Source organism: Stegastes partitus, unplaced genomic scaffold (genome assembly GCF_000690725.1).
Source record: "Stegastes partitus isolate 25-593 unplaced genomic scaffold, Stegastes_partitus-1.0.2 Scaffold251, whole genome shotgun sequence".
In the NCBI taxonomy this organism is placed as follows: domain Eukaryota; kingdom Metazoa; phylum Chordata; class Actinopteri; family Pomacentridae; genus Stegastes; species Stegastes partitus.
This window is the reverse complement of record NW_007577982.1, coordinates 23,214-163,868: the sequence shown is the minus strand read 5'-3', so window position 1 is coordinate 163,868 and position 140,655 is coordinate 23,214. Positions and strand designations below refer to the sequence as shown.

At 40.5% G+C, this 140,655-nt stretch overlaps 9 protein-coding genes and 1 long non-coding RNA gene across 17 annotated transcripts in view; 5 read left to right on the top strand and 5 right to left on the bottom strand.

The window, feature by feature from the left end:
* Window positions 1-17,500: 17,500 nt before the first annotated feature.
* ndufa4a (NDUFA4 mitochondrial complex associated a) lies at window positions 17,501-20,380 on the bottom strand. Its single transcript, XM_008281933.1, has 4 exons — window positions 20,227-20,380; window positions 18,542-18,630; window positions 18,259-18,319; window positions 17,501-17,783 (listed from the first exon to the last, which is right to left on the bottom strand). Exons 1-4 carry the CDS (start codon window positions 20,266-20,268, stop codon window positions 17,727-17,729), a joined length of 249 nt encoding a protein of 82 aa, XP_008280155.1. The 5' UTR covers window positions 20,269-20,380; the 3' UTR covers window positions 17,501-17,726.
* Window positions 20,381-24,645: 4,265 nt separating this feature from the next.
* slc35b1 (solute carrier family 35 member B1) lies at window positions 24,646-32,667 on the bottom strand. The gene is made up of 9 exons (XM_008281932.1): window positions 32,101-32,667; window positions 30,683-30,774; window positions 30,389-30,519; window positions 30,262-30,292; window positions 29,267-29,427; window positions 29,018-29,144; window positions 26,976-27,082; window positions 26,655-26,808; window positions 24,646-25,336 (listed from the first exon to the last, which is right to left on the bottom strand). The coding sequence occupies exons 1-9, from the start codon at window positions 32,223-32,225 to the stop codon at window positions 25,284-25,286; spliced, it is 981 nt and encodes a 326-aa protein (XP_008280154.1). The 5' UTR covers window positions 32,226-32,667; the 3' UTR covers window positions 24,646-25,283.
* A 1,192-nt stretch (window positions 32,668-33,859) lies between these two features.
* On the bottom strand, window positions 33,860-47,297 carry fam117aa (family with sequence similarity 117 member Aa). 2 transcript variants are annotated; one of them, XM_008281930.1, is made up of 8 exons: window positions 46,990-47,297; window positions 44,681-44,823; window positions 39,058-39,153; window positions 38,799-38,912; window positions 38,363-38,479; window positions 36,613-36,838; window positions 36,324-36,498; window positions 33,860-35,187 (listed from the first exon to the last, which is right to left on the bottom strand). In XM_008281930.1, the coding sequence occupies exons 1-8, from the start codon at window positions 47,120-47,122 to the stop codon at window positions 34,974-34,976; spliced, it is 1,218 nt and encodes a 405-aa protein (XP_008280152.1). In that variant the 5' UTR covers window positions 47,123-47,297; the 3' UTR covers window positions 33,860-34,973. The 2 variants fall into 2 exon arrangements, with proteins under 2 accessions (XP_008280152.1, XP_008280153.1); XM_008281931.1 differs by lacking the exons at window positions 44,681-44,823; window positions 46,990-47,297 and adding an exon at window positions 39,592-39,873.
* A 2,507-nt stretch (window positions 47,298-49,804) lies between these two features.
* Window positions 49,805-68,092, bottom strand: rundc3aa (RUN domain containing 3Aa). 2 transcript variants are annotated; one of them, XM_008281927.1, is made up of 11 exons: window positions 67,953-68,092; window positions 58,299-58,426; window positions 57,148-57,281; window positions 56,972-57,057; window positions 56,640-56,729; window positions 53,889-53,969; window positions 53,647-53,812; window positions 53,406-53,563; window positions 51,859-51,972; window positions 51,612-51,718; window positions 49,805-50,698 (listed from the first exon to the last, which is right to left on the bottom strand). In XM_008281927.1, the coding sequence occupies exons 1-11, from the start codon at window positions 68,057-68,059 to the stop codon at window positions 50,556-50,558; spliced, it is 1,314 nt and encodes a 437-aa protein (XP_008280149.1). In that variant the 5' UTR covers window positions 68,060-68,092; the 3' UTR covers window positions 49,805-50,555. The 2 variants fall into 2 exon arrangements, with proteins under 2 accessions (XP_008280149.1, XP_008280150.1); XM_008281928.1 differs by having other exon boundaries at window positions 58,311-58,426.
* Window positions 61,110-64,752, top strand: LOC103357379 (uncharacterized). 2 transcript variants are annotated; one of them, XR_520200.1, is made up of 2 exons: window positions 61,110-61,268; window positions 63,101-64,752. It is a non-coding gene; the product is annotated as an uncharacterized LOC103357379 (long non-coding RNA). The 2 variants fall into 2 exon arrangements; XR_520199.1 differs by having other exon boundaries at window positions 62,197-64,752.
* Window positions 68,093-69,338: 1,246 nt separating the features above from the next.
* rnf113a (ring finger protein 113A) lies at window positions 69,339-73,099 on the top strand. Its single transcript, XM_008281926.1, has 10 exons — window positions 69,339-69,460; window positions 70,706-70,785; window positions 70,866-70,964; window positions 71,213-71,320; window positions 71,535-71,644; window positions 71,732-71,838; window positions 71,935-72,024; window positions 72,119-72,212; window positions 72,301-72,407; window positions 72,952-73,099. Exons 1-10 carry the CDS (start codon window positions 69,355-69,357, stop codon window positions 73,017-73,019), a joined length of 969 nt encoding a protein of 322 aa, XP_008280148.1. The 5' UTR covers window positions 69,339-69,354; the 3' UTR covers window positions 73,020-73,099.
* Window positions 73,100-73,135: 36 nt separating this feature from the next.
* strada (STE20 related adaptor alpha) lies at window positions 73,136-84,493 on the bottom strand. 3 transcript variants are annotated; one of them, XM_008281918.1, is made up of 13 exons: window positions 84,365-84,493; window positions 82,843-82,905; window positions 82,401-82,458; window positions 80,442-80,470; window positions 78,951-79,053; window positions 78,222-78,343; window positions 77,905-78,013; window positions 77,671-77,794; window positions 76,578-76,749; window positions 75,606-75,710; window positions 75,139-75,392; window positions 74,999-75,041; window positions 73,136-74,161 (listed from the first exon to the last, which is right to left on the bottom strand). In XM_008281918.1, the coding sequence occupies exons 2-13, from the start codon at window positions 82,852-82,854 to the stop codon at window positions 74,006-74,008; spliced, it is 1,287 nt and encodes a 428-aa protein (XP_008280140.1). In that variant the 5' UTR covers window positions 82,855-82,905; window positions 84,365-84,493; the 3' UTR covers window positions 73,136-74,005. The 3 variants fall into 3 exon arrangements, with proteins under 3 accessions (XP_008280140.1, XP_008280141.1, XP_008280142.1); XM_008281919.1 differs by lacking the exons at window positions 80,442-80,470; window positions 82,401-82,458; XM_008281920.1 differs by lacking the exons at window positions 80,442-80,470; window positions 82,843-82,905; window positions 84,365-84,493.
* ddx42 (DEAD (Asp-Glu-Ala-Asp) box helicase 42) lies at window positions 80,652-93,287 on the top strand. 3 transcript variants are annotated; one of them, XM_008281921.1, is made up of 18 exons: window positions 84,540-84,607; window positions 85,889-86,107; window positions 86,219-86,369; window positions 86,462-86,523; window positions 86,882-86,918; window positions 87,270-87,422; window positions 87,515-87,619; window positions 87,876-87,995; window positions 88,078-88,254; window positions 88,385-88,513; window positions 88,621-88,720; window positions 88,818-88,865; window positions 88,953-89,050; window positions 89,764-90,040; window positions 90,171-90,397; window positions 90,522-90,632; window positions 90,824-90,940; window positions 91,973-93,287. In XM_008281921.1, exons 2-18 carry the CDS (start codon window positions 85,896-85,898, stop codon window positions 92,579-92,581), a joined length of 2,733 nt encoding a protein of 910 aa, XP_008280143.1. In that variant the 5' UTR covers window positions 84,540-84,607; window positions 85,889-85,895; the 3' UTR covers window positions 92,582-93,287. The 3 variants fall into 3 exon arrangements, with proteins under 3 accessions (XP_008280144.1, XP_008280143.1, XP_008280145.1); XM_008281922.1 differs by lacking the exons at window positions 84,540-84,607; window positions 85,889-86,107; window positions 86,219-86,369; window positions 86,462-86,523 and adding an exon at window positions 80,652-80,664 and having other exon boundaries at window positions 86,810-86,918; XM_008281923.1 differs by lacking the exons at window positions 84,540-84,607; window positions 85,889-86,107; window positions 86,219-86,369; window positions 86,882-86,918.
* Window positions 93,288-95,149: 1,862 nt separating this feature from the next.
* On the top strand, window positions 95,150-112,609 carry limd2 (LIM domain containing 2). The gene is made up of 4 exons (XM_008281924.1): window positions 95,150-95,330; window positions 108,328-108,372; window positions 108,610-108,746; window positions 109,720-112,609. Exons 1-4 carry the CDS (start codon window positions 95,328-95,330, stop codon window positions 109,877-109,879), a joined length of 345 nt encoding a protein of 114 aa, XP_008280146.1. The 5' UTR covers window positions 95,150-95,327; the 3' UTR covers window positions 109,880-112,609.
* A 2,865-nt stretch (window positions 112,610-115,474) lies between these two features.
* map3k3 (mitogen-activated protein kinase kinase kinase 3) overlaps window positions 115,475-140,655 on the top strand; it is a 27,282-nt gene continuing 2,101 nt past the window's right edge. Inside the window, exons 1-17 of the mRNA XM_008281915.1 lie at window positions 115,475-116,675; window positions 121,611-121,679; window positions 122,197-122,318; window positions 125,607-125,647; window positions 126,091-126,190; window positions 127,624-127,737; window positions 127,909-128,029; window positions 128,791-128,924; window positions 129,287-129,360; window positions 129,514-129,581; window positions 130,430-130,525; window positions 130,662-130,823; window positions 131,611-131,759; window positions 132,950-133,081; window positions 134,424-134,553; window positions 134,696-134,873; window positions 139,700-140,655. The exon at window positions 139,700-140,655 is cut by the window's right edge and continues 2,101 nt beyond it. Coding sequence (XP_008280137.1) covers window positions 121,676-121,679; window positions 122,197-122,318; window positions 125,607-125,647; window positions 126,091-126,190; window positions 127,624-127,737; window positions 127,909-128,029; window positions 128,791-128,924; window positions 129,287-129,360; window positions 129,514-129,581; window positions 130,430-130,525; window positions 130,662-130,823; window positions 131,611-131,759; window positions 132,950-133,081; window positions 134,424-134,553; window positions 134,696-134,873; window positions 139,700-139,946 — 1,872 coding nt within the window. The 5' untranslated portion in view covers window positions 115,475-116,675; window positions 121,611-121,675 and the 3' untranslated portion in view covers window positions 139,947-140,655. The remainder of the gene's footprint in view (window positions 116,676-121,610; window positions 121,680-122,196; window positions 122,319-125,606; window positions 125,648-126,090; window positions 126,191-127,623; window positions 127,738-127,908; window positions 128,030-128,790; window positions 128,925-129,286; window positions 129,361-129,513; window positions 129,582-130,429; window positions 130,526-130,661; window positions 130,824-131,610; window positions 131,760-132,949; window positions 133,082-134,423; window positions 134,554-134,695; window positions 134,874-139,699) is intronic.

The following is a 140,655-nucleotide window of genomic DNA, read 5'->3' as shown; positions in this document are numbered from 1 at the left end:
TAGCACCATGTGCTCATAGAGGTGTGTTATCACACCCTGAAATACATATTTCCACCTCATTTAACTTCTACTGACTTCAGAATGCGGGAGCCGGTCATATATCATTTATTTCTGCGGTGAACATTATCTGAGGTTTTTTAAAGCCAGAAATTAGACACTTTGGAGCCATTCATTTCCATCCAATAATGCGTTTTGTATTACTGATCAAACTCAGAGTGCTGTGCATGTTTCCTGTCACTTTTTCCCCCTCTGTCGCAAAAATATACATTTTCATTATGCAACTGTAAATCTGGTTTACAGTCGTATTACTCCAACCTGCAACCACAAGCTTTGTAACAAGCAATGATAAAACCAAATATAGATCCTTTCTATGAGAGCTGCATATTAATGGGCCGCTTCTGGTCGTTCCATGCAGGCTTTCAGCCGTCATGGAAGCAAACCGTCCTTATTGCAGCTTAATGCATTTCATAAAAGAACGTATCCAGGCTTTGTCAACAAACAACCCGGGTCATCAAACAGAAGCCAACTGCACATCTATTAAAGCTAATCATTGTGAATAGATGGACACTGGGGTCCACAGAGAGCTGAGATTAAACCCAGCAGGCAGCAGACACAAACAATGCGCAGCACTGGAGCTAATGTGCACACAAAAACAAATCAGAGGGAATATTATTTTTGTACCGAACACTCATCCGCCTCTTTACGTGACCGCGGACGTTTCTGAGTGATGAATTTACATTTGCACAAGCGAGCTGTTTGTACGCCGACTTCAGATAAGAAATTTAAGCACATTCTGGCGATTATTTTTTAATTTGGGAGCGAGTTTGTCTTTCACATGGAAGCAATATATAGGACCTCATTTGCATGTTATTTTGGGAGCCACCAACTGCTGCTCCCTTTTAAAAGTTATTCAAAGATTATAGCAGATGAGGAGCTTTTATATAAAAAGGCAATAAAACTCAAGGGACAGGGAAAAAAAAAGAAAAAAAGACCACAAACAAAAGCAACCACGATTATTTAAGATAAAAACGTTATGTGGAGTAAAATGTGTTTGACCACAGGAATAATGAGCAACATTTCAACCAGCAGAGGAGATGCTTTAAAATCAGTTGTATAACCAATTCAGTTAATTTGCTGTTTCTCTTTGGACCTTTAAACCTAATATAAATCATTACTGTTGCTCTGTTTATGGCTCTAAAAGGGAACAAAAAGGGCATTTGTTCCATCTCCCCTGCACCTCCGCTGCGTCATACATGCACATCAGCTCATAAACCGGCAGCTACATTAACATTAGGTTGAAATTTTAGGAAGATGCTTCATGTTAGACACCAAACTGCACCCGCCAAACACTCCTCTGTTATGATGGGGGCTGAAATCATAGATCTACAAGCCACATTTTGCCCTTTCGGTTTTATTGCTTGTCTGCACTTTAAAAGAACGTTAAATCTTACATGAATCTGATTAAATGCTACAGCATGGGTATAATTATGTTACGGGACGGACGGAAAGCTCTCCAGTAGGCTAATGTGCCTGTAGTTGCCGTTCACTCTGCTTCAGATGGGAGCCAGTAGGCCTAATTGGCTACATACAGCCCTAATCAGACTTGCTGGATTGTCTTGCTTAACATTTTTATCCCCCCCATCCTTGTATCAGTTTAAACTAAATTAGTCTCGTCCACCAGAGATGTAGCGGAGCGGGGCGGCGGGTGGAGAGGGAGAGGAGAAGGCTGCAAATCATTGTACTACACTTCACCGTCGCAGTTTCCACAGTCTGTCACAGGAAAAGGGCTTCACAGTGAGTCTCATGTCATTCAGAGGCAAATATAGAGTCTGGTGTGATTCCCACATTACCTGTTAATGTCAGAAGTTCACTGCATTATTCAGGGAAGGTTTGACGCCACGTATACGCATTTTAATGACCCCCTCTGGTTAAAATCAAGTTTGTACATGTGGTGTTTGCTATGTGCTTTAATGCATGTGAAATAAGTCATTAACACTGTGGCTGAGGAGTTCAAACTTAAAACTATGGCATCTCATTAACATGGATTTAAAGTCTTTCAAATTTGCAGGGTGGCCTCACTTTACAGTTATTCTTCTGAACAAATCAATTTGACGTTACTACATTTTAGTGTGAAGCACAGAATAGTGTTTGAGCAGAGGTGTAGGTGAGCTGATGTGCTCCAGCTGCAGTAAATAGTGGAGGTATGGGTGTAGATAGAGATAGAACTGGCACAGCTACAGCTAGAAGTAGAGTGAACTCAAATTTCATTTTGCAAAGACTGAAAAACCTGGAATCAACACTGAAAGAGGTCCTCACATGCTATAGATATATTACGATTTACACAACTTCGCCCTCTACAAACTGGGCTTCTTAAACACTACTCTGCACATGAACTGTTGAACGACGTATCACTATGCTGAATTTATCTTCCAACAACTTGCTGAAAAATTGTTTCTCTGCATCGCATTTTTCAGCTATGCTGCATTTATTTATTTTTTATCCAGTATTTTTTTATTTTGCTCTCTGTTGTCATCTCCTCTTCATTAACACAGCCTGCAGTTCATCTGAGTCAGTTATGGCTTCTTAGTTGTGCTGTGGAGCTCAGAATTTCCACTTATTGTTTTATTTAAAAAGGATCCTTGGCAAGCTGTTCATTTGGGGTACATTTTTAAATCTGACATGTAAAATAAAGTCCATCCATCCATTTTCTATACACCGCTTAATCCTCATTAGGGTTGCGGGGGGGCTGGAGCCTATCCCAGCTGACTTAGGGCGAAGGCAGGGGACACCCTGGACAGGTCGCCAGTCCATCGCAAGGCCACACTTAGAGACAGACAACCAAGCATGTAAAATAAAGTGATTTTGATAAAATATTCTAATTTTAGTCTTAGATTTGATTATTTTACTGACACAACTGCACTTAACATGATATATTTAAGGAGTGTCAAAAGTTAAAATCAGATGATTCTTCCTGTGTTTAGAGTTTCTGGCTCTGAAATGATGTGATTTTGGTGATTTATAAAAAATTAAATGCCTTTCAAAGCTGTCAGTGGGTTCAGAGGGTCGAGGTAGGATTATTTTAAGGGAAAGCCTGTTTGTGTATCAAAGTTTTGAGGAGTATTATCAATGACCAGAGACTAAGCTTCTTCTATGTCATTTCAAGGCATTAAAATGACACACAAAATGTCTAAGTGCTAAAATAAAGGCAGGTGGATTCACTAGAGTTTCGTGAAGATGTTTCACATTTCATCCAAAAGGCTTTTTCAGTTCTGACTGGTTAAGCGTGACCACACAGGAGCTTAAATGCCTGCGACTCTTCACCAGTCAGTTAGAACTGAAGAAGCCTTTCGGATCAGAGGTGAAAAGTCTTTAAGAAACTCAAGCAAGTCCAGTCACATTTGGTTTAGCGCTTAGATGTACCATGACCTGGATGACTGAGAGTCTTCAGAGTCATGTGAGTTAGCGTTGAGCTCAGTTGGACGGTGTCATTCATGTCAGGAAATGACAAGGCAAAAAAAAAGATAACGCATGAAGTGACTTGGCGTGTTATTCAAACACTATTTAACACACCAGGCTGCAGCAGTGTCACAGATTTTACATTCCTGGACCATGACGAGAGTTTTGGGGGCCTTTGGTTTCCTTGCAAAGCTCAACAGTGGAGTAAGCGCTGAGGTATTTTAAAATGTCATTGTTAAGAAAACTGGGAAAAGAAGGCTGAAAAGGAGACAGACCTTGAATTATCTTTTGAGTACTTTTTAGGGTAGATACAATAACAAGGATAAAAAACAAGGTCAAAAGACAAAAACAGCACTGACCTGTTCGAAATTATTTTACAGCAAAAGTTAGCTGTAAAAAGTTTGCACCTGACAAAAAGACAAGACGTCACAGCAAGTCGAAAAGAACGCTTTTTTTATATCTTAAAAACCATCAAATGTATTCTATAATTTTAGAAAACTGAAAACACTTTCAGTAAACATATATACTTTGATAATAACAATAAATCCTAATATTTAACACAGTTGTGTAAGATGTGAGCTGAACAATTTAAATCTATGCAATTTAGGATATACATTATGCAGCGTGTCTGACCCAGAGTTTATTTTTTAATAACATTACTTTAACTTGATTGTAGAATGTGCAACACTTATATGTTGCTGCTGACAGAACTTTTGTCAAAAATTGATGCTCTTCTGGAATCATTTAATTTTAATATTTTTGCACTTAGGTCACAGCTTTTGTGATACTTCGTTATTAGCTCATTTTAATTGGGTCTCATGTGACAACGATCCATCACACATTTAAAATCTATTATACAGCAAATGTTCAAATGGAATGTTAAAAAAATTATATGACAAATATTTCACAATGTTTTGACCCTGGACCAGATCTGAAATATTACAATAAATTTTAAAACTCATTCTGTTGTTCAGATTTCCCACTGTGCCTGAACACTCCATGAGGAAAACAAAGCGTTGCATCTTGACTCGTCTGCCTTTTTCCTTCTTCAATTTACATCCCAGATGTCTCAAAAGCATAAAAAAAAACCCTTTCCTAATTTGTCTTTTGTTTACTTCCTATGCTTCATCCTTGCTGTCATTGATTCAGTATTGAATTTCAGACAACGTGCAGGCAGCGGGGTAAACTTTTTGATCAGGATAGTGTGAGAGGGCAGTAGAAATTTAAGTTTGCATTTTTGTTGGGAGCAGAATGCGAGGAGTCGGGGATGAAAATGAGCATGAGGAGAGGAATAAGAGGCTCTGAGCTGAGGATGAGGAGGAGGCAGGAAAGTCGCCTTGGCTGTGGGCAGATGCTGGTTGCGTTGCCAGCTGGTGGGGGGTGGGCCCACCTGTCTCTGGCTCTCCTCCGTCTCCCTCTCCTCCGCCGTGGAGAAAGCGACAGATGGAGTCCGAAGGTTCCGCTCTGATCCCGGCGCCGCTTCTCCAGAACCCGGCCGGAGGGGCTCCACGCCAGGGGAACACCGAGGCCTCGCCACCTCCAGCGACACGGGGGTCAACTGCTTACAGAGAGGGGTCGCCCCGCCGCCTTCATCCCCCTACAAACGCTCTGCTGCCTCCCCGTGGACACAAGCAGCTACTGCATGTTTGCTTTGAAGTCCTGTCTGAGCAGAGGCGTCTCTTTCTTCAGACAAAACATGCCCTCTCAAGGTCTCGCAGCGACGCCAGCTTTGAAATTATCAAGTCGGCAGGCTTGGTGTAAGCGGCTCATTCTTCACTTGGAGATAGACGAGAGAGGGAGAGGTGCCAAATTGGATGTGTTGTACACATTGATGTGCAACTGTATTTTCCCCGAGGAGCGCTTTGGATGATGCATGTGGACAGAATGATAAGGAGAGAATTGTGATGCAAGGTGGGGGTCAGAGCGTCACGTCAAAACTGCAGCGTCCCGAAGTCCATCACGTGGGCGACTGGTGACCTTTATGTCGCTGGTTTTGTGATAAATCAATGCATGAGGTCCCAAAAGCAGCACAGAGAGATCATTAGGGATTCTTTAAAGAGTGAACCACTCTCTCTCAGTTGTTCTGCTCAACCTCTTATTAACCTCCTGCTCATTTGTTTGTAAGACGCACACAGCTCTCGTTAAAAGGAAGCTCCTCCAAATAAAAGGACAAAATTCAAACTGCTGCCCTCATCGAAGCCCCTTCAGGCCTCATATCTGCTCTCTATTATCCTTCTTCGGATTAGGAATTTCCTCCAGAATCAGCCTTGATATTTGTGGATGTCTGTGTTCATTACCGGCAGCGTAGAATTACAACTCAAAAATCAGCATAACTGGGCTGTTTCTCCTCCGAGCAGCCCCTGCTGGTCCCAGAGGTACCTTTAGAGCACATTAATGGATTCTCCGCTGTTCGGGAAGAAAGTTATGGCTGCAGCAAAAGGCTTCCTTTCAGTGACAAAGACAGATAGATATCGGTATTTAAATAACAGACTCCTCAGATGTGGCGTGTTGCTGTAACAGTGGCCTACTTCAGGGCTGCAGCGCTAAAGAGTGACAGAGCAGTCGATTATGAAAACCACCTGAACCCCAAAGAGAGAGCCAAAGTTCCTCCACAGCTCTTTGATGAACCGCTGGGTATCATGGAGGTCGGCTTTTACTCACAGAGGGGTTTAGACTCAGAAGTTCTTGCAGCGGCTTTCAGGTTTCTGTTAAGGCCTTGTGGTATGGTAATACATTGATTTAATGGAAATTACCTGGAGATTTTCCAACCGCATGCAAAATGAAATGAGTTTTCCAACAGCCCAAAGAATTCAGCTGTGTAAATATGAAGACTGAGGGATGTGTAAAAGCTGTCGGATGAACCGTTTGGTATTATCGAGACCGAAAAAGCTTCTCAATTACCACAGAACATGAAATGAATCTAAAGAGACCAATTTTCACCAAATAATCAAGCCATTATCATTCATGACTCAATCACAGTGGAAATTACCAAGTCTCTGCTTGTGCCCAGTGGTGGGGAAGAACAAAAAAAAAAAAAAAAGAAAGAGGAGACATGTAGGGAAACAAAAGGGATGATAACGGAACTCCAACCAGTTTGTGGCTCCGATGGGACCAGTGTTGATGGGCGTCACTGGGGTTTGGGCGCGTCGCCACATAGCTGAGCCTGATTGAGTGCAAATTAAGTCTTTTTTCATCATTTGAGCGGAATGCAAAGAATGAGCACAAACTAGCCAACAATCTATTTGGAGGCAATATTTGCGAGGGAAATCATACCAGGAGGATATTCAGGGATCATGTTCCCTCTGAGGCCAACATTTGGTGAGAGGTGTTGAGTCACGGCTGCAAAACGAGATCATCTTCTTGTTCTGTTGTTCCACTTTGTCCCCGATGTGAAGTTGACGAAAGTACATTAGGAAATTTTAATGACGGTTAATGGTTTTGTGAACTGTACCGGTTAGTATTAGTCAGATAAAGACAATGGGGACACACTAGTGAAGGACACAGGGGTCAAGAGTAGAGGTCAAAGGGCCAATCCAATATTTTTCAGATTATGTTTTTTTTTTTTTTTTTTTTTATTTAACCTGATTGTCGATCAAATAAATGAATATAAGAATGTGCTATTTAATCTCTGAAACTGCCACCTTTCTTTATGTATAGTCACCACACTGTCATCTTGAGTAATGTCCCTCCCAGAGAACTCTAATCTGCAATTACTTGACACGTAATCAAGTATGTGTTTGTGTTATTCAACATTTTGACACCAAGATGTTCAAGTTTCAAACATCGGCCTCCTCGATTACTAATAATTGGTATTGGCCCATATTGTTTGACCTTGTTAAGGGGTGTTGGAAGAGGCCCAAACACAGGTTTTCTAAAAAACAACAGGTGGAGCTTCAACAACAGAAGTTGGTACAAAAGCCTCTTTGGTTAATCTTATGGTAACTGAATGTGTCGGCTTCATGTGTAAATGAGCTCCCTTCTCACAGCAATCTTACCATGTCAGGCCGAACAACACTTCCGAATCCCTTTCAACACGGCACAAGTCTGAAATACACACAGGAAATACAAGCAACATGTTAAAGTTGTGTGAAGTGATTTGAGGAAGACTTTTTTCTACATTTCAGCAGCAAAATTTGAACTTCAGAGAGAGTAGAAGACACTGCTTGTGTGCCAAAATGACAAAACACCTTCTCATTCACTGTGCTCTCTAGTTTCAAATTTGTTAAGCAACAAACTAAAAATGTCTATAATAATACAGCTTTACTGCAATAAAAACTGAGGTCAAATTAATTTCAATCCAGAAGGTTAACCAAAGCAGCAACTACAAGCATAGAAATAAACTGAAGCAAGAAACAATAAAAGGGTTAACTAAACACTTGTTTCACTCACCAGCAGCAGAACAGGAACATGAGGAGAACTTAAGCAACCAAACAGGCAGGTGAGCAGCTAAAACAGAGAAACAAGACTGTATAAACACAAAGGGGTTGACTGACGACCACTGACGAGACTCAGGTGGCTCTGAAATGAGGTGCAAAAACATCATGCAGCACTGATCTGTTCTTTCTATAGCTTTCCAAATGCAATAATAGAAATGTAGCAGTTACTCTTTATAAAATTCAACACATTTCTCGGGTGCCGCTATAGCTCGCCTGGTTGAGCTGGCGTCCCATGTGCTACAATCCCAAATGTGGAGGTCATGAGTTCAAATCCTGCTCATGACCCTTTCCCACATGTCCTTCTCCCCTACTTTCCTGTCTCTCTCTCTCTCACTAACAAAGGCCAAAAAAATAACTTTAAAAAAAATTCTACACATTGTGTGTCCTACAACTGGGTACATTATCTGCTCTGCCATATTTGTACACGTAAAAGGTGCACATTGTCTTCATTATATCTTTATTTGTATCCTTCTTGTACTTTGGTATTTCTTGTCTTGTTTCCAACTATGCTTCATTTGTATTTAGTTGCTGTGAAATGTGAATTTTCCCTCTGAGAGATCAATAAGGTTTATCTCATCCTCTCTTGAAAAGGAGGCAAAGTTCCAGGACTTTATATCTACTATCATCAGCCAGTTTTCAGGAGATATAAAGTTCAGTGAGTTTCGCTAGCTAAGCCACCAAGCAGTATAGTGGTAGAATACATCAGCACGCTCTAAAAAGCCATTCAGGGAACCGATTCCCACATTTTAAAGAAGTGTGATTTAATGATTTAAATGAACTGTTTAAGTTATTTTAATGAAATGGATTGAATTTTATCTGATTTCTAGAAACCAGCGTTCTCTTTGGAAACTACTGAGCTTTGTAGAAAAAGTAGAGAAAAGACACTTTATTGTCGTTTAAGAGGAAGGGAAGAGACGACTTCTTGGTGAGTTTTGTCATCACTGTGAAAGTGGCTGTTTTATGTGGCATTTTTACACTTTCATTTCTTGCACTGACAAATCAGATGCGGTTTAAAATGTTAAAGTTCCTCTGCGGTTGTTGATTAAACTCCTATAATCTCATCTTTCTGTATCAAAGTTACATATTTAGAAGTTTTTTTTTCCCCCATGAATCCCTGCCTGCTTTAAAATGGCTGAGATGTAACTCTGCGCTGTTGCTTTCTATAGAATGTGCAGATCTATTAAGTCCCTGCATCTATCTTTACTCACCTGTCCACTATTTTGCTGCAGCTTGAGCACACCAGCTCACCTGCAACTACTCCACCACACAAAAAGGCAAGTTGTAGTTTTGGACTTATTCAGCCTTACATGTTCAAACCAGAAAGTCACAATTGGTTCCTTTGGTTTTTAACGTACCAAGTCCCAGAAGTCTGAATCTGTGTGTTTTGCTTATTTCGGCCGTGTTTTGACCTGTTATCAAAGTAAAAAAACGAATAACTGAGCTTTAAAGTTGCTGCTGAATGGATTTCATTAGCTTTGTAGGCAGCCAGATTAGTTGTTTCCTCCTGTCTCCAGTCTTCATATTGAGCTAATTGATCTTCTCACCAAATTTTGGGGCAAAAACACAAATAAATGTGCTCCCTAAAATGTTAGACTGTGTTTCTGGCTGCATGGCTACGGACAGACAAAATGTTTCTCATCCTAACAAGAGTAATAGAGTGCTCACCAGCGCTGAATAAAGGAATTAATTTTTAATGCAGAATAAGATTCATATACGCTGCTACAACATCGACTCTTCCATGAAAAGTCTGCATCAAAGCCATGAGAGTCCAACTGTTATCTCTGCTCAGCATGAACACCAAAGCTAAATGTTGATTAAAAAAAAAAAAACTGATTTCGGTTCTGCTCAACCTTCTTGCCAACGCATCAAACACGTCTTTGCACATGATGCACGTTGACTTGACCAATGTTTCAGGTGCTTTGGATCCTGAGGGGTCGTGTCTGGTTTGGGTTTGGGTAGTGGTGGTGTAGCTGACGGCGCGTGGATGAGCTGCTGGGATGGTTAGCGGTGTAGCTGGTGGTGTGTGGAAAATGCTGTTTGGATAGCATGTGGATGGAGTGTGGTTGCTGGTGTCAGCGTGGCTCTAATCAGCTGTTGGCAGGCGGATGAGCGGGCGGTCTCTCCCCGCGGCGGCACCCCGGGTCGAAAGCCGGTTTGAAGTTTAATGATGCCAGCTGCCAGCTCCACCAGGCTGTGAGCGCTAACGAGCTGGCACCGGCGGCGGACTGGGCCACAGCGGCAGCACCTGGAAATGTAGCACGCGTTTCAGAGGGGCGGGGCTCCGCCGGGGCTGCTGAGGGGCCTGCTGGAGACCCAGGACGGCACCGAGAGGCCTGCATCTCTTTGAAGAGCGCCCCAATTTCCATATTTCATTACGCACTGCTGACTGACAAGGCCCAGCCAGATGTTCTATTTTCAGCTATTTAAATTTTGACCTGCTTTCCTACCATGGATGCAAAAAGAAAAAAAAAAATGATTTCATCAAGACACAGATGCCAAGGATGATGGGAACTTGGATGTGGTGCGTCTGCTAGCTCTCGCTGCCATTTTCATGTTTCTATCCTGATATAGTGATCCCACATTAATCACACTTTAACTTGTGTTGAACACTTGTTTTTTATGACAGCGCCACCTAGAGAAATGGATGATCGGTAAAGGGCACGAACAACATGCAACTTTCTGTTCAAGTACTTATAGTTTTAAAGGTTTATTTCAACTGTATCGTACTTTCTTTCTAACCAGTTGTGGGTTTTATTGGGTTTGTGTCACCCAAAGCACTACTTCCTGTCCAAATACTTTTAAAGGTTTATTCAACCCAAAATACTACTTTCTACTTTCTGTCCAAATGCTACAAGTTTTAAAAGTTTTTTCCCATCAGAAATACTACTTTCTGTCCAAGAACTTCAAGTATCACACGAGCTGAGGTTTTATTGGGTCTATTCCACCCCAAATACTACTTTTTGTCCATATACTTCAAGTTTCAAAGATTTATTCCACCCAAAATATTCTTTTTTGGCCATATATTTCAAGTTGTAAAGGTTTACTCCAACCAAAATATTACTTTCTGACCAAGTACTTTTAGTTAAGTAGTTTTAAATGTTCAATCCCAAACAGTACTGTCTATTGAGTTGGGGTTTTATTGGGTTTATTCCACCCCAAACATTGTTTTCTGTCACTTTAAGTTTTAAAAGTTTATTCCACCCAAAATCACCCACTGCTGACTATTTAAATTTTGACCTGCTTTCCTTCCATGGGTGTAAAAAGAAAAGACGGGGGGGGGAAGCAGATTTCATCAAAACACGGATGCCAAGGATGATGAGAACTTGGATGTGGTGCCATTTTCATGTTTCCATCCTGATAGAATAATCCCACATTAATCACACTTAAACTTGTGTTTCCTATTTCACCGCAGACATTCGGGTGACAGTCTATCCCGAGGGGTCTTACTCAAGGACGAGACTCATTGGGTGTTTCAGGGATCAAACCGGAGACCTTGTATTTATGAGACAGTCTGTAACCATCCAGTCAGTCCAGCGCTGAATTGGCTCCAAAGTGAGTGATGCATGCTCTGAAACACCACATAAAGCATGCTTGCACCGCCTCTCCGTCCCTGAGATATCGGAGATGATTAATTCCTGCGGTATTCCTTTTGAAATGGCTGTTAAATTGCAGCGTCCTCACTCAATCCCTCATGCAAAAATACATCGACAACCCTGACCTTTTTGTGCATCTGCTGCAAATGGCACTTTGTCATCCTCAGTGAGCAGGCTCAAGGATCAATGTGATTTTGTTGGAATAAAACTTCCACAACAAACTCCCCCGTCTGCTGGCTGTGTGTCAAAGTGTGTGTGTGTGTGTGTGTTCACGTGTGGGCTTTATGAAAGTGAAACTGAAGAACTCTTGAAAGAGGGAGGAATGACGAAGGAAGGAAAACAAAGCAGGGGTGAAACACAGCAAGAAGGAGTGGAGAGCAGCTAAGAGTTGAACACCAAATGGCTAAAAATGAGAGGCACTCTCTCTGCAAGAATCAGAGGGAGAACGACTTTCGCTCATTACTCAACACAGCTCACAGCAGGGGAGGAAAAGCAGTTTATTCCTTTAGTAATGCATCTGCGAGTGTGTGTGTCTGAGTCTGACTGAGCGAAAATAGAGAGGTAATTGAGGAGTAACTAAAGCTTTACAGAGGCAATATTGACACAGAGATAAAAGGGGATGAAATCCATCACTGTGTTTTTCTTCGCTTGGGTCTGGAATATCGGTTTGTTTCTGCTCGCCATCATTCTGAGTGTAAAATAATACTCCGAGGAGGGTGTTTTCATTTGTTGAACTTTTATTATCTGCAAATCGGATGTTTATAGACAGTAAAAAAACAGGAGTCGAGAGAAGCGTTTAGTGACAAGAGGAGTCACAAAGTTTATATGATCACATGGTGATTCTGCACTTGAGCGGGATTTTATGTGCAGCCAGAGGTGTAAACAGAAAGTTTCTATGTGATACTTCAGTCAGAAGCATTTTAATATCTCTGTTTAGAACTAATTTTAGATGTTATATCTTTGCGAACTTGGGTGATGCAATCAAACACTGCTGAATATTTGTTCTGACAAGTTTGGGAAGCCAGTCTAACAATATTCAGAATAAATAGATTTTGAAAAAGGAAAATTAAACTACACGTGTAAAATTAAAGTTGAATTCATTTTAACACCTTCTAAGCGACACTGATCAAACATGACTTTTTGTGTTTGCAGCAAAAGCACCAAGGTTTAACAGTTAGTAATCAGCCACAACATTAAAACCAGTGATGGGTGAAGTGAATAACACTGATTACCTGGTTGTAGTTGCTCCTGTCAGTGGGTGGGATGTATCAGGCAGCAAGGGAACACTCAGTTCTTGAAGTTGATGTGTTGGATGCTCGGTGTAAAGAGCTGAATGACTCTGACATCTCCAAAGCTGCAGATCTTGTGGGGTGGTGCCATTAGTATCCAACAAAGGTGGTCCAAGGAAAACCAGTAACCCAGTGATAGAAGAGCCACTGTAGCTAAATTTGCTGCTAGCTATGAAAAAGACAATTGTGGCTGGTGTAAAGATCATCAGAATCATTCGGCTATAGGAGGGGGGGAAATACTCTGGTTTGTTTCTATTTTCTTGAGTCAATCACAATCATATCGGGCAGAGCTAAGCCCAGGATGCAGCAACAGTGTCCCCTCAAAATAGAGATGGACAAACTATTTGAAAAGGAAAATTGCATGGCTACTTTATTTAGATGATTCAAATACTTGGCAAAACTTAAAATTCTCAGTGTGCTAGGTTGCTAACCTGGAAGTTGTTGTTGTTGTTCCTTGCAGTGAAGAAGACTTTGAAAGTGGTATCTCGTACGTGACAGACGAAGAGAAGGAAGCCAAATCTGGCAAATCTACATCCTGTGAGTTGGACTAAAGAAATACAATCAAGTTAGAGTGTTTTCTTCCGATAAGAGAATGATGATGAGGTGCAAGCAGAGCATTCTACACAATACTATTCTCTGGACAATCTTGGGTTCTGGCACTTATGTGGATGTTACTGCGACACGTAAGTAAACACGGTTGCAGACCTTGTACACCAGTTTATGGCAGCAGTATTAAGTGATGGCCTAATGCTCCTTGTCACGCTTCAAAAACTGTTAAGGAATGGTTTGAGGAACATGACAAAGAGTTCAAGATGTTGCTTCCAGATTCCCCAGATCCCAAATGAAAACAGAATCCGCTAATGTTGTTGTACCTAAAACTACAAGACACCTTCAGAGGTCTGCGGAGTCCAGGAGTCGATGGTTCAGAGCTGTTCGACAGGTGGTTTTAATGTTGTGGCTCATCAGGGGGGTGCATTGTGAGGCGAAAAAGAAGTGGAAGCCAAACAGAAACAAGCTGAAGATTATCTTCTTGGCAGAGCAGGTTTCACAAATGCTAAAAAAAAAAAAAAAAAAAAAAGCAGTAATTTCAGCGAGCTAAATGTCATCTGCATTTCTGCATAATCTTCACGGCTGAACTCTCCCGATCGCAGAGATAAAATGAAAATTCTCAAGATAAAAATACTTGAAGAGAGAACAGAAGAGGTGTTGCCGACAGACTGCTGTGCACCCGGTCAGCATTGCGTAAGCTTTATGTGCATCTACTGTTCAGTACGCGGAGGAGAAAATCGCAACTGGCACATTCATTAATCATTCCTTCTCATGCACACATATTGAAACTCATACAAACACTGCGGAGGCTCTTCAGTGAGGATTTTTTTGGTGTGAATGGTGCAGGATTCTCTGCACTCCCCCGTGTTTCTGGACCGCCTGACCTTTGGCACGACCTTTCCAAGACAATTTGCAGCAGCAGCAATCGCCTTGTGCCTCGCCTCACATTATTTTCCCTCATTATTTTTTCAATGTTACCTCTGCAGCGTGTCTGAAAAGGGCTGGATTCAACAGAGGGGTCAGGGGTCGGGAGGAGGAGGGTAAAGATGCAGGTCAGCTCGGCGCTGCAGCTTTTTTCCAGCCGGTTTCCTCAGAGATTTCGCCGCCACGAAGCCATTTGAACTCTTCACCCCGCAGCTGTCCGTCAAAAGCTGACCCTTGGTGTTGACTCTCTGTTTTGATGATTAGGAAAGCTCCTCGGCCCGTAATAACAGATCAGACCGCACGGCTTTAATGTCAGGCAACGAAACAATTAACATGTGTAAGAAGAATCAATTTTCACTGCTTTACAATGCAGTTAATCACGGGTCAACATCTCTAAAGACATGAATCAGGCTGTTTCTTCATGAGAGAGGACTTTTGCAGCATAACATGTCTGCAGCAGAGGAGGCTGCAGGTTCAGGACCACACTTCTGGGACTCTGATTTTTCACTACAGCGCCACCTACCAAAGTGGATTTAGTGGTTTTAAAGGTTTATTCCACCCAAAATATTATTTTGTGTCCAAGCACTCATAGTTCTAAAGCAGGGGTGTCAAACTGCGGTCCTCGAGGGCCGCAATCCTGCATGATTTAGATGTTTCCCTCTTCCAACACACCTGATTCAAATGATCAGCTCATCATCAAGCTCTGCAGAAGTCTGATAACGATCCTGATCATTTGAATCAGGTGTGTTGGAAGAGGGAAACATCTAAAACATGCAGGATTGCGGCCCTCGAGGACCGGATGTCGACACCCCTGTTCTAAAGGTTTTATTCCAACTGCATTGTACTTTCTAACTAACAAGTTGAGGTTTTAAAGGTTCAGTCCACCCAAATTGTATGGCCTGTCAAACGAGTGATGGTTTTGTTGGGTTTATTCCACTCAAAATTTACATTACATTCTTTCCAAGTACTTCAGGTTTTAAAGACATAGTCACTCATTGTTTAGTTCTTTATTTATTTATCCTCATCTTAAAATCTTTAACACAGTTTTTATCATTTCCAGCGAGAAGAAACCTAAATAGCCAAATAAAAATTAACTACAAATCAAAAGTTGACACAGGTATAAATCATTTGGGGCATAATATTGTACTTTGAACTTTATTTTCGCTTCTTTTTTTTTTTTTGTCGTATCTTATTCTAATTAATTTTTTAATTATTTTTTTCTTTTTCTTTTTTTTTTTATCTTGTATATATTTATAAAACAGTAGATTTTATGTATGTCTGTGATATGTAAACTGCTGCTGCAACAATGCTATTTTCCTGGGGGGATCAATCAAGTGCAGGCCAATTACTCCTAACCTTATAACATTAAAAATGTTTTTTTTGTTGTAACAATGAGTAAACATGCTATAATGTGAAAGGTTTCACATCATAATGTGATATATGATATATTGTTGGAACAAGAAATGTTTCTTTTTCTGTTATACGGGCATGTATTGGCAGGAAATTTGGCATTTTATGGTGATAATATGATGTTCTGTCACATAATTAGATAAATCCAACTTCCCCTTCTTTCCCGATGAACTGTTTAGTGATTCTTTTGACTTTTCATTTCATATCTTCTGCAAATTATTGACTAAAACATACTAAAGACATTATAATGAGCCTCACTAGCACTTTGTTTTTGTGCTAACAAGCTACACTAAACTGGTGAACACTGTAAAAACTGTACAGACAGGTGACAAGTTAAACCAACATAAAGTTCCTTAATAAAGTGTTGGGCTACTTGGCGTTGAGTCTCTAACTGTCTGGACCTCTACTGGAGGCACAAACATCATTCTTCCAAACTGCAGCATGGCCGTAACCTCTTACTGATTTAGGAATTCGTGACAACATTTCTTCAGTTTAATGCATTTATTCTTCAGAAGTAGCAAAGTTAACTTACAAAATCACTGATGCACAAAAAGTGTAAACATACTTAGCTTAGAAAGTAAACCTGCTCTAATCATCAGAAGTATTTTCACAGTGATGATCTTTATTATACCAAACACCCTGAGAGGAAGAGCCCAGGTTTCCTTTTTGCTGTTTAACTGTGCAGTTATTACTGTTTTAACATCAGTAAACTGAAGCTCAGCTTCCTTTTGATATCTCAAGACAGAATCATTTTGCTTGTTTAATGCTTGGTTGGTACAAAGACAGAAAGCCATTATCTCCTTATACATCCGTGACAGCTTGTTTTCTTGATCTCAGAGTGATTTCTTAATTTGTTTTTTCACCTCTTTGACCACTCAGCCACTGCTGTTTGCTGTCCAGACACACAGCATGCCACTTGCTTTCACTTTGCTTCCATTAAGCTGAAAATCACAGGTTACTTCAACCAGTGAAATAAAAGGCATTTTTTGCTTTATTTCCATTTCCAAGAAACCTATTTGAACTGATTGTTGTAATTGTGGACGGCAGGGGCTGAGTGCTCCGAGTCGACAGGGTGAACATGCTGAAACAATTCGGCTCCAAAATGAAACTGTGTTACATGCTGTGCCAGGAGTTAATTTCCATTTCCCCAAGGTGAAAAAGCGTGTGCGTAGAACGCTCCAGCCAAGGAGAGGCTGGGTGAAGATTCAGACGTGGGCTTCTATTCAAATATGAAGGTCTCCTTGACATTTTCCGCTCTGCGTTGGCTGCTCATCCCTGTCGCGTTTCTCCTAGCTGCAGATGGAACAGTGCGACCTGTTGACATTTACAAACTCATCTGGCGGAGAGCGATGGCATTCTATAAGGAGAAACACCTCCGAACATCCCACCATGACAATCCTGTCTCCTCCGCTCGGTGCATTAACTTATGAACATGTGGTTGCTTTAAACAGTAAAGTTTGTTTGGAAACAATCATTTGTTTCAGTCTTAGCTTCACTGTAGCATCTTCTGGCAGCTCAGACACTAAACAGGTGAAGTTGGCTCACCATATGTTCTAAACTGCCACTAGAGGGAGCTCAAATGTGCAAGGTTGAGGTCAGCCCCCTGCCATACCAATAAGGCACTGGATTGTGGCCAAGACAAGTGTGGCACGTAATTCACCAGCAGCTGTGTTGAGGCAGGACAAAGGTGAAATGAGGTGAAAGCGAAGCAGATATAGCAACAGCAGGGCATGACATAGCTGTAAACAGAGCATGGAGGGTGGTCTGGAAAGTGTAATGTGCTCTCAAGAACGACAGCAAATGAAAACATGAGAGATAATAAAACCACAACAAATGAAACAGGTTCTTTTCTCTGTATGGAGGAGAAAAGACTCCTTTACTTTATTGACAACCATCGAAAATGACAACTCAGGATTCAAAAACCCAAATAGATGCAATGAGGAAACTTAAATATGAATCATTGTGCGGGTTTCGCCTCTGCATCCCTCAGATTTCCTCATGGAAGTTCACAATGGGGCTGTTTGTGCGGATCAGCCGATCTTTGTGGTTTTGGTCCAGCGGATTGATATTTAGAAATCAGGACGATCCTTCTTCAGCTTGCTGTAGTCCATGTTCACTGCGTAAAACTGAGAACACAAAATAGTCACATCACAGCTCAAACACAGATATTTCACATTAACATGTACAAACGGCCAGAACTAAGTTTGGGATGCTCACAGTTTATATTTTGCAGGGTTTGGCACGACACAGTAATTAATCTGCCCTAAAATTATTCATAAAGTTCCCTGTTTACACTAGTTTGTCAATACTTTTATTGAAAATACAAGTTCTGTCTTTTGGAAACTCATAATACTATAATAATACTTTTAAACAAGTCAAGGTAGTTAATTACTTCATTAGATTTGCTGCCACAGGTCGGCGTTAACCAGATTATATTAATTGATTAATCCAACTAAAGGATTTATCCAAGGATCAGCGAGACGTCTGACAAAGACCTATACTGTGATCCCTGAATAAAACCACCTCCACTCAGTCAGTGACAACTTCAGTGACAACTTCAGTGTAATCAGTAGGATTTATTGAGATGCAAATGAGGCACACCTTGTACTGATCAGTTGGACCAAGTTTGTTCCAGGGCTCTGGGTTGTTCTTGCGATCCCAGCTGTACAAATAACAAAAGGTGCATGTGATGAAACAGAAACTCAAAGAGAGGCTGTAACTTGACACCAACATTTATTTATAACATTATAAATGAACTGTAAACTTGGCAACCTCCTTAAAACTTTTATCTGCAAATTTAAATGGAAAGTATGCAGCAAGAGGAATAATAAAATAAAATAAAAAACAATAATTAAAAAGTGTCATGAATAAATGAAGTCCTTACCACACATCAGGGTTTCTCAAACCCAGACGAGCAAGGTACATCATGGACATGGCTGCCCCTCCGCCGATGAAGAAGAAGAGGGGGATGAGCTGTGAGAGACCGAGTGAGATAACAAATCTTCATCAACCTAAAAGGCAAACTGTCAGTGCACAAGAGAGGACTGGATCTCTACACTGAACGAGACTGCTGACAGCGTGAGTGTACTGAAAACACTGTCCTGCACAAACTGGGAGAGCATGACAGCTTTGTAGACACAGATTCAAGTCACTTAAACAAAAAAACCCACTGGCGAGTGAGATTTAGAAGGCATGTTTTGTTTTTTTTGTAAACAAATTCTTTTTCAGAGCCAAAATCTGTAAAAACAGAAGAAATCATCCCATTTTCGACTTTTGAACTGCTCTACAGCGAATCATGTGTGATGTGCAGTTCCTCTAGCAAAAAAGGACCAGGTAAAAAGTAGGATATTTCATTGAAATTACTTCATTCTATATGTCCCAAACAAAAACAAACCACTAGCAGTGAACACATGCTGTGTAAAAAACAAAAACAAAATAACATTCTGCACTCGTGAGCACAACCAAGAAGCCATGTGTGTTTCAGCTGCAACCAACAGTCACGTGTCAGAAATTCTGAGTTTTCATTAAGTAAACTCCAGGCTGTGTTTACACAAAGCAGATATGATATGAGAGGCTGACTGTTAAATAAAACCTTTTATCAATAACATACATGCAAAATGGCGGTAAAACAAATGGCACACAGAGGAGCAAGTTGTTTGAGAATATATACTAAGTGTGGTGAAATATCTTTCTAGATGTGCAAAATAGTGTGAAAAAAATGTAAATATTCTAGATAAATGTTGGTAAGGCCTGTCAGCACTTGGAAATACGTTAAACACATTGATTCCTTTTTTGCAAAATAGTTTTTAAAAATCTACTTTTGTCACTTTTTTTTATGATTTATGGCATCATAACTATTAAACTGCACATTGCATTTTGAAGTACTCTCTACTTGTAGCCAGGGTTTTGTTTCCATAGGAAGTGCAGGACCTTATATTGCAGTAACAAACGAGTGAAAGTGTGACAGGAGCAAAACAATGTCAAAAACTGCTTGAAGTTCAGAGCTGCCTCTCACTGTCTGACCTCAAATTCCGCTGTCATGTTTTGAGACCAGCCTGTTCACACGAATTCCCTGCTATATTTATCATATTTTTCAAATGGGACTTTTTCACTGGCATAACTTACTCATGGCAAATACAATTTTATAAAAAATAGTGCGTAGCTTGGTACATTTTAGGTTCAAGAGGTGCTACTTGCTAACAGCGCCTAGCCAGCTAACTCACTTGCTAACTAGCAGCTGCTATTTACAGCACAGCAGCGCTCTTCCTCTGGTGTGTGTGTGTAGTCGTGACCTTACTTGACTCCACAGCATCAACTGTCAAAAGTCTTACATTGGGCGTCATTGGAAAATATGTTTTAGTTAACAACTGTACAGAAAAAAACAGCGAAGCATCTTCTGCTGTTCATCTCATTCTGTCAAAGTCAGTGCGGTCAAAGTCAGTCTGCTAACGCGAGCGCTGCTAACTAGTTCAGCTAAGCTAAGGCAGCTACAAAAATTCACAGACGATTCAGGTTCACTAAAAGCCATCAAATGTGAATTTTGACAGTATTTAAATGAAGTCTACTCACCGCTGGGTGGTTTCTAAGTTGTTTACTGATGGTGGCGAGCATTTTGACGGTTGTAGGAGCCGACTTATGTGATTTTGTACAGAAATAAACGGATTACGAGGAGTCTTGCCAAAACGGTGCGCAATTTAATCTGCGATCAGGCGGAAGAAAAGGCCGAAGGGACACACATAGGATGCTGCTCATAACGCCTGACAGACAGTGGCGAAAAATACTACATTTTTATTCATTATGTGTATTATATTGAACAATTATGTTTTATTCCTTGTATCAGTTAGAATGTAATTTTAAATAGTTTTATTTATAATCTATTTTCCCGTTTCAACTCTCGTTTTTGCGAAACATTTTACTCTGGCAAAATTAAAGGTTTTAAAAATCGCTGGTTTCAACCCAAAATCAACAAAGCACTGATATTGAACAGAAACCTTTAGTTTAACGTTTCATTACAAATGTACATAGATTTAATACAGTGCTGTTGTTACGTATATCTAATTTTTAGTTTTATTTCTCATAAAAAAATTATTTAAAAACGATGCAAACCTTTTTTCTAAAGTTAAAGTCTTACAGAGGGATATTTTTATGGGTGACTTTATTGTGTGCAATTAATGTCAGTTTTATTGCCTAGTAGGTTTTTACATAAGACGAATTTGACTTGGTATAGTGCACAACAATAAATACCGACAAGTAGAACTTTAAAAAAATAAAATTAAAATTAAAGATTAAAAAACAACAAAGCAAGAGGGAATTTTTAAGAATTTTTTTTTAAATTACTTTCCTCAAAGTCAGAAGTTTACATACATTTCCTTAGTGTTTGGTAGCATTACCTGTAAACTGTATGACTTGGGTCAAACGTTTTGGGTTTCCTTCAATCCTGAAGCCACCTTGTAACTAATTTGGTGGAGTGCTTAGGGTCCTCATGATGCCATCTATTTTGTGAAGTGCACCAGTCCTTCCTGCAGCAAAACACCCCCACAACATGATGCTGCCACCCCCATACCTCACAGTTGGGATGATGTTCTCGGGCTTGCAAGCTTCCCCCTTTTTCCTCCAAATGTAACGATGGTCATTAAGGCCAAACAGTTCAGTTTTAGTTTCATCAGACCACAGGACATGTCTCCACAAATGAAGGTCTTTGTCCCTGTGTGCATTTGAAAACTGTAATCTGTCTTTTTTATGTTGCTTTTGGAGTAATGTCTTCTTCCCCTCTGGGTAGCCTTTCAGCCCATGTTGGTACAGGACTGGTTTCACTGTGGATAATGACACTCTCTGACCAGCTTCAGCAGCATCTTCACAAGATCTTTAGCTTTTGTTCTGGGGTTGATGTGCACATTTAGCACCAAAACATCTCTGGGACACAGAACCCATCTCCTTTCTGAGCGCTATGATGGCTGGACATTCCCATGGTGTTTGTACTTGTGTAGAACAGATGAACGTGGAACATCAGGCATCTGGAAATTGTGTCCAAGGATGAACCAGACTTGTGGAGGTCCACAATTCTCTTCCTGATATCTTGGCTGATTTCTTTAAATTTTCTCATGCTGTCACCAAAGGAAGCAGTGTGTTTGAGGTGTGCCTTAAAATACATCCACAGGTATGCCTCCAATTAACTCAAATGTTGTCAATCAACCTATCCCAGATAGTTTGAAGGCATAGTAATCTTAGGGTATGTAGACTTCTGACTTTGAAGAAAGTGATAAAAAAAAATAATTCTCTCTCTGTCATTATTCTGGCATTTAGCAAATAGAAATAATTTTGGTCATCCTAACTGACCTGAAACAGAAGAGGTTTAGTCTGATTTAATGCTGCATCAGTTTCCTCAAGGCTCAGTTACTGTAGCTGTTTTCCCCTGGTGTTGGTCAGTCCTCACTGTTGCAAGACTTCTAATTAATACCAAAATAAATGGAAAAGCGGAACCCTGCATCAGCGTTCCTGCACTGGCTACCTGTTGAAAACAGTATTGATTCTGAGGTTCTTTAATTTGTTTGTAAAGTCATGCTTGGGTACATTTCTGAACTTCTCTGCCCTCTACTCTACCTCCAGGCCTCGCAGAACAGCAGCTGTTAACTGTTCCACCGTTGAGGCTGGTTGGTAAGGGGGAGATCATTTATTTGCAGTTGCAGCTTCGAAGCATTGGAACAGCCTTCCTCTTTCAAACAAATGTTCCTCCTCCAAGATAGAAATTGATTTTACAAACTGCCATCCTGTTTTGTCTTGTTTCAGTATTTCATACTGTTTTATTTAACAAATTGATTTTACAAGTCTTTATCCTGCCTCACTTTTTAAACATATTTTTGTTGCTGCCAGACTGAAAATGCTGAATATGTTCAGCACATTGGTCAGCTCAGGTTGTATTTAACGAGCTATATGACTATAAACTGGATTTGATTTGGCATATGGAACCTGGTCTCTAATCATTAAAGTAACCATCAATCGATGAAAACACATTTGATTGTTTTATTGTAAGCTGCTGTAGTTACATAAGTTATCATAAGGCTAAAGTAGTTTTGGTCTAGATGGCTATTATACTTTACGTCTGCATCAGCACCTGCATCTCTTCTCCTGGAATATATAAAGGGTTAGTTGCCCAAATTGCTTTAAAACACAATTATATACTATTACTACTACTATTGCTACTACTACTACTACTACTACTACTACTACTACTACTACTACTACTACTACTACTACTACTACTACTACTACTATTACTGCTGCTACTACAACTCATAACATTTTATTAATAATAGTTAAAATAATCATTAATAACCTACATGATAAACCTTCTTTATCTGTAAGGTCTATTTCTGTGTTTTTACCCCCTCATTTTATCTCATGACTATCTTTTAATATGAGCTCTTACCAAACATGCTCAAATGATTAGATTACGCTGCAGATGCTGTTTTTACTGAGCTCGGAAAATCCAGTTTGATTCACTGTGCTCCTGCAACAGGAATAACATGCAGAACAATCTCAAGCCGGACTAATTTTTTTTGTCCTTACAGCAATACAGGTTTTTAATTGAATCTCATTTTACTTCCAGCTGCTCGTGTTTAAGTTGATTAATCTGCTTTTAAATCTCAAAGGCTCTAATTAACGTTATTATTTGACTAACTTTGCAGCCAAACGTTGCCAGCCCTGATGCAATTCAGTGGTTCTTTTGTCACATCTTTACATATGGTTATAGCTATAAATCATCCTCAATTAGACTCATTCCAAGACACACAGTTTAAGAACTACTGGTCTGTAGCCTGCATTTATTACAGCATTAATGTGGATCATGGGCTAATTGTTTAACGTTTTAGATTGTGTTAACTCTCCTTGGATGATAAGAAAACAAAACTAATGAATTCAAATCTTTGGTGTCGGTGACATGATGGAGACAACAAAGACAGTTTACTGCTTGTGTCTTTTATCAGTAACCAGATAAACTGTAAGGTAACAGCAGGAGGTGCTGTTGCAATTGTTCACATTTGAATAACTGCATTTATGTTCAAGGGAAAGACATTAAGTTTTAGCCAGCCTATGGTTTTAATGATCCAAATTGAGGATCTCATCCTATTTTTGAATACAGACACCAACAACAATGATAACCTGCTAAAACTGCTGTGTCTTCTGGGCAAATCTGATATTGGCAAGGACGGATTTTTTTTAGTTTTCTGATCACAAACATATTTTTGTGTTGTTGAACTTTATACTATAGTTCTGTAGAGTTTAAAAGGAAAAAAAAACTCAAAATAAGTTTGAAAATGATCCCATTTCTTGAGCAGCATTGTGGGAAACACTGCCAGATGATTTAAGGTCTGTTTTTTTTTTTTTTAGTTGTATACTTTCTTCACATTTTCCCCCTAACATCTACATATCACACATTGTTTTACATGCTACAGCTTCATCTCTGCTTTTTGTTGAAGGTGCTTATTTGATAAATTCCAAATACTCTTTCAACTTATGTATATTGGTATATTTAACTAGTTGTCAATAATCTATAATTCACCTATTATCAACATTCTGCCTGTTCTGTTTCTTTCCATTTCTCTTGCAAATGCTGATTTAGAAGTCCTGTTTTCAAGAACTTTTATTTCACCTATAAAATCCATGTGCTCAGGTGCATTCCCATTATCAAAATGCTTTTAAACACTATCATTTCAAGCAGCCACACAGGCATGTTTTTTATCATAAAAAAAGAACTATATAATCCTCACATTGTTGTATTATTAATGAAAGTGTTGAGTGGGCGAACAATAAGTTGGCAAACAAATTCATAAGCAGCTGGTGGGAATGCTTTCCCCTTGAAGGATTAATGTTTACACTAACTTGAACAATGAGACTTCATTATTATTTCACAGTCATTTAAATCATGTTGCAGCCAATCAGAGACGATGTGAATTAATCAAGATGGTGTAAAAAGAAAAAAGAAAGTCACCATGAAATATAACAATTTCCCTTTATGGCAAGTTATTTTCAACTTGTAGAAAATAAAAGTAAAAACAATTCAATTGCAAGATTGGACGTAACACAACTGGCTACATACAACCGTGTAAATGCTATAAATGACATGGCTAATTGTTTTCCGAGAGATGAACAACATATGTTATAATTACACACATTCAAGCATCAATTTTGTAAACCAGTCGGTGGCTAAGTTCTCGAGTTTTAATGCTGGAAATGTATTTCTTAGGCCTTGTTTGGTTCGACATCCATCCAAGGAGCTGGTTTCAGAAACAATAAGGATTTGTCTAAATACAGAAATATTTCCATCTGTCTGTTTCAGTTGGTTCAAATTCCTCCATAAAAGCGCTGTAGCTTGTGATTGTGTCGTTATGTAAATGGCTCATCCCCCTTCATTCACGACTTGATCCCAAGTAAAACATCTCTTCGGTAAATCAACAGTACACAACGGAAGCTGGAGTTGAAAACTATGATGGCTCTCTTTTAAATACAGTTAAGTACTTGAGCAAATCATAGGCACGTACAGTATGCCTGATGACAATAAGATACTGGCTATAGAGTGTTTCCGTTGTATCTGTCGCATGTCTCTCTTGTTCTAGCGGGCTCCAGATGTTTTAGTGCGTTGTCTTCTTGGGGGTTTTGCCAAATTTAGCATCCAATCCCAGACCTGAAAGGAGAAACCAAAGATGTCAATATTGAGCAGAGACATTATTTGACAAAACAGATTTAACCAGTAAAAGAATAAAACCACATGAGCATTCAGCCACAAGTATGCCAGCGATACGTTTCCTGACTTCACTTCAGCTGTCAGACTTTGTTCTACATACAGCAATGGGTCTGTGTTAAGGTGTTTGATAGAAACCTGCGCATTTGCCTTCCTGTGTCTGACATTTGATAAACAAAAATGTCTATTATGCTTGAGAAAATTTTACTTCAATTAATCCTCTGAGGTGCCAAACCTGTTGGCAGGTTGTCTTTACAAAACTGCTAAAATGACACCATTTATCAGAAACGCCAATAACAGAGAGAATCATCAAATTTTGCACTTTTTGATGGTCCTAAACATCTCATCTGTGATGTGCATCAAAATCACTTTACTCTGCATATCACATTTAAAATTTTGCCAAAAATGAACCCCTTGCTCGAACCTAATTCTATAAAAAGAAACAAAAAAACTAAACAATTCTGAATTTCTTGGCTGAACTGAGATGCCTCAGCTGCAACTTACAGTCATGTTACAAAAAAGTTTAGGGGCTATTTGGCTGAAATGGGTTGAACTGCAGGCTGTGAGTACGCAAGGAAAATGTAAGTACTAAAAAATCTATTGTATGGAGAGTCCCCATTTTTCAGTCCTGGATCCTGCTGTGGGCACTTTGAAAAATCTTGAGCATTTTGATACTAGTGTTTGTCAGCTTTTGTAAAACACATAATACGAGAAGTTCAATTTAAAAAATGTTTTGGTTTTTATGAATTATGGCATTATAACTGTCACACTGCACAGAAGACATTCCTGAGTGCTCTCTCTCTCTCTACTTCTCACCATGTGCTGTTTCCATTGAGGTGCAGGACTTTATATTGCAGTAAAAAAAAAAAATGAGCCCACAGTGAGCAAAAATGTGACAGGAGCAGAAAATGCCAACAAAACTGGAAAGTGTCAACAAAACCGGTAAAACAAACAAACAAATAAACTGATTTTATTCTCAATTCTCAACATTTTGGCCCTAGTGAGTTTGTTTTGGTGCTGGCAAAAAGCCTCTTTGGGCGATGCCAAAAATCTCTATAAAGAAAAACACTGGCTAAATTCTGTGGGAAGCCTCAGTAGATCCCAGTTGGATCCAAATGTTTGCTGTTGTTTAACAAACATATACAGAACTGTATTTGCCAGCATTTTTTTGCATTATAATCATTCGCCGATTTCACAGTGATAAACTGCATTAATGAAAATGTTTGATCTTGGAGCAGAAGCGGGCGGAATTGGCTCTCACCGAGGAACACCAGGATGGTGCCGACCCACTGCATCGTGCTCATGACGTTGCCGAACAAAATAACGGAGCCGAGGATGGTGAAGAACTTTCTCGTGGTGGTGACGATGGAGCAGGTCAGAGGCCCGAAGTACACCACCGTCATAAAGATGAAGGTCTGGTGAAGGATGGAAAAAAGATTGTCAGTTCGATACAAGCTGTCTGACATTCACTCATGAACTTTTATCACAGCACAGCACTCTATTTTACAACACAAAAGAACATTTTCCATTACAACTAGGCTAAAGTGACCACATCGGTCCCCCCGTCCATCCACCCACCCACCTGGCCCAAAGCACTGGTCAGTCCAAACAGAAGGATGTTGTAGAAGATGCTCGGGTGGCGTTCGGTAAAACTCAGGAACTCCCACACTTCCCCGGTCCACAACACCGCTGAGGGCAGAGAAGAACATATCATCAACGCCATTTCAAAAGCACATCTCTGTCAGATTTTAATTTACACCTTTTCTTGACACTTGACATGCTGAGAAAATCAGATCTGGGTTCATCATGTGAGTGTAGGGCACCACCAAGTGGTTCAACAAAGTAAGAGCAGTTAGAGGAATGTTCGGTGTGTGGGTGTGAGGGATTCGTAGGAGTGGAGGTACAAGAAGAGTTTTGCATCGTGGGAAAATGACAGACTGTAAAGTCAGGCTGAGTATGGTGGAGCCACGAGTATATCTGCATATGTGCACACGTTACATCAAAAACTGAAGACCTTTTAATGTATTTTAATGCAAAGTAGAACTGATGATAAACAAAATAGCTTCCTAAAATCTAATACGGATTATGAAAGCAGGACGCAGATGTTCAGGAAGGATAGAAACACCAGCAGACACTGCCAGTTAGTTTGTTATTGGAGCGATTAACAGTTTCTCAGTTCTCATATTGGCTTTGACCTTCTGATCTTTATCTTACAGCCCATTAGTGGCTAACCCTAGAAAGGCCCTCATTATAGTGTGTTTGTTTTATGCGCCTTTCTCCTCAGCATATTATAGCAATCTCCTCGCAGAACTGAGGCCTTTGAGGTGCAGGATTCCTTATCTATAAAGATAACACTCAATATTTTGCCTTGACTGAATTAATGAGTTCCTGGCTCTTGAGAGAACAGCACATTTTTTGCTTCCAGTGCAGCCGTTAGTGGATATGTTGGGCTTTTTCACTCATTAAAACTGCCATTAGTTACTGCACCGGGGCAGCCATTCGTCCTAGAGTTCAAGTGTGACCGAACAAATCTATGCAGCTCATCATGGCCTAACCTTAGGACTCTCTGAACCCTGAGCAGTTTCTGGGAGTTTTGTTTTTTGCTTCTGTCACATTTTTACTCATAGTTTCAATGTATTTTGTGCAGTTCAACAAAGTTATAATTCCACAAATAATAACAGAAGAAAGAAATTATGTTGAATTTCTTCGTTTTACCCAAATTTTTAAATCCTAGGATTAGCATGTGCACCATTTGTCCAAGGTTCCACAGGCGTTACCGATACTAGATAAGATGAAGGCTGTACATATGGTAAATATTTTACATCTTATATTTTTAGTTTGTTTTAATACTTGTGTATACTGCAGTTCAGCTAAAAAGTCCCTGAATTTCTGTTACATGACAGTTTTTCACAGTCGCTAATTGTTTCACGGTTGCACCAGAAGTGCAGAGTTTCTTGTATTTGACCCAATCTGGCTCGAGCAAATGTGTGTAAATGTGTATTTTTGGCAATTTCTTAAATGAGACATGTAAAATAAAATGATTTAATCACGACTTTAAGCTTAGATTTGGTCAAGTTTCCCTATGGAAATCTGACAATGCTTTCAGTTTTTACAGATTCTGGCTCTGAGAAATTGCGCAATTTTGGTGACTTTTTTTTAAGACAACCTGCCATTTAAACACACCAGGATGTTTTAGCATTCAGAGTGTTAAAAATACAGCACACTACACCAACTGTAATGTTCTCATTCTGTTGTTAATGCTAAAGTATCATAAAGTGTTGACCGACAGCTAGAGCTTGACAAGCTGTGGAGTTGTAAGGGAAACCAGCAAGGTAACTCTTTTTTTTTTTTTTTTTTAATCTAGTTTTTAATAAACATGAACACAAAAGCCTAATGAAAGCTTTGCAATACTTTGAAATACACCAGTGTTTCTGTTTCATTCTGTGATATTTTGGCAGCACTGAACCAAATCAAGGTGATTCTGCTCATTAGTGTCTCCTTCCTGGCTGCAGGTGAGCAAATCAGTGAAACAGCCTGATGTGGCTTTGAATGGAACCGAACCCTCCACGCTGCTGGCAGATATACTGTTAGATGTGAGTTTGGCAACATGCGCCACAGACTCACCGAGCCCCAGCACCAGAGTGGACCACATGTTGATGTTCAGCATCATGTGGTTGGCACCCGTCTGGAAACGAGCCCTCATGTGGTCCTGGGCCACGCCAGTCAAACCGTCCAATGTCAGAGAGACCAACTACGACACGGTAAAACACATCACCCCCAGACATGAGTGTCACGGAAGTGTCACGGTAATTGTGACTGCAGGAGGCAGATACGTAGGCAACATGACAATAAATGGGATATGCCTTAACTCACCAGCAGAATCTCCCCAAAGCCAAAAACATGATCATCTGCAACAGTTGAGCTCTTATTGGGTTTGTAGAGGAACAAAGCGACACCGCTCACAATCAGCAGCACACACAGGTACTTCGCCAGTGGATACTTCTTCCTCAGTATCGTCACGCCAAGGATCATCACTGCAATAAACAACAACACGATGAATGGTTTTCACCTGGAGACATCACATTGAGTGCAGCGTCAGGCCCTCGACCCTGAGAGCCAAACATATGGAATACGTGCAACGAGAGATAACTGGGCTGTGAGGGGCGAGACATGACCTTCATGTACAAACAGAACATACTGTAGCCTGCCACATATGTTCTCAACTGTACATGCTAGAAAAGCTTCCTTAGAAAGATACAAATGCTGTATTATGACAGAGAGCACTTCCTGAGTTCGTCAATGATGAGAGAGCACAGTTGTGTATTCATATTGCCCTCTGAAATACAGGTAGGCAGTGAAAAAATGATAGAATGTTGATCACAAAGCTACTGCTCCTAAGCTGATTATTGGTACTTACTGGCTGCAATGAGCAGGAGAGGATTTAGAAAATACATAAGTGTTGTTGCTCGACATTTTAAAATCTAACACTGTGATATGTTGTTTTCCTGCAATATATGCAATATGAAAAAATACAGGTACTTTCACCAGATGACTTGATTAACTATTTGGTGTAGTGAAATTTGTTGAAGTGAAGTCCATTTGCAAAGAAAATTGGGATAATTGGATGTGTTAGAACACTTGTAACATTCTCTCTCAGCCCTGGAGATGAGATCATTGACTGAAGCTGCCAAAAATATACATTTCCATACTTTAATAACATCATAAGTGTGCAACAACGAGTCGACTTAATACCTCATTACTACTACACAGTCACAGTGATAATATTACTTCTTTTGTAATATCATGATATGGGTGTGATACGCAGGCAGAAAACAGAGGGTCAATAGAAGCGGTGTTATTAGATTTACCTGGTATGGGCTTGCAGGACTTCCCCAACACCTATTAGAACAAAAACACAGCATTAGGATCAGTGTGCACCATCAGAAGTTTTTTCTTAGAAAACTCACTTGAGCTTATTTTAAGGGGTAGACTCACCTGTGTGGGGTAGTTGACATACTGAAGAGCAGAGTTACTGGACACCATGGCTCCAAGATAGGACAGGGAACACAGGCCATAGAGCCAGCTCTTGGTGTGATCTGGTTTGGAGCCCTCAAAAAACTGGATCACTGATTATAAAAAGGATTTTTTTTTTCTTTAAAAACACATCACAAAGATTTTTATATAATTTATATAATTAGGCTTAGAAGTTAAACTACTAAAGACTCAGTCATGGCTTTCCTGAGGTGTTGTGGTATTTTAGCCTTTGTCTTCTACACAGGACATACTCACAGATCTTAGCAAACAAAGCACTAACGATGCACTGGATGAGGACCAACGTCCGAGCGAATCTGAACTTCTCTTGACCATAATCACCTCGAGTGCTGAAAAAGTCAGAGACACAGCAGAGTGTTGAATGCGACAGACAATGATTGTGAAACTGGACCTTCTTGGCTGGAGCACGGGTAGAAAGGTTACAGAGCAGAGCGCATTCATGAGGCTACAAGTCATGAAAAGACACTCATGAGTCCTGAATGCATTAAATTACAACTGGGTGACAGAGTGGTGGAATGATGAGTGTGACCAAGACATTTTTTAGCAGCTGTCTTCCTTCCTGTCTTCCTTCCTTCCCTCCTTTCCTTTTGGTGTCCGGTTGCAACTTATGAAACTGTGACATCCATATCATTTAATACAATATGCAATTGAAGTTCAGGCTTCTTCACCAGACACCAGTCATCATTTTGAAACCAGATATGATCCCTGTCCCCTTTAGTGACTGACATACCATGTGTGTCAAGACTCAGTGTGACATGCAACAGAGGCAGAGCTCCTTTTACTCACTCTTTCTAGAGAACTACAGACAGCAATTATGGCTTTCTAGTCTGTTAGTTACATGTAACAAAATATCATGTTTGTTGTAGACACATAACCAATGCAGGGGTGATAATAACACAACAGTGTAAGAAAAAGAGAAGACCTGCTTCATATAATTAGGCTCAATAATTTGGATTTCCTCATATGAACTTGGCTGAACATGAAAATCTCACATTAAAACAATGCAATTAACAAATTACAAAGCTTACAATTAAGGATATATGTTGCGTAGTGCATTTGAGCCAGGGTTTAAACTGTCATGTCAATGCTTTTATAAATTCCTCCTTGTTTCTGTCAAATTTACGAAGGTCCTCCAGCAAGAGGACAAAGTCAAATACCAGAGTCCATTCAAAAGTCTGACGTTTTAACGAAGATAAAGTCATAGCTGCACTGGTAGCAGCAATGGTGTAAACTTCACGTGAAATTACATAACGCACAGTTTGTCTCTGTGGTGCACAACGTATAGCTAAACCGAAATCACACGTAGCTGCTTCGTAAACTGTCGAAGAGCATACAACGCTTAAAGTGGCAGCTTTTTGAAAGGAGTTTGGTCCAGGCATTTGTATGAGCGTTTACCAATCTGCTTCGTGAACATTAGACTATCTGGTCAAGTTTAAATTGGTGTATTTCTGAATAGATTTTGCTACAGGCATTTTTTCTGTTTGGTTAACTGTCAAACAGACAGCTAACTTTAAATGGTCAAATTTTTAAATTAGGTTTGGTACAGCTGCTTCGTGAACATTAAATTAGCATGTTCAGTTTAAACAAGCAGATTTTTGAATGGACTTTGGTACAGGACAGAAGAACAGTTTACCGAACAGCTAGCTGTCACTTACATCGTCTCTTGTAATATTCCGTAATAAAAGTAACACACGAAGACTCCGAAGAAGCAAACGATGAACCGTAACCGCATATTGTCCCACAACGAGGCGGGTTTCCCGACTGCTTTCCCCGCAGCCATACCGTCGTCCAGCAGCCCGGCTATGTTAACCGACACCGCTCCGCTCCCGGCGCCTCTCGCACCGACGTCTCGCTCCACTATAGCCGACGTGACGAGCCCGAAGATGGCGCTCGCGTTTTTCCCGTTAGCTGAGGATGTGCAGCAGCTGCGGATTTATCTCCAAATCTCCGGTAGTGTCTGTTTTTCACCGAAGCCTGCTAACGGAGCCTTGAATTGTCCGGAGCCGCACAGGAAGGCAAATATCATGTCATCATTGTTTATTTTGTACAGTCCAAATGACAAATATCACCTCCGGGACAGGTGCCGAGTCAAACACATCCCGTTTCCAGCTGTGAGGCAGTAAATGTGACCCGTCTGGTGAGAGCTGAGGGTGTTTTCATTAAGAAATTAAAACCTGCATTTACAGGGAAAAGACGCCGCGTCAGGTAAACTGGGTTCCTACGAGGACCCCAGAGGTGTCCGCGGCCAAGCCTGAAGCTTTACATTTACCGGAATGCTATAAATCCTGACAAAAACAAACAAAAACAAAAAAACAAACAAACAAACAAACAGAAAAAAACCACACACAACTTTTCTCTCGTCAATCAAGTTAAAAAAAAAAAAAAAGTACTAGATGAGTGAATTTAAATTTTTGGAATCATCTTGGTTGGCCTGGTTGGCTATCACCTCAAATATTTTCTTTTCTTTGTGTATTTTCCTTCATTTTTTTCCTTTGCCTTTTCAAAAGTAACACTAATTTTAAAACCCCAGATTACTATTTTCACAAAAGTAAGATGGAAAAGAAATAGCTCTAAATCTAAACTTCTTTTTTTTTTTTCCAAAGTAAGAATATAAAAACAAACCAAAGTACACTTTTTTATTTTATTTTTTTTTTAAATAGAGGAATACTAAAAAATAACTGCTAAAATATCAAATATTTTTTCATTTGTTTGATTGTTTTTACAAAAGTAAGAATAATTTTAAAAATTGCTCCGAATTTTTCTTTTCTTTTGATAAAAGTGAGAAGAATAAAAATGGCATATTTTTGTTATTGTGCAATTATTTATTTATTATACAAAAGTAAGAATATCTTTAATAAATGGCTATGGGTGTCTTTAAAGGGGGATAAAAGGGGTGGAAAGTAATAACAATAGCAATTCTAATAGTAATATAAACAATAATAAACTGACCCAGACCTATTGCTTTTTTGTTTGTTTTATTATGCTTTATCTTTTTTGTCTGACACTTTGATTCTGCATTAAAAAGCCCTTGAAAATATAATGATGTAGTTGATAAATGGATATTTGTTTTTTGTTGTTTTGTTTTTTAAAGATTTATGACTTGCGTCGTCTTTAATAGTCATTTTACTTATACATTATTGTACTGCTATTATCAGGTTAAAATTTATGGATTTCTGGGCTGGCAAATGGAAAGACAACTATTTGAAAAAACCTGAGGTCCTTCCTGCAAAATGTGGCGTGTGTTTTTGACGTCCTGGGATGTGGAATAATTTGATTGGTCCATGTAAGGCAATGTAGAGCCACAGCAACCAACCAGAAAGCAGAGCTGGGGAAAGAGGCGATGCTTTGATTTAAATACAACAAATCCACGTGTCCAGGGCAGACACAACAACAAGAAAACCACAGGAATGATAATTACCGTGGAAGGCATGTGTACGCCCAGCAAAACATGGTTATTTTATTTATTTCACAACAGCATACTAAATCTTTTTAACTGTTATCACCCTAAAAATAAGAAGACGGTGAAATAATCAAGTGTGAAAAAGCAGAGCTGACAAATATCACATATTCTTCGCTCAATTGTTTTCATGTAGGTGATGTTTTTCTTAAATCAGTGTTGCATTGGAACATGCTAACAAAGACTGTGCTTTATGCATTTGAATAGGAACTCAAACAAACTAAAATCAACCTCTTCGGTGACACTCTGTGATCAGAACCGCAGGGTCCAAAATAAGGCTCAGATTGAGGGACCCAGTCCAAAACAGTTTGGTTGTAACAACGCCTGCTGCAGGCATGTAAAGCTACTAAAAAAAGTCCATTCCTGAAAGACAGAAAGACATTTCAGCTCCTTTACTCCTTACAAAGATACAAAAATATAGATCTTCCTACATAGAAACACATCTGTAGAAAAAGGAGGCCATTGGAAACTACAGGCCAAAAATATTTCTTTTCAATCAACAGATTTTTAGCAAATTTAAAGGAACAAACCCATTAAGCCTCTCAAATTGAGTATCTAAACTTAGCAATGCTCTACTAGCAAATTAACCAACAGTTAGGGATAGTAAGGAAGTAATACTTGTGTCAACATGTGTTCTAAGTGCTTTGCTTTTTGACTGAATTTACTAAAAATGAAAACATCCCTGACAGACTGCTGTTTTTGTCTGAACAGCTGATACATACCTAGAACAGTTTTATCAAAAAGAACCCTTTCTTTTTCAGCATTTTCCCACTGAAGTCCTGCAGTTTAATAATCCATGCCTCACGTGGGGGAATACTGGGGCAAATTAGGTGCTGATGAGGAAAATATCAGCAGAATCAAAGGCCTCCTCTGAGTAGAAGAAAGTAACAAACCAGGTTTTAGGCCACAGTTATTCAGTTCTTAAAGTCACAAAGTCCATTGTTGTGATCACAGTGATGATGGCGCGTTGCAGCAGTAATGAGCTCAGCAATTAGTCGTCACACTTCCTGTAAAACACGCCCAGTTTCTGCAGGTCCTGGCAGTGAAACGTAGTTTAGTCCTGAGACCCACCTACTGCATCCCCAGGTGCCTGGTGGGAGAGGCCTGACCTGAGCAGCCAGTGACCGGAGACACTGAGAGGCCACGGAACAGGAGGTCCATGGACGGCAGCAGGGGCTTCAGGAGACTGACGGGGCAGAAAGCTGAGCCTCCATGAGGGGTAAAGTTGACTTTATTGGGGTCAGGACAGGAAGGCTGGAGAAGAGTTTCATCCTGACAAGCAGACCTGGAGAAAAACCGATAGGAAGAAATGAAACCACGGATACTGCATAATCACGAGACCCAAAAGTCACAGTATATAGTTTTGCACATTTATAACATCAAAACGGCAACACAGGCTTCCTCAATAGTTACACTGAAAAGTCAGAATATTATGAAAAAAAACATCACATGACGAAAAGAAAGATTGAGAGAAGCCCTGCCCAACGTATTTCTCCAGCATTGACTATTGTGACCCGCAATGTAAAGTAAGCCAACTTTTTGTGGCATGATACAAAAAGGAAATTGCCCAATCTCATTTCCCATGACTTACATACAAGAGAAGTCTGTCTGATAGAACAGAATTTCCTCTGATTTTAGGGTTCTTAGATGCAATGAGTTTTTGAAAAGCTTTATTCACAAGACACAGGGTTTGTTGACATGCAGGCTCCATGTGTACACAGCCAAATACGGGAGGTACAGAAGAGAGACACTGAAAAGAGAGATTTGCTTGCATAAAAGAAACCTGACATCAGTTGTACGGCTGCACAATTAATGACATTTTGATGGTGATTTTGACTCTGAATATGATCTGCACGGTGTAAACACAGCCTGCAGTTCAGCTGAGAAGTATCAAAATCTCTTGGTCACTGCTGATCATGAATGGCTTTTATGGCTGTGTTGAGGAGCACAGAAATGTAGTTGTTTTGTTTTTTCTACTTAAGTCTACTTAAATCAAACGGTTTATTTTTGGCAAAATTGTAAATGAGGCATGTGGAGTTGATTTAGTTAGACCCATGTGTAGCATTTACAAAGTAATGAAAATGATATATTCTCAAATTAATAGTGATCCTCTACCAATGTATGCTGCACGTTACCACTTTAAGAATTGTGTGACAGTTTGTCTGATCTTAATGTGGAGCTGTATGACATCTTGTTTTCTTGTACCAAAAAGACGTAGGAACTGTATAGCTGATACATGTCAATATGTTTGTTTATCACAAGTCATATTGTCCTTGGAAAATAAAACAATGTATTGGCACACCACAGATTTTCCTCATATTGTGTGGGTTTATGATCAGATCATAGTGACTCAGAATGCCTACACGGTATGACGCATGCATGACATTTAAGTCAACATAGAAACTATGAACTGGTACTTACATCGCCTCCTCACACACTCGAACCCGCTCACAGCCCTCAGGCGGCTCACGCTGAAATGAGTAGGTTTTGCTGGGACGAGGTGAAGACGAGCAGGTCTGCAGCAGAGGAGGATCCAGTGCGAATGAAGGAAGCAGAGTTGATGAAGAGGTACACAAGGTCTCACAGTCCACAGGGTCTGCATAGAAAGAGAAAAATTAAAACTTTTAGTAACAATACCAGAACTTTAATAAATGTTTGACTACGAAAAAGATATTTCAGTTTAAGAGAGCTCCACAAAAAGCTGTCGAACCTGGCTCCCCCATGGCACAGGGTGACTGGGATGGAGATAAAAGTGATGGATTCAGCGGTAAAGGGGAACTTGAAGGCGACAGAAGCGATGGGTCGAGAGGACAAGGGGACTGAGATGGAGAGAGCAGGGAAGGATCCAGGGGCCCCGGTGAGGGCTCGCTCTGGGAGCCACTGCTGCATCTCTGGGCAGGTACAGGAGCTCTGTGGCCGTCTGGGATATCCAGAATCTGGAGCATTCAGGAGGAAACAAGGGAAAGGTTTTACTATTTAAAAAAAACAAACAAACAAAAAAAACAGATGTAGACACAAATTGTTTGATTAAATGTTACTTTGATGTGTTTATAATAAAACTGTTTCATGACAAGGAGCTCAACATGCAAAGATTTTCATCATGAGATCCAACAGTACTTATTCTATTACACTGCCAACTATTTCTCCCCAGTTGGTTAGATATCAAGCAAAAGCTGCAAACAAAACAAACCCACTAGTTTGTGGACTGTCATTTGAAGTCTAGAGTTTAGAACTTGGACATTGACATCTTGATTGGATGCAGCGAGTGAGGAGTGAAAACTATGCATGCAGTACAATACAGTAGCGACTTGTCAATCACAGGGTGGCAACATCCAAAAACATATCCTGCTATATTGTCGATTTTCTTCAAAATGGAAGTATAATTTACTAAATTCACATCCTGCTGTATTCGAGAGGATGTCAAACTAGTGACAGAAACCATAAACTTATTAGGAAAGTGTTGAATGAGGTAATAAATCAGATGAGAAGTAAGGCGATTTTCTTATCGGCTTCTATACAATCACATTTTTTTAACCAATCAGCAGTCGCCCCCTGCTGGCTGCTAAAAAGAACATAGGTTTAAGTCACTTCTGTGTTGGCTTCACCTTTTAAACCTCAGGCTACATACATCTAATTCTATGATATTCGAAAAATTTGTAAAGTTTTAAAAGTTAAATTGTGCAAGTACTGAAGCTATGATGCTTCACTTGCTCGGCTGGTAACAGAGGGGAGTTTTGGCAGGTGGCAGTCATTCAAACAGTCATGACTTTGTCATGAATATTGAGAGAAAATGGCCTCTCCAGTCTTCTTTTAGTGTAAGCATAATATATCACATACATGGATTTCTTCCTCACGCCATCCATGCTTGGTGAGTGTTCATTTTGTATTGGCAAGGGCAGCCACATTTATACATCAGTAATGTTGCTATGAGCGACAGGCAAGTTCCTCAGTCAAGTCTGATATGCAGACTCAGAAAGAGGGCTTAATAGTGTGAAAAAGTCTGTATCAGAGCTATCATGCACTTCACAATTTGACAATCTAAGCCCTAACGTACTTAATGGCACTTTATGTTTTCCACATTCGCAAGGGTACATGTGATTGGCCACAATAAAAACATGATAACTGCGCAAGTGCCAGGAAAACAAATGTTTAAAACAAGCGTAACTGAAAACTTAATTGAAGCAGTTGCTGCTGGACTTTGGAGTTGCTTTGATTCGTAGGCTACATGTTTTCCTATCAATGGAGCCCAAACACAGTGGGAAGTCTACATTCTCCAGATATCCTGTGCTATGTCCGTCTACTGTGTTCAATATACCTCAAGAATAACTTGTTAAAAATGGGTATGATATGGGACCTTCAGGAAAAAGGAAGTTACACTTTAATAGTTTCATACTGGTTGTCGTTAAGAGGTTATTAATCCTCTAGCCTCTTCAGTTTTAAGCAGAGCCCAGCGAGCTAACCTCAAGCTGATCATCTTGTTTCTCCGACACAAACACCTCCTCCAGCTCCAGGTTGAGACCTTCAACGCTCCGTCGCAGCCGCGGGACGAGTCTGTTCAGAGGCATCAGGGGCATCGTCTGAGGAAAAACAGGTCAAATACGCGCATATTTAGAAGCTGCAAAATGTGCAAAATTGTGCTTTGGTGTCTGGTTCTACATTGTGTGTGTTTGGATTGTACAGTATGACATGCTGGTTTCAGATTGTCCTTCTGAGAGATCGTGGCAGTAACACAGGAGGCTTGATGACAGCCCGTCCTAAGAAAAGAATCAGTGTTTTTTTTTATACCCCTGTTGCTAAGTTGGTCCTGATCTGCCTGTAGGAGACAGTTGGCAGCAGTTGGGAAAAGCTGTCTTTAACTTGTACATCCTGAGAGGAAAAAAAGGAGCAGCGGGTTACCTGAGTGATGCCGGCTGCGTGACCTGCCGGCAGGGGGTGGTGGGGCTGCTCGCATCCTGCCGCAGGAGGGACGTGACGGGAGCGTTTCTGCAACTGGTGCCTCAGCTTGGCCACCTGAGGGCAGAGTGGAGAGCAAAATGATTCATTGTGAAGCAGGAAGGTTACTGGCTTTGCCCTCGGGGGTTGTTAATGTTTCATGCTATCAATGGGCGGTTGCCAGAGTAAAGAACTGATTAATGATGTGCTATGTAGTACTCGCCTCCCTCAGGTGTTCTGCACTGCCCCAAGATGCCGAGCGCTTGTGTCCGCCAACACTTCTCCTCCCTCGGGTCTCCTCAGCCCACGAACTCGGGGTCTTGAAAAAAAAAAAACACATTACAGAGTGGTGAATAAGAAAAGCAGCGTTTTGCCCGTCAAACTGTGGTGGGAAAAAAAATCGCCTTTTTGGCAGTTGACCTTTTGGAGACATTTTCTGCTAAACCAGCAATCTTCACTACAACGTGAGAGCACAACACAGCTGCTTCGCACACCTGCCCCACAACAGCTGTACAGAGGAAGGCGTCAAGAAAACCACTCAGAGCTGAAAAACAGCCTCACTTCCACATGCACAAGAAAACATCCAAACCACATCATTGTAAAGCCCATAAATACAGAGCTGCTATCAGCATTCAACACCTCAGTAACTCTGTTGTTCTCAAAGTCAGTGGAGGAAAAGCAACCAACAAGGAGACTGTTTGTTGCACTTCTTCTTTTGCCACTCCATAACATCTCACTTTCTCTCGTATGTCCATACCGATTTCTTCACATTGACCCTTGATCTCCTTCCAGCGGGAGCCTGGTTGATCTCTTGGTTACGAGAAGACGACTGGTCATTCATCATCGCCGGATGAAACCAACGGGATCAGATGCTCAAAAGTTCTGGTGCCTCCACTGCTCAGCTGCTTCACACGCTTGCAAACAACCTGATCCACTCGCCGGTGTCCATTCCATTCATAGGCCGGCCTCGGCTAACCATACATTGAAACACCCCTGCGGCATCATTACATCAGGATCCTTGTGTCCCACAAAACTCAACGTGCTCTTTGGGTTTCACAGAAATCTCACCGCCTGCAGGAAAACACCAACATCATGTTCCGTTCGGCCGACTCACATGCAGCCTGTCGCCCGGCTAAATAAGTCAGAATGTAGCATGAGTCAGTCATACAGTGTCATCGGTGTAGAGTTACAGCTACCAACCCCCCCATCATCCAACACCGACAACCCCACCCTCCCCAAAACATGAACAGGAGATCATGGGACACAAACCTATAAAAAGACTCAAAGGTAGCAGAGCTCTACGTGGCTAATGTTTCCAGCTCGGACGGCTCATGAATGTGAGCTCAATTCTTGCTCGCCACAAGAACCAAGAATGTCTGTTCGCTGCTGCTTCAGTTGACTGAATACTTTATCAGTTGAGAAAACATAAACAGACAGTAATAAGTTTATCTGCGCCCAAGGTCAAATCTTAAGAATGCTGGCTTTGTTGTTGAAATGTGTAAATTATCTGATTCACATTCATATAAAACAGCAAATCGTGACATTATTTTTATTTTTTTTGCTATACTAGCAGGTTGGTTCCTCATGATATATAAATATATAAAGAAAAAGAAAGTATCTATAAAAAAGTTATGAAAATTTGGCAGCTAGGGTGCCAGAAAAAAATGATGGTATACTGAAACGTTCGATAACTGTAACAACAGTGAAAATAACAGCAATTATCTGTAAATAACTGGTATTTTAAGCTGGTCTGACTACAGTAAAACTGACTAGGTGTATGTATTTTATGTAATTCTATTTAATAAAATGCAGATTGTTGAGTAGACATTTATATTTTTGGCCTGCTTTTATTTATTTATTTTTTTTCAATCTACATGTCAGGTTTTTTGGGGGGGTTTTTTTAACATAATTTTTCTTTTAGAAATTTTCAATATCTGTAACACAACAAAATTTCTTGCAAATGTTAAATACAGTAAAAGTGTAATTTTCTGGTCATTTATAAAAGTACAGCTTTTAGACGTGGGCAATATTTACAGTTTTGGCCTGCTTTTTTTTTTTTTTACAATTAACATGCAAATTATGACTTCTTTTTGGTGGATTTTCAGTGTATTTCGTATAATTTTACAGTCAAATGCTATAAAAGAACAAACTAAATACAGATTTTTGATGTTCACTTTTTTTTTTTTTTTTTTTACAGTTATGATCTATTTTTTATGTTTAACATGTAAATTATTACTTAGTTCTGGTGAATTTACAAGCAGTTACGTGTAATTTAACAAAACAGGGAGAATCTGTAAAGTAACTGTTAAAAAAAAGAGAGATCAAACTACATTGTCAGTAAAACATGAAACACCTGAAATATCTCAATAACTGCTGGACTACAGGGAATTTTGTGCAGCCATTCATGGAGACACAAGAATGAATCCGACTGATTCTCTGAGTTTTCCTGTAGCACCACAACGACATTTATATGAAATATTTTTTAAAGTACTTGATGGGTGGATCGTTAACGTTAGCGCAGACACTTGTGTCCTTCTCAGGATTTAAGTTTACCAGCATTTTGCTATAATACCTACAAAACTAACAAGACTCGAATCAGCTTTCAGTTTTTTCTACCAGTCAGCAATCTTCTGGACTCATAGTGAACATCAACTTGTCAGTCAGCTGAACCAAGAAGGTGACTGTTGATTTTAGACACACTCCTGTCTACATTCGGGATGAACACTTAATACATGTCATCATCAGAATCATTTGCTGTGATTCAGGATGTACATAATGCAGCGCTGCCTCCACGGCTTCCTCCTTGTGACGCCTGCGATGGCGTCTCATGTGGTAAAGCTCCATCACATGTTTTAAATCTATTACACAATGAACACTGAGTTTTAGTTCACAGCCATTAAAAAGTCTGGTGCAGATCAAATCTGAATATCTGGAAGAAAAATCACAATTATGTATTTTCCCCGAAATGTTTAACCCTGCTTACATCAGAGGAGCCGAGGTGGATCATGTGAACGGTTTCAGGTTCCAGGAGGATTTATATCACAGAGAAGCTGTCGTGGTCATTACACATCTCCACCCTGGAAAAGAAAACTCAGAAACAACTGTGCTGCCTAAACTCCCCTTCCGGGTGTTGATTGAACCTCTAAAAACTCACCTCTGTTTATCAAAGTTACATATTTTTCCATGAAAGTAACCCCTATCTGTCTAAAAATGGCTTCGATGTTACTCTACATCGTTGCTTTTTCCAGAACGTACAGCTCTACGAAGTCTCTGCCTCTGTTTACACCCTTCTTGCTGCCACTTGCTGCAACCTGAGCACACCAGCTCACCTACAACTCTGTAAATCTACTCTACAATACACAAAGCTGTAACATCGAAGTAATTCAGCCGCACATGTTAAACCTGGAAACCGATTCAGCAGACCATACAGGAAGTCCCACTCTGGAAGTTGATAGGCTTGGTTCTTTAGGTTTGTGACATATGAAACTCTGGAGGTCTAAATCTGTGTTTTTGAGGTCGTCATCAGTACGCTGCAGCTTTAAGGTGGAAATACTCAGTCATGACTGCCTATTTTGCTCATTGTGTGTCTTCTGACATCCAACAAAAAATCCATATAAACACGTGTACAAAGTTAGAAAGTGGATTCTTAAGTTAAAGTTCTGAACAAAGTCCTTGTGAACTTTTACAGCATCCTGAGCAGTGGAGGCATCCAGAAAATACCCAGAGCGTTATCGGTGCCCATAGACCGAACTACAGCCTGCTGCCATGTGGTAAGAAGTATCTGCTGTTATACCACCAGACTTCAAAGCAGTTTGTGTCCTCAGACTGTGAGCTTTCTGATTTCATTCTCCACACTTCACCACAAAAAAGTTGCATAGTTTTATCACTTGATTATTGGATTATAGGTTTCTGTGTTGATCCTCAGTTAACCAGGTCACTGTTATCCAAGTAGCTTCAGGAGCAACTTCTCTTTTAGAAAGTCCAGTTGCTTTAGCACTAAAGCTTCGAGGACACATTAATTATTCTTTATGTAATTTGTTTGTTTTTGTGAGCAGCATGAAGTGAATACATCTGTATTTTGTTATACAATCACATGTTGCATAGTGATAGTTAAACCGAATCTTATCGAGTCACTCCATTTCAAATCATCACATTTTAAGGCCAATTTATGGTCAACCATCTCTGATTAACCAGGAATTATAGCAGAGTTTAACATAAACTTGGATCATTGTCAAGAAATTTTAGAAAGAAATTTCAGTTTGACATATCAAATAAATTTTAAGATAACTTTTTTTTTCCGCACAATGACATTTGAGGCAGTTTTCAGATAACAGTATCAAAGGAACTATTAAAGATAAAAGCCTGAAATGTTCACTGTTACTTCTCATAATGGCATTTATGAATCTTCATTACTGGAAAGGCAGACCAAATCTGCTATTATAGGTGAATTATGAAATAAGAAAACAATTTCAGTGTGATGAAAAGCCTGATCTTTGAGCACAAATGAACAAAGAAATTGCAAAAGTCAACTAGGGATGTTTTCTGAACCATATGTTTCTGTGTGAAACATAAAACATGCATATAATAACATATATGACATAAACGTACTTATTGATATGAAATATTTGGTCACAAAAATGAGAAAAGTTATTTTTGCTGAACTTTCGCAACTGATTGATCAGTTAAGATTTAAGATTCTCCATTTGGAGAAACAGAGTGAACTGAAACTATTTATGTTTGTTTCAATTGTTTCCATATTTCAACTCACTGATTTTCACAGACTATTTGATCAACTCGTCCAGTATCATAGTTTTATAATAAATGAAACAGCAAGAAATCCCTGTGAAAATATCAGGTTTTTATCTTTAATAGTTCCTGAGATATTGTGGTTCAAACAGCCTCAAATATAAAACCTGCGAAACAATGTGCTGAAAGTGGGTCGATGAGCAATTTTTTAAATGATGTTATCTCGGAAAGTCCTTAATGTATCCATTTAAAATTTCACAGATGCACTTTTAAATATCTAAACTTCATGATTCATAAGTTTCGAGGAAATCAGAGGTGGTTGAGCAGAAGGGCCCTTGTGATTTGTGAAGGAACAAACCTAGTGTGCTGCCTCAAATAGCCACAAGCATGTATGTTTATGAAAACAAAAGGGAAATGCCGTAAACAGTTACCGAAATTGACAACAGAAATACAAATCCAAGTCAGAAATCGCTCAGCATTAGGATTGAAAAAAGCGAACCACTGGTTACATCATGTGACATAATGCAGAGGAACTATGGCAGGAGGACGTGCTGCTGCTGCTGCTGCTGCTGCTGCTGCTGGTGTTCATGTGTGGTTGAGGAGTGCTGGGGGGATGGGGTGTCTGTATAATGAGGTCAGGAGGGGTCTGCTCCTCACAATGGAGACGAAGGGGGTTCGTTCGGGTTTAAACTGTGTCAGGAGCGAAGCCGCGGAGCTTGGTGATGTTCCTCCGGCTTTGTGCGCTAGTTAGGAGCAGATATACGGTGGCGGCGGGGGGGAGCGGCGGAGTTTCAAGAAGAACAAAAACGACTATTTCCAGTTGGCTGCCTTCCACCCGCCGCGTCGAACTGGAACCACCAGACACCTGCAGAGCCAACATCAGATATCTTGTCCTCTGTAGAAAACCCGTAACACAGAAGAAGCACATTTGGAGCCCAACCTGTATGCTGTTTATCTTTCCTGCTGCATGAAGCAACAGGTTTTATTGGAAATGTGTTCTTGCAGCAGCAGCAGCAGAAACACTGGCATGTCTTTGTCCTGGTTTCTTTTAATTACTGTAATTACACCACCTGATTTAACAGAGACGTATTAATACTTACTTGCGTGGCCTTGTCGTTGACACAGGTAACCGCCGTGCTCTCGGCCTCTTTGGGCCACTGGCCCTGCAGGTAGGGAGCCAAGATTGCGTCCAGAGAAAGAGTTCGGCGGATGGTGGGTTTCGGTGGCCGAGCTGTGGTTCTGTCTGATTTTTGGTGGGACAGAAATAAAAAAAGTGTCAGGATTGTGTAAACCTTCATTCATTACATGTCACAACTGTTCTGCAGACGCGTGCCTGTGTGATCACGTTTATCCTCTAGTAACATACATGTAAATAAGTCTGTTTAAGAGGCTCAGCTGTATTTGAACACCAGTGGTGGCTGTTCACAGCATTGCTTCCAGGCTGCGCGAGTGTGCTGGCAGCTCTTTGTGTCTCTGGCAGGTGTGGACCGAGCCTCTGACCTGGAGTGAAGCCACGAAGCTACAACAACGCTGGCAACGCGCACCACAGGCTACTTAAGTTTATTTACCACCCAACCCTGAAGCGGAGCGGCGGTATGTTGTCCTCAGCCCAGGTTGCAGGACGCAAAAATAACATGCAGATGTTGACAGATACAGTTGAAGAACAAGAGCTCCAAGGAAAACAAAGAGGCCTTTAAAGCTGCTGCTGTGTTAGTATGAAGCATGCGGCAGAAATCCCGCAGGTCAGAGTGCAAAGGGGCAGCAGAGTGTCCAAATAACATTATGAGAACAGTGTTATGTTTCAGGGTTAGCAGCCTTCATTGTTGACTTAACTTTCTCATAGTGTGCTGGGAGTGGAGAGTAAAAAAAAAAGACAGTGGAGAGACAGCAGAGGGATGCAGTTCATTCTGGAGCTGCAATGGTTAGACTTGGTTAGTTGACTACTAAAATGACCAACCAACTATCTTGATAAATGATCAATTGGTACAGATTCCAGCTCCTTAAATATAAATATTTCTGGTTTCTTTCCTCATCCATGACAGCAAACTGAATATCTTTGGGTTGTGGTTTGGGTAACACTGATCAACATTTTTCACCACTTTCTGACATTTTACAGACCACACAACGACAGGAAAGTGGGAATAATCATTACTAGCAGCCCTCAGTTTAAAATTCTGGTCTTTTTCTTCGAATTTAATGGAGCTGTGGTTCATAAAATGATAATAACACGATGCAAAACTTCCACAAAATGATCAAAAACAACCAAAATGTTAGGCCAAGGAACCAGAAAAACAGAAAACAGAAAACAGAATGACCAAAAGTGGCACAAAACAACCACAAAAATACATACAATAAGCAAAATGTGGCAGAAAACAACCAAAATCTAAGAAAACTTACAACAAATAAGACATATCATGACTAAAATGTGATGCAGAACGACAAAATCAGATGCAAACAACCACAAAAGTACACACAATAGGCCAAAAAAAACCCCAAACTAAACGTGACGCAAATGACCACAAAAAGACATACAACAACCAAAATGTGACACAAAATAACCGAACTTCAATCAAAACTACCACATAAGAGCCAAAATGTGGCATTTAACAGCCAGGATTGAATGCAAACTACCACAAAAAGACCAGAAAGAGCCAACATGTGGCACAAAACAACCAAAATTGAGAGCAAATGACTACAAAATGACATAAAACTCACAAAATACTACGCAAAACAACCAAAATCTGATGCAAACGACCACAAGTGGCTATAAAACAACCAAAATGAGACATAAAACAACCTAACTTCAATGAAAACTACTGCAAAAACACCAGAAATAGCCAACATGTGCCACAAAACAACAAAAAGTAAGCACAAATGACTACAAAATGACATAAAATGAACCTCAATGTGATGCAAAATGTCCAAATTGCAACGCGCAAGTGCTCCTGTGTTGTAGTTAATTTAGTCTTAATACAATGAGCTTAAGTTAAGACGTGATCACTTGAATTTGTCAGCCATTCATTCGTGAATAACTCCTGCTGACACTGAGATTGGAGCTGCAACTAACATTTTTGCATAACTAACATAGCTGCTGAATAATTTCTGGGTGACTTAGTCAGTTGTTTAGTCTACAAACCATAGCAATAAAAAAGGCCCACCATAGATTGTCTGACCAACTTTCTAAACATGGTTAATCAATGTTGATGTGTGACAAAGAAAAGCTGCAGCTTCTTAGTGCTGGCTCCACTCTCCCATTATGATGACTGAATTAAATCCATTCTATTTCACAATCACCACAAATCAACACTCTTGGCTCTTGTTGATGTCACTTATAAGGCAGATAAAGTGACACCAAAGCCACTTTGAGGCTTGCAGCACATGTAGGTGAACGCAGCCTTGCAGTATTTACCCGTCTTGACCTCCCTGCAGAGCAGAGCGGAGCCCCTCTGGAGCTGCTGGTAGGGCACCGTGGCTCTGAGGGGCTGCAGGCTGGGGTTGCTGCTGCTCCCCCGGGGCGCTGCTGCTCCGCTGCGGCCCGACATGCCCCCCAAATTCCAACAGGCTTCTAGAAACTTTTTTTTTTTTTTTTGCTTTTCTTCTCCTCGTCGGTCGCTGCGGCTCCTTCGGACCACAGTCAATTCAGCCAGAGAGAGCTGTGATCGGGCCTTTCTTTTGTGATGATGACCATGATTCGTGCTGCCTCACAAGTTTTACTTTCGGCTCCAGAAAAAAAAAAAAAAAAAAAAAGGCGCAGAGACGAGCAGAGAGAGTTCAACGCAGAAGATCCTTTCGGGCTGCAGCCCAGGCTCACATATTGCTGCTTATTTCTCTTGTCTGCAAAGTGACAACACAACAGCTCAACCTGTGCAACTATCTCGTGTAGCGTATAATTGCAGGCAGAGAGATGCGGTTGGCTGCTGCAGAGCGCTGCTGAGCTCTTATTGGTCCACACATCCATCTGTCTCCTCAGAGGAAAACCCCCCCAAAAAAAACTTCGAGTGCCCTCCCACTTTGGTGAGATTTCCCCCTCCTGCCTTTAAAACCCTCATCTATTCACTCTGTGTGTGTGTGTGTGTGTGTGTGTGTGTGTGTGTGTGTGTGTGTGTGTGTGTGGTTCAGGTCACTATTAGGATATCTTGTGGCACTGACAGAAAGCTGCTCAGCTCCCAGAAGGTGCATGCACTTATAGAGGAATTTTTTAAATAAAAAAAAAATAAATCAAAGTCTGTTTATTATCATGCGTTAATCAGTGCAGTTCCCCCACAATGTTTGTGCTTATTTCCGTATATGAAGAGTTCATTCGCAAAAAACAGATAACTCCATCTTCACAAACTTTCAGAAAACCCACTTTTCCATCATCTACCTGAGACAATATCAATCAAGCTTAAGTTATCTCTATTTTTGTCATTTCTACTGAGTCAGATCCACTCAACTTCAGTCCGATTGATATTTCCTGAGGCAAACAACAAAAAACTAGGTTTTCTGAAAATCTACAAAAATGGATTATCGGTTTTGTAAACGAACTCTTCATATATTCTGTGTTCATGAACACATCAAAATGTCCTCATTCATCACCATAAAACAGACTGTTTCTGTGTTCACACAACTTTAAACAACTGTCTTTGGTTGGATGCTTTATGATTGTCATTGTTATTATTATTATCCTATCGAAAAGTAGAAAGGAGTCAGAGATACTAATATGATTGACCTTTTCTTGTGCACTATAGCCAATAATGACGAATAAACACACTTCTACATTGCTTAATAAGAGTGTGAAGTGTGTATTTGTTAGTGCCACAAGCACAAATTAAATGGTGAAATTATTGTATACATAATGACAGAATAATATAATATAATATGATGCATTACAAAGCATAGTAAAATATTACATAATATGATCCGACATAATATAACATAATATGATCTGACATAACACATTATGTAATGGAACATAACGGAACACAACATCATATAATATCATTTAACTTAACTTAATCCAACAACATACATTACATAAGATATTCTATAATACAGCATTGCATACTATAATATGGGGTTGCAAGGCGGAGCGGTGGTTAGCACCACTGCCTCACAGCAAGAAGGTCGCTGGTTCGCGTCCCGATGAGGACACCCAAGATCTTTCTGCGTGGGGTTTGCATGTTCTCTCCGTGCAGCGTGGGTTCTCTCCAGGTTCTCCGGCTTCCTCTCATACAGTCCAAAAACATGTTGAGGTTAATTGGTGATTCCAAATTGTCTGTAGGTGTGAATGTGAGTGTACTTGGTTGTCTGTCTCTAAGTGTGGCCCTGTGATAGACTGGTGACCTGTCCAGGGTGTCCCCTGCCTTCACTCTAAGTCATGACCCAAGTGAGGATTAAGTGGTGTATAGATAATGGATGGATGGATACTATAATATGACATAACCTAATATAATTTAATTGTAATTTAACAACACACATTACATAAAATTTTCTATAGCTATAATGCTATACTGTAATATAATACACTTAACCTTACATAACTTAATGCTGTGAGTGAGACCACAGTGAAGTGATATGGCTCTGCCAACAATATGTTCAAGCAACAACACGAAACCACAGAAAGCTGAAAGGCTGTGTGGTTACTGCAAATTCTTATTTAGTTATATGCTTGCATTCACTTCATTGCAGCATCAGGGAAGAAAACAGTATCAAATGAGTTAGGAGTGCAGATGTTTGCTAAACTTTGTATTTGACAGTTATTTTCAAACAAAGCTTCCTCAGACTCTCTGTTGCCCTGTAAGTGTGAGTGGAGGGATGTGGTAGTAAATCAGTCTGTCAATCAGCAACAACAACTGAGAAGGAAGTGCAAAGACCTCAGATTCTGTTACTGCTGTATTAACTGTTTCCCATACAGGTGGTAAGATTTCAGCATTTTGATTATTGGAGACTTGAGCATGAAAATCTTGCAAGTTGATTGAAATATTTGAATCCACACGGAGGAGGAGTTTGTATGAAGTCTATAGTGTAGTTTGCTTTATTTTAGAATTTAGTTACTTGTATTTGTCCCCCAAAGAAGCCTAAAACTGCTCAGAACCTACTGAGATGACAGTTTTTTTTTTCTCCAGCACAGTGTGTTGCATTAAACCACTAGATGGAGCCACAGTAATGCAACAAGCAGCCATTTTTACAATCGCTGTTTTTGACACTTGTTCGTTTGGTCACTAAAAAAGCCATACAGACACACATAATGGAAAAAGGCAGTTTATTGCAACTCAAAACAAACAAAACAACCCAATGTAAAAAGAACATACTGCTGTACCAGATCGAAATGAGATAAATGAACAGATGTGGTAGCTAAATATTTAACAGAATCAATAAATAGCTGCACAAATACTGCAAGAGTTTGTGGCCTTTGATTCATCGAGCAGGAATGATATGCACTCTCATACCATTCAGTCACACTCAGAAAACACACTTCTAAGACTCTGTAAGGAGCAGCTTGTGGAAACCGCCTTCTGACTTTATATCTGCAGCTCTTAAAAAGATCATCTCATTTGACTTTGGCTGCATCCAAAGAGCTGCGAGTGCTGTCTTGGTTACAACAGAATAAAACAGGCCAAAGGTGCAACAACACACAGACGACGTCATGGGGAGATGATCAAATAAGGAGCGAGATGGGATGCTTTGGAAAAGGTCTGGCGGGTGTTTCCCGGAGGCTTTGCATGATTCTGGATGAAGGGGATTTGCAGAAAGTACAAAGTGGAGGCTGGAAAGTGGATAAGGCGAGGAGAAAGGAAAGAACCAAAAGAGATGGATCCTTTCAGCTTCATGACGACTTCACGTTCACGTACAAAAATCCAGATGTGCTGTCATGACTTTCCTGTTGTTTTCTCTCAGAGTTGGTTGGGAGCAGGACGGGGGGTGGTTTTGGACAACGCAGCATCACCAGGCAGACAGGCTGGGGGTTAAATCGTGGCTGTTGTTGGTCTGGAGCTCCTAGCTGGGAGAGAGCGCAGGGCTGGGCTCGGTGCTGATGTTCACCAAACACTCGCTGGACTTGAGGCTCGCCAGCGACTTGGAGCTCGGCAACGAGGCCAGAGAGCCGCACAGACCCAGCATGGAGGGAGTGTTGTCTTTCCCTGCAGCAGCAAAAAACAGAGGAAAACACAATAAAATTCGACTTACGGCCGTGCATAGCTTATTCTGCCCACACGAAACACCATAAACAGGCTGCTTTTCTATGAATATGTATGCACATGTGCATGGGTGGCTGCCTCTGAAAGGCTTTTATGTAGTGGTGGGGCGCGTACAAATATATTCCTGCTCAAGCAGAAATGATACATTGCTAAAATGTTTTCTCTGCTGAAGTAAAAAAACAAAAAGAAAAAGCAGCTAATTGAAATTGAAAGATTTATTTAAAATTGAAGGTAGCACAAATGTAATAACCATCCTCCCTGCATATTTAAATGCTGCAGTAAATGTGTTTTTGTTATATTGTGGCACAAAACAACCAAATACAAATGCAAACTAAAACAACTAAAATGTGATGCAAAACAGCCACAAAAAGACAGAAAACTGCCAAAATGTAGCACAAAACAACCTAAAATAAATGGAAAAGCACCAAAAAAAGACATAAAACGCCCAAATTGAGCTGCAAAATTACCTAAAAAGTACATAAAACTACCAAAATGTGATGCAAGACAATCAAAATCAAATGCAAAAAAAAGTGTGTGTTGTAACTCATTATTGTTTTTAATAATCAAAGGAAGTTAAAATGTCATAGCTTAAATTTGCCATTTAATATGTGTGCACATGTGCATAAGTGTCATCCTCTGAAAGACTTTCATGTCATGGTGGGGAGTGTACAAATATTATACAATACAGTAGTTGTCACACTATGAAAAATGTTTTCTCTGCTTAAGGAAAAAAAGCAGACAATTGATTGAACGATTTATTTAAAAGCAAAGGTGGGACAAAAAGTAATCGCTGTCCTCGCTGCACTTTTAAATGCTGCAGTAAATGTTTTGTGATGCATGTAGAAGCACTTTTTACCAGCTGAGGTCCAGGCAGCGTCTCCGTTCTGCCTCCCGTCAGTCTTCTGGGAGTCTGAGTGCAGACTGACTTCAGCAGAAAGCTGCTCCAAACTGTGGAAACTCCTCCTGGATGACACAAATATCCTCTCATCAGCACAGTCTTCTGTGTATTAATGGCATCTATATTTAACACTGTTTTGACTTGTTTTCATTCTCACTGCATTAAAACATCACAGAAAAGCTCTGCAGATTTGCTGCACGTGTACCTGCGGAAGAGTTTGACATCGCCTTGGTTGTTTGTGATGGTGGACCACTGGTTGACCAGCGGGATGGAGAGGTCTTTAGCCAGATGGGAGGAATCACAGGGCATGAGGGCAGAGCTGAACGAAGCACAGGACAAAAAAGACTCAGATCTGACAAAAAACTTCTCATTTTATCAACCATGCACCTAAACATCAACGGTGAAAGTATCTGTAGTTTGTAGTTGTTGTGACAAGTAAATGAGCACTGGAGTGTTTTCATTAGTTTTTAATGTTACTGTCACTCAACCATCTGAACTCCACATTCTTATTCTCTGTGGGTTCAGTATAAAGTCCTGCACCTCTAGGGAAACGGCACAACCATGACTAGAAGTAGAGATGCTCAAAATTGTTGTTTGTGCAATGTGGCACAGTAATAACCCCATGAATCTAAAAAAAAAAGAAAAAAGAAAAGTTAAAATTTGTTTGATTCTTTGTTCTACGGACAAAGTGACATTGTTATAATGCCATAAATCATAAAAAAGAAAAAACAAAGTCTTTGATTTTTTGTTTTACAAAAAATGAAAAAGCTTAGAATCAACAAATACACTTTTAAACATGGCCCACAATACAACAGGAAACGGTCATGGCTTTTTAATTGTGCTGTTGAATGCAGAATTTTCTTCAAACGGTGTATTTTTGTCAAATGTTAAAATGAAACATGTTGAATAAAAGTGATTTTGATTATATATCGCAAATTTCAGCAACAGTTTGGTTCATTCTGTATGACAGACCTGCATGGCACACATTCTAAGTTCAAGGACCATCGGAATGTTGAAAATCCAACCATTCTTTCTGTTTGTATCGTGTCTTGCTCTGATAAATGGTGTCATTTTGGACCTTTTATACATAACATGCCTTTCCAACCCACTGTGGGGTTTTGGGGTTCAGAGGGTTAACATACATACATCCTGGTGTTGGTAATCCTCCTTTATCACTGTCAAATCTCCAGATTTGTGCACTGAGCTGGTAGGAAAATTAGGGATTTTGGGCAGCTCTGTTTTTCTTTCTTGAAAAAAAAAAAAAAAAAGCATTATATATTCTAAATATATCTATACAGGGCTAGTGTTGGCTCAGCTGCTCAGAAGGTTGGGGATTCACCACAAGCTGCCTGTGAGGCCTTTGATTAAGGTCCCTAACCCTGTTTATTCCAGGGGCGCTGTACCGTAACTGACCCTGCGCTCTGACACCGAGCTGAAGTCATGCAGAAAAGCCAATCTCACTGGGCTTAATGTGTGTGTGACAAATAAAGGCTTTTTCTTCTTTAGCGTTTGAAATGAGACAAACAAAGTCCCCTTGTGGTCTCATGACCATCGGAAACTCGTGTAATCATTTCTTCTGTGAACAACCAGTAGACCAACCAATAATCTATTTCAACTGAAAACGATAACTGCGTTAAAACTTCCATTTTAACGTCTTCTTTGACCTCTGCCGACTGAATGCATATCGTGTAATTCTGGAAAGTTATTTTGTGTTTATGAGAGAAATGTAATTCAACGTTTCTATGTTCTTACAGTTGCGCTTGCAGCTCTAGCACGATGGCCTCCAGCTCCTTCTTCTCCTGCTGACTCTGCACCGTCAGCTCCTCCACCTTGGCTCTCAGTCTCTTGTTCTCCGTCTCCACGTTCTTCAGTTGTGACTCTCTCAGGCGAACCAGCTCCTCTAGGTAACCCTGAACAACACATACAGTGAGGTAGGGATTTCTGTATAGAAGCTGACAGTGAGGAACTGTGATTTCAGGTTTTCGTGAGTCACCTTCTGGGCGTAGACGATCTTAAACCTTTGCTCCATCTTGCGACACTTGTTGCTCCAGCTCTCCTCGTCGGTCACCAGGGGGATGTAGGGATGCTCTGGGACGCTCTCCTCGCTGTTGCTGCTGTCCACGCTGTGGCGGTCCTCCTCATCACTCAGGTAGTCGTAGCTACACGGCGGAGAGGCAGAAGAGTTAATGCACCACGCATGCATGCAGAAATAAAGATCAGCTGGGTCAGTCTCACCTCTGAGTAAACTTTAGGTAGGGTGTGTAGTCGATCACAGCTGGGGATTTCCCATCCAGAGTCTCGCCCTTCAAGCAAAAACTGCACAGAAAAAGAAACAAACAAGTTATTTTTATGTCATCAATCAAACTGGTGAGAACTATCCACCAGTAAATATACTGGCCGTTGTAAACAATTAGTCCTCTTGGTAAACTTGTGAGAGGGTTGCAAGGTGGAGCAGTTGGTAGCACTGTTGCCTCGCAGCAAGAAGGTCGCTGGTTATAGGAGGTTATAGGAGTCTGCCATTATATACAGTTGAAACCAGACGTTTACTGTATAAAAAGACATAAACCCCTTTTTTTTGTTGTCTGACATTAAATCAGACTAAACTCTTCCTGTTTTAGGTCAGTTAGGATGACCAAAATTATTTATTTTTGCTAAATGCCAGAATAAAGAAAGAGAGATTTTTTTGAGACTTTTTTTTATTACTTTCTTCAAAGTCAGAAGTTTACATACACTAAGACTACTATGCCTTCAAAGTATTTGAGAAAGCCCAGATGATTATGCCATGGCTTTGGAAGCTTTTGATAGGTTAATTGACAACATTTGAGTTAATTGCAGGCACACCTGTGGATGTATTTTAAGGCACACCTCAAACACACTGCTTCCTTTTGTGACAACATGGAAAAGCCAGGAAGTTAAAACTTGGGCACAAGTGGTTCTTCCAAATGGACAATGACCCTAAGCATACCTCCAAATTAGTTACAAAGACGCTTCAGGACAACAAAGTCAATGTTTTGGAGTGGCCATCACAAAGCCCTGATCTCAATCCTGTAGAAAATTTGTGGGCAAAGGTGTGTGGAGCAAGGTGGCTTACAAACCTGACTCAGTTCCACCAATTCTGTCAGGATGAATCGGCCAGAATTCCAGCAAACTATTATGAANGAGTGTGCTTGGTTGTCTGTCTCTAAGTGTAGCCCTGTGATAGACTGGTGACCTGTCCAGGGTGTCTCCTGCCTTCGCCCTAAGTCAGCTGGGATAGACTCCAGCCCCCCGTGACCCTAGTGAGGATTAAGGTGTATAGATAATGGATGGATGATGGATGGTAAACTTGTGAGAGTACGCCAATTATTTCAGAAGGTAATGTGTTAGCCTTGCAATTCAGTTCAATTCAAGCAAACTATTTAGTTGTTTATTTCGTTACCTTTTCAAGATTCAAGAGTTTATTTGTGACATGCTCACACAGTGTGGACAGTGAAATGCAAAGTGATTATTCCACAGGGCTGTGCAATAAACAAGACATGATTTCTTCCTCACACGACTGTACCATGTGCTTTACCATGACTGATCTGTAGCTGCTTGAAATGGCTCTTAGTGACTTTCTGGACTTGTTCAAGTCAGTGTTTTGCTTTTTCAGATCTGTGCTGACCTCCTCAGACTTTTCCCACTGTAGTGTTTGTGACTGAGTCTAATGAGAGTATTAAATGGGCCTTGTTTAAACTGGCTCAGAGGAGTCAGCAGCTGTAGTCAATCGTAGTGACTGACAACAAGGTAAGAGGCCATGCCACAAACAAAATCTGATTAACACAGCTCTATACACTACCAAAAATGATATTTCAAGTTGCTGTATGTATTTTATTGACCCAACAGATTTTGTCATATTAATCATCAAGATGTGTTTCAATGATTTGATCATACAAAATTCAGAGTTATAGGAGTCTGCCATTATATACAGTTGAAACCAGAAGTTTACTGTATAAAAAGACATAAACCCTTTTTTTTTCATTGTCTGACATTAAATCAGACTAAACTCTTCCTGTTTTAGGTCAGTTAGGATTACCAAAATTATTTATTTTTGCTAAATGCCAGAATAAAGGGAGAGAGATTTTTTTGAGATTTTTTTTATTACTTTCTTCAAAGTCAGAAGTTTACATACACTAAGACTACTATGCCTTCAAAGTATTTGAGAATGCCCAGATGATTATGCCATGGCTTTGGAAGCTTTTGATAGGTTAATTGACAACATTTGAGTTAATTGCAGACACACCTGTGGATGTATTTTAAGGCAAACCTCCAACACACTGCTTCCTTTTGTGACAACATGGAAAAGCCAGGAAGTTAAAACTTGGGCACAAGTGGTTCTTCCAAATGGACAATGACCCTAAACAAACCTCCAAATTAGTTACAAAGACACTTCAGGACAACAAAGTCAATGTTTTGGAGTGGCCATCACAAAGCCCTGATGTCAATCCTGTAGAAAATTTGTGGACAAAGGTGTGTGGAGCAAGGTGGCTTACAAACCTGACTCAGTTCCACCAATTCTGTCAGGATGAATCGGCCAGAATTCCAGCAAACTATTATGAAGAAATTGTGGAATGAAACCCAAAACGTTTGACCCAAGTCATTCAGTTTAAAGGCAATGCTACCAAATACTAAGAAAATGTATGTAAACTTCTGACTTTGAAGAAAGTAGTAAAAAAAATTCTCTCTCTCATTATTCTGGTGTTTAGCAAATAGAAATAATTTTGGTAAACCTAACTGACCTAAAACAGTAAAAATTTAGTCTGATTTAATGTCAGACAGTGACAAAAAAAAAAAAGGTTATGTCTTTCTATACAGCATATGTAAACTTCTGTTTTCAACTGTACGTGGTCTTTAGAAGTGTACGTAAACTTTTGTTCATGATTAAACCATATAACTGGGATTATTTTCAAAAATTCTGGGCTGGTCAGTCTAAGTATTCATATTTTAAAACATAGTGCACAATATCACCTGAAGTCAATGGCGCTCAATCCAATCAGCATGCCGGTCAGCACTGTGGCCTCTTCTCTCAGCATGATGGCTCCGTCATCATAAAACCTCCTGTCAGATAAAGAGGTGATTAATCATTTTGAACTTTCAGGTGTCATACTGGGAGTGGGTTTTTTTTCTGTAGTCAGTAAAAGAAAAATTAATTTGTATTTGCTGGAAAAAAAATCTAACCTAGTTCTGATGTTAGCAATAAACAAATGAAGACAGTTACAATGACGTTGAAGCAACGTAAAACTTCAGCGGGGATCCCTTAAAATCCAAAAACGCGGTTGCAATGAACAACTCGGTCTGACCTGGTTGTTCTAGTGTCCCTCAGAGCAGTGGAGACATATTCAGACAGACGTTTCTCCATCAGCGCCACTCGAATCCACGCCCGACCCTGTAGGACGACATAACAAGTGAGTGGGAACACAAGGCCTTCTCTCACACTCGTGCACACACACACACTTGTGCATACAAAAATGCTTGCCTTGGCTCGCGATGTGCTGATGTTCTCAATGTTTTCGATGCTGGCGATGCAGTTGTTCTGCACCTTGCTGCAGGCCAGCCGGATATATTCCCAGAAACTGCGCTGTCCATCTGAGCTGAACCAGCTTCCTGAGCCTGTTCCAAGAATAAAACACAGCAATCATGAATCATTTCTGCTCCGACAGCAGCCTGAACTGAGAAATGTGCAGCCACGGCAGCAGTACAGCTGACTGTGTAATCGCACTTGTTTTATGGCCTTCTGACAATAATACAATTTTGTTTCAATGGGTAATGTTGACAGGCTGACGTACGTAGTAGAGTTATGCTTTGATATTTAACCCTTTGAACCCCAAAACCTGCTGGCAGATTTGTAAAGCCTTTTATCTGTGAAAAATCATCAAAATTACACCAATTATCAGATCCTGTAAAAACAGATGGAATCAGACGATTTTCAACTTTCTGTCCTTTATTGTATGAGTGACACTTTTTCTGTCTAAAAGGAATGATCAAATCTAAGCTTAATTTCATGATAGTTCATCAAAATCACTTTATTCCACATCTCATTTAAAAATCTATCAAAAATAAATGGCTTTCACTAATGAGATTCTGTGAGAAACAAAAAATTCTGCACTTCTCTGGGCAACTGAGAACCCTTTAGTGACTCTGGGACAACCAACAGTCTCATGATGAAAATTCATCGACTATTCGACTGAACTGCAGGCTGTATTTAAAGAGAGCAGACCAGAGACAAAAAAAATGAAAGTAATAAAATATCTATCGTATGTAAAGTCACCATCTTTTCCCAGTAATTTTTAACAACTTGGAACATGTTGTACATGTAAATTCCAGGTTGTTGTTTTTTTAAAAAACAAATATTAACAGAAAATCAACTTCTGCTGTTTATTTCTCTTGAATGATACTGGCATTATAACTGTGTCATACTGCACAGAAGACATTTTCAGTTTTTTCTGCGTCCACAGCGGTGCAGGACTTTATATTGCAGTGAAAAATGAGCCCGCAGTGAGTAAACAAGAGACGGGAGCAAAAAAAAAATTCAGACACAAACTGGTTTACAAGGGGTTAATATGTTTTACTGCCTCGCGTTCAGTCATATTAGCTGATTTGTGCATCATTTCCTGAGCTGCATGTTACCTGCAGTGTTACCTTTGAAGCGGTGGCTGAGGATGTGCTCTAAAATGGCAGCAAAGTTAATAAACTCCTCGGATGAGTCATCTATGGGCTCTGCTGTGTACTTTTCTAGGAGAGTCTTTACAGAGAATCTGAAACAGAAGCAGACAGACAAAGAGGCATTAGAAAAAGAAAAAAAAAACACAATGTAGAAGGGGGAAAAAAACCCCCCAAATATTCACATGAAGGATTTCAGCTGGTTGTGTGCTGCACATGAAGCGTAGCCGTGTACTGTACCCCAGCAGACAAATGTACTACTGTATTTGAACAACGGCAGGGAGGAGGGCTTTTTTCTTTTTTGGGAACCACGCCATCTTATCATACTGAGGTCACCCCAATTGTCTTGTGTACTGGACAATGTACCCCTTCAGTGCTTTGGCAGTGTTATCATGAAAACAATACAATTAACCCCCTGTCTTTTCAGCCTTTGTGCATGCTGTGCTTCCAGGTCCTTTTGGGTCTCGTCTCTCTGAGGGACCGGTCAGCATCAAAGAATGATCAAATAACTCCCTCCCCCTCATCTATACATTGTGGTGTGATCTATTTAGGGCAGCTGCTGCAGCTTTAGTTTGGCTTTCAACCGCACATGCACACCCTCCTGCAGCCGCGGAGGGACAGCTATGCAGCGTGCATGTTAGGAGCCGGCGTCCAGGCACACTGCCTCTGCATCAATGGGCAACACTAGTATTACAGAGGGCAAGACTGCCGTGGCGGTGGGAAACACCTCCATCGCCAGGGGAAAGACTACCGTCTCTTTAGGCAAGTCCTCCATCTTCAGGGGAGTGACCACCACCTCCATGGGAGACTCCACCATCCAAAGGCAAAAGACGACTGTGGCTCTGGGACGGGCCAGCTTCAGCCGGGGAACCACCACCACCTCCTTCCGGAAAGCCTTGACGGCCAAGCGCAGGAACACCTAGATGGAACGGACCCCCGAGGCCAGGGCCAAGACACCCAAAGCAGCCAAGCAGTCCAAAAATGACTCTAACAATGAGTGGAAAACTACATTCTCGTCAAGCAAGACCTCCTTTACCAAAGGCAGGGTTTCTGTCCTGAGGACTAAGTACGCCATCTCCTGGGGCAAATCCTCGATCTCCTGGAGCAGAACCACCGTAACTTTGGGCAATACCAGCATAGCAGTGGGCAACACCTCTGTGACACGAGGGGAGACCACGAGCTCCCTGACCACCCTGACCTTCACCCATGGGACCAAGTCCGTGTCGGTGGTCAAAACCACCCTCGTCAGGGGCAATAAAACGCATAGCAACATCTACTGGGATTTTCACACTTGAATCCTGCACAAAACCCCACGGATATGTCTATGTGCTCAGTTTTAGAAGGTCAGTAGTATTAATAATCAATAAAAAAAAAGAGCTGCTATGTTTGTGATCAGTGTGTGTCAGTTCAAGAAGACATGACGCTACTCAGCTGTTTGGTTCCAATGTGAGAAAGTGCTAAGTGAGTTGCAGATCTAATGGGTTTGCAATCACATGTGAGATTTCCCAAAGCCGTGCCGAGCGTGTTATGCAAATGTGACACTGATGAGATGAGGCTTTATGGCGTGTTGACGTGGCAGGGAGGGGAAGTGTGAAACAGCTGTGTGTGATGTATGTGGAGAGCTTTTCACCAGCACTATTCTCCTGTGTATTGTGCATGTACAGCCAACAACATGTCTACATCAGTGGTATATATGTGGTATTTTTTTGTGTGCATGTCGATAGGACTGACTAGTATTCTGCATTTCCATAACATTCAACAGACTGTAAAGTTTGATTGGTGTAACAGTGCTTATAAAAGTAACATGTCTAAACACTGCTTTGCTTCATTGTTTTGTATGCACTTTTTGTAAGATCTCACGAGATTAAATGGAACAAAACACACACTCATTTGACTTGAAAAAAGTTCAGCAGGGACACAAATGGATAACGAAAACCAGCTGTGAAGGAACCACACCCATGGTTCAAACGGAGGGACGACACAAATAGAGGAGAGGTGCAATCAAAGCCTCGAATACATGTGGATAACTTGAACACATTCAGCCTTTCTCTTGCAAAAACTGACACTGTGCAGCTCATTTCACATATGGTGTATACGGTTGGACACAGAGGGAATGTCTTGCAATCAGAGGCTATAGGGAACAATGGCTCAGAAGAAAGTGATGTCACCTCAGACTGTCCTCTTTGCAACAATGTGTCCTTCAACCGTTCGGTGTCGTCGTGGTGAAGGGACAATCGCTGCACTGTCCCAGTCCCCCCAGATAGGCTGTGGCCACCTACGGCTGCCTCTGTCCATTCACAGGGACACATGGGTGGTATGTGGCCTTCCAAAGCCCACGTCGACCAGCTCAACGAAGGCATTATGCGACACGGGGGTCGCACTATCCACGCGTAGCATTCTGGTCTGCTCTGGATCATAGTTGATGTTACTATTACCGCCAAGGGCTTGCGGAGCAGGGTGTGCTGCATGAGTGTGCGATGCTTCGCGTCGAGTGAGTCCCGAACCCCGCTGTCGAATCTGGGTCAGGAAGATGGGCAACACCAGCTTCACAGAGGGGAAGACGGCCTTGACCCTGGGCAACACCACAATAAAGAGGGGCAAGTCCAAGCTCTCCATGGGGGGCTCTTCCATCAGCCGGGGCAGGAGCACGACATCCCTGGGTTCTTCCACGATCACCAGCGGGAAGACCAAGATCTCGCTGGGAGGCGCCTCCTTCAGCAGGGGCACCACCACCACCTCTTTTCGGAAAGCCCTCTTTCCCAAACGCAAGACGCTCTAGATGAAAGGGGAGCGCACCGTGGGGTTTGGGTTGGGGAACGTATGGACACCGCTACAGCGTCTGCACAGGGTCTATTCCAACTGAGAGCGAAAACTGGATTAAATTTACTTTTGGAGCTTTGACTTTGTCTGGTCGAGCCGGATTTATCAAGGAAACAGGTTAGTGGCATCTAAAATCTGTCTGATAATGCTTCTGCATAGACGATCAAGTCCTGAGACATCTTGAGGTGTTGACTATGATTCTGCATGTGTGACTCAAAAAATATCAATTCCTGTAACCAATTGGGCGTTAGGGCAGGGATTCACAGTCATTGCCACATTTCAGATCTGTGTCAGACTGTGACATGACTTTGTGTTAAGGAATCCCTCTAAAAAGAAGTGTTATTAGTAGTAAAATGTGCTATTCTGTGTTAAAATCTAAGATAAGGAGTGCATAGTGAAATATTTGCACTGCATACTTCCAATGATAGAAAAATGCATGAAGCCAAGCACTTCCTCATTATGCAGATTGCCAAACTTTTGGAAAACCACCAGAGGTTCCCAGGGGCCCAGTATGGGAACCACTGGTTGGGCTGCTCATTTGCTGGTGTGACAGCTTTTAAAATCAAAACAGAAGAAAGTCAACTGCTGCACAAAAGACTTCTCTGAGCTGATAAAGCAATGTTATCTCAAAAGGAACATTACAGCAGATGATTGTAAATTAACTGAAGTCCTTTGATGTGAAGGGGGGATCACTGGCATGCCTCAAATGCAAATGGATGGAGTGGAATAGCAACATGCTCTTGGTACGATTTGACACTGAAAAACAACTGCAGGGCCTTCTGACAAGCTTCTTTTGTGCCCCCTCTCACTCAGCCTGGATCTCCGCCAAGCCCACTCTCAGCTCTCTTTAAATGCCCTCTTGTTCTCCCTCCTCACCCTTCTACTGTACTTACACTTGATCCACATGCATAGAAAACTGCATTTATCTGCAGGGACACCTCACCTGAACACAGCAAGCCTCGCATTAACTCTCCTCGCTCCCTCATAAACATTTCCCTGACTCCTTTCTCTTTCTTCTTCTTTCTGTCTCTGTTTCTTTCTTCAGTCTTGGCATAACCAGCAGGATCAGATGACACAGGCGAACTCCTCGCTGGCCGCAGCATTGTGCAACACCAGCCAGTGCTGTGTTTATCGTCCTGGACTGTCGGGGGCGAGAGACGTCTCGTCCTGCACTGGATTGGCGCAAAGAGAAAAAAATGTCTTGTGCTTTGATAAAAATTAGGATAATTCAGGCCAAAAACACACAGACTAAAAAATGTAAAAAGGTAGCGACAGCAGGGTGTGTCTCTGTCTCTCTCTCACCCATCCCCTCTGTGAAAAAGCGTCCAGGCAAAGTGTTCCGTGGTCAGAGGAGGTGCGGGGAGGATCGGGGTGTAAGATGGACAGTAAGGGCGTTTGGGCTGAGAAGCACTGAGAGCGTAAATCAGAAGTTTGAGCACGACAGGGGGGGTAAAATGAGGAAAAACAGGGAAGCCGATGGTGAGAGAGCGGTGTCCAAATGTTCAGCTAAAGAAACTTCTGCTGTAATTTCACATACTTGACGCTATAAAAATAAGAGTCTGTTCAGAAATCAGGGAAAATGCAAAGGAAGGCTGCACAGAAGCTGAACTAGAAATCAATGTGACTGCAGATTCAAAGATTTGTTGATATTGTCTAAGAAAGGGAACAGAAAGAGGTGGAAAGTGGCACAAAATTATGCAACTGTCACGCTCAGAACAACAACAACAACAAAAAAGCAGAGCAGCCCACTTGTCGAAGCATGTCCACAGAACATTTTATTCTCTCCTCTCGAGCCACGCCCCGGAACAAGCTCAGACCTCAGACGAGACACAGCACATCGCCCTCCCTTCTTTCCCTCCATGTTCCTTTTGTTTCCAGGAAGCAGCTGAAGGGATAACACTTCACATCAGACCTGTCTCACTCATCTTCCTGTATCTATTTTTCCTTAGGTTCCCCCCCCTTCCGTGTCCACAGCAACACTGTTCCTCCGGTCACGGACAACGGCACGACAGCTCTAAACCAGACTAAAGCACCAAAACTGTCCATTTTAAACATCAAAGCACAGAATGTGGCCTGTAAACAAATACCAACCAAATCGTTTGACTGCTGATCCACCAATCTTCTATCAAATTGAGTACAAAAACACAAAGTTGCATGAAAATTTGCTGCAGAAAGGCTCAGCCCTGCAACACTGAGATAAAACCTGTTGCCAGTGGCAACAGTGCAGAGATACAGTAGATCACGATGACACTGATGCCACTGTGGACATTATAAATATCACCAAGTCTCTAAAACAAAATTCCATTTGATTCTCAGATGCTGTCTGACCTTAGAAGTAACAAAAACATTGCCAATGATCATCTCCAATATGGAAACTGACATGTGAGTTTGGGCGAGAATGAAGTCAAAAATCCTCCATCACAAGGCTAAAATACATGCAGTCATCTCTTTGACTATTTTTCTCTCTCTGTTAAAATTCTTAAACTTCCCAATACAGGCTTTGTGCAGAAACTAAGTTTCCCTGAGGTGGTGCAAATGTTTGATCAGGTTTTCCTTTATTACACACAAATGTGTTTTGCTGTACATACAGTATGTGTCTCTAATTAAAAAGGGTTTATTCTGATAAGTAGAAAAGGCACCGAAACACTGAGCAGAGATTAGTCTGTGCCTGGTACTGGTGACCCACATCATGCCACATCAAGTATGTAACTTTTAAACAGGACTGTGATGCCAGTTTTTTGATTTTTTATTTAGTTCTAGACAGAACTGAGGAACTTTAAGCAACAACATGTGAACTTTTCAACCCCAAAACTGAGCAGAAACAGCCCCTTTTCAATTGAAACTGTTAATCTCTGTGTGCTGATTGTATGTTAAACAATGCATGATGGAAAAGAGGTCAAACTTTATATATATGTATACACACACGTATTAGGGTAAATAGAAGCTTGGCCCGGTGTACTAATCGAGCACTAATGTGACTTAGCTACTGTAGCCAGGCAGCCCTTCAGCTGTGGAAGTAAGCACGCCTGGATCCTGCACCAACACGACCCCCAGCCTGCTTGACTGTGCGACCCGAGGGCCACTGCTGATTCAGGATCTCTCCCCATCCAGACTGTACGATCACACAACAACTCATGACTACTTGAATCAACTCTGACCAGCAAAACAACACAAAAAAGGGTCAGAAACTCCACGAGCGAATGAGGAGATGGAGCAGCGACACAGTCTAGAAGAAGTTGCCCTTGAAGTGAACCTAATCAATGTCACGTTCATTAGAAAAAATGGAACGAAACTGTGTAGTAAGCATTACTGATGGAAAGCTGTTTGAGGTTTTATTTCTGTCTTGTCAGGTTTGTTTGTCATTAAAATGCTTAAATGATTAAATCTGTCTTAGCGCGGTCAGGACAAACTGAAAACAACAGTGTTTTTGTGTCCCTGTTAATCTCTCTCTGTGTTGTAAGTCCATTGTGGGAACTTTTCTTTCTTTGCATGCATGCTCTGTGTGATGTTGTGTGTTTTGCCTCATTTTACGTGTCACTAAAATGCAGACGGGACCTTGAACAGAAAGGTTCACGAATAAAAACGCTTGACTGTGTGTCTATTCCAGAGTCTGGACATTGTCTTTTCTTGGTTTTTGGTGGGGGTTCTTTAGTTTTGTAGAAACAAGGATGCTTTGAATTCCAAGAAAACAAAACAGAAAGGAGTCAGTGAACACCTTTTATGACTATTATCAAATTGCAATTTGAGACGCAGAGTAGTATGATAATACATTCTACAGGAGGACTATAAAACTATTAAAGTAGCTACAATTTTACTGCAGGTTTCCACAAGCGACCATATTACATATTATAAAAGCACTATAAAGTAGGACCATGCTAACCAAGCTACATTAAATCAAGTTGAAACAGCAGCAGCAAATTTATAAAATGAATAAGTTATTTTAAAACAAAAATGGAAAAATAAAATCTCCAAATTATAAAATATCAATATTTGTTGCATTTTGTCATCAGTTGGGTAATAAATTTAAATATGATTAGGTTTTGGTTTGAAATATGAAGATGTTTGCCTCTGTGAACATGTGACTATGTGTTTTTTCAGATATTTGGGAAAATATTAATCGTTGATTATATATGTAAACATAAATTGCAGATTTAAAATCAAACATACAGTTTAATCCAGAGCTGTAGTGATATTAGTTATAAGAAATGACAGCAATGTGCAAGACATGTCTGAGACAATGGTAATAATAATAATCGGTATTTTTTACTTTCAAGAATACCTTTTGTGACTGTGTTCATTTAAGAAGCAATGATGACAGTGGAGCTGCGACTAATGGTGATTATCATTACTGATTATTCTGTCAAATATTCTCTCCTGGGCTGCCAGGAGGCTCGATGGTTAGCACCATTGCCTTGCAGCAAGAAGGTCACCGGTTCGTGTCCCGGTGAGGACACCTGGGATCTTTCTGCATGTTCTCCCCGTACAGCGTGTGTTGTCCGGCTTCCTCCCACAGTTCAAAAACATGTTGAGGTTAATTGGTGATTCTAAATTGTCCGTAGGTGTGAATGTCAGTGTGCTTGGTTGTCTGTCTCTAAGTGCAGCCCTGTGATAGACTGGTGACCTGTCCAGGGTGTCCCCTGCCTTTGCCCTGAGTCAGCTGGGATGGATTCCAGCCCCCCCGCGACCCTAATGAGGTGTATAGATAATGGATAGGTGGATGGATGGATATTCTCTCCTTTAACTAATAGTTCTTTGGGCTACAAAACATCAGAAAATCCCACAGATATTACATTTACTGTTATGGAGAGAAAAGAAAACACAAAATATTCATATTTAAGGAGCTGGGATCAGATCATTTTTGAGTTGTTTTTTGTTTAAAAAATACTCAAAACAGTTGTTGATTTATTAAATAGTTGATAACTAATCAATTAACCGATTAATTGTGGCAGAGGTTTATTTCACAAATTGACCTTTAAACTGCCACAGTTATTCATGATCCCTGCTTAAATTCTATCATATTGGAGAGTGATCCTACAGGAGTGTCAGTGCAAAAACATATTATTTTACATAATATATTCTATATTCATTTGCCCATTAATAAACATTATTTGTGTCTAAGTGACAATTAGTCCTCAACATGTTCTTATGATAACTTCAGGAGATTTTAATAGTTTAATACTTTAGTAGTCCATGAACTTCATTGTCACAACTGTTCACACTGGAGAAGGTCACACTGTAGCTGCTGGAGCTCCACATAGCTGTTCACATTATCCCCCAGATACGACCTTTAGCTTATGGGTTGACTAACATGCTTTTGACAGATTCGATACAGGTTCTGGTTTTTATCAATCAAATTTGGATCCAATAAACATTTGCAGTAAAAATAAAAATCTTGGTGTCAAAACTTAGAATACCACAAACTCCAGGATAAAATGTTGTCGTCCATATGTTTGATTTAAAGACAGCTTATCAACATAGATCCTGCAGTGTTGACAGGTTATTACTTGTGACGTGTAACAAATCAGATAGTGCTGCTGGCAGGACTTTGCTTGAGAACACACAGACTACAGATAGAGAGAGAGATGGCTGAATCAGAGCCAAAGTATCTCACATTAAAGTTAATTTATTTCATGAAGAATCTGTTAAAATAAACAAACAAAACAAGATAAAAAGCTGAAAGCTGAAAAATGCTGAATATTGGATCCGACCGGTCGGCACCTACTTAAGATATTTATTGAAGTAAAACTTACATTTTTTGCAGTCTTGGGTTGGTCTCCACTTTATGTGCGACCCACAATACAACATAAATAATAGGGGATTTCAAGTTTATGCTTGGCATGAACTATTTTGTTCAGCCATTCCCAACACAAAATCCATAAAATAAATCTGAGGTTGAAACGCTGAGAAAGAGCAAAGAAGCATTGATTTCAAGGCAAATGCCCTCTCTGCATTTTATTATGATCTTCTCTAAGACTCCTGAAAATTGTTCAGTCTATTCACCAACCAAGTCAACACTTAGGCCTGAATTTGCCAAAAAAACATCAGAAACTACTGAAAACAGATGACTGAAACATGAAGCACGACCTCACTATGAACACATCTAAACACTGGATCCAAGAGGACATGTGAATATACTAGCGATATTACATAAAAGTGAACATGTTGAGGACCTCTCAGCTCAGACATTTACAGTCCTAACCTCTCTAATTTATTGAAGCCGTATAGCATCAGCGTCCATCACAGCGCTGTACCGGCTGGATGGAGGAGGACGGAGGGCCACTGATGTGGGGAGGAGTCCTTGCTCTGCTCCCAATGCCCTTGTCCCATTCAGGCTCACTGTGATGGGGGAGGAAACCTGCTGCTGGATGGTGTATTTCCTGACCAGTATAGTCACATTTTATCATTTAAAGCTGCATTTGGCATGTTAGACTGATACAAAGCAGATCACTGGACAGTTTAAGTAAAATAGACTTTTTAAAGAGATTATAGACAAATATCACAACAGCTATCCAGAAAATAAGGGATGATGAAAACTGAAGGCAGGCAGGGGTATGTGAAGGTGAAAACGCACCTGCCTCACACTCATCCATTGCATTTCTATAAATGTGTGCATCATTCTGCATTATTTTCCATCTATTTGAAGCCCTGCTGCTTTTGTTTCGCCTCAGGAATCAGCGCTGCAGAGGGGCTTCTTAGACTTAAAAAAAAAAAATCCTCCACGGTTTGGTAAATCACGAGCACCAGCACGCAGGGAGGCACTGACAGATAAATACGGCACGTCGAGGGAGTCGTGATGTGTACCTGCAAACCGTGATGAGGTTTTTTCGCTCCACGCCGACGCTCCGAGCAGACGCCTTCTTCGAAGCCAGACCCATAGCCATTGCTGTCTGAATGCAGCCCGACTCCATCCAGCGGCGGCCCCGGGGCCTCTTCGGGATCCGTGCCCAGGCCAGGACCTCTCCCTCCGCGGGCCCTGTGTCCTACGATCACCCGCTGTCCTCTGCGTGGAGCCACGGATGCTGCTGATGCTGGAGGAGGAGGAGGAACGACAAGTTACACACGATTAGATGCATGAGCACCGGTTAACGCCTACAAAATAAAAGCACCATCACTTGTTCATGGCACTGATAAGAAATCCATTACTGATGCTTTTATTTTCACATTTTCTAGTTCTACTCATTTGAACATTTAACACAGTGGAGAGACAGGTGGAAATGATGTATTCATGTATTTCTGTACTCATACTAAACTACTTTACTTAATCATTACTTTCTCATTTATTTCTTCTGAGAACTGTTTATTATTATTGTTATTATTATTGTTATTACTATTATTTAATCTGCTCATACCGTCAACATAGTTTACGATGTTTTAGTCTGTTAGGGAGGTATCAACAGTTAAAAAAAAAACCAAAAACAACAACATATAAACACGCAGCACCAAAAGCAATATTCAGTATATGTTTCAGCTCATGTTAAATTCTTTAACTAAATGCCAGAAGAGAAACAGAACAACCTTCTTATGGACACTGTAAATCTTATTTAGTTCTATTACTTTTTTATTATATTCATTTATTTCACATTCATTACAACTCGTTTTGTTTTTAAACTGGATCGGTGAAAGTCAATGAAAGTTTAACTTTTTATTTAAATAGTCTTTTTTTTTATGTTTGTTTTTTTTAAAACTGTGAAAATCTGGCATCAAGAGTGCAAAAAAAAAAAAATACACAAAAAATGGTGGACTACTCTACCATTCAATAACCGTAAAAACTAATTTCTAAAATCTGCAAGTGTCTGTAAAACTGTCTCTTTAAAATAATAATAACAACAACAACAACAACAACAACAATAATAATAATAATAATAATAACAATAAAAATAAAACACATAACTTACAAGTTCGATTTTTTCAGGGTAACATGTAAATTTTGACTTCTGTTCTGTGATTTCATTCGTTTTTATCGATAATTTATCAAGCATAGAAAATCTGTAAAAATAACTTGTAAATTGTAAAATATGTAAACGTACATTTTTTGGGGGGGGAAAGTCACTCTTTAATTAAAAAAAAAAAAAAAAAAAAAAAAAGGTTAAAAAAAAACATCCTCTGAAAAGCAGTTTCTGTAATGTGAATACAGAATGTGTTGGTTCCTCCGAGCCTCCAGGGGCGCTGTGGCGGCAGCAGGTATTTACATACTTCTGGCAAGATGGCGGAATCAGACAAGCCACCAGCGGGTTCTTGCACTTTTTTGTTCAAAAAATCTACCAAGAAATTCTCTGGGCGAAAAAGAAAAGCGAGCGACAGCGACAAAGGTAGTAATTTCTCATTAAGCTAAGGTTTATGTTTTTTTCAGCCATTTACCGTCTTATGCTCTTAACGCCGTGGATTTGACATCGACCCTGACCGCAGGCTTTACGTCAAAGACGTCTAACACAAACTAACTAGCAAGTATTTCTGTATGTCCTTGTGTTTCTGAATAAATAGTGACAATACTTACCTTATAAGAGCCAAACAAACGGTGCTAAACTGAGAGCAGCTTGTTCAATTTTCGTTACTGTGGAAAGTAGTTTCCACATCTGTGCTGCGTTTGTTGTCACTCGGAATTTGGAAGATGTCATGTGTGGGCAGCCTGTTGTTGTTATGTGATCAGTTAGGGAGCTGTAAATCAATGGATGAATAAATTAGAAACTACAACAACAAAAGCTCATGTGTATTGTTAAAAAATGAATGTCATCAGAAAAAATGTTCTTGAAAGTATTTTCAAGTCACCGTTATTTATATAGTGCATTTTAAACAACCACTGTTTCGTCAAACTGCTCTCCATTAAAAAATAAATAAATACAAAGAATCTAGTTGGTGTCACAAATTAAGTATTCGGTTGAGAACCAATATTCTTTTTTATGATTTTGATTTATCTGAATAATTTACATAGTAATGAGTCAAACAAAAAAGTATATAAAATACTTCCATACAGTATCATTATAACTAATTTCATTGTATTGTTTATTACAGCTACAATGAATAATGAATTCGCTGTCAACGATTAAATTATTCGCTTCTGCTTAGGTAGTCAATTCAACAGTTTTAGAAAATGTTTAGTGGATTAAGATTTAAAGGTCAGAATCTTCTTATTAAAACTTCTTGAATCTGAATATTTTCTGGTTTCTTTCCTCCTCTATGACAGTCAACTGAAGTTCTTTGGGTTGTGGAGAAAATTTGTTTTCAACAAACACTTTCATCATTTTCTGACTTTTTGAAGATCAAACACTTATTTGAATAATCAAGAAAATAATCAACATTTGTGTGATTCTAGAAGATTATATGAGTATGCAAAATCTTGTGTGATATTTTCTGATCAGCCTTACATTTCAACACAGCTTCTCTGGGCAACCTGTATCTTCTATTTCTCAAGTATATTTAGATATTGTTAAACTGCCTAATAGTACAGAAATGTGCTGATCTACTGTCACTCATGCAAAGCTTCAGTGAAGTGTAAAATATCTAAATGCTTAGAGGATTCAGCAAAATATAAGTTGCACTTTTTTCTTTTTTTTCAGATGGTAACAGCGATGAAGACCAGAGCTCTGTGGTCAGAAGAGAAAAGAAGGGTGGTCGAGTCAACCCCATGATTCAAAGGGTATTGTAACCATAATAACGTTAAAGTAGCTTTTAGCGTCATATCGAGACAGGCCTGACTCTTATTTTCTTTTCGTTCAGACAAAAAAAGTGGAGAGAGAGGCCGTTTCTTCGAGTGAAAGTGATGAGGAGAAAGAAGACAAGAAGGTCACTGTTGCCTATAAGTCCACACGGTCGGCGGTGAGTCAGACTTTTCCTTCATATTGCATTTTACAGGCAGTGCTTTGATGCTCAATTCAGAAAACACAAATCATGAACAAGTATCTCCTTCAGAAGCTATTTTCAGGTGTTTTCCATCTGAATCTGTGATGTTTTGTTTTTATGCATTTGTCATCTGTTTTGCTGCCTCTTAAATTTACTGAGATATAAAAGCTGGTTAAAAAAAAATTTAAAAATCTGACTTTCTGCCGTTTTCCTGATGAAAAAAGAAACCAGAGGGTCCCGAGGACATGGGTGCAACTGCTACATATGAGCTTGACACCGAGAGAGACAAGGATGCTCAAGCAATTTTTGAGAGGAGTCAGAAAATCCAGGAGGTAAGAGACAAGCTAATATGACTTTTAGTCTCATAAAACTCTTGTCTTTGCAAAGAAAAAAAGGAAACACTATCATTTTCTCTCATAACTGATGTATTTTTTTAGGCATTACCCCAATTTTGACCTGAGTTTTAACATTTAAATGAATGTCAAATAATCAGCCCTGAATCTTATCTTAATCAGGTGAATTAACTGCTTTTTTTTCTTTCAATAGGAGCTGACCGGAAAAGAAGATGACAAAATCTACCGTGGCATCAACAACTACCAAAAATTCATCAAGCCTAAAGATACCACCATGGGCAATGCCTCCTCTGGCATGGTCAGGTGAGAACTAAGGAGTGGCATATTCATCACAAAACATTCTTCATCAGTGGATGCAAAAATATGAATTCTGTTCAACCTCTTTACCAGAAAAGGACCAATCCGAGCCCCTGAACACCTGAGAGCCACAGTCAGGTGGGACTACCAGCCAGATATCTGCAAAGACTACAAGGAGACTGGCTTCTGTGGTTTTGGAGGTAAGATTTTGAACATTAAAGTATCTGCTGAATAACCAACTTTTTCATGTTAATATCTTGACAGTTCACTTATGTGTTCTCTTCTCCTGCTTTCAGACAGCTGCAAGTTCCTTCATGACAGGTCAGACTACAAACATGGCTGGCAGATTGAGAGGGAACTGGAAGAGGGCAGATATGGAGCCAATGGTGAGTTAAGAAGGGTGATTTTTTTAAAAATTAAAAAAAAAAATCTGCATAATGTACATGAGCATTTTCTGGACTCCACTGTGTTTCCACCCAGATGATGAGAACTACGAGGTGAGCAGCGATGAGGAGGATATGCCCTTCAGGTGCTTCATCTGCAGGGAATCCTTTAAGAATCCCATTATCACAAAGTAAGTCTCTTCTTCTTCTTCTGTATGAGTCATGCATGTTAGTATTAATTACCAGCTGCAGCATCGTAACAAGTCAAATGTCTCCCAGATGCAGGCATTATTTTTGTGAGACCTGTGCCCTTCAGCATTACCGCAAATCCAAGCGCTGCTATGTGTGCAATACTCAAACCAACGGAGTCTTTAACCCTGCTAAAGGTAAGCAGTTGTTTTGGTCTCTTTAATCAAGTTTGTTTCTTCATTTTACATTCAGATTTGGTAATACTTTCCCTCAAAACCCTGCTGTCTGATGTCATCAAAGATTTTTGCACACTGCATTTTTTTCTGTACTCTATATTTTGCACATTACATACATTATAGTACTTCTGTGAATAGTTTTTGTGCCAGAAAACATTTTGTTAGATGTTGGCTCTTGACTGTGATTGGAGCTGCTGTCACAAAATAATTTTGTGCAAAGGATCAATAAAGTATATATTTATCTAGAAGCTGAGGCATCCTGATCAGGAGGAGACTTACTCGAACTGAAGCACGAAACATTTGTGCGGCAAAAGTAGATCTTCGAGAACACAGAAAGTTTGGTTGCTCTCAAAGTGAATAAAGATAGGAAAGTAATGCTATAAAGAATTCTCAGTCTAAAAAACAAACAGGGAAATTAAACTATATGTAAATAATTTATGTAATCAGTACAACTTAATGATTCCAATTAATCACTTTTTTTTTGTTATTTTCTTTTTTATTTCAGAGTTAATGGCAAAGATGGAGAAACATCATGCCGCAACAGACCAGCCACCATCTGACGAGGAAGATTAGCAACATATGAACATCTCCAACCATCCCCTTATGTGTTTGTCTGTGTAAACTTTGAATAAAATCAGTTTTTTTAGAAGGTTTACAGCCTCTTCGTGTGGTGCCATCAAGTTAAAACATTAAAGCGAACCAAATTTATTTTTAAAAGTCAAGTCTGATACTTGCAACACTTTGCTTTGCCCTCATCTTTTCAAATGTACATGCAGACAAAACAAGCACCAGTAAAACATTCACTTTTGACATGAGTAACACCCAGAGTAAGTTCAAGGAAATACATACTTCTATGCTTGGAAGGTTAAACTAACGAGTTAATTTGAACCTCTGTGCAACAAAAGAGAGGCCTGAAGCATGAGATGTAGTTTATACTGTAACACAGGCAGAGAGCTAAGAAACATGTGTACATGCTGTTCATTTAGTTGACCCTACATGAGACTTTCCGTCTGGTGCAGAGGGCTAACTGAGTCAGCCGTGAGGACCGCCGTGCACCCTTATGGTGGTCTCACCGAGCAGATGGGCCACTTCAAGCGGCCGTGATCACACAAGAGGTAGAGCGTCCCCTCCGAATATTAAGTAGCAGCTTCCCACTGATCCGTTTCATGAGAATCTTTAGGCTACATCTACATCCGTAGACCCTCCTCTGACACCTCAGTAGCAGCAAGAGGAACAGAGGAGTCCTGTTGTGTTTTGGCTCCATGGGGCTTGTAATGTACAATCTGTAAACAGGTGTGTGTGTGTGTTTGTGAGAAAGAGGCCATCAGTGCAGTGCAAGAGTTTGTGCATATCTAGAGAACACAAGCATGTGAGAGACATCAAAAAGAGGCAAGATGGCTGCTGGCTTTTAACCTCTCTCTGAGAACTCTGAGAACAGCAACTCCTTTTAGTCTGAGATTTGTGTTATTTACAAGGGGACCATTAGAAAAACAAATCTCGTTCTGTCTGCTCAGAGAGCTTCTCATCCTACGAGCGTCTCCCCGCCAAGTCCTCTGCTGTCAGAAGTCCCAGTCGTCCACTTCCAGGTGGCTGAGACCGGACTCCAGGCTGGCTAGTCCAGAGGGAGAGTCCTGCTGCTGGGAGCTCTCGAAGCTGGTGATGGGCGACACGGGCCGCAGCAGCTCGGGCAGCGCCTCAGACGGTCGGCGTTTAATCTGAGAGAACAAAAACATTTGGAGGGCAAACTTAATCAAGATGTTTGTTTAACAAAACTAAGGGTGGGTTCCAAGACCCATTATATCTTACAACATAGTGTCCCAGAAAAAGATGTAGTATACCTCAAAGGTATGTCAAATGTAGTGTGCCAAAAACACCTGGATGTTCTTCTACATCTAGCTGTATTTTGCAGTATGCAAGCCAGCATACACCCACAATCCTCAGTTACATCACAGAGAGTGGTCAGATTACAGCTAATATCACATTAGAGACTGTGATGGTCAAAGCTTAAGGTATTATACTATGAAAAAGTACTATGTCCCGGTTGTACACATGCTGCATGAAACCGTACATACTTTGTGAGGGCACCTGTAGTACACATTGAATGTATAAAGACAAAGTATGTGATTTGTAACACAGCGTTAATCTGTCCTGCATTACTATATTCAAAGTAGAATGTAGCAGGTTGGAGCATTTTCAGAAAACACTAAAGTGGCTGGAATTTGTGACCCTCAAGATTGATCTACATGTTTGATAAATCTGTACATGTTCGATTAATTATGTCTCCATACTGTACTTTACATCTTTAGAAAAGTGCTTCCCAGTACTGAAACACCATAAAAACCTGATGAAAACCAAAGCCTTGCAAGTTACAGTAACAGAAATGACAAGGAAATGGCATTTGGATTGAACATACATTTCTTAGGTGCTAATGAATTTTCCCAGTAAGGGACCAGTAAAGTCTATTTCATCTTAGCTTATCCAACTAAAATAACAGAAACTTGTAGTTGTTGATATGAGTGATAATACCAGGATTGACCTGCTATCTTACACACCTGTTTGAAGAAGGGGTGACAGATGAGAGTGGTGGCAGATGGTCTAAAAGAAAACAGAAAATAATTAGCGTCTCAATCTTTCTAATTCTAGAAAGCATTTCCAATACAATTTTTAACCATGCAGGCTGAGTTGGGCCAACCTCTTCTCTGGGTCTCGCTGCAGACACAGCTCAACGAAGCCGTGGAAGTGTGGGGAGAACGTCCGGTTGTAGGGATGTCCTCCCGACGAGGAGGAGGGCTCCCCGTTAGAGTGCCGGACTGGTCCTGCTCCTGGACCCTCACAGATCCCCGAGTCAGCACCAGAGCGAGACGGCTTCATCGACAGCTCCTCCGGGGGGATAGTGGTGGTATCCAGCAGACATGGCACTGTCCCATTTAGCTTCTCCAGCAGCATCTGTGGAGGTGATGTTGTTTAAATCTATTGATTTCAGATAAAAGCGAACTTTACCTCCAAGTTTATAAGAGTGGGCCCTGTCAATGTCCAGTTTTTTCAACTGAACTTTGCCCCAATACTCTTTGCTGTATTTATCTTGCCATGATTTTCAAGACGGAACTACTTTCTACAGCACAAAAAGCGACAGTCCAGCGCTGATAGGTTTCTGCTCACCTGTGTAGCTGGCATGTCTTTGAATGGCACGTGTCCATTGGCCAATTCACAGGCTGTGATGCCGAGACTGTAGATGTCTGATCGAGAGTCGTAGCCCTGTAGATTCTGAGAAAAACAAATACAAAAGAGCTGTCAATTTCATCACTGTCGATCCATTTTCTTCTGCTTATCTAAAGCTGGGTCACAGTGACATCAGGCTAAGCAGGGCATTCCAGACATCCCCCTTCCCAACATATTTCAGCTCCTGCCGGGGGTTTCCAAGGTGTTCTCAGGCCAGATGAGATATGTTACCCCCTCCAGCGAGTTTGAGTCTACTTTAGGCTTTCTTCTTTGTTGGATTTGCTCAGAAAACCTCCAAAGGAAGGCACCCAGGCGGCATCTTAATCTGATAGCTGAACTACCTCAGCTGGCTCCTTTGATAAGACAGGGCAGCAGCTATCTGGCTGTATCTCTCAGGCTGAGCTCAGCTACCCTTCAAAGGGAAACCCACTTCTGCTGATTATATCTCACGGCCTCATTCTTTTAGTCAGCCACTATCAAGAGCTCATGACCACAGGTGAGGGTTGGAATGTCGATCAACAAGTAAATCTCGAGCTTTACCTTCCCTCTTCACCACAATAGTTTGGTACAACATGCGCATTGCTGCTGATGCTGCACCAGTTCATCTCAATTTCACACTCCATTTCCCGTCACTCATAAACAAGAACATGACATTCTTTAACTTCTTCACTTTGGGCAACCACTCCTTCCCAACCTAGAGGGATGCCATCGGTTTCCAAAGCTGATTCTCATCTCCGCTGGTTCACACTCGGCCCTAAACCTCAGAATTTCATCACTTTTCTTACAGTCCTTTGCAATTTTGCTACTGGACACAGTGTAAGAAAACCTTGAAACTTTGTCTGCAGAACAGCATTTCTAAAACTTCTCCAAAAAGAGGTAGAGACTGTATTAAACAGCAGTAGATTGCAGTACCTGTTGCAGCACTTCGGGGCTGAGCCAGGGCAGCACCTTGACGCTGTACTGAGGGAAGTCGTGGACCACTTTGGCTCTCTGGCCGTGACGGATCAGACTGAAGATGCTGCGCAGACCTGACATGCAGACCTGTCCATCCGCAGAGATCAACACGTGGCTGGCCTTCACACTCCTACGCAGCCAAGACAGTTAAGATATTGGATGTCACTTCAAACTGGAATGAAGTGTAGGTTTGACTGGTATATCAGTTCATTCCATATTGTCGTCTTTTTAGTTTCGCATATTATGAAGAAACATTGGCTTGTACTTCAAAAACACACGAAAACCCAATCAATTAGCAAGACAGAATTTAACTCCGTGAACTAGCACATTCCTAATAATAGACAAATAAAAAGAAAAGGGTTGGTGATGCAGTTTTTTAATCCAAATTATCCAATAACTATGTATGAACTTGTCTCCTGCTATTATTGTTTTTTTGGTTTCTTCAGTCAATAAACCATTCCAGTGTGGCACAGAATAAAAATATTGAATATATTTGTTGTTGCTTTGTTATGATCTTTTAAAATGTAGTAATATCCACCTTTAACTCTCTGAACCCCAGGCAGTTTCTGGGCATTTGTTTTTTGTTGCTGTCACATTTTTACTCACTGTGGGCTCATTATTCGCTGCAATATAAAGTCCTGCACCTCTATGAAAACAGAACAACCATAAACAGATTTAGAGACAAATCAGAAATGTCTTCTGTGTACTATGACCAAGTTATATTGCCATGAATCGTAAAAAAAATGAAGTGGAATTTCTTTCACTATTCATTTTACAAGCATTGGGAAAAAATTATTTCAAAGGGTCCACAGTTACCATAACATGTAGAAAACAGTGATTTTGAGAAGATATCTTGATTTCAAGCTTAGATCTGGTCAGTTTTTCTAACAGAATGTCAAAAAGTCCAGTAAATCTTTCTGTTTTTGCAGTTTGCGGCTGTGATAAAAGGTGTAATTTTGGTGACATTTTAAAGATAACGTGCTGGCTTTGTGGTTCAGAAGGTTAAAAACACCTCCCTTTATCACTCACTCACTGTAAACGTGTGTCTTACCGGTGCACATATCCCATGTGGTGGATGTATTCGAGGGCTTTGAGCATGCCGAGCAAAATGTACGCTATGGTCAGCTCACCCATACCATCTGTAAAATGTGTGCAGATGAGATCTCTCGCTGACCCTGCAAGATCATCAAACATAGATAATCATGACGAGAGAGCTGCTTTACACTATCATTTACATTCTATTATTACATGCGAGGCAACACAATAGTTTAAGTGCATTTCTTACCACAAGCCATGAAGGGTGTGATGACCCACAGTTCATTCTCAGCTATAAAGACACTCTTGTAGGGTAGAATACTGGGGTGGTGAAACAACTTTGACACATGTAGTTCGCCCTGGGGGACAGAGGAGAGGAAATTACACCTTATTATGTCAAGATGACAGCGAAGAGAAGATTAGACTGGATGTAATTAGACACACAAGAATAGGCAATAAAGAAAGGACAAGGGTTACATAAGAACTCCCAATGAAGCACTGAGGTGAAATAAAGAGGACAGAGGAGCTGAGTCACACAGACTGATGGGGTCGAGCGATGATACAGACCTGCAGGTAAGTAACCATGTCATTAGTACACGACTCCAAGTCGATCCGTCGGATGGCGACATGGTCCCCTGTGGGTCTGTATCGAGCCAAGTTCACAGTCATCAAGTCGTCCAAGCCCCGACCTGAAGCACACAAACAGAACTCATTTTATGAAATATTCATGCCACCCTCACAGTTATGCTCCCAGTCCTTTTGTTTGAATATTAATGCTTTATAAATGTTGTAAAATACAAAAGAAACAACATAACTTAACAGTCTTAACAGTTACTGGTGAATATTTTGTCATTTTAAAACACTGAATAATATCAATTTCTCTACATATAGGAGAATCTGTGCAATATAGATACATCTGTGCAATATCAGTATTTCTTCTATCAGTATTTATATTCACAGAACAGTTTGTGACATTAATCATTACCAAGGTGTTGTATTTTAAAAGGTTGTTATATAATCTATTGTGTAAAATCTTCATCTTCAAAAAACTTTCAGATAAATGAAGGAGCAGAAAGTACAACATTTTCCTCTGAAATGTAGTGGAGTGAAAGCATTAAGTAGCACGAATAGAAAATAGTAAAGTCTCAATTGTATTTAAACATAGTGCTTGCGTAAACGTACAGTTACTTTCCACTGCTGCGAATGCCTCAATGCCATAAAAAGACTGACAGAAACCTGTGTACATTGAAATCAATACGAGCAGCAGTGTCCGGGCGTGTCTTTGTTTTTACGTACCAATAACAGTGAGGAGCTCATATGAGCTGCTGTCAGGGAGGAAGCTGCCCATGGTGTCTCGACGGGGGAGGGAGGTCAGACTCTCCTGACTGTCCTCATGGGCCTGGAGGTGGAGGGGAGGAAACAAGGTGAATTAAGATCTCTTCTGACACAGACTTTGTTTGTTACAGAGCAGTATTGTGACAAAGGGCTTGTGAGTGACTACCATGTGTGACATCTGTTAAAAAAAAGCATCAGAGAACAGACTGAGGTGTGTTAGCATGACCCAAGGCACTAGTGGAATTAGAAGACATTAGTAACACACACTGACAAACAATAACCAGCAAAATATATAGCGAGTACAAGTATCTACAGTATGTCTAATAGTTGAAACATATTCCAGCACCATAGCTCCCCTTAATAAAAAAAAACTCTACATGTTGTTTGTATGGCCTCAGACAGTTAAAGTGCATCAATGCTCTTGTGCGGTTTCTCTTAGATTAACAACTTGTCGAATAATAATAGTGCAGTCAATGCAAAACCTATGAGAAATCCTTTCAGACTTTTACATCACAGACATACGTAGAGAAAAATTAATTTTCTTGGCAGTGAGGACTCCTTAATTCCATCAATTTATGGCCATTGAAATGATGGAAATGGACAGATTGCAGTAGCAAGCTGTGGCGGCAAATGAAGGCAAGATGTATAAATATTTGGACTGTTTCCATGGTGACAAAAATAAAGACACATTCAAAATTGAGAATTATTGTATCCAACTAAGCAGACTTTAAGATCAGGAACACACAGTTGCTCCATATGTGGATGGTTCCAAAATATGTTAAGCCAAATGATTTTGTATTTATGCATTTTACTTTAAAACCGGCATGACAGCAAAGTCAGACATGCTTTGGCAGCCATTGCTTTGTAAATGTCATCTAATCACATGGGGTTCACTAGGCCCTGCCACTGTGATCAGATCTAGAAGGGGTCGCCATGCATTGCACTAAGCTGAACACATGGAACTCCATCCATATATCCATTAGCCGGCTGCAGGGACCACAGTCGAAGTGTGACGCTACATCAGGTCACCTTCAACATAAAAATATCCTCAAAAAAATTAGTCAAGACTTTACGTGGGGTTACAAACAGACATAAAAATCCAAAAACAGAGCAGTCGCCTGGAGCACAGCATGTTAACAGCACACCAAAGACTCAGACAGAACCATTTAAATAGGCTTATAAGAGAATCGCTTGTTCTCTTTGCAGGGAAAAAGCTACATAGTAGCAGAAGTCCTGGTGAGTGAGGTGAAAAGGCCCTCTGAGCTACGAGCATGTACAGCGTGTGTCATGAACTGAACGCTCATGCATACAGAAATGTGCAAAGCCTTGGGGGGTTGTGGATTCCTCTAAAGTATAAATCTGTGTGCGCACATACATATACATGCATGCACGCACATACACAAAAGGCACATGTGGGGGGTGATGATGCAGTGACAGGAGTACCACACTTACTTTCCTGTGAGAGAGTCCCTGAGCTTGCTCTGGGGTAGAAAAACCACATCAATGACATAAAAACATGTACACAGACAAAACAAGAGAAGGATCGATGTTTAGAGAAGCTTTGGAACTGGCACGCATTGGAATTGAGGGTTTGCTGCATGCAGCAGTATTTGATAGATGACCTTCACTGGTTTCCCAGGGTTTTTTTTTTAAAAGCAGCAGCTTTGTGTTTCAGGTGACCACCCACAGAGTGACGCGCAGCTAACAATAGGTACACACATCTGCTCACAAGGCATCAAACATTTTCTTCCCAAAGCAAATAAAAAAAAAAATCGGGCTAAACGCTACAGATTCTTCCAGGTATTATGTACAGCAAAGGGAACAGAGCACAACCAAAACAGAAATGATACACTTGAGCAAACATGCAAACCTGAGCAAAGAGCTGCAAGCAATAAAACAAAAATGAGGGAAAGCTTGCAAAAAAATAAAGCATGATCCATCCCAGAACATTTGCTTAATACTCAAAACTTCAACAATGTGCCACGTATTATACAGATTATCGAGGCAACCTGGTAGTCCAACAGTTAAGGCACATGCCTCAAAACGTTTTTCCAAATAAGTATTATTACAAGAAAATGTATGTTTTCAGGACTCACATTCGCTTGGTCTTGACTGTTTATTTACATGAACTTTTGTGAACATGCCATCCATCACATCAGCCCACCCAGTTAGCCCACAGGACAAAGATTTATGGATGGAAGGTGGTTGGCCTAGATCAAAGTGTTCTGGCAGATCTCTGGGAAAAGTGAATGAGAAACTCTCGCATCACCTTCTAAAATGATCGACCTCTTGTACAAGACTTTAAACTGGAGTCTGTTTAGAGAAGCACCTCAGTAGCCAACAGTGAACAGTTTACTCGGATAACAAAACAAACTACATCAACTTTGCTTGGATGAACATTCAAACTTTTTTCAACCTGCCATGTTATATCATGGGCATATATTTGTATTTCTGTGCTGGTACACAAAATCCCAAGTTGCAGAACACATCCATAAACTACCGCCAACATTTATTCACTCACATCTTCTGTTGTGATGAAATTACATCATACTGTCGAACCAAAAGCTAAACACTGCCAGTCAAAATAAATGTCAGTCATAAATTCTTATAATGCACGTGCTTTGTGCTAATGTCACTGATGTATGTAAACACGTCAGTTGGTCAGAAGTAAGATAAAGTGAGTGGAAAAGCTGCTCAACATAGTTCAACCCTCTGGACTCTGTGGATCAAGCAACCAGCTGATAGCACTATGGATGTTTGGTAAGTCACAAGTTAAATTAAACTGAATTACATATGTGATGCAGTAATGGTATGAACTCACGACTTTTTAACTTAGACTTCTCTTAATTGCCATTTTGTAATTTATGATACCATGAAGGACATACACCAGCACACACATGCATGTACATCCTATTTGTAATCACCACTGATGTGAAAGGTGTCACTGCAACTTAATACACCACAAAGATGAAGCCAAATTTAGGCACGACAAAATACTTGACAGCAAAAAACAAGTATGCAACCATTTATCACAGAATATTTTTAAAAATGCACAAGAAGCATCGAATCAAACAGCACAGACCTTTTTTTATATAAGACAATCGCATGAGACATTAATTAGCAAGTGATTTTGTTTGTACTGTCCTCTGATCGAGTTTGGTGGGAAACAGAAACAATGAGAAAATAATGCTCAAGGCATGTAACAGATGACTAAGTGAATGGAAAACTTTCCTAATTGTAATTCAGGGATGACGTCTGAGAAGCAGAGCAAAGCAAATAGTCACTTAGAACAGAGCTTCAATCAAAACTTAATGCTGTTTTCTGTTTGCACTGATGAATGACCTAATGTGTAGTCAGTGGTTTACGAAAGCTGAATCCATTTGCTGCAAATTGGTTTGGCTTGAACCTCACCTCCAAATAACTCCAAATCCCGCAGGCTCTCCACACTCAATTTCTCAGAAACCCAACGCTGACAGACACAGAGGGTTAATAACAGACATGGAAAAAAAGAGAGAAATGCAAGCGAGAATAAGGAAAGGTTCCAAGAAACGCATACATATTTAAAGCTGTTGACTATGATGGTTAATACTGACAATGTAATCTGAAGCTGTAAAAGTTTTCTACATCTTTGTGTGAAAGATAAAGTCATAGAAACGTTACAGACATTAATACAATAATGATTTCCCTTAACATGGATTAATCCTTTTCATTCCACCACTAACAAAGATCAGAGGAGATATGATTAAAAGGCACTCAGATTTATTCCTAGATCAAGGATGACACTTCATCCTTGTCCAGGAAACCAGCCCTGTCAGCCTATGTCTAAAATTGTAGGTACTTGGAAAACACTTACAAGAAAAGACATGGATCCTCTGGAGTGTGTTACAATGATGCCGAAAACACCTACAGCAAATACCTGTGAAAACAAGTTAAAAAAGAAACTATGAAGGATGTTTATGTTTGGTCTCCTACTGCTGACAAAAGTCACTTGTGGTTGTGATCCCTGTGGACAGCACAACATTTAGTTTTAAACATCGACATCACGATGTGCACATGCACAATAGCCAAATAGAAACAAGGTAAAGGAACCAAAACACATCATGCGGACATTTTTTTGCTGTTTAATACAAAGAGAAACACTGCATGGTTTTCATGACTAATCTACAAAAGAAGTCTGTCCGACAGAACACAATTTAATCAGATCCTAGGATTCTCGGGTGCTCTAATTTTTTTATTTACTGTATTTACAGTTTGTTGACACGCAAGCTTCACATGTGCACAGCAAAATGAGAGGAACAGGAGAAAAACATAAATTATTTGATTGCAAAAGAAATGCAATATCAGTTGTATGGAAATATTTCATCGACAGAAAGGATGACATTGATCAGTAGCAGGTACTGTGTGCCTATGCAGTGTTTTTTGCAATTGTTTTTACTACACAAGGCAACATGACTGATTTGTTCGACTGCACCAAAAAGCTCTGTATAACCAGTGCAAAGCCAGAACACCAAATGCCATCCAAAGTAAACAAAAACATATATGTATATATATACTTTAGGAGGTCTTTGCCAGAGTTACACCTTATGAGAAAGGTTCCAAATGTATTATTTTCTATGGTGATGCACCCACTGACAAACTAAATGATTTTAGGAATACAAAGTCTTCCCAAACAGGGATATTCAAGTCTTCTTTTTCATATAGAAATATATATTGTAGATAATCAAAATATTGCAATGATAGCTTTCCCCAAAACTGTGCAGCCCTAGTTGGGGTCTGTCGTGCTCATTATCATCTGGTAAACTGTAGAGTTCTATCACACTGTATCAAAATACATATCATTTACTAAAACATAGCACACATTTGCTGAAATTAAACAATATTTTGAATCGTAGGTGAGACTGCGTGTAAACACTTTTGTTTTGTACTCCGCCAAACGTATTAACTTGTGTTCCCTCGTCCGTGTCATGCATGTAAGTTATTATCATTGTCTAACGTTATTATTAAACCTTGCAAAGTAAACTCTACCTACAGCTAGCTAAAGTCTCGGTGGTTAGTGCTGGTATGAATTCTGATCTTTGTTAATGCTGATTTTAAAACTGAGAGCAGCCAACATGCACATCCACACGCTGGAATAATAATGGTTATTATGCAAACAGAGGTGCACCCCTCCAATAAAGTAGCTCGAACAGACCTACAAAATACAAATAACTCACTAATAGCGAGCTTGTTAGAAGAAGATCCCAGTTGCTGCTAAAAGCTCGCTAATGTTGCCATGATGGAGGGCGCAGGCTAGTAAATTACCGTTAGCTAAAGCGGCTATCCTGACTTATTTTAACGACAAGAAACTGCATAATTTTAACATCTTAATAACTTACCTTTGTTCTGTTCAGAAGCTCAAGGCCTGGTGGGATTGATACTGTATTTTAGGGCAACTTATTTAGCGACCCATCCTCTCCAGCAGGATGTTTTTGACAGCTCTCTGCTGCGCTTTCTTGGTGCTGAGCGCCGTGTCGCGCACGAATCACGACACGCCCACAGAGAAACCTTGCGCACACTGATGACGCAAACCCCGCTGGGTCTACTAAAAACACTGGCGCTTTTACTGGCATCACAAGCAGGTAAATAAATACAGCCTGTGCTTAATTTTTGCTAATTATTGACACATTCAGCAACTAGAATTGTTACTATATAATGCAGGTGGTTGTGAAATACCCTTAAATTCACCACAGTCACGGCAAACTGTCGACCCCAACCTCGCACACCTCCTTCTCGGCCTCACCGCGGCCTTGAGCTAACGCTAACATGTTGTACAGATAAATCGTTACCGGAATAATGCTGTTGTCAAATGGGTAAAATACAAAATAGTGACTTTGACCTAGCAAATTGAATCATAATACTGTAACACTGCGTACCGTCGTTAGTAAGCTAATTGCTAACTAGCTTTATGTTAACGCAGTTACGTCAGTTTTTTTTAGCCTTGCAATGTTGTCACTATCGGAACTGCAATTGAAATCTATCTAATAAATGTATTATTGCTTTTTTTATTTTTTTGAAAATATGCGTACTTCCACTGGCATTAATAAAGATGTTTTAGAAATTGCGAGTTTTCATTGGAACATTCGTCTTGTGTTTAACGTGCACAGCTGCACAGCAACATGGCTTTGCACCCATTGTTGATTTCAAATATCCCATGTAGCTAAAATCCATTTTATTGCGTGTTGTATGTCTTAAGAATGTGGAGGTGTAAAACAAAATCTATGAGGAGATAAAGTGGGTTCCTACTTCCATTCCTCAAGCCGAGACCAGTGGCTAGTATGTATTTAGCTGTTCCAGTGCAATAACACCCAAACTAATGCATTTACTAAAGTATTACATATTTCCACCCAATACGTGTATGAAGTGAAACAGTAAGGTAATAACTAAAAGAGGATCAGGGAAACAATTACTTGGAAAATGATATGAAGAGACAAGGACAGGCCATTAAGAAAATCGGCCAAATTTTATCATGGTGACAAGAAATTCCTCCTCCCATAATAAGCAAAAGCAGAAAAGTTGGTGATGAATTTTATAGTTGACATCTTATTGATCAATTGTGGCAATTCTTGTTTAAACCCTTGGTCAGATGTGCTCCTAAGAGTATATCCTTGTTTCAAATTATCATTTTGATTTGATGAACATCCACCAAAATACACTTGTTTTAGGTGTTTCTTGCTGATTGAATGGAAAGCTGAAGAGAGTTTTCCATGATTTACACAAGTGTGGAGTCTAGTTTTATTGGAAGTACCTTCAACAAAGAAATAAGACAGACAAATAAATACAATTTTTTTAAAACAAGTTTTGGTTTAATAGCACAGGGATATTAAGACTGTGAAGGTTTTGCTCTCCTCTTGTTTTCCCAGCATAACCATGAACTGGAGCAAAGGTGGTCCAGGTGTGAAGCGAGGTTTTGGTTTTGGAGGATTTTCCCTTGCAGGGAAAAAAGAGGAGCCTCACCTCCCTCAAAAATCTCACACATCATTTGGAGCCACAGGGTCAGGCGGGGGATATGGGAAGAACCAGCAGCTCCCATCATTCTACAAAATAGGAACAAAAAGAGCTAATTTCGATGAGGAAAATGCGTGAGTATTACATCTCCCCTATGCACGTACTGCGCATGTAATTATGCAAATGTTCAGTTCCACCTTGGTACTGAATGAATGTAAAATCACACCCTTGTCATTTTCAACAAGGTATTTTGAAGATGATGAGGAGGAGTCCAGCAGCAATGTGGATCTGCCATACATCCCCGCTGAGAACTCGCCCACGCGGCAGCAGATGAAGTCTGGTGGTGGCTCAGACAGTGAAGATGATCCATTGGATGCCTTCATGGCAGAGGTTGAGGTGAGAAGATTGCTACAGTTAGGCAGAGACAAAACTAGAATATATTTTCAAATGTTCTGTTTTCTAACCGTACCTTTTTTTGTTCATTTCAGAACCAAGCAGCTAAAGACATGCGGAAACTAGAGGAAAAGGAAAAGGAGAAAAAGTCAGCCAAGTAAGACTCTGCATTTGCTCTTTTCTTAGTCTCCTCTAGGTGTTTAAATTATGCTTTAGAAAAGTTATTTTACCAGGAAACAAGGGATTGCCCACAGTTGAATTACAACTGTATTAACAATTCTGGGTTATTAAAGAGTTAATTTGAATTGATTTAATTGTATTTTCACACTTGATTTAACTTGGAAAAAACAATTTAGCTTTAGTGTGATTGGTACAAAAGTTGCAGCAATGCCTTTGCTGGCTCAATACATATTGTCAGGTAAGCACAGTGAACTTAGTCAGAGTGGGATGTGGGCTGTCTTTGGTGTATGAACGAGCCGCAGGGAAGTTTTTTTTTTCTCCGCTTGTCATTTCAGGGGTATTCGAGATGACATTGAAGAAGAGGATGAACAAGTGAGTGAGCCCTCCAAAGTTCTTAATCCACTACACAGCCGATCAGAGAGGTCTTCCCTCTACCCTCTCTAATCTTATAAAGCTCCCTGCCTTCCCCTCTATCTCACCATGCAGGTTGCATTTAGGATCTTTATTTTGGAGTTATTTATCTTGTGAAGATCATCTTTGTTTAGTTAGAAAATTTGAAATGTGCCATTGACTTCAGATTGAGAGTCATAATTATCCTGTGATTTATGCTTCTGTTTTAAAGCTGAATGTCTTATCAGGTGTTTGTCAGTTTCTGGTGCCTGGAGACTGTATTAAGCAGCAAAAAGGCTGAGTTTTTCACATGAAATGCTGTACTCTCTGCAGGAAGCCTACTTCCGCTACATGGCAGAGAATCCCACAGCCGGGTTGACCCAAGAAGAAGAGGAGGAAAACATTGATTATGACAGTGATGGGAACCCAATCGCCTCGACCACCAAGAAAATCATCTTGCCGCTTCCTCCTATTGACCACTCAGAGGTGCAGTTGGCATTTATCTGTATTTATTATGTGTAATGTGAACTATTTTGCTGTGATTTTTAACATCACTTTGTTGTTTTTTTTTTTAATAGATTGATTACCCACCTTTTGAGAAAAACTTTTACAATGAGCACGAGGAGCTCAGCAGTCTGACTGGAACCCAAGTGTTGGAGTTAAGACAGAAACTGAACTTGCGAGTAAGTCTGGTATTCTTTTCGTGCACATTGCTTTATAAATTTATATTGTGATGAAGTGATACACGTGTAGTTTTCATTAATCTTGATCTGGTTGTTTAGTTTAGACTTTATCACCAATATTTTCGGCAACATTGGCTGTGTATTAAAAATCTTTAAAATGTTGAACCCTCTTAATGTGCAAACTGTTGTGCACTTTATCATCAATTGTCTAAATGCTGTCGTGTGTGTCCCCCCCCCTCCGTCCTTTCTTTCTCAGGTGTCTGGTGCTGCCCCTCCAAAACCTTGTACCAGCTTTGCACACTTTGGTTTTGATGAGCAGCTAATGCACCAAATTCGAAAGTCTGAGTACACTCAGCCCACACCGATTCAGTGTCAGGTACAGTGCAAGTTTATCTCAAGATTTCCACACGATTAAAAATGAAATGAGGAATTACTTCATTGGGAGTCTGGTTTCTTAGGGTGTCCCCATCGCTCTTTCTGGACGTGACATGATTGGGATTGCAAAAACTGGCAGTGGTAAAACTGCAGCCTTTATCTGGCCAATGCTGGTTCATATCATGGACCAGAAGGAGCTGGAGCCTGGAGAGGGACCCATCGCAGTCATTGTGTGCCCCACCAGAGAGCTTTGTCAGCAGGTAAGAACTGGGATGAGAGCTGAGTCTATTTTTGTCAAGGTATAGAGAGGGTATTTTCTGGTGTATTAACTGAAAATACATTGTTAAGAGTGTTGCTTTACTAATGTGTGTGACTTTTAATATTTGCTAGATCCATGCAGAATGTAAGCGCTTTGGGAAAGCCTACTCATTGCGTTCTGTAGCTGTTTATGGAGGAGGCAGCATGTGGGAGCAGGCCAAGGCTCTGCAGGAGGGAGCAGAGATTGTGGTGTGCACACCGGTAAAGAACTTTTCTCATTTTCCTGCTTCCTAAGGATCAAATATTTACAGCACTATTGAAAAAAAATATTAAAAAGCGAGGTTGTCTATTAATGTGTGTTTGCACAGGGCCGTCTGATTGACCATGTTAAAAAGAAGGCCACGTCCCTGCAGAGAGTCACATACCTGGTGTTTGATGAGGCCGATCGCATGTTTGATATGGGTTTTGGTGCGTTATCTGTCTTGCAGCAAAAATTTTGCAAACCTGCTTTCTGCATTGCTGCATATTTACGTTTTGTTACGTTTTTTTCTCTGTACCTTTTCAGAATATCAGGTTAGATCTATCGCCAGCCATGTTCGCCCAGACAGACAGAGTAAGTTATTTTTCTTGTGCTTGATGTTTTTCAAATATAATTGCCACGAATGCATATCGTTTTCATATTCTGTGATTTCCTTCACAGCCCTTTTGTTCAGTGCTACGTTTCGAAAGAAGATAGAGAGGTTGGCCAGAGACATTTTGGTAGATCCTATTCGTGTGGTGCAGGGAGACATTGGAGAGGTAAATATATCACGAATGTGCTTTTTTCAGCATGCCTGTGTGCTCTCAGGGTACTATAATAGACAGAGTTGTTACTTGGAAGCTAAAGAATTTTAACCCTGTGATCCCCAAAACCTGCTGGCAGGTTTTAAAGACACATTATCTTTTTAAAGTGACCAGAATTACGCCATTTATCATCCAGAAACTGTGAAAACAGAAAGAATTTTTGGTTTTCAACTTTTTAACAATTCTTGAACTCGTCATCTGTGACATGCCATTTCATAACTTTTTAAATGTTATTTATTTTTGATTTACAAAAGCTAAGCTGAAATTTTCTTTACCATCATTTTAATCTGCATGGCTCAATTAAATATTTGCCAAAAATAAAACGTTGGCAGTAACCGGAGTCTGTCAAAAACAAAATATTCTGTGCTCCTTGATGCAACCAACCAACTCAACTTTTGTTTTTTCTTTTTTTTTATGATATATGACATTGAAATTGTATTGTACCGCATGAAAGACATTTTTCAGTTCTCTTTACTTCTACCCATGGTTGTGCTGTTTTCATTTTCCTAAAATCTTCAACGAGAAAATGAGAAAGTGTATTTTTGTGCTTGATTTCCAACATTGACTGAATGAAAAAGCGAAATTCTATGTCATTTACGTCATTTAAATTGTCATTAAAATGTAAAAAAAAACAAAACATTGTATTTATTTTCATCCTCTCTGAAAAGGCGAATGAGGATGTGACTCAGGTGGTGGAGCTGCTGCTCAGCGGGACAGATAAATGGGGCTGGCTGATCCGGCGGCTGGTCGAATTCACCTCCACTGGCTCAGTCCTAATTTTCGTCACCAAGAAGGCCAACTGTGAGGAATTAGCTACTAACCTGACGCAGGAGGGCTACAGCCTGGGCCTCCTGCACGGAGACATGGACCAGAGTGAGAGGAACAAGGTCATCAGTGACTTCAAGAAGAAGAACCTGCCCATTCTGGTGGCCACTGATGTAGCTGGTGTGTATAAGACGGAGCCGTAATGGAGATGGGAGAAGCTGTCTACTTCCTGTTTCTTTCATTTCTTGTGAAGTGAAAATTGTGTCCCATTCAGTGAAGTGACAACTGTTTTCTTTTTCCCCCTCCCCAGCTCGTGGTCTGGACATCCCATCTATTCGCACAGTGGTGAACTACGACGTGGCGCGGGACATCGACACACACACTCACAGGATTGGTCGAACTGGTCGTGCTGGAGAGAAAGGCGTCGCTTACACCCTCCTCACCAGCAAAGACACCACATTTGCTGGAGACCTGGTTCGGAACCTGGAGGGAGCTAATCAGTCTGTTTCCAAAGAGCTGATGGATTTAGCCATGCAGGTGAGGCGAAGAAGTGAAATAATCACAGAACCCTACAGTAACTGGACTGAACACATTGCTTTTTAGAGTGAGTGTTTTTAATTTTTAATGCTTAATGTATTTTAATGTTTTTGGTTTTTTTTAGAATCCCTGGTTCAGGAAATCGCGGTTCAAGGGTGGTAAAGGAAAGAAACTGAACATTGGTGGAGGTGGTCTTGGTTACAGAGAGAGACCGGGCCTTGGAGCTGAAAGTTCTGTGAGTAATTGATTTTGAGACTGTAAATCTGTAAAATTATCAGCAAAATGATCATAGTTACAAATACTCCAGACTACACCTCTAATTCTGAAAGTAGTACAAGCTTCATAATGAGTTGTTGTGACTGAGATATTTGTTGTGACATTTGGCAGGAAGTCTGAGTGATATTAATAACTATATTGTCTGTGCAGGAACGTAGCAGCAGCAGCAGCAGCTTGTTGTCTTCCACCAGTAGCTTTGAAGGCTACAGCAAACCAACAACTGGGGCAATGGGAGACCGCATGTCGGCTATGAAACAAGCCTTCCAGGTATTACCTGTTTCTATCTTTTCTGTATTTCTTAGTTTTGTTCCATTATTACTTTGTAAGGCTGCTTATGTGTCCGGTGAAGACACCCGGGATCTTTCTGTGTGGAGTTTGCATGTTCTCCCCGTGCAGCGTGGGTTGTCTCTGGGTTCTCATGCTTCCTCCCACAGTCCAAAAACATGTTGAGGTTAATTGGTGATTCTAAATTGTCCGTAGGTGTGAATGTGAGTGTGCTTGGTTGTCTGTCTCTAAGTGTGGCCCTGTGATAGACTGGTGATCTGTCCAGGGTGTCCCCTGCCTTCGCCCTAAGTCAACTGGGATAGACTCCAGCCCCCCACAACCCTAGTGAGGATTAAGCGGTGTATAGATAATAGATGAAATTGAGTGCAGTTTCACAGACTACCATAAGATGACGGTGGCTGAGGAAGGTCACTATTCCTCAAATTAGAGCATGTTAACTTTTTATTTTTTTAAAATACAGATTTCATAGCATAGATCGGTCCCAAACGATTGGTTCTATGTCAGCACATTTTTTTGCGTGCTGACATAGTGTAAAATGTTACCTCTGAAATTGCTTAATTTATCAAGCTGAAGTTTCAGAAATGTCTTTATAAAGGTTCACATTTTATGCTATAAAGGTTTTAGACAAATCAGAGATGGTCAAGCAGAAATTGTTTAAAATAGTTTGATGTTTTGCGTTGTAGTGACTCATCATTTAGTTTACTGGCCAAATCGTGTGAATGTGCAGTACGTCTGTAGACAAGTTGCAAATACTTTACTTGTAGTATAAAATCTTTATATGCCGTGAAGTTTATTCTTATACTATTTTATAAATAGTTGTTACTTACTTTTTGTCACGTCAGCAGGACCGTACCAAAGTAACTCGATTGATCAACATTCTTATCACCAGCGTGCAGATATGTTTGGTCAGTTTGTTCTATGAGGCAATAAAAGCCTCACTGTGAAGTTTTGTTGGGCTTTCTTTTGCCTCCCAGGCAGCTAACCACTTATTCTCAATACCCGCTTTTCTTCTAGGCTCAGTATAAGAGCCACTTTGTAGCCGCATCCAGTGGCCCCCCAAAGCTCAGCACCAAGTCTAGCAGCTCCTCAGGCTGGACCAGCGCCGGCAGCCTGAGCTCGGTGCCAACAGAGGCTGCCAACGGCTCAGAGCGGCCCAACAGTGCCACCTTGTCCATGCCGGGTTTCACCAGCGCTGGCTCCCTGTGCTCAGTACCCACCATTCAGCCCAGTCCACAGCTCAGTTTCCCTCCACTCGCGCCTCCCTCGCAGAGAGACAGCTCACGGGACAGACACGGGGAGGACCGGGGGCGTCACGGAGACAGTCACCACCGCCACAGCGACAGGAGTGATCGGCATAGTGGCGAGGATCGCTACGGAGACCGGGATCGCCACGGGGACAGAGATCGAGACCGCTACGGAGACCGAGACCGCTACAGCAGCAGCAGCAGCAGCAGCCGCCACAGTGACAGTCGTAACGGAGACGGAAGCAGGAGGGACAGAGATGATCGAAGGAGTGATAGGGACGGGGGAGACAGGGGGAGTGGAGAGGGGAGGGACAGAGGAGACGATAGCTTTGCTGTCCCTGAACCACCAAAACGTAGAAAGAGCAGATGGGACAACTAAATCAGAAAACCAACACATCAATAGAATAATATGTGCAACCAACTGCTCCATAATGAGCTTGTCTCTATAGGCGGATAGCAGCATATCAGAGGCTGACACAAGCACAGAACTGTAGGGGAATTTTGAATAAACAGGAGGTGAACTGACGCTCCTCTCAGGTTGGTTAGGACCTCATGATTCAGTCAGCAGAGGTTGTTCAGACCAACAGAAGCGGCTCAGAGACGGCCACTGTAGATATACCATGAAGACTGTTGTTACTGTGAGTCAATAGGATCGAGCAATAGAGTTGTAATAAACTGCTGTCAGTAAACAATTCAAGTTAAGATGTATTGTTGTTGTTTCCTCTCACCGAGCTCCTAACATGCTTTTGTGCTTGCAAAAAACGTCATGCTTCGTTTTTCACCAACGGATCTTTGCCGAGCGTGTTTGTATGTTTGCATTTTGTTAATCTTCAAAGCTAACTGTTTAATTATTGAAGGCACTCTGTGATGATTCACAGTCACACAAGTACATGTGAAAACAACTGTGTATAGCTCTTTTTGTGTCTTGTATTCAAGTTTTAGTGAAGTGCCTTTCCTTGGCATTTAGTCTGTCTATGCTCTGAAATGTTTTTCAAGAATATGGTTTTGTTTGAGAGGAATTTCAAGTGTAATGTTCAAACGTGGAAAATGACAAGTTTTGAATAAAAAGACACCTTTGGCATCGACTTTTGTATCGCTTTTTCATCGACAGCTCTTGTGCTGAGTTCAGTCTTGTTATCCCTAATCACTATATAAGATTTTTTTTCCCCTAATTTGGCCATTTCGTGCAGTTCTCTCAAGATGATATGCTTTCATTTTGACCTATTAGGTGCAACTAATGAGGCAGAGGAGCAGGCACACTGAGCTACAAGTGACTGAGATGGAGAACAGAAGAACACAAAGGATTTTTAAAACTGCAGCACTTGCTTTAATGTCAAATATAAAAAGAGCAGCAAGAAAGAGGAGTTGCACTGGAACAAATATTGTCTCGAGTCAATTAAATGCAGTTTAAGAATTACTAATATTGATTGCATATTTAGGTTTAAGTTTCTGTGATCTACTATGATAACAAGGCTTAGATACTGACTTTAATAACAGTTACAGAAAGACAAGTAGTGCTGTGATTTCTTACTGTTTCCACTGGAGGGCATGAACAGTCACTTAAAAATCAATATAACATCTTTCACTGAATTTCTAAAGAAAATTGAATGGAAAGGTAAACTAATATCTTAAAATTGTACTTCTAATTTTAGGAAATGGCTCATTGAGAACTAGCAATATCAACAATGACAATTTCTTCCACCTTTAAGAAGAAAAGACAAATGTTTCATGTGAGGCAATAAAGTGAAAGCTTATTCTCCCTGATGTCATTCGGCCTACAAACAAATATGGAAAGAGTAGGGACACTAACAATGGCAATGTATAAAAAAATATTTCACCAGTCTTCTAAAACTTAATTTTCCTGTTATTTGTTTATTTTGCTATTCTGGATTTTTGACCCTCTCTGAGTCTGGTGTTTCTTCATTGCATTTATAAATGAAAGCATTTTCTCAGTTCCTTAGTCCCTGTTTTTGTTGAGGTCTTCATCTGTGACATAATCATCTATGAGATTATGAGATATTTCTATTTTGCTCTGTCAAGCACCTCCGTTTGTGTGAAAGATGCTCTCCACCAAAATCTCAGATTGTTTGTATAATACATTTCACATTAATTGGAGAATAGGCTATTGTAAAAAGTAGAAGTTAATTTATTTTTATTTATTAAGATCACCTTGTACCTCCTTCTTTATATTTGTTTTTAAATCATTATCCTTTTATCATATTTTGTTATTTTAAGTCTTTTTTTCATGTTTTTTCCTTGGTTTGTTTATCTTTTATGCAAAGCACCTCTAACTCATTTTCATTTTTTTTTTCGTCAACACTAATATTTTACTGTCTTTACTGTTTTGTTCTCTTTTTTTATTTGTTGTTGTTGCTCCTTTTTATATACATGTAATTTTTTTTAATAAAATCATTTTTTTTGTAAGGCAGTTTTAACTCCAGTTTTAAACGTGTTATAGATATTATTATTATTATTATTATTATTAATATTATTATCATTATTATTATTATTATTATTATTATTATAGTAATACCATATTATTAGGATGGGGTTTGTTATTATTAGAAACCGCCAATTATGGTATTACGTTTGAGCCAAACTGATAATACAGCAGCGTTACTGAAGCATCAAAGCATCGCAATCATACATGACATGTTCAAAGACAGCTACCACAATCATCATTAAAATAACAAATAGCAGACAGACCGAAATTCACGTACACAAAAGCAGCTACAAAAGAACGGCGTCTGCCAACAAAGAACAAAATGTACAGCCACGATCACTGTCACTTTTAAACCTATTTAAAATACAGCTAGTGATGTAACATTTACGTACCCATAGAAGCCTCTTGTTCCAGTCGTAGTAGCTGTTTGTCCGATGACCCCTGAACGCACCGGGAGCAGATGAGAACCAATCGCGTGCGACATCCTGCCGAAAGAAGAAGAAAAAAAAAAAAGAACCGTTCTGTTGAAAACCGAGACGAGCAGCGAAGCGGAGCGTAGAAACTCACCGGCACCGGCGCCAGTGTCCGCAACAAAGCCTCCCGGAGAAGTGAATGAGAGCGCGAATACCTGCCTCCAGCTGCCGAGGGGAACAGACCGTGTGTTAGCAGACCACCAGCGCAGATGGTGAGTGCCTTTTTCTCGGCCGTTTGCACCGTGTGTGTGTCTGCAGCCTCCCTCCCTCCGCCGCTCCGCCGCTCTCCCCGCTGCTGCTCCTTCTTCTTCTTTTCAGTGAGAGGAGGTGAGGAGATGATGTCCGTCCACTCCTGAAGGTTTATTTATCCTGGGGCTGCTTACTTATGTTACCCACTGGGGGAATTTCGTGAATTTTGCTTTGAATCCTGGAAAAAATAGAAAAAAATTGAAAATTTAAATACCCGCCGCCGTTTTCCCCTAAAATGCGCCCCTTGATGTAACGTCTGTTCGTTAGCTAGCTTAATGGCTAATTAATATCAACTAAAAATATGATTTAAATCTACTGAATAGTGCAATATCACATAGCATCCCTGCTCATTCCACTATTCCTTTTCATAACTCGTGCAATTTTCCTCATTTTTGTGTGCTGAATTGTTAATTGATTTATGGTTTAATATTGTGTATTGTGTGTTCGTGTTTTTGTTTTGTTTGAGCAGCACTTACTAGCTATAGCAGGTTGTGATTAGTAGCACATAGGTGTAATAACTGGCCTGTATACTCCTATCGGCCCAGTGTTACATAAAGATCTGTAGTAAATCATACCCCTACACAAAAGGAAGTAAACAAAGAAAATTATGCAGATAACAATAGACATAGTATTCCCATTGAGTCTGTTCTTACTAGGGCTTCACTTTATTTTTAGTGTCGATTATTCGATTAGTTGTTTGGCCTGTCAAATGCTGAAAAACATACAATGTTCTGTTTAGCTATTTAGTGTCAGGTATAAGGGGATTTTGTAGGGGAGTAAATCTGCATCAATTTAAAAAAAAAAAAAAAAAAAGACAAGGATGAAAAACTGTTTGGAACCTTTCTCATATGGTGTAACACAGACAAAGGCCTCCAAAATAGTTGTTTGCTTCAGGATTCAGATTTGGCTTTAAACTCATCATACAGAGCTTTGTTGTGCTGATTTAAATGGTTAAACAAATTGGTCTTGTTGCCTTGTGTGGTGTGCAACACTGCTGACAGAATACCTGTTTTTGATCAACATCATCCACGCTGTAGCCGAAATATTTCCATACAGCTGATTCTGCGTTTCTTATTGCAACCAAATCTTTCTATTTCGCGCTTCTTTTCTGTTCATGACTCATTTTGCCATGCACAAGTGGAGCCTACATGTCAACGTTGTGTCGTTTAAATAAAGTTAAAGGAAAAAACATGTTCAATTGGAGTAAATGCTGTTCCATCAGACAATCTTTGCTTGTAGATTAGGCATAGAAAATGAAAGCCGTGTGAGCATCGAGCAGCAAAAAATGTCTGAGCATGTGTTTGAGTTCATTTGCCTTTTTTCACATTGCACTTTGACATGCATGTGCACATTGCAATGTCAATGTGTGAGTGTTTCACATGTTTTCACATGTTTACTGTGAAGCTACCAAGTGCTGTTCAGACTATTACCAACGGGATGCTTTAACCGGACTTCTTAACAGAAACTTTGAGGTTTTAATTAAGGTTGTAGCAAATATCTGTTTTCATTAGTATTTATTTGGTTGTGTATTTTCGTGATTAATCAGCTTGTCATTACGAAAAAGTAAAACAAAGAACAAACAGTAATACTTTCCTTCTGCAAATGTCTTGTTTTGTCCTATTCAATGTAGCTGTTTTTGTCATCAGCTTTATTGACTGTCTACTCTATAAAAAAATAATTTAAAAAAACTGAAAATGTTGAAACTAGAGCTGCAGCTAACAATTATTTTCATTGTTGATTAATCTGCAGCTTCTTTTGTTGATTAATGGATTAGCTGTTTGGTTGATAAAATGTCAGAAATTTTAAAGAATATGTTTATCAATGTTACCTAAAGCCCAAGATAACATCCTCAGATGTCTTATTTTGTCCTCAACTCAAAGATTTTCAGTTTGCTATCAGAGAAATGACAAGAAAACATGCACAGTTAGGAATCTGGAATCAGAGCGTTGGTAAGTGATTGATTAATCATTGCAGCTCTTGTACTTGACTGAACCGTCAAATGCAAATTTGCTAAAACAACAGACAACAGTACTCACTGGATTTAACTCTTGTCCTACGAGCATGTAGGAAACAGAATAATGGAGGACTTTTTACGTTAGCCTATTTGCTTTGAAGATGATGATGTTTAAGAGCAGAAAACTGCTGCTCGACGAGGACATAAAGGGCAGAAACATACTTCATTCTCCTCTGAAAATATCTCTGAAGCAGCAGTCCTTGTGGTTGGAACATGCACAAAGGTTTAGGCTATACTAACCTATACAGCCTGCAAGTTCCTGTGGTAGTAAATATTGAAAATATCAGAGACCTGATCATTTAAATTTTTGAGTACATGATCATAAAAGCGTATAGGTTTGCGATCACCAACATCCCAGCCATTGTTTTCTGTACTCATAGGGAATAATTACCAACTAGGGCTGAACAATGTTTCGTTGTTATTATTGTTGTTGTTTTTTACAGATATGCGTCATGATTTAAAGTAGGAATGGGGATTTTTGCATTTCTTTTTCACTGAAAGAAAGTTAAAACGGTGCATTTTTTTCACTGTGGTAGCACCACAATATGTCATTTATAATAGTTTAATCTCTGTAGCACCACAATGCTCATTTATAATGGTATGCTATGATACATTTCACCTTTCACAAAAAAAAAATCAGTTTCAACAATTTGGATGTAGCACTTTGCATATTGCTTTGCATTCTGATAAGATTTCAATTAAACATTCAACCATTAGAAACCTTGATAAAACACTGACTTACCGTATTGGGAAGGTATCTTTCCAGTATATCCATTTTTAATTTTTTAATTTTTTGGAGTAGGACAAGGGCTATCCAGATTTGAATTTAGGATAAGATGTTTGTGTGTTTCACGCACAATCCAAAAAACGGATCACAACCAGTAATTACAGTGCAGCGGATTCAAACATGCTCTCTGAAACTCAAAACTAATGGTCCCTTAAGTGTCCACTACAGCATATAAACGCACCTACCAAATGGATGAGTGACTGGATTTTCAGCTTTATTCGAATTTATTGCCTGTGTTTGTGTTGTCAAGCAGTTTTCAACCCGCTATGTGGTCTGCTAAAACCACTTTTTATCCGTCCAAGGCACCACAGCTTTGGGACTCTGTAATTATAGCCCTGGCATATGGCGACAAGGCTTAAGTAAGTATATGGTCGTTTTCATTTCCTGCCATCATCAGTCGACTGTCTGACAGTAATTTCAGTCAGAGTTGACAGCACAGATTGACACCCTCCTCTGTTGGCTGATTTACGTCAGTGTTCTGGTGTATTTGGGAGTCTGTTGTTGCAATTTGACTGGCTTGTTTGCCCAGAAAATGGCTAAATAATGCAGCTTTAGACAATGTGCACTGTGCAAAGCTGCAGTGAGCACCACTAATATTTATTTTGTTTGACCATATGCTCGTCTGTCAAACAATTAACATTAACAGCACCAAAACCTGATTTGTTAGGCATGTCAAAAGTGCCATATGTTGGATGAGGGGGTATTTGGCTGCTGTCAGATGTGCAGAACAAAATTAAATGGGTCACCAGCAAGTCCATGTCACAGAGCTGCAGGCAAAAGTGGTCAGAGTAATAGTCCTAACTAGCTGCATACCTGTCACTTCCTTTCCCTGACCATTTATTATAACTCAGTTAGGTTTAGCTTTGAACATAGGAAATACAATGAGGGTGGTTGTTTGGACAATGGAGCCTTTTTTCAGCCCTGGAAAGGTGTAGATGTTTCACGCTGCGATTTATTGCTTTAAAGAGATTGAAGTGAAGTGTGGTGTTGTTGCGTGTCACTTTTTTTGCAAGCCAAATCAGTTGTGCGAAGTCGAGGCCATTATTCTCCCCTCATTGGACAAATCTCTGCCAGTTTGGCACACACATGCATGCACCCCATTTTTAAAGGAAGGCATGACTTTTCTTCCACTCTGGGGAACACAAATCTCACTTTCGACTTTCTATTGTAAACCTGTGTGGAAGTATTCTGGTCTCACATCGCAGGCCAAGGACTTAAGACATTCCTTTCACTTTGATTTGTTCCAATTATTTCATTTTCCTGACAAGGTTCACTGCAGTCCCTTGTAAATCAGACCTCAGACAGATTTGTGAGGTTGGTAAAACCGGCTTGTCTGTACTAATAATACACCAGCAAACTAGTCTTGGAAGGATGACAAAAGCCAACAATTGTCATTTTATTGCTGCAGAGGAAGATTAAAAACTCTACTATAATATGATTATATCTTCCTCTCCATTCTTAAATCTAATTTTCATCTAAACAGCATCCATTCACAGTTAGCTCTCCTCATGACTAAAGACCTCAGGGAACATAGTTTAGCAATACTGCACAGAGGTTCCCACAGTATCATCACTGTGCAGCAGATGCCACATTTTAAGTCTGAGTACTCTGTGAGCAATCTGCTCACTGTTACTTCAATGATTACATTAAATTTGAACTAAATACCGCTTATTGGGCAAAAAAATCTAAATCAGTAATTCCCCTGTTCCTTGGCCTTCATTGTCCTGGACTGCAGCTAACTTTGTGATGGAAACTTGGCTGTGATTGCAAAGCAGATATTTGCATGTGAGATTTTTCTTTCAAAACGGGATGAGGCTTGCTTTCCTGAATTCCAGTCCTGGAGGATAATTTGATTATGAAATGCTCCCTCTTCTCCAAGCCGTGATAACATCTGATCAGGTGCAGCACTCGCTGCTGTTTCCTCACCACCTTGCAGAAGGCAGCGGCCTCTCGCTATGTCAAGTCAACACAAGATCCAGGTCTTCAGCGCATTCTTTTGCAGGGCGTCACAGATTTTGTTCTTTTCAATTTTGAGAAGAAAACATAAACAGAGCAGCTTCGGCAGCGTACCTGCACCTACCATCAGTTTCCATCTAAATCACCGACTTGAAAACCATTTGGTTTTGGGTCACTGGACCGACAGGAGAGCTGTATTACATTTCGTTGAAGAGCAGACATTGAACTTGGCCTTCTGACTTTATTATTAGTATCTCGTTTTATTAATTTAAAATAGAGCAGGATTTTGTGTTAGCCTCGTATTAAATTAATCTCTGAAAATGATCAGAGGGTCTAAGTGGTTTGAATTTTGTCTTCTTCATTGAACCTCTTCAAAAGAGGAACAGAGGGAAACAGTGAGGGCTGTTTCTGCAAAGGTAAACAGACAGCTTTAAAGTTCCGAGAGCAGAAGTTGCTGACATCTAATTACAAGGGAATAGCCAGTGTCACTTTCGATATCAGAAAGAGCAGTCTGCTTCTTGGAAACAGAACATGAAAAAATGTTCAAATGTATGTTGTAAAAAAAAAAAAAAAAAGCTTCATTCTCCTACAAATTAACAGAACAGCAGAGAAAAACTGTGTAACTTGAGGGTTTTGAGCTGTTAATTAGACAAAGCCAGACATTGAGAGATATCATCTTGTTCTTTTGAAAATTATACCTGACAGTAGTGTTTTCGACCAAAACCAGAGTGTATCGAAAGAGGGATTGAGCTCAGACCAATACCTGGACCAGATCAGTGCAAGCCCCACTTTGCATGACACAGATAAAAATTAAATGTGGAACATGCAAACCATAGCGTTGCACTTGTGCCCTGAAACATCCATCCATTATCTATACACCTCTTAATCCTCACTAGGGTCATGGGGGACTGGAGCCTATCCCAGCTGACTTAAGGTGAAGGCGGGGACACCCTGGACAGGTAACCAGTCTATCACAGGGCTACACTTAGAGACAGACAACCAAGCACCCTTACACGCCCACGGGCAATTTGGAATCACCAATTAACCTCAACATGTTTTTGGACTGTGAGAGGAAGCCAGAGAACCTGGCGAGAACCCACGCTGCACGGGGAGAACATGCAAACTCCACGCAGAAAGATCCCGGGTGTTCTCACCAAGACGCGAACTGGCGACCTTCTTGCTGCAAGGCAACAGTGCTAACCACCGTGTCAATTTGCAGCCCTGCCCTGAAACATGGAGTATATAAATAAATAGAGTTATGTACAAGTAATATTCGCTAAGTCTCTTTGGATGAGGAGTGAAAAGCTAGCTTTGCAAGAGACTCTTACACTTAGGTCTCCTATTTTTACTCTCTAAGAGCCGAGAAAAGTTTGGCAACTTGGTAAGCTTTACAGATCTTACATACTGCTTTGTGTTTCCTTTTGCATGCAGTTTTGCAGACAAGCTCTTTGTGGCTTAGGCAACAAAATATATTACACAAGATTTAACTGACATCTTTTGCCAGACAACCACAGCTTGTGCTCGCATCCTATGCATGTCCTTACTTGGAGTTAATGCGAAGGACGGCAGAGTGGGATGATGACCAATAATAATAGTTTAAAAAACAACTTAATTGCAAAAGCGTCAAGTTATATATTGCGTTTTGTAAGTTTTGCATCCAATCACAGTACTGACCAATAAATCAGACAATGCGCAGGCGGTGAAGTAATAATCCTTGAATGGTTTTAAAATGAAAATCTTTGTCAGAGACTCATCCCAATGCCAAGATTAGACCAAGACCTTCAAAACGTGGTCCGAGGATCTTTGTCTCAAGACTGATTATCGCCCTGGCCAATTATTGGATCCAACATTCAGCATTTTATATCAGTATTGTTATGTTTTTCATATTAAAAATGCTGACATATTTGTCTAAAAATCCTTTTTAAAACTTATGAACTGCAGATGTTTATCAGTTTTTGGTCTCCTTCATTACAGATAATTTGTATCGGCCCTAAAAAGCCATGTGTTCAACCCCTATTCAAGACCAAGACTGAGTACTACAACACTATCTGATAGTAATCATTATTTTATGTTTTCAGTCATTTCTTCTAGTAGTCAACTTGACACTTTGAACAATAATGGACATAGTTTTGTTAGTTGCTGTCCTTATTTGTCAGCCTTAAATTGCTTCATTAAGCATTGTCTAAATGTTGAAGGAAGTTAAAAAAAAACCCCAAAAAACCAAGCGTATTTCCAAAGAGACATGCAGACATGCGATGGACATCCTTGTCAAAAAATGCCCTGTCACTTTCTTGTTACATACAGGAAGTTCAAAAGGGGAAGAGAAGCTGACCAAACCCCTCAACACGCTAACAGATGTGATGACTCTGCAGACTGCTGTGGTGCATCTCCATCTGCGCTCTTTCAAATGAGACTATTTCATTCTTCTGTCAGCTCCACAGCCAGTCAAGTGTCAAAACCTCATGATCGGCTATTTGTCCATCACAGGAGGGTTGTTTTTTGTTTTTTTTTTAAAACCCCATTCCTGTGTTGAGTGTTGTTCTCTTTCCCAGGAATCTCTTCCACATAACTTGCTTGGTCTCTGCATGTTCAAAATTACTGATATGGAATTACTGTCAAAGGAAGGCTGTATATCTTCCCTGCAGCAGCTGTTTTTGCTGCTGGATCAGTTCCATGGATTGCAGGTCCAAAAACATGTTACCTATAACAAGATGCTATCTGAAAAAATATTACACTCCAGGCTCTGTTTGATTTTGATTACTTATTTAAGTACTGGCTTGCAGAATGTTTGTTATGATTAGTTTAAAGCCAAACTTGCTTGACAGCTGATAAATGGGTTTATTAACACTGTTTGGTGTGTTTGAAGGATGGGGTCCTTCACATTTTTCCCACTCTGCTGTCCCAGACGATTTAACTGTGATCATGTTTCTAAAAATAAGGAACGAGAGAAAGACTGAGAGCCTTATTTTGGAGAAATGACATAAGAAGTTTGTTAGCATTGCGCCTGCCTTCCCTTGTAGGGGTCTGTTACAGCGAGTCGTGCAACACAGAGTGCATTCAGTGATGATAAAGTGTGAAGCAGTGGGGTTAGTCTTGTGTTAAGTGTTCAAGAGAAAAAATGCAAAGAAACGTCCTCCTGTTTGAACTGTAGGAACCTGCTGACCTTTCACTCTGGCAGTATTCTTTAGAGTTGTTGTAGCTGGTTAAATGGCTGTGAGTTACATCAGCAGACAGTTCTCGTAAACACCAAGATACAGACAAGAGGGGCCTGGTTTGTAGTTTTGGCGCCTCTTTGAGTACCACAACAGTGAAGAACTTATGTACTTTATTTTGAGTTAGTGTACTTTCTGAAGCGCGTCTTTAAATTCTCTCCCTATTACACCTCCCGGGTTTTGAAAGAGTAATCACAGACTTCATTGCCATTTACCTCCCCTGTCACATGTATAGTCCATGTCCTCTGGGGAATAGAGCAGTAGGATTTTGTGACCATAATGGTGTGAAGGTATTTTTAAAGAACTTTTTTCACAAAGGCTCAAATGCAAACTGGTTCTCAAAAGCACAGATAAGTAGGGCTGCAAACTAGCAATTATTTTCCTTGTCAATTCATCTGTTGATTCTTTTCTTTTCTTTTCTTCAATTAGCAAACTTTATTCTTTCTTTAAAAAAGTTTTTAAAAAGTTGGTGAGTCATTCATTAATGGAAAGACCAATTACCATTATAAGGAAGCAGTATATTTGCAGTAAACATCACCATCTTTGTGTCAAAATTCAGAATAACACAAACTCCAATGTGTCTCCGAAATACCATTGTTTATTTGTGTTTGACATAAGATTTATCAAATGAGAACTTTCGACATTATCCTTTAGTGTTGATCGTCTGTTAACCAATCAAATGGTGCTGTGGGTGGGACATTGCTCGGCCAATGGAGAGAGGCGGCTACGTTAGAGCCAAAGTAGCGCAATTTTAAAATTCATTATTTTGTCAGCAGTTGTTTAAAACAACGCCAATAATCAGAAAAAGACTGAAGATCAGTTCTGATAATCGTTTGACTGCGAGTGAATATGTAGCTATCGGAAGCAGCCAATGAGTATAGCTTAGCATAAAAACTGGAACATAGGAAACAGTTAACATTGCTCTGCCAAAAGGTACAAAACATAGCCTGTCAACAACTCCAGAACTATTTAACAAGTTGTGTCTTGTTTGGTTAATCCATACCAAATCCAAAGTGTGAAAAACACAAGTTATGTTGCAACAGAGATTATTTGCCAGACTGTTTTTTTCTCTGTGTCCAGTCTGTAAGCTAAATCAGCTGGCTGTAATTTCTCATTTACTCTCCGTACATGAGAGGGGTATCTATCTTCTAATCTAACTTAATTACTTCCCAAAACTACCCTTTTAAATAATAATTCGAAGAGAAAAGGGGAAGCCAGAGCAATTATCCTAAAAGCTCCTGGGTGGTTGCAACATGAACACACAGGCCGACATGTGCAGGTGAGATTAAAACCGAAGTGAGGGCTCAGTGTGGGGAGTTGATGCCGTGAGCCAAGAGTTGAAACTCTGTTGCAAGAAGACTTGAACACTGGAGTGAAAGTGCTCTTTGTTTGGTAAGATAACCACACTCCAGCTGGCTCTGGCTTCTCACACGCTGGTATGTCAAATTGCTCCACAGTTAAAGCAGAGTTGGGCATAGCAGAGCTAATTAATCACGCCACAAACCTTCTTTATGTTTGTATTGAACACCTCTTTCTGTGTTCATCGTGGCCTTTCATTTCACTTCCTTACATTCGATTTATCGTCTCTTTTATTAGTCTGGAGGGGTCTTGTGTTCATTTTTCTTGGCATTTGTCTTTATTTAGATAGTGCAGTGAAAAGAGCCTGGAAATGTGGGAAAGTGAGCAGTAAAAAGTCCAGCTGGGAACAGAACCGAATTGCTTCTTGACAGCATTTTATTTTTTTTTAAGTCATTTTTTAATTCGCTTTAAAGTTGATTCATTCATACAGAACAAGCAGTTCTTCACATTTAATTACTGGGATGAAACTTAGTTTGTTACTGTTGTCCCTGCTGGGACTCTGCAAGACAGAGGAAGCCACATGTGTCATAACAGCTTCCTGCCACATTCAAGCACTTTGGTGGCAACGGAGCCTTATGTACATATAAGGTAAAAGAAGACTTGATGGCACAAGCTAATCTGAAGTCTTCCAGGATGTCTGTGCATGTGTTTTTGATATGCATGCCTGCCCCTAACATGGTACCTTATCTTGCTGCGTTGTTTTTTATTTTTAAAAAAACATAACTAAAAAGCATTGGCAAGTGTCAGCCTTCAGTCTAGTCAGGTTTCCTTTTTTGGCTACATCATGATTTCTTATGCACAGCTGCAGCACTTAATGACCTGGTTTTCATACATTTACAGCCTCCTCCTAAATATTCTCTACACATGTGCTGTGTTGGACATTCAAGCTTCAGTTTATTGGAAAATATTGAGAAGATCAGAGTCATGTTGGCGTAGCAGCAGCAGGAAGTGGTGTAGCATGCAGGCTGCTAGATAACCAGAGAAGCGTGAGCCGCCTGTGAGCGAGTAGCAACGTTTTGACTGAGCTCAAAAAGGAATCAGGGATGAAGAGGAGCCGGCTGACTGTTGGGATTGTTGTGATTGCATCTACAGGAAGCGCCATGGCCTCACTGTTAATGAACCAATCATTGCAAAAGCATGTCATCCGGTTTCTATAAGTGCAGACAACACCCTTGCTGTTCATGCTGTTCAGTTATTGAGTGGTGCATTAGGGCAGCCAGGTCAAAAATAGTATGCAAATCACTGTCAGTGTTCATGCTGGTTAGATGACTAAGAGGCCCACAGAGATAACCTCTAAATTGATGTACCGATCAGCAAGGGTGATATGACAATCTGTACACCGTCAAACAATGTAAATTTATCAGCTGTCCTGTTGTTTTCGTCGACTTAAATATCTCTGGTTATGTTAGGCTGAGAGCAGTGTTGCACATGAACGAGCAGGACGTCTGTGTCAGCATGAGTTGTGTGGTTAATGCACACCGAAAGTTAGTCTGTTTTGCTCATGACGTGTTTAGAAGAGAAAATCAGCACAAGTGGAATCATGTGAACAACTGTATTTTGACCATAATTGGTCTTTATTACGGTGCGTTTTGAAACACTGTCAGATAAAGCCTTGACAATACTTACACCACCTGGTGGCAATCTACAACCTGTGACATTACCAAATCTTTAATAGCACAAATTTTGCACCCCTGGGAAGAATCATGTAGATTTGAAACATATTTTATTTGCTGTTCATGTCAAAACAAACTTTCCAGCCCATTTATTTTATATATTATCAGTTTCTCAATGATTTTTCTGAAGATTTACAAAGACATAGATTAGTCATGTAGAACTAGCTGTTAAATATCCCTTATTTGCTTTCCTGCAACATAGTGCCAAGACTCTGCGTGATAGCTAAGAGCGTGTTGCTTCTACATGAGCTGGAGTCTGCTAAATGTGAAGGTTACTTACTTGGACTTATCTCTTGGCACGGCTTGTACTGTAGCGCCCATTTTAGGCAAGTTGCCTTACACTTAAGGTTCCTCTTAGGTTATGCAGAACTCACTCTTACTATGTCTTGATTACATTTCTGAGACATGCAGTCCAACTCTGCAGGATGACCAAGCGAGTGGTGGCGTATTCAGGGTTATAAAGTGGGCACCCTCTTTCCCCTGTGAATCCCGGTGTTACATGCTCACCCCCTAGATGCCATTTTCTCTCTTGGGAGCCTGGATGGAGTCCTTTTCCTCCACCCAGAGCCTCTGACTACCCTCCTCAGCAGCTCTAGAGAGCTCTTTGGCCTTTCCTCACACTCTAATCTTCCTGAGGAGCCTTGATATTGATGTGGCTACAAACCCTGTGTCGACTGGTCGGGCATTTGTTTTCCATCCACACTGCACATCAGCTGCAAGCTCAGTGTATAAATAATACATTTATAATTCATACTGATGTCTTGATATAAAAAGACATGCACTCTGAGAAGCTTTTATCCACATCGCCCATTCCTCGGTACATGAGGCTTGTTTTCAGCCACTTCAACCACTCATTGGACATTTTTACAAGGAAAGTACATAACCAGAATTCATGCTGTCATTTACATCAGGGCGATTTTGTGTGAGAGTGGTGAACCTGCAGAAAAATGAGATCAGGCTGTACTGATCTCCTTCTCTTTGCAACTCTAGTAGCAGCCCCTGAACCCCCCCTCCACCAGCTCCAGCCAAACTTCCTTACATAACGGGGTTTTAGCAAAGTCTGCAGTGGACTTTCCCCTACCTCACCAGAGGCTACCCTTCTTCCCTGCACCAAAGTTTCTCTGTGGCAGCTCCCAAGTATGCTGTCTGAATGTCTGAATGTTTCTCTCTCTCTTTATTATACTCTTGAACGACCTGTTAGTCCTGCTTGAAGATGTGATCATGCTTGTTGCTGCTGGAGACCCGCGACAAATGTCCAGAGGGCAGATCTAGTCATTACTACTATGTCTCTTCCTCCAGCAAGGTTTTCTCTTTCTTCTTAACCTTCTTCATGTCTTCGAAGTCTTTCAATTGCTTCTGTCACTGTGTACCAAGCTGCTATTACAAGACAAAAACATCAACACCTACAGTGTGCAAGGAATTGTGCTGACCTGTGGCAGCTGGAAAATGAAAGAGTAAACCTGTGCATGATTGCAGGGTTGAGTGAAAACAAATGCTTCATTATATGCATGGATTACAAGCTGCAAAGACATGGAGTAATTTAGAGGATAAAGACGGGAAGCTGTGGTGTCAGTTATGTTATTTCACTGAGAAACGATGTTGCCCGGTGAAATTTCTTAACTGGAAGGCTGGTTCTGAGCTGTTCTGCTATGTCGAGGGCAGCTTCCATGCAGAGCGACCCACAGCTCGGCTCACATGACCAGACAGAAGGCACCTGATCCTCTCCCTGGGGTGCAAAGAGACAGATGGAGCGAAAAGAAAGAGGGGGAGAGAAAGAGATCAGATTGGCAATACTAGCACGCTGGTAAAGGTAATAAGAGGACAGTGCAAAATATCCATTACTGTGAAGTTCCTCCGCTGCTTTAAATCTGACAGAACAGAAATCTCCTCTAGGTTTCATCCTATATTTGAAGAAAACATATTTAAAAACATTTTGTTTATTTTTCTTTGCCCTTCCAGGACTCCAGAAACACCACTGAGGAAAAACCAGTCCAGCGATCTAAGGTAAATATACATCGTCTGTTTTTTCTTCCTCATCCCTCACTCATGGTCCTGTGTTCATCATCGTGCCCCACTTCACTTTTGTCAGCCTTTGATCTCCAAAGAGAGCAAAGGAGGTCTTTCCTGCATTTTGTGTCTTTTGTAGGGACTAGCTTTCATCTCTCTAGAGCTCAGTGCATTTTCCTGCCGCCAGTATGCGTGTGTGTGTCTGGTAGTAAATCAGTATATTTATGTGCTCAGTCTTTCAGCTTTAAGACTCAAAAGGAAGTGTGTACATCATGTGAGAAGACGGTCTACCCGATGGAGAGATTGGTTGCCAACAATCTGGTCTTCCATTCAACATGTTTCTGCTGCAAGCACTGCAATGCCAAACTCAGGTGACTATATAGAGTTTTTTTTTGTGTGTGATTATTAGGGACAGGTACCAAAATCCAGTAATAAACAGATCGTGGGGCTAAATTATGAAAGCCTTGAGGATCAGAAATTAAGACCATAGATTTTGCATTTGTTAATGCTGCACAAGTCTTATCATGCACATTTTGTCTCAGTTTCTATTTCGTCCATAATGCTTTTTTATTCTATCCAGTCCAGAGGACAGTTCTCATGCAGACATTCTGCTCTTGCTGTCAATGCCAGAGAGAAGTAAACAATAAAAAGTGTGGCTACACTTCACTAGAGTCAATGCTGACACGGCGTATTGCTCCAAGTGCAACAAGTTTTTTGTACGTAAAAGCAGAAACACTATCAGTCTGTCGGAACATCCAGTGAAAGTTCAACATGTTCAAGCAGAGAAGTGCACAAGTTACAACTCTCTAACTTATAGTCTGTCTCTGGTTGGTATGTTCATGATACTTCCAGTCTAAAGCCCTCACACAGAGTTAACTAAATTATACAAACATAGGCTGATGAATAAAACAACCATTAGCCAGCAAATTATTTAGTTGGCTAGCATCATCTGAGCTGTTGTTCTGAAAGCAGGGTGGATTTAGTGAATCTGGAGCTGCAGACAAACTGTCTTGCTTTATTTTCAACCTTTCTCGAGCTGGATGTTGATGTTGGCAGCAGTAGAAGAAGTATTCTGTTTTCTTAAGGGAAACTATTAATACCACACAGTCAAAATACTGTCAAAGAAAAAGTCTTGCACGCATTTTTTATTTTTTTTTGCTTAAAAGTGAAAAACAAAAGAGAAAATTTACCAAAGAGAGAAAATAAAGCAAATGTTAATCCTGTTTTTAATTTGTTTTGGTTTGAGGATCCGAACAATACTCATCCCTGGTGATTATTTAACTTTCTTCTTCTCCAGTCTCCCTCGATTTGTTCTAACTCTTTGATTCCTCCCCTCATTGGCAGCCTTGGCTCCTTTGCAGCTCTTCAAGGCGAATTCTACTGCAAACCCCACTTCCAGCAGCTGTTCAAGAGCAAAGGCAACTACGACGAGGGATTCGGACGCAAGCAGCACAAAGAGCTCTGGGCCTCCAAGGAGACGGATAATATAACAAAGACGCCATAATCATGTCTGCCTGTGTTCCGTCACAGACCTGCCTCTTCTTCTTTTTCCTCCTCCTAACACCTCCAATACATCACGATGAACACGTGCCTCATATGCTGGGGCACTGTTAAATCACCCACGCACTCACTCGCTTTTCAAATACCATCAGAACATGCACAAACAGCTTGGAAATGACTGGACAGTCATGATCCATCCCACTTAAAATTTGATAATAACTTTAATTTCCAATTTCCTGCTTGGAATTGGTAGTTGATTGTGACCAAAAGCCTTCTCTGGTATGGGGAGTGTACACCCCTTTTTTCTCTCTTTATTTTTAAAAAGAAAATCTTTTTAATAATTTGCACCCTTTTCTTTGTGGAGTATGTAAACTGTATGCTCAGGCAAACATATCAGAGGGGTTACAGAGCATCAATGTTTTGCAGTAGAGCATACACTCAGGTCAATTTTCACCCAAGGATTTAAGCAAGATATAGCTACACTCACTCATTGCAACAAAACACCAATCAAAATATTAGTCCTCAGTATTATGAAGATGAAGTTTGTCAGGTTTCATATATTTGAGGAGCAAACAGGGTACAGAGTACTGTAAAATAACCGTGCACATCAGCAACAGCTCACCTCTCGCGTTTTAAGTTTTTGTGTTTACTTTTATTGTTGCTCACTTCATCCCATATTTGTTCTTATTTTAATGACCACTCGGAGTCTTATCCTTGCATGTTGGTATGACTGGGTCTTAATAGCCTTATCTTACGACTGTATTGATCTCTTGTGTTGTGAATGATTTTATTTGTTTCATAGCGAGTCGTCACTTTTTAGAGTTTGGATTCGATCGATGTCATGGCATAAGTTGATCTCTGAGCTTTTTGATGGAATTCTCGGATTGTGTTTTGTATACCGTCTGTACATAGAGCTGTAGTTTGTGATTAGTGAACATTCCCCACCATGCTGTACCTCTCGTCTTGCACCAACGACCACGCACGATCACCAGACAAGATGTTGATAATCACAGGGAAACTGAGGCCTCGTCCGCAAACATCCCTCCCTCTGTCCTATGAGACATTTTTAAGAGGAACTGCAAAACACTTATACAGTTAAACTGATTCGTATAAACATATTTCAGTGTCACAAATGAGGATGTTGATGGACGGAGCGTAAGTAAATCACGTCATCACTTCACGCTTGTCAGTTGTTGGTGTCTTGTGAGGACTTTTCCCATGCTGTACTTGAGTGTGTTCATATAAAGTGGATAGTGTTTATGGGGACAGACAGATCCAATCCAGTCATCAGGTCCTGAACATCCGTCGTCATTTGTTCCCCTCACTCACATCCCTTAAGCGTGGACAGGTTTCCTTTTCAAATTAATGCCTTCCTGTTCTCATCTCCTGTCTTATGAGCTAAATGCAGCTTAGCAACTGGACCTATTTTCCTTAATATTAAATTTCCAATAGGTGGATGGAGAGTTTGTCACAGTGTTTGGTCCCCTGATGTGCACCTGCATGCTGCATGCAAAAACCCAGTGCATAGCACCCCCTGCTGGGGAAAGTGTGACAGTAGTGTCTCGTGTGAGAGGAAGAAAAGTAATTTGCCCATGAACCCCACTTCGCCTTTATTCAAAGTTTTTGAATACGTTGCCTCAGTGTGCGGTGCAGCCGCTGCACTCCAGCCGCTTTTGAACTTATTTAATCGCAACACCGAAGAAAAAAACGAATCCAGTTAGACAAGATTTCCATGTTTATATTTCATTCTACACAAAGAATGAGTTTAAAGCCATTTAATTATCTCATTTTAGAAAAAGTCTGAATACCACTGACACTTGAATGACACAAAATTCTTTTTTGTGACTGAAGGTTTACTGTGAATTTGAGCGCGCTGTGCAGAATAGAAAGCTAAACAGATGGATATTTTCTTCTTTTTTTTTTTAAGAGAAGCCTTAGAAATAAATAGCTGACCTTATTGCTTTTTCAACAAGACCTTTGAGGGCACAGATCTTTACAAAGAAATCTCTTGATCATGCCTTTTCAAAAACAGACCTGCTTATTTTACCACTCCCTAACATAGGATTACTTCACTCGACCAGCAGCCATTTTTCCTATCTAACCATTTTTATCCACATGTATGATACTTCTACCGTGTGTTACAGTGTACGTTTTCTTTTTGTCATTTTAAAATGGTCCTCTGGATCCCAGGGAATGCTTTAAAATCAAGAGAATTGTATCTAGAAATTCTGTCTTTGTCATTCTCTGTCAGCAGTTCGCCAAGGTACAACTGCGAAATCTGTGAATTGCAACTTCTAAGTGTAATAGAGCAGACAAGGTACACTTTACACTGGTGCCAAGAGGCTCAGGTGAATGATTGCAGTGTAACGTTTTAATGTTAAGTCTGTGAGTCATTTCATTTTTGTGCTAAACTTAATGTGGACTTACTTCTCAATGCTGTTGTCATCGAGACATCTTAAATGTATGCATCTTTGAAAGTGTATTCTATATTCCAGACTTGACCTGTGGATTGAGGTGGCCTTACAGCAAAAATGACGCTTGGACTGTGTTTGCAGTCTTTCTCCTCTATTCTCCCTCTTCTCTATTGCTTAGTTGTGGTTTGGAACATTTTAAAATGTAAGCGCCCCCCTTTCTACGCCAATATACACAATCATTTTGTGCATATTCTTGTTTTTATTTTTGTTTTTTACATGCTTTTGGAGAAAAAATAAAATGCTGGTGTTGGTTTAATGCATTGATTTTCTCTGTGTGCTTATTTTTTAAAGGTTCCAGGAAGTTACTATAACTTACAGTTTTTCTCAGTCGCTTTGGTACATTTTTCAGATCAGAATTGAAATTCTCAAAACTACTTGTTCAATCTTCACATCATTGTGTCACTTGTGCACATCAAAAAAGCAGTTCCTCATTTCTTTGAACATGTTCTAAATGCTTTGGTGCATCCATGCAAATGATTTTGTACAAGTTGGGAGGCAAAACAGAGGAAGAGCCGAGGACATATGCGCTTTCCTGATGAAATAAGAGCCACACATGGAGACCACGTTCTCAAGCATGGACTTACAATGGGCGAGGCTGGTCGAAGGGTGTAGCCAAATGTTAAGAGAACAACCGTGTCCTCAATTATTCAGACTTTTCGTCAACAGAACAGGTATGTAATCTAACAATAGGCACTTTACTGTAATACAGTATACTTTCTATAGTGCTTCATACAATATTACAGTATTCCACTTGCATTCCACTTGGGCCATACAATGCAGAGCATCTTGTCACGTTTTTAGACACTCTCTACAGAAGATCTCATCCCCCGAACAAGAGAGGGGTCAGATTGGAGATGACTTGCCAAAGTATGTGATAGTTTGGAACAATGTCAGTTTCCATCGCTCCAACATCATCAGGCAATGGTTTGCGACCCACAACAGGATGCTGATGGAGTTCCTCTCACCCTACTCCCCATTCCTTAACCCCATTGAGGAATTTTCCTCAGCATGGAGATGGAAAGTACATGATTGCCAGCCACATACACAGACGACCCTTCTGCCATGAATGTAGCGTGTGATGACATCACAGCAGATGCCTGCAGAGGCTGGATAAGACACTTTCTGTATCACAATGACATGATCTGTCAACAAATTACAGTACAAACAGTAAAAGCGGAAATGTGAATCTTGTCTAGTCTCTTGCAATCAGTCTCCCACATACACTAAGGTGTAACTCACAATTTACAATAATTGCTATCAAAACTTTAGCCACAGTTTATATCAGAACATCCCTCCAGAGTACACTGTTATATTGACAACATGAGTAAATAATTTGACTGTCTTATCCGTACACATTGACACAAGGACTTGTCATTCTGATGACGCTGACATGTTCATTGATACAGATATTTAGCTTTGAGAGATGAACTAAGGATTTTGAGCAAGTAACTGCCTTTTGCAGGTAATCAATGGTGTTTTGCTATTTGTACGAATTGTTTTGAGAAATGCACTTAGTGTTTTGCAAATGTCAAGGATGAGTCGAGAAATGTACCAAAGCGACTGAGAAAAACTGTAATGAAGTTGTAGTATTCTACAAAAGCATTTATTGATTGTGAAACGTCCTGATGAGCCTGCCTCAGGGATTTCTGTTGTAAGCTTTGACCCTGACACCCACAAGCAGCTCATGTCAAGTGATTCTTAACAATAGTGGAAGAAAACTCTTCAAGTAAAATTAGATAAGAAATGAGATACGTTTTGGTAATCCCTCACTGGGGAAATTCACACATTAGAGCAGCTAGATAAAAGTGAAGCATAGTAAACCAAATGACAAGAAATACAAAGGTAGAATAAAGATAAAATATAATGATTACATTGGTTTGTGTACACCTTTCACATGTACAGATATGACATGATGAATAACTGAACTCAAACTGTAAGATGCACATTTGCTTGCTGTTTGGCACAAAACTACAAGATTCAAGTTTGGGAGCACATTCTTCAGTCAGATGAGATAAATTTGTTTGGCTCAGATGGGGTCCAACATGTTTGGTTTGAACATGGATGACTATCACACGGAATACATAGTATATAGAGGTAGGATTGTGATGATATGGGGCTGCACGACTGCCAGAGGTGTTGGTGAGATAACATTTATGGATGAGTGTCTGTGAATAAACCAAAATACTGGCTGATAAGATAACTCCCGGTCTGCAGAAACTCAACAGGAGAGGAATATTCCAGCATGATAACCATCCACAGCACAAACTCACACAAGAGTTTAGAAAAAAGAAACTGGACAAATATGTTGTATGATTTGAATCCAATAAAATCGTGAATCTCTGTTATTTATACAACACATTTAAAGTAATAGCTGTTGAGGTCAAAGTGTACCAATTAACCTTACAAGTTTATTGAAGTTGAGACTGTACGGTGGTATTCGTAATGTGAATTTACCGGATTAATTGTGTAATTAATGATTATAACCTTACAGAAATTGAACATATCTGTATATACTATAATAAATATTAGGTTCAACATCCTACCATTTAGAGTTAAAATAAGGACTCTGCAAATGTATACAGGCAAAGCAGAAAAGGGAAAAGCAACACAACCCCTCTGGAAGACTGACAGAACGTCTCTGAAGAAATGTGGTGTCCTCATGCAACGTAGGAATCTCAGCAATGAAAGATGTACTGACTGGTTGCATTGAGTTCCTACTGTGGGGCCTGTTTAACATAGTAAGCATGAAGTGCTAGGTTTGAAATTTGCAGTTGCTGAGCGGCGACACAAGTTTGTCTCATTTGAAGTTCATGTGATATTGCTCAGATGCTATATACTGTAGGCCTTTAGTAACTTCAGCATATAAAAAACAATATATGCACATGCTAACAAGGTTTAACAATAGACTTTCACCAAAGATAGTCATTAAAATACAATAAGTAAATAGCTGCATGTTTATTATTCGGACTTCAATTAGTTTATTGCCTTCAATTAATTCAATTGTTCCGACACTTTCGAAGGCCCCAAACGCCTCACAGACGTCACAGCAGCCCCGCCCCTTTAATAACATTGTGCACGCGCTCCAGCAGAAAGACTTCCACCGAGTAACAGCGCGCGCCCGCGGCTGCACGGCGCTAATTTGGAGAGTTTAGTAACGAGAAACCCGCTGGGAATAACTCGCTGTTATTACAGACGTGTGGACGACGGCAGCTCAGACGTTTGGAGAACATGGATAGAACCTTTACGCAGCGTTTTCGTGACTTAGCGGACGCGTAAAAGCGCGTTCCGGAGGCGATATGTGTGTGTTTTTTTTTCTGTCAGGAAGTTTGACGTTTTCGACTGAAGATCATTTCTTGCTTTGTTTTGGTTGTGAAAAGACTTGCTTTGGCTCCGGACACCGCTCGGCAACTTTGTGACACAAACGACTGAGTTGCTACAGTTTGTGTGTTTTTGTTTTTTTGTTTTTTTTATTCCAGTTTGTCTCTGGAGCTACGCGAATTCCAAACATCGATGGACTTTATCCAACTCTCTCGGAGTGCGAATAAACGGCTAAAGGTGGTATTTTTTTTTTCTGCCATTGTCCTGTTTTGCTTCTCAGTCGTCCATCACGTCTCTCTGAATTAAAGTCATCTGTACTTTTGACTTCAGGCCACAAAGGCCTTTATCTTTTTTTTTTACCTTTACGCTGTGATGCCATGCAGTTTTTTGCAGCGCAGTCATAAAAGTGACGATATCTGCAGCCCAGAGCGTTTTGGACTCAAACCTGGCAACGCAGACGAGTAAAATCTGCAATGTTAGCAGGAAGAGAGGCCATCAAAATCACGGAAATCGTTCGGTGTTTCCTTCTGGCGAGCTGTTACGCACAAATGGATTTCATACGGGCCACACGCTTACTGTTACACCTGGTTCTGGGAGCTTTTTAACGGGGACACAGTTCTCACTCCGGAAAAGCCTGAAAAGCGCGACTTCAGAAAATGTTTGGGAAATGTGAGTTTTCCAGAGATCCGAAGAGACTTCTGCGGCGGCTCGGGAGTTTGTCTGCGGGCCACAGCTGGATCAGTTTGATGTAGCTTTTCCATCGGAACATTTTCAGCTGTCTGATTGTTTTTACAACCTGGGAAGAGTCAGGTTTGTGTGTGTGCGCGCGCGCTCCAACCTTCCGTTACCGAGGACAAGCCCCCCGGTACCTGGGGGGGGTCAGCCCCGCCATGGCGCCTTCAGACTCCGGTGTGTCGGTGTGACCGGGGACACCGATGGACGTGAGCAACGGCTGGACCTACTGCGTCATCATTTGTGCCGCGAGACACCGGTGACCGGAGTCGACAGGTGAGTGTTGTGAGCATGCGCACGGGACGGGGGTGACAGGTGGGGATTGTGCTGCGTTCAATTGATACAGAAAAACAAAGACAGGGTTCATCTGCTCATCAAAACCTGTTAATGAAGATGTTTCTGATTATTTAAGAGGGTATATTTCCCAAATTAGAAGGTGAGTCCTGAAACTTTTATTTATCTTATTGGCCTCAAAGTAGTCACATCTTAAGGATGAAGAGTCTTAAAAATGTTTGCACCTATTATTGTGCTATATTTACAAAAAAAAACCAAAACTAATTTACCACACAAAAAAAAGGATCATCTGTTTCGTCAGTGTTTGCTTAAAAATGTCTATCACATAACTTTCTTTCAGGAAACACCATTAAATACATTTCATCTAGAGTTTTGAGCAGCTCTGCTCCAAAAGTCTGTAATTTCTCTCTCAATTTACAACAGGTTCGCTGTAAAGGTTGAATTTTCTGCCCTTGTCCTTTCAGCTCGTTTTGTTTCTCAGTTGTTCGTCCCATTGCTCTCTTAAATACATGCATCTGTGCTTTTGCTTCGGCCCAGACAGGTCTTTATATATTTCTACATGATGTTTATCGTGTCAGAATGTTGTTTGCAGCAACACCCCATTTGTAGTCGCAATGAATTAAATTATGTATTGAAAGTGACAAACACATCTAAACCATTGCAAGCACTTGTATTGGGAAGTAATGGAGTATTAGGATCAGGAGATGATTTGAGGTAGTTTTGTAACAGGTGAACTCACGTCCTTCTGGTACCTGAAGCATCACCTTGGTGCAGTGCGTTGTGGATGTTAGTTCTAGAGCTGCACAGGGTACATGCAAGATGGCAAAGAATACAGACGCAACCTGTGATCAAGCACAGAGTTTCTTTTTTTTTCACAAAACAAGCAAGAAAAAGTTGTAATGAATATGGCATGTTTTTTACATATAACTTGAAGTAGTTTTCTTATTTTGCCCGGTAATGTGGACAGAAAAAAAGTGTTGTATTTCATGTCAACACCTGCCAGTGGGCCGTCACAATAACGGTAGGAATGATAATGTTATAATTCCTCTGCAGGAGAACTCTTATGTTTTCTGTAATTACAAGAAAAAAATATGTGCATGTGCAATCAGTCAAAATGAGTGCATATGTATTGGCATAATGAATATTGGCAATATCACGCATCCTTATTTATCAGGATATCTCAAGTCTACAGAGAAGTCATAATATGTTATACTAGAAAGTGTTCTGGACCAAATGAATTTCACGATTCTAACAGCATACCCCTGATTTATAGATTAAAAGTAAGTACATCATAGTATAAATTGAATATAGTTAAATATATCTATAAATAAACTGTAACTAACACCATATAAATAGATCCAAAGCAGCAGTAAATGGAAAAATGGTCCAGACCCCCACAGTGATAAAATGTGTGCATAATGTGTTACTTTCAGTCTTTGCATTAGTTCCTACATAGTTCATGGTTTTTCCTGCAGAGAGGTTTTGTGGCCAGTTTTGTTAATTGGTGTTTCATTTAATCAAGTATAACAAACATTTTTATTCATTAAACAGTCCTAAATAACAGGAAAACGCATTTTTGTCAAATGAAGCAACAGAGACTCATTCTCTTTACTGATGGATCCTACTGCTCACCCTCAACGGTCCAGTTCTGAGCCAGGAAATACCCTGCAGTTGCTCCTTTATATGACATGAATGCAGCATCAAAGGGACGCAGATAGCTTCAAAACCTGCTGTGTAAATACAAACCGTTTGTCTCAGTACCACTAGATTATAGGCTATCGGATGAGTTCATGTGATTGTTTTGGACTTAAGAAGTAGGAGGGAAGAAAAACACAGACATTTTAACCTACAAATGCAGAACTAAAGATGAAAGAGACAGATTAGATGGTGTAAAGATGTGACACCTGAAATGTCATACCTGATTGGCTCCTCTTGTGATGCGTTCACAGGAAATAATGCATTCGTCTCAAAAGAGAGTGGTTGTTCCTGCAGTCGATACCTGTATAATTTTATGCAGGCATGCGACACAGAGGGCCAGCTTCTCTTTATAACTTTACATATGGTTTATATCATGTCAACATGCAGAATGAGCTGGATTTTCAAACCTCAGATTGTCATACGTACGCTTTTATTTCAGATGTATATTTCAACCTAATTCTTTGTGTGAAAGCGCCACAAAGGACATTTTCTAAAACTTCACGTTGCCAAGGCAAGCACTGGCTCTTTGTCGAGATTGCAATATTTAAATGTGGTGGGTTGCCCTAAACCAAAAGCACATGTGCACCTGAAATGGGAGAGACGCATCAGGCCAGGGGATTTTGCTGTGAAGCCCTGAGTCCAGATGCATCACTGGCCTGAGACAGAGAGGACCGCGGCTGGGAAAAACAGCTTCAGACTAAACACCTCTCAAAGCAGACAGAGAGGAGAGGGCGGAGGAAAATCCATGTAAATCCTGCTAGTCCTGGAAATGTGATACAAGGAAAATAAAGCAGGCACAGCTGACTGGACTGGTAGAGCGCAGCCTCGTCCTCCAATGAATTCCCCACATTCCGCTTGGGAGGTAATTAAAATCAGGAGAAGCCGGAGAGAGAGGCTGAGGGTAGCTTGAGGATTGGACAGAGAGGTTAGTTGTTTTGTTGTTGACTACAAGCGTCACTTGAGCTGCGCAATTTGAGGTTTTCTTTCTTGATGAAGCACCCTTAGTGTTCTCTTTGGAAACAGTTTGTAGTACACAGGCGCTCTGTGTTACCTGAGGTGACTGTACACTCCATGACACAGTGAGAATTTCTCACTTCATAAACTCCACGTTATTTCATAGGGTAGAAATGCCAAAAGCATGAAGTTCGAAGGGTTGAAGGACAAAAGTGTTTGGCACCTACGCCGTTGGCAGGGGAACATGAGAGCGAAGGAAGCTCGGAGGCAATGTGGCGACGCTCCGCAGACCACAGACGGACGTGCCCGGCATTCCTGTGGGTGATTATTACCCAGAAATCCACAAAGTCAATGAGCTGCCTCAGGTGCCGATGCTGCTTATTTTATGCACAGAAGTTTCCCGCGTCCCTGTTTTCCTCTGTGACAGCTTTCTGACTGACAGACTCTGCTGCAGGCTCCGTCCTCAGACACTGTTCGTCTTGTTCTCTGACCTTGTTTGACCTGTTTATTTATCCCAGTTATACTCTTGATGAAACTAGTTGTTCTTTAGCCTTATTCTAACCCGTAACTTCTGGAGATTTTTTTTTTTTTAAGATTTTTTTTTACAAGTCAGCGTGACATCTTAGCATCTTGTCTTAATCTTCGGCCGCATAAAGGATCCCAAGGAAACAGTGTGGTATAGACAGTCTACATGTTTAGAAAAGAGAGTTGAATTGAATGCAAGATTGACTAAAAAGTTTGTATAAAATTGAAAACTGTACCTAATTTAAATTTGGCCATCATCCTTGTTGAAGTAGTCTCCTTGTGCAGTGATACACTGCTCCTAGTGCTCCTGCAATGAACGTCCCATTACGTAAACATGTCAAGCACCATCTGTGTTGTTCACTGAATCGCCTAATCTTGAGCTTGAATTTCATTTTGGGGAAGGGGAGGAAGCTATTGGAGGCCGTTTCTTCTTCTTCTATGTGTAATCAAGCAGTGGGAGCTCAATCATAGCACAGCTGGAACATAAAAATGCCACCGCACCACAGTTCAGGTTGTTTGAACTGAATGACATTACAACTGAGCTCTGCTTTGACAGTCCGACCCCGGCGGACGAATTCTCGGTGCACAGCCACGGGAAATGTTAAAACGCCGATCATGTTCGTGGTGCACTCCTGACATGATGCGTTTTGTCAGGCTTGGGAACTCTTGGCTCTTCTTTTGTAAAAAACTGCTGTTTCTTCTGTTGGTGGCAGCCGCAGACCCACCTCTCATCAGCAGTGATGTGCATGCACCACAAACAGGACCAGAACTTTTAGATTACACCTTGTATTAGCAGATATCTAAATTGAGGTGCTGGAATTGGAAGGTGAAAAATCTGATGCATTCCTGGTCTCCAGTATAATGAGTAAGGATTATTTTTTGGTTCTTTTACTTGCTGTAAGTCAGGTCTGTCAGCATTACCAAGCAGTTTCTGGTCCATTTGTGAAGTTTGTTTGAGGACATCCGAGTCACAAGAGCTCCTTTGTATTCTCCTTTGTTGAGTTAGTTTAACTTCCATGGTTTATTGGTACAAATCTGAGGGAAACCCTCTCCATTCAAGGAAATGCCTCAGTTTATAACGCTGTTGACGCCTTGAACAGGACCGATAATATTGCCTTGTTAACATCAACAATGGAGTTAAGACACGGCTGAGTTTGGATTTTGCAGCTCGTGCGAGCAGAGTCGTCTAAAGCTGGTAGATATTTAAAATGGCAGAAAACTTCTCGTAAAGAACATTCTTCCCATATAAACCGGGCCAGAGCGATCGCTGCCAGTGCAGCTTGAATTTCAGCCGTTTCCAATTGTCATTCTTTCTCATGGGCAAAAGCACAACACACATTCTGCACTGCACACACTCTCATTCACTGAAGCTTTCAATCAGAAAAATCTTTAGGTCTGTGTTGTGCAGGCTAAGGTTACATGCCTGCAAGGAATCTAGCATGAGAAACACTCTAATATGTAATTCAATTACCCAGATGCTATATAAGAAGAGTGTAATACAGCCTCTCTGTCATGCCTGCTTTCAGACCTCTTTCCTTATGTCGTTGATGTTTTGTGAGCTGATGTACTTGCACACTGACGAGTTTTGTAAGACTGATAACCTTTGTCATATGTCATATCCTGTCTGACTCAATGATTCACATCCTTCTGCAAATAAGAAAAAGTTAGCGAAACAGGTCAACCTCAGTTATTACAAGCTCTGTTCTTATAACTGATTGATTTCTGTGTTCACCTCTGCAGGCTGTGGGTGGGTTGGCACAGCAGAGACGAGTTTCTGAAGACTGTTTTGCACAAACAACGCTACAATGAGTAAGTCCTGTGTATTCTGATGTTAGGCAGACATTGCTTGCTCAAAGCACGAGATAAAAACTCACGCCAAACGCCATCACTGAGGCTAAATCCTCTGCAGCAGCAGCAGCAGACACGTCAGGTGAAAGATTGCTTTTCGGCGTTCTGGAGATGGAGGTCTGGTTGTCTCAGCTGCCCCGGGGCTGTATGATGTCTGTCCAAGCTACACAAGGGAAATATTTTCCCTTCGTGAGCTACTCCAGCCAAGGCAGAGCTTGCCCTGAGATCAAACATGGGAATAGGCATATCGAAAACACTGCACGTCTTTCCTGCCTCGCATACGCTGTCCCAGGATAGTCTCAGTATGGCTGTAGTTAAACACGACTGACTAATTGTTTGCACACACCTTTTAGTGCTGAGCTAAGTGCCCATGGTTTCATATCACTCCTGATCCTGTCTGCCACACACACACACACCATCCATTTTCCTATCTGTGCTCTAATAGTGTGTTTTTTTGCCAACCCATTATGCTCTCCAGATGAGAGGCAGGCTCTCCACTCCATAATGAAGGACCTGGTTGCCCTCCAGATGACGCGGTGTCAGCCTGTGTTGCCTTACGACAGCGGCAAACCCAAGCCAGCGGCTCAGGCCAACAGACAGGTACAGCGTCGATGCATCACAGTCAAGCTGTGAAATAATTGAACTGACAATGAAACAGTTTGGTTACACATTTAAAAACCTGTTGGCAAGTTTTAAAGGCATGTTTTGTTTTTTTGTTTGTTTTTTTGTTTTTAAATCTGCCAAAATTGCACCATTTATCAGAGCTGGAAACTGTAAAAACAGGAGGAATTGTCAGATTTTCAACTTTTGGTCAGTCTGTGAGCTAAACATCTGGGTAGTGCCACTCCACTGGAAAACCAAATCTAACCTTAGAACTGTAATATTTAAAATTCTTGTCAATTACTATTTTTTTTAATGTATGTCTCTTTTTTTAAATGGCAAAAAATTAACTATTTCACCAAATTCTGTGCAGCTCGGTGCAACCAAGAAGCCATTAGTGACTCATCAATGACCAGCAGTCATGTAACAAGAATTCTGTGACTTTACGGCTGAACTGCAAGCTGTGCTTAAACATAGCAGATAGAAGACAAGTATGGAAACAAATTCAAAATTTAAGTAGTAAAATATCAATAACATGTTGAGTCACTATTTTTCCACTATAGCTAACACTTGTGGTCACTTGGAGAAATACTGTACAGGTTGATTCCAGTTTTTTTCAAATTTTTTGTATAAAAAATAATCATAGGAATTCAGCTCTATTTTATTATTTTTTTTGCTTTTTAAAAAATGATTTATGGCATTTTAACAGTGTCAGAAGACATTTCTGAGTTCTCTGTCCTTCAAGCCATGGTTGTGCTGTTTCCGTAGAGGTGCAGGACTTCATATTTCAGTAAAAAATTAGCCCACAGTGAGGGGAAATGTGACAGGAGCATCAAAAACAAAAATAACACCCAGACACTGCTTAGAGTTCAGAGTAGCACCTACATTTGTCTGTTTTGTTGTGGTCCCAAAACAATAAGGTTGCTTCTGCGAAAATGTCAAATTTAACTAAAAATGTTGAAAATAAATTGCTTCGAAATCGTGAAGGTGAGATGTGTTGTAACCGACAGCGAACAGCCTTCTGTTCACAACATGGCTCCTTTAAGTTGTACCCACTGACTTTAGAAGTCAGGAGAGTCTTAAATGTTGACAGAATCCATTTTTATTCCCAGTAACTACTGGTCTGTCATTCATGGAATTTTATTTATGGAAGCTTGGTATAATAAAGCACAGTATAACCGGTTATTCAGGTATATTTTAAAGCATGTTCGACCCTCAGAGTTGGCTAATTTAGGATAATGACGGATTAATTACCAAAGCTGCCACCCACCGTTATGATTACTCCTTCACCTGAGACTCATTAGATCCAGTTATTTTCAGCTTCTTCTCTAAAAATATGTTCTGCTTGTGTGGGAATTTGGCCAGCTAGCCCACCCACTCATGCTCTTGACCACAGTTGGATCCACAGAGAACATCCGAAGCAGACATTGTGTGCAGTTTGCTTAAAGGAATAGCTCAACATTATGGGAAAGAATCTTATCCAGCTTTCAGCAACAGTTGCATCAGAGGATTGATATGACTCTTATATCTGTACATTTTATACCCCGATTAGCTAAAACATTAAAACCAGTGTTCCTTCAGCCGTCCTCACGGGTATTGCAGGGACACTGTCCTCAGGCTGTTGGCATGAAGGGTTGTGCTCAGCCTGCAACAAATGTCAAGCTATGTTGTTTATGCCAACATATGCGTGAATGCCACACTGTAAAAATGTAAAAAATACTGGGCAAAAAAGGGTGAAAATCTGGCAGCAAGGGTGCCAGAAAACTGTGTTAAAAAACTGGAACACTGTAACAGTTGAAGTTGTAAAAACTGTGAAATAAAGACATTTTTTTTGCTGATCTAGAGTTTTTATTAGATATTATCTGGAAAATCTGGAAAACAGCAGTTTAATTATCTAAAAGTTACATTTTATATAAATAATTTTATTTCAAAAAGTAGTGTCTGCGAAATAATTGTATTTTTTGCTGATTTAAATTACATAATAATTTTTTGATGTGGCCACTATTTAGTTTCAACCGTCAACATTTACAGACTTTTTTCAGTGATTTTACTAGATAATATATGTAACGTAAACTCTGCATCTGGTGAAAAACTATTTACCATTGTTGAATTCTTAATATGCATATTTTTTCTTTTATAAATTGCAAATATGTGTTTAAAAAATTCTCTGCTGATTTAAAATAGTGTAAAAAAAAACATTTATAAAAATACAGATTTTTGACGTGAACATCATTGACAGTTTTTATGGTTTGAATTTAAATTAATTGCATAAACTATTATCTGTAATTTAACAAGACAGAGAAAATCTTCAATATAACATTAAGTTCCTCAAAAATTAAAGTTCAAAGATTCTGTTTTTGTTTTTTTTGCTTTTTTTTTTTTTTACAGTGCAGGACTCAAGGTTTCCCAGCAGAACATTTCATTGTGATGAGATGATCGATGTTGTACACGCCACCTGTCATTGGTTTTCATGTTGTGGCTGATGAGTGTACATGTGCAGCTAGCAACTTAAAAGAAAGACTGGAAATAGGGAACCAGCTGGCCTGGTTCTGTTCAGAGGTAGAGAAAAACCTCACAGTTAAATCTGCAGAAAAAAACTATTTTTTGAAACCACAATTCACTATTTTACAGTATTTCTGGGCTGTATTTTTCTTGGTTGGGATTGAACTAAGTATTTCTTGTTTTTGGCATCATCATTTAGTGTTAGTAGGGAGGTGAACGTGAGAGAGAAATGCAGCAGAGCTCTGTGGCTGGATTTGAAGCAGGTCGTTGCAGTTCATGGTCAGCATCCTAAATCCTAACCCAGAGGAATCCCCCAATTTGCAGTGCTACCCTTGTGGGTTTGTGTGCGGATTAAACAAATGGCAAATAACTTAAATTAATTGGTGGGCTTTGGAGGTGCTGCTAGGTGAAGTTTGTTACCTTTGGACAGAGCCGAGCTAGCTGATCTGCCTGTTTCCAGCCTTTGCAAAGCCAACCGGATCCTGGCTATAGCTTCATATTTACTCATTGACAGTCAGGAGCCAGTCTTCTCATCGAACTCTCTCCAAGAAGGCAAATAAGCGTATTTCCTGAAATGTAGAAGCAGTCTTGCAAAACAAGAGATTTTCTCGCTGGAACAGCATCTTCTCTGCCATCCAAATACCCTCAGTAACTTCGTTTGCAGTTGTTATGAGTGGAAGTGGGTTCTCGTGAATGATGAAGCAGGGAAAGAGGCAGCGAACAATGTTTGTGCTACACATGCAAGTGGGTTTTGAAGAACTCTTTGACCTTCTGTTTTCTTTTTAGGATGATGTCAGGATAAAGTTTGAGTTCTCAGGCGAAAGGAGGTGAGTTTGGTTTGGTCCTTATTTGCATGCATGTTGTGTGTGTGTGTGTGTGTTGACATTCTACATTCGTATACCTTACATCCATATGCAAGTCAGGGAGAGCACAGAGGAGACATAAACACATTCACTTAGGCATGCTGTTCTCGTCACATGTTCCAGTTCATGAGAAAGAGCACTTCTCAGACTCTGACACACACTCCAGAACTTAATTCAGCCTGGTATGTGAGCTGGAGAATGGAAGGGGAAAGGACTGTGGTTAGCCGGCGGCTGCCAGCACAAACCACAAATATGCAAGGTGTACTTAGAAGAATCTGCACACACTGAACACAGCAGCTCGTGTGTGTTTTGTTTGCACGTGTGCATGTAACTCAAAAGCAGTTTCCTTGGCAGCTGGTTTCTCATAATCTGTCTGTCTGTGTGACTTCTTGATTTTTCATGTGTAGGATCCTCATGTTTGGGCGGCCTGTGCAGTTCGAGGAGATTCAGCAGAAAGTAAAGGCAGTGTTTGGCCAGCAGCTAGACCTGCATTATATGAACAATGAGGTAAAGTGGAGTCTCTGTGTGTGTTTTCACCCTCCGTCTCCCCGCACTCAGCCTGTCCTCCTTCACCTCTCTCAACAATGTAGTAGATCAGTGAGTCCAGACACACTCAGAGTAGCTGACAGATTGTCTACTGTAGTGAATTCAAATGTCCAGATCTAATCAACTAACAATCTCAGATTTTAAGTTCTTAAATTCTTTTGTCACCCCCTTTCACATCCTCATTTGAGAAACTAATTTTCTATTTTTTCTTGAGAAATGACTTAAATGCTTATTATGCTAATTATTTATCTACATAGTTGCCAATTCTTATTGTGTCATCTCTATGTAGGTGTGTGTGGATGTGTGGTCATGTCTGGACTGTGTGTGGCCATATTTGTCTTGTGCAAGATGTGATCAAGAAGTTCCAAGATTGCTCCTATAAAAATCAAACTTCGTACCTGATTTACATTTGCCCACCGTCTGCTTTAAAGTAGTCTCCTTGTGCAGCCGTACACCTCTTCCAACAGTGGTTGTTATTAGGGATGTTAATGATTAATCTTTAATTGATTAATTGCCAGTAATGATTTACTGGTCAAAAATATGTCAGTCGATGAGGCAGAAGACAAAGGACGTGTATTTTAGAAAATGTATTGTCGATTAGCTCTAGTACCTGGTATGCCATGAGGTGGAGTCTCTTATTGTTTAACACTGAGGAGGTGGTCAGTTGGACTACCAGCAGTGTCATGTTGACAAGCATGGAGCATTGTGGGAGTTCAGCTTGCTAAGTGCCACCATGAGAAAGGCTTCTGTGATGCTTAATGCCTGCCGACCACATCCAAGTCCACATCCTGTTGGTGAGCACAAGTCGCTTTGAGCTAGTAGCTGATAGCCTGTGCTAGTAGAGTGGCCCAAATCATATGACGTGAACTGCTTGACTTGTGTCATGTGACCATGTCCACGTGACTGATCGTGTGAATGTTTTCTTATACATTCACGTGTTAAACACTGCAGTTTGGTCTCTTGATGGTAGCCACAGAGCCTCCTCTTGTCATCACTGATGATCCTCCACGTGAAGGTTGGACAATCCAGCTGCTGACTGACACAGAATGTGATGTTTGCTCACTGCTCCACTTTGAGGTTCATGCTGAAAATACAAACGTGCACCTTCCAGTGGAAACAAAAACATGTCTAACATGTTGATAGCAAGGTGCCACATAACACCCTGACGGTTGCTGCTCGCACATGTTGCACATGTCTGTGCGTACTTGGAAACTTTTGGTCACACATTGCCTCATGCATACATGTGTATCTGTGTTTTCTTCATTGATTAAATATTTGTGCATTTTAAAACACATCCAACAGCCTTTGTGTGCTTCTGAATCTTGGCATGCATTTGTTTATATGCATTGTTGACTTTGTGTGTGTGTGCCCCTGCTTGTCTTGTGTGTTGGCAGTTGTCCATCCCTCTGCGAGGTCAGGATGACCTGGACAAAGCAATTGACTTGCTGGACCGAAGCTCCAACATGAAGAGCATAAGGATACTGCTCCTCACTCAGGAGCACAGCAACGTAAGACACACTCTGAGCATTCACAGAATACCATTGCACCACTGCCATTTCTTCACCACAGAGCCATGTTGTGAAAAAATCTAAGTTCCTGATTTACTTTACACTGACTGTTCTGCTGACAATATTTTTTCGATGTGTTGAAACCTCTTGTTCTTATCTCTTGAACCGCAGGCCTCTACACCCTCCCATCATGCGCCCTGCAAGCAGGTGAGGATCAAGTCGTCTCAGTCCACTGGAGATGTCAGCACGGTGTACCAATCCTCTGAGCCAAGGGGGCGCCACCTCTCGACTGGTACATGCCTTAAGCTGTTCTAATACTGACTCCAAACAGGAAATCTAGTTGGGTTATTTCTCCCAGAAGCCAGAAATATTTTGTTAATATTCAGTTACGGTGGCTGTCATGTGGAGTTTTTACCTTGATCTCCCTTCTGTCGCCGCCTTCTGCTCTCTCGCTCGCTGTTCTTTCTTTTGCTTCCCCTTCTCGCAATGGGTCCTCTTCCTTTTCCTGTTCACCATCACTAGACGATGCCTGCTGGACAGCAGCCAATCAGATTAGGGAATGCTATTAGTGTGGCGGACCAGTGGTCTGCTGGAGGAGCAGGAGGGGTCACAGTGGCTCCAGGAGGACTTTAGAGCTTGACTTTGTGACACCACCAGGCCATAAATGCTCCGCGCGGTCGCTCTTTGGAGGCCGAATGTCAGCAACCGACACTTTCATTTGCAGTTTTCTTTATCTTTGTGGCTCAGGAGGGAGACGACTGCGTCACAAATCTTACTGCGTGTCCTTGAGTTGTATTAGTGTAGTCTCGGCTGCTGCATGCTTTGTTTTTCACTGTGGAAAACCAAATCAGCTGCAATAGAGTATAATAATTCTCGACAGTTTCAGAATTCATGCAAAGCCGAGCATGCATGTGATCAGCCGATGCACTCAAAGCATATTGTCTTTCACTTTGCAGTCCTCGAGTTTGTAAAGTGCACATATTCTTTTAAATTCTATGTTTTTTCATGTGTATAATCTTTTCCTTTACCCTCATAATTTGTGTCTGATCCCAGGTTCTCAGAACACAGGGCGTAGTTCGCCGCCTCCCGGCTACGTCCCCGAACGCCAGCAGAGGATTGCCCGCCAAGGTTCATACACCAGCATAAACAGTGAGGGGGAGTTCATCCCCGAGACCAGCGACCAGTGCGTGAGTCACCCCTTCACTATTAGTGGAGAAAATAAAATAGAAGTCATATGGTGTGTTTGTGATTTGCCACAACATAAACAGCTTTTTTTCCCCCTAATCTTAAATCAAGATCGTCTCTGGTTTTGCTCATTAATGGAACCTTTGTAGTCTATGTTGCAACATCTTGGCTCATATTCAGGGATTTTGGATTTGAGTTATTAAGAAGTTAAATAAATTTGGGAGTAAGAAGTCAAACAAACCACTAAGGGAGTCCCCACATTTGTTTATCCAGACACATGTTAGGTGTTCAACAGAGAATGAAGGTTTTCAAAACATATTTCTTTTTGGAACATACCGCTGATTTTCCACTGTGCCCGCTGCAGGTGCTGGATCCCTGGAGCAGCGCAGAGAACTCGGTTTCTGGAAGCTGTCAGTCTCTGGACAGCAACTCAGACAGGTGACCAACAAACTCTCGTTAAAGCTGCCTGCCAGGAGCTCGAGACTCATTACGCATTTTATTATCTTTCCATTACAACTCTATAATTGGAGGTTTCAGAACTACTTTAGCTGTTGCTGCTCTCAACATCTCTCACTCTTCTTTCTGTTGCAGCCCTTCACTGAGGAAGTCTCGTATGCACAGAGCCAAGAGTTACCCTGATAATCGTCAGGAGTGCTCAGGTGAGGGCCAAAACAGCAAGAAAAAGCCAGACTTTCCCTTTGACTATGCAAAAACAGTCACAACATATTGTGACTGTTTAACTTGTGGTGTCGTTTTTATCCCCCTGAACCCCAGGCAGTTTTCTGGGCAATTTTTTTGCTGTTGTTGCATTTTCACTCGCCGTGGGCTCATTTTTCACTGCAGTATAGAGTCCTGCACCTCTATGGAAACAGAACAACCCTGACCAGAAGTAGAGAGAACTCAGAAATGTCTTTTGTGCGACATAACAAAGTGATAATACCAGTAATAAAAAAGAAAGATATAGCAAAATTGAGTTTCTTTGATATTTATTTTTTACACAATTTGAAAAATCCTTTTTTTAGTGTGGATTTTAATCTTTAGATTAAATTTCTCTCTGGCAAAACTAAAAGTCACTACGAGGTCAAGGTTTTTTTTTCTGTTTTTACAGTTTCTGGCTGATAAATAACCTGCTAGCAGCTTTAAGGGTTCAGAGGGTTACCTATAAATGTCTTTAAAGCCATCAGGACATGACTTCGGCGACATGTTCGTGTTTACAGCAAACTGAACTTTCACAAACTGACGGCACGATCTTGTATGTTTTATTAAATATTTGATCGACTCTTAATAGTGATGGTTTGTTAGTGAAGTCATGCACAAGTTAGTGTTAACCAGCTGCAAGCTTATAGGAACAGTCAAGTTCAAATCTGTTGTGTTCTTTCTAGGTATAAGCTAAAAGAAAGAGCATAGAAGTAGCTCACGTGAATGCAGTGTGACCCAGCGTGCACACACATGATTGAATTACAGTGTAATCCTGCTGACCTGCGACCCTCTGCATGTTTGTTTCCAGACAGGGAGAATCATGTGTATGACAGGGTAGCAGGGAAGGGAGGCACCTATCCTCGGAGGTACCACGTTTCTCTGCATTACAAGGACCACAGTGAAGGTAAGACTAAGAAGGTCAAATCTACATTCATCGATTATGTTCATTGTCTCTCTTTGTATTATTTTCTCTGTCTGTAGTCTCTCCTGTTCATCTTATGATATTAGTCTCAACAACACTTTCTCCTGGTCTCCTTCAGGTCGTCGAACATTTCCACGGATCCGTCGTCCGCAGGGAAACCTGTTCACTCTGGTGCCCTCACGGCGGTCGCTCAACGGCAGCGAGGAGAGTCTGGGCAGCTGGCAGCTGGTCGATGCACAGGGCAGGCTGCGACCTCAGGATCGCTCTGTGGCCCATAAGTGTGAGTGCTCACCTAACTAAATATTACGTCACTGTTTAGGGTGACAAACATTCTTCAACAATAAATGATTCACTGCTGGGTGCAAAGGCCAATACCAGGGCTGGATATTTTTAAACAGAAGCTGATAGTTGGAATGAAAAAACTTCAGTATTAACCCTCTAAATTCCTCTGGTGGACCAGGCACGTGACCTTTAAATGACAAAATGACACTGTTCAGAGCCAGAAACTGCAAAAACAGGAAAAATCATGAAATTTTTTAAACTTTCTGCAAGTCGTTGAACTAATCATCTGTAATATGCACTTCTGTCAGGAAAGCTAAGAAAATCTAACCTGGAAATTGTGATATTTCATCATAATGTCTATATTCTACATGTTTTATTAGAAAATTCACCAAAGATCAACAATTTGCTGAAACCAGATTCTGCAAAAAAACAAAAATTGTACAGTCCTCATTGCAAATAGTGAAGCCATTAGTGACTTGGCTACAACCAACAGTCATATGACAAAAAATGTGCGATTTTCCATCTGAACTGAGTTGAACTGCAGCCTGTTTACTTAGAACATATAGAAGAACAAGTATGAGACAAAATAAAAATCTAAGTTATCAACGGTTTGTTGAGCCACTATTTTTGTGATGCTAGGAAAAATGTATAAATATAAATAATCAAAGACTTTCACCTTCATCAACTGCTTGGTGTTCAGCCGGTTAAAATCATGAGTGGGGAAATATTTATTCAAAATAGAAATAAGCAACTGTGTGTTTACACGTTTGTTTGTTTTCTTTCAGCGCCCAGTGCTCCAGTGACGTGGCGTCGAGGGAAGCTCCTGGGTCAGGGTGCGTTTGGTCGGGTTTACCTGTGCTACGATGTGGATACTGGGAGAGAACTGGCTGCCAAGCAAGTCCAGTTTGATCCTGATAGTCCAGAGACCAGCAAGGTGAGATGCAGCTTCTAACACTAACATGGAAAGTTTTTACAGAGACTCCATGCTGGGTTTTTCTTTGTGTGTTCGCCGCTTCTCTCTGTGGTACACTTCAGAATATTTCCACTATTTTTTATGGCTTGCTGCCTCCTGTTACAGCTTCAGTTGTGAAAGAAAAATACAGTTTGCTTTGCAGACATTGCATGTGCATGTTGACATTTTGCTACCCCTAGTTGAGCATTAAATTTCTGCTGTTTTTCTCAGGAAACAGCATCATGACCTCCTTTCTTTTACCTGAATGATGACATTATTGTCTTTTACTGGAAGATATTTAACTTAAGTTTGTTTTTTAGTGACAAACCCTGAATCTGCTCCGATGTCCAGCTGGAAAAGTGCCCAAAAGTGACTTCATGTGTTAATCTGTTCAGGCCGTTATGCTGGAATGCAGATAGTTAGCGTGATCGGCCGAGCGTGGGCTTAATGAGTGAACCATCTTCCATCAAAAACGTTTTCTGGATTTGTGCCACAAACTTTATTTTGTCCCCTGATGCACAAAGAAAATAATCAATCTGCAGGAAAGAAATTCAATAAGTCAAGAAGTGGAATGCATCGAAGAGCTTGTCCTTCCTCCCTCGACCCCCCTCTTCCCCATTTTAATGTCTTTTCCTGTCTGCCGCAGAGAAAACATGCACTGTCACTTCCCGTATCTGCGAGCAGCCGAGTGTTGTGGTGCTGGAGGGTGACGGGTCGGCAGTGCCTTGACCTCCGATCACCCCTTCACTCCTCCAGTCCTCCCCCGCCAAGCTTGTAGCAGATCAGAATCAGTTGTTGCTTCTGTTAGACCGGCTTCTGTGTTGGGACTTTGGGATTACTTTGCGACTTCCCTCTCTGTTGTGGCCTTACTCTCTGATGTAAACACAGGAACTTCTTTTGGGGAACTGTGCTATCGGTTTTCATTTACTCTCTGTTTCAGTTTTCACTCTCGGCAGACTCCACACGCAGCTATAAATCGCTGTTAGTCATCCCTGTGTTTATGGCTGCATTTGTTTGTGATTATTGGTAACTGATCTGACAGAGCCTTTGGGGACATTAGTCACATCTGAAATGAAAACAGTAAATCAATGAAGATGCACAGCTCAGAGATTACAGCTTTTATATTTCATTAGCTGTGGTTGTTAATCCTACTTGTCCATGTTTTCCTGCAGGAGGTCAGTGCTTTGGAGTGCGAAATCCAGCTGCTGAAAAACCTGCATCACGAACGCATCGTTCAGTATTACGGCTGTTTGAGGGACCACAATGAGAAGACCCTCACTATTTTCATGGAGTACATGCCGGGGGTGAGTGCAGGCAGCTTTAATGTTACACATTCAGAGTAATAATTGTTTCAACAACTCAAAATCTGTCCTCTCTTCTTAGTGTTTTAGTTCAATCACATTTAGAATATATCATATCATCATCATCATCTCCAACATTTTTTCAAGTGCCCACAGGTGTTACCAATACTAGGGAAAAAATGGTGGCTCTACATACTATAGATATTTTACTACTTATATTTCAAATTTGTTTCAATACTTAACTCACTCACGGCATCTCGGTTGTATCTTGGGCTTTTTTTTTTTTTTTAAGACATGTTTTTCAAACCGTCTGGTGGGTTTTGGGGTTCAGAGGGTTAATCTTGGCTCAGTGTTTGGTTCCTTCTTCCGTAATTGTGTAGCCTAACTTGTAAAAAAACAAACAAACTAGTAAGATAAAAACTACATCCTCTTCAAGCTCACTTCCACTCTGTTCGCATGGACAGTCCACCACATTAGTTGCCAAACTAGACCAATTAACAGGAAATGGAAGTGGGTTATAAAACCAACAGCGATTCTCCATCAATACCGACTAACTGCGACGCCATGTCGTGTTTGTTATTGAAGATACTCTGTAGAAATGTCCATTCTGTGCAACAACCATACATTAAACTGCTCAAACTAAGGTAGACATTTAGTTATTCCCACATGAACAACTTAAAAAGTACACTTTGTGAGGACTAAATATTCCAGACTCTTGACTAGAAAATAATAGATGTTTGATCATTTGAAAAAGATTTTAGTCTAAGTTTTGTTTTTCTCCGTAATGAAGCCCCCTTAATGAAGGCTGCTTCATTCAGCTGTGAATATGAGAGTTGCCCTCCATGATGGAGGCAGAGTAGGGAGGGTCTATTTTGAAAAAGACCCAAAAAGATTTTAAATGATGTTATTACTAAAGCAGAAAAAGGTGAAAAAAAAAAAAACTCAACACTTTTTTGTTTTAGGTTTCTCTGTTAATGTTCTCTGCGCATAATTGCAACTCTGACATTTTTATTTTACCTCCCTTTCCACTTCTGCGTCTGTTCTTTCAGAAATACATTTGAACTTCGTACAAAATTTGGTATAAATTACATATTTTGTTCAGTTACTGTAACTCTTCATAGGTGGTCAGAATAAAAAATGTAAACAACTAGATTTAGAAAGGTAAGATATAAATATCTCTCTGATTCAGTAAAAGCATATTTTTTAAAAGATATTTCATCTAATTAGCTTCACTACTTTACCCTCTGTCCAGGTTTGTGGTCTTCACTCCTGCATACCTTTACAGTATGTCAGCTCTTGCCCCGATGTTTTAAAGCAATGAAACAGTTGTGATATTTCCTATCAGGGCTCAGTCAAAGATCAACTGAAGGCCTACGGAGCTTTGACGGAAAATGTGACCCGGAAGTACACCAGACAGATCCTGGAGGGGATGTCGTATCTGCACAGCAACATGATTGTACACCGGGACATCAAAGGTAGTCCTGTTTGACTACAGACACCTGAGCAACACACTGTTTAGGAGCTGAAGAAATATTTAGACAGACTTTTAACCTCGAGATGTTTGGGCCTTCTTGTATATGGAAGATGATTGGTGAGATATAATATTTACATGTTCAGGTGCCAACATCCTGCGGGATTCAGCGGGCAACGTGAAGCTCGGAGACTTTGGTGCCAGCAAGAGGCTGCAGACCATCTGCATGTCTGGCACCGGCATCCGCTCCGTTACCGGCACCCCCTACTGGATGAGTCCGGAGGTGATCAGCGGAGAGGGCTACGGCAGGAAGGCTGACGTCTGGTAAGAGCAGGAGGTCCAGTCTGGTCCTTAGATGATCCCACAGGTGCTGCAGACTGAAGCTGGTGTCTTCATAGTGTAATAAAACACACTGACACACAGTCTAACTGACTGCGGATAGAGCAGAAGTAGCAGTTTTTTTGATGCATCAGGAAGGACACTAAGTAATGAAACCGATTATTTCCTTTAGCCTTGAAAAACTTTTTTTTAAATGTAATTTATATTGTGTGTATTTACTAAACTTCTGCAATTGATTACATTCTTTTATTTACAATTGAAAAAAACATGCAAACAACATGAACATGCACATTTTCCAAGTGCTCATTGGTGTTGTCAATACTGGTGACTCTGCATACTATAGATATTGTACTACTTACATTTTTAACTTGCGTAAACACAGCCTGCAGTTCAGCCCAATTCAACCAAAAAAAAATCACAGAATTTTTATCAAATGTCTGTTAGTTGCAACTGAGTCACACATGGCTTCACTGTAAACAGTTTATTTGTAGTGGGTTTTTAAAGGAGACATACAGAATAAAGTGACTTGAATAAACTTTTCTTATTAAACAGCACTTCACCAACAAGTAGTTCAAGGGACATAGGAAAGTTGAAAACCCAGTAATTCTCTCTGTATGTGCAATTTCTGGCTTTTATTAAAAAGGTGCAATTTAACAGTTTTTTTTTTAAAAGACTGCCTGCCCATCAAACCTGCCAGATTTTAAAGCTACCAGGACAAGACAACAATTTGTTTGTGTTTCCAGCAAACTGTCCAACTTTTTACAAGCTAAAGGCCCAACGTTCCTTTTTACAGTTTCACTGTAGTTCACATCTCTACCCCACTTCATTACTTTTGCAGCATCAGAATATAAACTACTTGAAAGTCTGTAAAGTTATAAAAGATATTAACTCTGTGTCGGTTAACTAAAACATTAAAGTACTACAGTATTCACAAGTTAATGTTAGAAAAATTATAATCCAGTGATACCATAATATCTTCAGTCACCATCACAGCGTTGAAAGTCCATAAATTTGTTGCTTAAAAATCCCAGAGCTTCGTGCACCCAGTAAAGCAGGTCGGCGGTGGGGGGCAGAACCTAACTGACTGCCCAGTGAGACGGAGGCAGCCCCTGGCACTCGTCTCTATTGAGCCAATAGAGAAAGGGCCTACCACTGTTGAAGCTGGAGTTTCCTCTTCAGGCCTCAAGAAGCCTGGACAAGCTGTTTGAAGGCCCTGTGTTGCCCAGGCAGCAAGACTCCCCTCTTGGGAGTGATCCAAAGCAAAGGTGAACCAGTACGCTTGGCGTCAGTTCGGCTGCATTAGTTGCCAGAACAATGCTTCAAAACACTGACAGCATCCAAGCCATGTTTTCTGTCCGGGTTTGCTCCCTCAGCCTTTTCCATTTCAGAGGATAACCTCAAGGCAGTAGGAGTTGCTATTTGACCCGTAGGTTGGGCAGTGGTTGGCGAGCACGGGGTGTATTGGACCCAGTTACTGTGTGTTGCCACAGGGAGGCGCTACAGGAGTCTTAGTGCTGGAGAGTCTTTGTCCTGGCAGAGGGAGGCTCATGCACTCTGCTCCTCTCTTCACTCCTCAAATAGAGGAGCAAACCAGTGGCACACACACAAAGCAGGTCAGTGAAAGCAGAAGTCGTAGCTGCTGCTTAGGCAACTCTGCATCAAACAACGCCCAGATTTTTTCCAAGAGCAGCACACTTTGATACTATAAAGGTTTTGCTTAAGCACACATTTTGATACTTCTGAACCACAGGCAGTTTTTTTTTTTTTTTTTTAAAGTCCTGGATTCTATGAATACAGCACAACCATGGGATAGAAGGAGATAAAACTCAAAATAGTCTTTTGTGCAGTATGGCACAGTTTCAATCGCAAGGCAGGTTTATTTGTATCGCACATTTCAACAACAAGGCGCTTTAAAGTGCTCCACATAAAACGTAAAAAGCATTAAAACAAAGTGTAAGAAGAACATAGAGCACTGTAAAAATGTATTTTAACACAACTGAAGGAGTTAAATAGATAATAAAAACATAAAATAAAACTTACAGCACAGTTTAAATTATTCAGAAGCTGCAGCTTTGGTTTATTAAATGAGGCAAAAAAAAAAGTGTTCAGCCTTGATTTAGAGGAACTAAGAGTTGTAGCAATAAAAGCGAAAGAGGATTTTCTTTTATTTATTAATGTCACAAATGTAACCAAAAGTGGGAACAATGGTGGCTCTTCAGACTGTAGATATTTAACTACTCATATTTTAGTTCCAACCTGAAACCCTACTCTGCACATCAACCTGAGAAAGACATTTCAGCGTGCTCAATGTATCAACTTGCTCCTCTGTATCCTGTTTATGAGCCATGCTGCATTTATTTTATTGATCATGTATGTTTGATTTTCCTCTCGTTATCTCAATTAATGTTGCAGAATTTTTTGTGTGTACATTTTCTTGTTGTGTACTTTTGGCATTTTTTTGAACGAAACATGTAGGACAACAAAGTTTTGATTAAATATCACTATTTTAAGCTGAGATCTCATCACAAACACAGTTTCTGTCTCTGATGAACAGATTTTTTGAAAACACAATGATGCCTTTTTAACTTGGTCCTGAGTTTTGGCATTCAGAGGGTTAATGCAACACTTTTACTTTCAAGTATATAAATTAAATACGTCTTCCATCACTTGAATCCTTTAAAGTAATCTACAGTAGTTATGTAGTAGTAATGGGACATTTGCTCTTCCAAAGATATGTGATAGCTGCTATTGCTGCCAGCATCAAACAAACACTGGTGAGACAGATGTCTTGATGTTTTACATCTGAAGTACAAGAAACAACTTGCAGAAGGATTTTCACACAAAAAGCTGCATAATTCTTTAAACCAGCTGTTATCTCTCAGCAAAAGCAGTTCTGTTTGAAAGAGGGGCAGAGGTTATGTACATAACATGGTGCAGAAACACCATAATTCAACGAACCCATTCATTGTAAAGAGGATCCTAAGACCAGGGACTGGCAGGTTGAGACACGTGAACGGAGGGAAAATACCAACTTGTTAAGTGGCAGAAATACTGTGCTCTCAAAAGGAAAAACTTCTTTTAATAAGTGAGGAGGCTGCTGTATGTAACCCAGTTCCTGCCACACTCCCACACACAGAGTGCACAACATTCCCTTATGCAATCTGATTGGGTGGCGACCCACCAGAGGAGTGATGTGATTGGCTGGAGGCCAGTCAGACAGGTCATTACAGAGGTTGGTATGTTCCAGGTTGTGGAGGGGGAGTAGAGCTCCCAGGAGGGCTTGTACCTCCCAGACAGGTGGAGGAGGCCCTCTGCAGACGCTTCCCACTGAAAACATTCCTTCAGAGCTGCAGAGACAAATAGGAGCATCACTCCATGAAAAATCAATCAGCGCCCCCACCTGACTGCCTCAGAATCAGCTGTTTTTTTTCATGTACAATAACTTTTCTATATTTTATGAAGCCATGCTTCAAAATTTTACCTTCATACTTTGACAATTTTCCAAGTTACAGGCCCTCAGTGTGTAGAAAATGTTGTGCGTTTGAGTTTTTTCCAGCATGTTTGAGCCCTCATAACTTCATACGTTCAGGAGATAGACAGGTGAAATTTTCAGTGATGAAAAACACATTTGAGCTCTGTTAGGAACTGTGACTGATCAGCACAATTTTTTATTTTTCTTTCCTTTTTTTTATATGCATGAGCACTGTTGATATTGGATAAATAATCCTAATGCACAGGTTTACATGCACTGATGTTACACCAGAGTGAAAAATGTCCATTGTTTGGTCTACTGGGGGGCTGCAAGGTGGTTTGGTGGTTAGCAATGTTGCCTCGCAGGAAGAAGGTCGCCGGTTCGCGTCCTGGTGAGGACACCCAGGATCTTTCTGTGTGGAGTTTGCATGTTCTCCCCATGCAGTGTGGATTCTCTTCAAGTTTCTCCCACACAGTCCACTACCATGTTGAGGTTAATTGGTGATTCTAAACTGTCCGTAGGTGTGAATGTGAGTGTGCTTGGTTGTCTGTCTGTAGCCCGGTGATAGACTGGTGACCTGTCCAGGGTGTCCCCTGCAGCTGAGATAGACTCCAGCCCCCCGCGACCCTAGTGAGGATTAAGTGGTGTATAGATAATGGATGGATGGATGGTCTACTGAGAGCAGTGCTGGTTGTACCGTCTGACTGAATGTCAATCAACATATCACAGTTTTATTGACAAAAATGCACCAGTTTAATGTCTATGACACAGAGTAATGGAAACAAGTATTGTTACCTATTGTTATCTGTTTTCTGATACCAGAGAAATGTGGGTGCTTTGGATAAACTTTCAGGGGTCATATCACGATGTGGGATAGGCGATCGGTCAAAACAAGGGCTTTGTATGAAATGTCTCATTTTAAGACGGGATAAGACAAGGGAAAATGTACATGTTGCAACAGCTAGATATAAATGAGGCATGGAAGAAGCACGACAAGACTAAAAATAAAGATATAATAAGGATTATGTACACCTTTCACATGTACACATGAGGCATGGTTTTTACCTATAGTTCAACACCAGGCTCATCTTCTAGCCATGAATCCACCCGTGTCAAAATCATGCTTTAATATAATCATGTTTTAGACCTGGACATTGAAAAATATTCATAGTGTGAAGGCTAACTTGTACATATCTTTAATAAAGACATGGAAGTTATTATACCTAAATAATCAGCTGATTCTGAGGGTAGATTTGGTTGATTATATATAGAATGACACAGCAAAGACATGATCTGTGGTATTTTCATGTGAAGTTAAACTGATACATGTTATTTGCAGGAGCCTGGGTTGCACGGTGGTGGAGATGCTGACAGAAAAGCCTCCGTGGGCCGAATACGAGGCCATGGCAGCCATATTCAAGATCGCCACCCAGCCCACCAACCCGCTACTGCCCTCGCACACCTCCGACCAGGCGCGGGACTTCATCCGCTGCATCTTTGTGGAGGCCAAACACAGGCCCAGCGCTGAGGAGCTGCTCAGACATCCCTTCTCCCAAATCCTGTGCTCAGACCTGCCCAGTTTCTGAACCTTAACCGCAGCGTCGCACAGGAGCTTCAGCAGCAACCGTAGCTTCCATTGAAACCCTTCCGTGGTGGAAAATCCAGACATGGAAGTCAGTGTTAAGCATTTTGATGCTTCTAAGAAGATTCTCACATACAAATCCAAAGAACAGTTTGACAACAGCAGTCGACACGGTGCCTTGAAAGCCAGCATGTGCTCTTCCGCGAGCCTCCACAAGGAGGAAACAGAACACAGACCAAGTGTGTGATTTCTGCACACACAGGCACAAATGATGCACCCCAACGGCAGCATTATGGACTCATAGCTCATGCACCAGTTGTGTCATCCTGTGTTTACATTCAGTTGTTATGCAGTCGTGAGAAATACCAGGAATCCCTAAAGTGTTTGACATTGAAACATTTAGCTGTGCACCATTTTAAAGCTATAACAGGCCTAAAGCTCTGAGTTTGCCCGGTGGATGCAGAATGCCACTGATGCACAATAGCGTTAATTGGACAGGGTTCTTCTCCTTTTTTCTATCTCTGTCTTTTTCTCCACAAAGGAATCTCTGCTCTTTAACTTCAGCTCTTAATTTAAGCTGTTAAGGCACTTTTGATTTCTGCCCCTCCAAATTAAGAAAACACTTAGTGTGGTTTAGCTACCTTACAGTTTATGATAATAACAAAGTCGTTATCCTCAGTAGGCATTGATGCACCACTAATACTCGGATCAGA

Excerpts from the sequence above, each read along its gene's own strand:
- limd2 (XM_008281924.1), top strand. Across the intron at positions 108,373-108,609 it reads AACCAGTCCAGCGATCTAAG|TCTTTCAGCTTTAAGACTCA; the intron begins GTAAATATACAT and ends TTATGTGCTCAG. Across the intron at positions 108,747-109,719 it reads CACTGCAATGCCAAACTCAG|CCTTGGCTCCTTTGCAGCTC; the intron begins GTGACTATATAG and ends CCTCATTGGCAG.
- ddx42 (XM_008281921.1), top strand. The coding sequence starts at position 85,896 with ATGAACTGGAGCAAAGGTGGTCCAGGTGTGAAGCGAGGTTTTGGTTTT. Across the intron at positions 86,524-86,881 it reads AAGGAGAAAAAGTCAGCCAA|GGGTATTCGAGATGACATTG; the intron begins GTAAGACTCTGC and ends TTGTCATTTCAG. Across the intron at positions 88,866-88,952 it reads TGTTCGCCCAGACAGACAGA|CCCTTTTGTTCAGTGCTACG; the intron begins GTAAGTTATTTT and ends TTTCCTTCACAG.
- rundc3aa (XM_008281927.1), bottom strand. The coding sequence starts at position 68,059 with ATGGAGTCGGGCTGCATTCAGACAGCAATGGCTATGGGTCTGGCTTCG. Across the intron at positions 56,730-56,971 it reads AGGGACACTAGAACAACCAG|GAGGTTTTATGATGACGGAG; the intron begins GTCAGACCGAGT and ends TTTATCTGACAG. Across the intron at positions 51,973-53,405 it reads CTAGAGCTGCAAGCGCAACT|CTCTGCCCTCATGCCCTGTG; the intron begins GTAAGAACATAG and ends TGCTTCGTTCAG.
- ndufa4a (XM_008281933.1), bottom strand. The coding sequence starts at position 20,268 with ATGCTCGCCACCATCAGTAAACAACTTAGAAACCACCCAGCG. Across the intron at positions 18,631-20,226 it reads AACTTAGAAACCACCCAGCG|CTCATCCCCCTCTTCTTCTT; the intron begins GTGAGTAGACTT and ends GGTCTCTCACAG. Across the intron at positions 17,784-18,258 it reads GTCCAACTGATCAGTACAAG|TTTTACGCAGTGAACATGGA; the intron begins GTGTGCCTCATT and ends TTGTGTTCTCAG.
- fam117aa (XM_008281930.1), bottom strand. The coding sequence starts at position 47,122 with ATGTCGGGCCGCAGCGGAGCAGCAGCGCCCCGGGGGAGCAGCAGCAAC. Across the intron at positions 38,913-39,057 it reads GTGCAGAACACCTGAGGGAG|GTGGCCAAGCTGAGGCACCA; the intron begins GCGAGTACTACA and ends CTCTGCCCTCAG. Across the intron at positions 38,480-38,798 it reads ACGCAGCCGGCATCACTCAG|ACGATGCCCCTGATGCCTCT; the intron begins GTAACCCGCTGC and ends GTTTTTCCTCAG.
- slc35b1 (XM_008281932.1), bottom strand. The coding sequence starts at position 32,225 with ATGGCTGCGGGGAAAGCAGTCGGGAAACCCGCCTCGTTGTGGGACAAT. Across the intron at positions 30,775-32,100 it reads GGAATATTACAAGAGACGAT|CACTCGAGGTGATTATGGTC; the intron begins GTAAGTGACAGC and ends TGACTTTTTCAG. Across the intron at positions 29,428-30,261 it reads GTCCTGCAAGCCCATACCAG|TGATGATCCTTGGCGTGACG; the intron begins GTAAATCTAATA and ends TGTTTATTGCAG.
- strada (XM_008281918.1), bottom strand. Across the intron at positions 78,344-78,950 it reads TGAGCTCCTCACTGTTATTG|GTCGGGGCTTGGACGACTTG; the intron begins GTACGTAAAAAC and ends TGTGTGCTTCAG. Across the intron at positions 78,014-78,221 it reads ACATGGTTACTTACCTGCAG|GGCGAACTACATGTGTCAAA; the intron begins GTCTGTATCATC and ends TCTGTCCCCCAG.
- rnf113a (XM_008281926.1), top strand. The coding sequence starts at position 69,355 with ATGGCGGAATCAGACAAGCCACCAGCGGGTTCTTGCACTTTTTTGTTC. Across the intron at positions 69,461-70,705 it reads AGCGAGCGACAGCGACAAAG|ATGGTAACAGCGATGAAGAC; the intron begins GTAGTAATTTCT and ends CTTTTTTTTCAG. Across the intron at positions 71,321-71,534 it reads GGAGTCAGAAAATCCAGGAG|GAGCTGACCGGAAAAGAAGA; the intron begins GTAAGAGACAAG and ends TTCTTTCAATAG.